This window comes from Panthera onca, chromosome E2, assembly GCF_046562875.1.
Source record: "Panthera onca isolate mPanOnc1 chromosome E2, mPanOnc1 haplotype 2, whole genome shotgun sequence".
Lineage (NCBI taxonomy): Eukaryota > Metazoa > Chordata > Mammalia > Carnivora > Felidae > Panthera > Panthera onca.
In genome coordinates, this window is record NC_138353.1 from 34789158 (window position 1) to 34917596 (window position 128439).

Genomic DNA, 128439 nt, shown 5'->3' on the forward strand with positions numbered 1-128439 from the left:
GGAACACTACACAGCTATTATATAGAACGAGGCAGATCTATATATATTGACATTAAAAGATGTCCAGAATATATTAAGTGAGAAAAGCAAATTACCCAACAATTATAGTATGATCCATTTTTGTAAAAGTAAACTCTACAAAGAGGTATTAACACTTGCTTATGTGCATATTAAGGCATTATTGCAGTGATTTCTATTAGGGGAAAATATGGAAACATGGCATTTTTCATTAAAATAATAGATTGAGGGGTACCTGGGTGGCTTAGTGGGTTGAGCATCCAATTCTTGATCTCAGCTCAGGGTTGTGGGTTCAGGGCCCATGTTGGACTCCATGCTGGGCATGAAGCCTACTTTAAAAAATAATAGGGGTGCGTGGGTGGCTTAGTCGGTTAAGCATCCAACTCTTGAGCTTGGCTCAGGTCATGATCTCACGGTTTGTGAGTTGGAGCCCCGCGTTGGGCTCTGTGCTGACAGTACAGAACCCGAATGGGATTCTGTCTCTCTCTCTCTCCGCCCCTCCCCCGCTTGCTCTCTCTCTCAAAATCAATAAACTTAAAAAAAAAATGATAGATTGAGGATATAGATTTTCCTTTGCCCCCTCCCCAAAGCCGTACCAAAACCAGAGCAAATGAACCAAAAAGTTATTAGCTCACAAAAGAGCCAAAAAGAACAGGAAAGAGAGCAATAGCAGATGAGAGGTGTTGACCAATTTGGGGAGGTGGACAGGAGATGCGTTAGTAGAGCTGAAAATGTCTGCAGAAGAGGGTGGCAGCAAGCCGTGGGGCCACCCGCTAGCCCCTAGGCTAGACGCACTGCCCAGCTTGCACATCTGTGCATGGGGGCCTCCCAAGAGGCAGGAAGATTCATGGACCAAAACTGCCAGGAATTGAGTCAGAGTGATGAGTGGGAGGTTGAGGGGGGTTGCCAACAGAAGCATGGCTAGGACCCTGCGTGAGAAGCAGTGAGACCACTGTGGCAGGTTGTACTTTCCCGAGAGGGCCACAAAAGTATCTCCCGTTGCACTTGTGTTCCACAGCGTGACTGTGACACCCCGCCTGTTGAGAGGTGAGGTCTATGTCCCCTCCCCTTGACTGGGGCAGGCTTGTGACTTGCTTGTAACAATAGAGTGTGGGGGCAGTGACACTGTAATGTCTGAAGCTGGGACTCTGGGCTGGAAACTTAAGCAGTGTGACTGTGCTGAGACCCCCATGCTGTGAGGAAGCCCATATGGAAGAACCCCACGGAGTGGCCCTGTGACGAGAGAGACAGAAAAAGAGAGAGAGAGATTGAGAGAGACAGAGAGACGGAGAGAGACAGGGCAGTAGGTGCCCGGCCCCTGCTATTCCAGCTTCAGTCACCTTCTGGCTGCAACCGCATGAGAGATCCCAAGCCAGAAATACCCATTCTGAGCCTTTCCAAAATTCTTCAGCCACAGAAACCATGAGAGATTTAAAAAAAAAAAAAAAAGAATATTGTTGTTTTGATTAGTTTTGGGTGATTTCTTACCTATCAATTATAACTGGAAGAACCACCGAAGGCCCCTTTCAGATCTAGGGCAGCCAATAAGTTACCCCCTCCTGACCCTGGCAGAAGTTTGTCCTACAGAAAAATGGAACGAGGGAGGCTCCGGACCTAAGGACACTAGGCACAGCGGAAGGCAGGAGAGACGCTACACTAAAACCAGGGATGTTATGTGAAAGTCTGTCCTGACCAGGGAGAACCCTGCTCCTCCTGCCCCCTGGCTCTCAGGATGCCGCCAGTCAGGCACGTGTCCTCATCATAGTGGGAAATTGGAGAAACCCCAGAAAAGTAAACAGTAGATAATTATGGGCCAAGGCAGGAGTGAAGCTTTTTCTTTCCTTTTCTTCATTTTATTTTATTTTATATGTGTCTTTATTTAAATGTTGATTTAGTTTTGAGAGAGAGAGAGAGCACACACATGCAAGTGGGGGAGGGGCAAAGAGAGCTGGGAACAGAGGATGGAAAGTGGGCTCCATGCCGACAGCAGACAGCCTGATGTGGGGCTCGAACTCATGATCCGTGAGATCATGACCTGGGCCGAAGTCGGATGCTCAAATGACTGAGCCACCCAGGTGCCCCAGGAATGAAACTTTTTAAACAGATGTTAGGACTCACTATAATTAATACCCACAGAGAGATAATGAGGTATCACATCCATGAAACACAAATAAGATTCTATTTAAAAAGAAAAAAAAAGGAGTGTTTGGGTTTGGGTTTTCCCAAATGCCCATTTCTGAGATAATGATTCCAGTGCAATGGATTTTTGGCAGGTGATCCTAGGAAATGTGGGTCAAGGAGTTGGGAAGTGAGGCAGGGAAGGGAAGGAAGCCAACAAAAGGTGTGTTACCCTAGCCAGCTACTACTGTGGGCGCCTGGAGCTTGATATTTCTGGAGAACCCCAGGAGCCGGTATAGAACATGCCTCAGAGGTATCCCAGCCAGTGCACGAGGGTCCACTAACTGCCTCCAGTGGGGAGTAACCTCCAGCTTGTCCTGCACTCAGGCTGAGGATGCTGGTTGGAAGAAAATAGCTCTTGGGCAGAGCTGCATAGCTATGTGTAGTAAGCAGCTGTGGGCAGCACTCAAGGGTGAATGCCAAGGGCCTATGCCAACAATGTTTGCTGCAAGAAGCAATCAGAAAACAAGAAAGAGTTATTGTAAATTAAAAATGTAAGAGCAGAAGTAAAACATTCAATGGAAAGCTGACAAGGAAAAAGTTGAAGATAACCTGACTTAATTGATCTGGGGTTCAGGCTGGGCTTCAGGGTTATTTAAAAGCTCCCTGGGTGATTTAAAAGCTCCCTGGGGACAGTTAAAGTTAAGAACCACCGCTTGGCAGGAAAAAATAAAAGATCGCACTGATGTAAACAGAGAATACTGATTAAAAAAATTTTTTTAATGTTTATTTATTTTTGAGAGAGACAGCATGAGCGAGGTGGGGTGGGGGTGGGGGCAGAGAGAGAGGGAGACACAGAACCCGAAGCAGGCTTCAGGCTCTGAGCTGTCAGCACAGAACCCGACGTGAGGCTTAAACTCGTGAACGGTGAGATCATGACCTGAGCCGAAGTTGGATGCTCAACCAACTGAGCCATCCAGGTGCCCCAAGAATACTGACTTAACCAGAAAATTGTCATGCAATTATATAGGAAGAATGGGGAGAGGGGAGGCAAGTGCATGGGAATGGTGTGTATAAAGCTACCTCAATAGGAAGGCAGTAGATCATGTCTTGGATTGATAAACCAAGAAATAGCACAGGGTGCCTGGGTGGCTTAGTCAGTTAAGCACCTGACTCTTGATTTTGGCTCAGGTCATGATCTCATGGTTGTGAGATCGAGCCCTTCATAGGGTCCTGCACTGGGCATGGAGCTTGTCTAAGATTCTCTTCCCCTCTCTATTGCCCTCCCCGCCTCTCTAAAAAAAAAAAGAAAGAAAGAAAAAGAAAGAAAGAAAGAAAGAAAGAAAGAAAGAAAGAAAGAAAGAAAGATAGAAAGAGCATATAAACATCTTATTCAGAAATACAGAGGTAAATGCCAGGAGAAACAGCTGAAAGAATAGTAACTTTCTGAGGAGCAGGACTCAGGGGTGTGTGTGTGTGTGTGTGTGTGTGTGTGTGTGTGTGTGTGTTGCATTACTAACATTTGCTAGAAACCTTACAATATTATTTGATTTTTTAATACCATGAATATGCATGAATTTGACCAAAATTTTAAAAGCTAAATACATTGTAATACATTCATTTAATGGAACACAATGCTATGCTTAGAATGAGGTAGCTGTATACATCCTAACACAGATGAATTTTCAAGACAGTATGACCAGAGTTGGCAAACAATAGGTGTGATATGCCAACATTTATGTAAACCACATGCATGCAAAATAGAGCTATTTATTCCCCACGGAAATAGAAACATGTGCAATTAAAAACACATAGAGCAGGATGGGGAAGAATACACTCAGAAGAGATAACAGGCATAACCCGTGGGCTGTGGTGAGAGTGGACTCAGACGATAAAAATCAAGGCAGATTTTGTACCGTTTCATTGTTTTTCCCCCACAGAAAATAAATTTTTGTATTACTTGTAAAATTAGATTAAATTTTTTAAACTGAACATTCATCAAGAAACTGAGAAGACAAGCCACAGATTGGGAGAAAATATTTGCAAAAGGCATATTTGATAAGGCACTATTATACAAGGCACTAAATATAGAAAGAACACTTAAAACTCAACAATAAGAAAACAAACATCCCAATTAGAAAATGGGTCAAAGATCTTCACAGATACCTCACCAAAGAAGATATTTAGACGGTAAACAAACATAAAAGTTGTTCCACGTAATATACCATCAGGGAAAGGAAAATTAAAACAACAATGAGATACCATTACCCACATTTTAGAGAGGCCAAATTCTGGAACACTGACAGCACCAAATGCTGCAGATGATGTGGGGCGACAGGAAACTCATTCATTGCTAGCAGGAATACGGAATGGGAAAGCCACTTTGGAAGACAGTTTGACTATTTCTTACAAAACTAAGCCTGTTCTTACCGTGTGATCCAGCAATCACACTCCTTGATATTTACCCAAGGGAGCTGAAAGTTTATATCCACACCCAAACCTGTACATGGATATTTGTAGCAGCTTTATTCATAATTGCCAAAGCTTGGGAGCAACCAAGGCATCCTTCAGTAGGCGGGTGGATAAATGGTGGTCCTTCCAGACAATGGAGTATCTTTCAGGGCTGAAAAGAAATGGGCCACCAAGCCATGCAAAAACATGGAAGAACTTTGTATGCAGATTAGTAAGTGAAAGAAGCCTGTATGAAAAGGCTACACACTGTATATAATACCAGCTATATGACATTCTGGAAAAGGCAAAATGATAGAGACAGTAAAAGGATCAGTGGCTGCCAGGGGTTGGGTGTGAAGAGAGGGGGTGAATAGGCGGAGTGCAGAGGATTCTTAGAGCAGTGAGAATACATGGTACCAGAATAATGGATACATGTCACTGTACATTTGTCCAAACCCATAGAATGTCCACCACCAAGAGTGAACTGTAATGTAAACTATGGACTTTGGGTGATTATGATATGTAAATGTTGGCTAATCAGCTATAACAAATGTGCCACCCTGGAGGGGGATGTTGGTAATGGAGGAGGCTGTGCATGTTGGCGGGGGGCGGGGGGGGGGCAAGAAGTATATGGTGAATCTCTATACCTTCCCTTCAATTTTGCTGTGAACCTAAAACTACTCTAAAAATAATATAGTCCTAATAAAGAAAATTGAATATGCATTATACAGAATCTGGAATGTTCCACACTAAGCTATTAATAATGGATTATTCTAGGGCATGGATTGAGATGGAGGGCAGAGAGGAAGGGAAAGTTTTCTCTTTCCTGTCATTCAGTAATAATTGTTTGACAAAAACCATGATAGTATGACAGACTTTTCAATAGAATGGGGCTCTGGGGTCCTGGTAGTTCTGTCAGGCAAGTGTTTCCTGCTTTTGACAAAGGAGGAGAGTGAAGGTTCCATCTTGGCAGGGGTGAGGCCCAGCTCCAGAGGGATCTGGTAGAACCAGCTGTGACATCAGAAGGGCATGTTGACAGGGTGACTCACTTTTCAGGAGGGGTGGAGATGGATCTCTCCTCTTCTTCCACGTGAGCTGCCGTTGGGGCTGGAGCCCACAGAGCGTCCTGTCTCAACAATCCTAAAGGAGGAGTTCTTTCCAAATCAGTAGAAACAGGGACCATTTTAATCCAGGCCTTTACACAAAGCTATCTGGGAGCCAGCCTGGATTGGAGGGGTGGGGCTCTTCATTGATCAATCAAGATCCATTGATTAGAGCAAAGGAAGAAGAGGAGGGATGGAAGGGGACTAGGGATGAGTTTTGAAAATGGGGATCTAAGCACCCTTGGGCCTATGGGTGTGTGGGGGGCGGTTTGGAGGCAGCAAATGCTTTTAATCATCCGTTGAGCTTCGTTAGGGACCTTTTATTAAAAAAAGCTTTTAAGTATAGCCATTTTCTTATTTGGCCCTCAGGACCTCCCATAAGGTAAAGAACTGAGTGTAAATATCCCCATTTTCCAGATGAGAAGACTGAAATCTTAAAATATGAGACCACTTATCTGAAGGACAAGTTAGTAACTGAGTGCAGTATCTTTCAGCCAACGCCACAGGTCCTCTTTGCTTTTTGGTCTGCCACAGCGTCCCTCCTTAAGACACAAGACACTGTCCTGAGACAATGGTTTCCCTGCTTGGGATCCAATGTTAGCTAAGCAGCTGCAGCTAGGCTAGCAGGAGCAGAGGGCCCCTCAGACAAGCTCGGTCCCTGAATGGGTCACTGCTTCTGCATCTACCCAGCATTGATGGCACTCTTGCCCTTGGCTGGGCAGGGCGCCAAGTGCCCTACATGCACAATCTCATGTCAGTCTTACAACAAGCCTGTTATATAGGTGTTACCATAGTCAGGCTGGCCATGTGGGCAATTCTTATAACCCTCTTTTTATGCTTCTTTATTTTGCTTTTTAACATACAGGAGTAACACAACAACAGTTGGTCTTTCTCTATGACTGTTTGCCTCTGTTCCTTCAACATGTACTTCCTGAGCACTTGATCTGTGCTGGTTTCTCCTAGATGTGGGCATATGACAGTGGACAAAACACGGTGTCCCTGCCTTCAAGGAGATTACAGTCTCCTGCGGGTAGGGTGGCAGAGAGAGACCACAAACAGATGTTATCACTCTTGACTTTCGTAGCATTGCTGGTGACAGGGGTATGGGCGTGCAGGAGATTATCTCTAAGATCATGTAGAAAGTGGCTGACAGAGAGCTGAGATATTCTGTGGTCAAGATGGAAACAAATGGAACCACGATGGGAAGGAAAGCGATGCCTCTGAGGGCCCCCAAAGTCCTGAGGCCCCACAACACACAGTAGATAGAGAACTCCAGAAATCAGCCATCCCTCCCCCTAGCCAATTTTATCCAATTCTGCTAGCAGCCCTGTGGGGGAGGCAGGTAAGATTTCTTTGCTTAAGAGAGGCTCAGAGAATTGGAGTCCCTTGTTCAGGTCACACATAGTGGGACATATAAGAGGGAGGGGGTGGTTGGCCCTGGACTCCACATCTAGTTCTCTTTCTCACCCTGTCACTCAGTGAAACTCAGAGGAAGGAGGATGAAACTAGGACCAAGAGGGACCCTGGCTTTCCAGCCTGACACCCCCACCATGGTCCCATGCGTTGGGGTTGACAAAGCACTCTGACACTCACCTCTTTGTTACTCTGTCTGGTCCTTCTTTTGTGGTCACTTAAGACCTCACCTGTGCTCCAGAGGTGAGCATATGCATCAGCAGGACGCAGGTGACACATTCAGCAGGGTCCCTGAGGAAAGTATAATGACGGGTCTTTTACAAAGGTGAAGGCAGGATGCAGGGAAGCCAACAACAACTGGTGTGGTACTCGGGGACCTCCAATGGCTAGGAGCCATCATCCCTCCCAGACTAGAGAGGTAAGGAGAGGGAATAATTGATTACTGGGTCCACGAGGAATGGTGTCATATGGAAAATGTCCCTTGGCAGGAGATGGGACCTTCAGTGGACACAAACAGTTCATAGCAACTTGGGAGGGAAAGAGGGGCAAAATCCACACCCTGACGGTAACCTCTTCCTATCCTCCAGTCTCTTACATGTGCCTCCCATTTGCTGAGCACAACCTAAACCCAGAAGGCAAGAGTGTCTGTTTTTGTGATCTGCATGGGTTGGGCTCCCAAGGCACAGAGGTGGAGAGAGGCCATGGAGGGGCAAATAGGAGAGACCTAGCACAGCACGTAACCCAAACAAGCCAATAGGCATCAGCCCTTAGGACCTTTGCTAAAGCTACTAGGAAAGACATTCTCTTTTCTGGGGTCGCTCAGCTGGTAGGATGTGAGGCTGGGGCCATTGGTCATCTTGCTGCCCCATAAAAGTGAAGCCAATACAGAGGAAAACTGAGTCCAGAAGAGATTGAGGGGGTTGGTGGAGTAATTGTATCCCTGGATCCAGCCGTGCCTAAAGGTCGAGAAAGGACCCTTGCAGACGATGGGTCCTTACTTTGTGTAACCTGGTAGGAGTCAGGATTCTGTCACTTGCACTGGAAAGGGTCCTGAGTGACACAGGTGAAAGGTGAAAGGTGAATGAAAGGTGTCTGGGGCACAGGTGCCTGCAGGTGACCAGGAATGAAGATGGGCTGGAGTGGCCCATGATTTGTAGTTTGTGGGCGCCAATCCTGAGGGCAGGTGGAATCCTGAGGGCCCAATTTTAGCGATGCATGTAGACTGGAAAGACGTCTCTAAAGGCAGCGGCCTCATTCAGAAGTCAGGACACCAGCACAAAACTCTCACATGCCAGCTGCTGCTCCCTGTGCTTGACATATATCAGTGTCACCCTCTCCAAAAGGCTCTGGGGGCAAAACATCCCCATTTGACAGATGACGAAACTGAGGCCTAGAGCAGTTAAGTCACTCACCAGAGCTAGGATTTGAAATCAAATAGCCTGGCTCGCCTTAACCACCTTTCCCGCCCCACTGCCCTAAAGCTTCCTCAAATAAAACTGAGTAAAATCCCAATCTATTCATATATAAAACAGATATTAGCACAGTCTCTCTAGGGGTTGGGGGCTGAGGTCAATTCTGAGAAGAAAGACCTGAGCTCCCTGAGATTCACCATCACGTTGTGGATTTCCCTCCCCCTCCCCATTTAAGCACTATTGGCATAGGGCATTATGGAGTGTGCTGGGGAGGCAGGGAGATGATTTGGACCCACATTCAGGAGAACCTCAAAAGCAGACTTTTGGTATAACTATCTTATGAGGAGCACAATTATATTTGCATCATACTTTTGGTTTTAAAACTATTGATTTGGGCACACCTGGGTGGCTCAGTTGGTTAAGCATCCGACTCTTGATCTTGACTCAGGTCATGATCTCACTCACCGTCGGTGAGTTCAAGCCCCACAGCTGGCAGCGTAGAGACTGCTTGGGATTCAATCTCTCCCTCTCTCTCTCTGCCCCCGCCCCCCACCTCAAAAATAAATAAATAAACATTTTTTTAAAAGAATTTAAAATCATTTAAAAAATAAATAAAACAATTGATTTGTTAAATGTAAACACTCAAAACATATGCTATAATATTTGTAAACCTCCCTGCCCCCCTTTTGGGCATTTCACCTTCTCTTCCACCTCTTCCTTCTTCCTTTCCTTCATCATTTTTTAAAGTTAAGGTTCAAATTCTCCACTAAAATAAACTAGGGTTGTTTGAAGAAATGGCTGATTCCAGATTTGAGTAAGGGAAATATATACGAACATCTAGTTTTCCAGAAAGTAAGAAAACACACACAAAATGGTGGAAACATGTCAAAAGGACAAAGTAGCCAGCTTTAAGGAGTTCCCATTGGCTGGCCAAAGTTGGTGTAATTTAAGCATCAAATCAAAGAATGACAGTAAGGGATTACAACTCCTAGAATAAAATAAGAATCCATGAGTCCATATTGATGTAAGTAAATAAAGTAGAATCCAGACTAATAGACATAAAAGGAATGGTGGATTTAGAAAAATCACCATTTGGCAGCTGTCATAGTAACAATCTATCTAGGCAAGAGTTACCAAGAATACTAAAACTGGTGGGTGAGGTCTGATGGGAAACAGGATATTTATATAGACTTAAAGTATCTCCCTACAAGATACTTATAAACAACAAAGGGAAAAACACTAATTTTATAGCAGAGAAACTTGGCAGGCACCACCTTAACCAAGTGATCAAAGTTGAAACCAGATGATATTATCAAATGCCTCCTGACAAGTTGCCCTGAGAATGACACATCGCTTCTGTGATACTCTTGCCCAAGATGCAGAACTACAATGCAATCACAACGTAACGTACGACAAACCCAAATTGTGGAGCGCTGTTCAAACTAACCGGCCTTTATTCCTCACAAATGTCAAGGTCAGGAAAGACAAAGACTAAGATACTGTTTCAGATCGAAGGAAACTAAATACATGTGGCCACTTAATGCAATTCTGGACCAGAAAAATTCATGTTGTTATTTTGGTATAAAAGGCATTAGTGGGACAACTGAGAAAATTTAGGTTAGATCTCTATGTTAGATATCAATATTAAATCAATGTTTATGTCTTGATTTTCATAATCTTATGAGAAAATGTTCTTGCTTTTAGGAAATTTCACACTGAAGTATTTAGGGATAAAGGGGCACATCAGATCTGCAACTACTCTCAAATGTTTAAGAAAAAAGGAAACATTTGGGTAAGGGATATAGATGAACATCCTATATATATATATATATATACATATATATATATATATATGTATATATATATATATATACACACACACACACACACACACATGTATATATACACATATATATGTACATATATATGTGTATATATACATGTGTGTGTGTACATATATATGTATATATATGTGTGTATATATATATATGTATAAAGAGAGAATGATAAAGCAAATGTAAAATATTAACCTATGGGGAATGTAGAAAATCTGTGTAAAACGTGTCTGACAATTCTTTATTATATTTTGCAACTGAAATTATTTCAAAATAAAAAATTTTAGATAGCACAGTATTAAAAATACACCTCTTGGATTGGGATTATTAATGTGATCCCAAAAGGGGTAATTTAAGATCTGAGGCTAGTGTCTGGGATAACATAGGCAAATTCATTATATATATTATTTTATCAGATAAAATAAGTTAATCATTGGCTTGTTAAATCTGAAGATCATAACTTGTTTACAGGCAGTTACTAATCATAAATAAGCATACGATTGCAAAACCCTGAATTGTAGCATATACACAATAAAGTATAATTTTGCATTATATATCATATGTATACATAAACATACATGTTTGAATTTTGCAAGCTCTACTACCACTGATGCTCACTCATTATTTGATCTGCTCAGGAATCGGGGAGGTGGGCATCATTAGTCTTGTTTTACTGAAAAGGAAACAGAGGAAAATCACAAATAAGCAAGGGGCAGAATCTAGATTCAAATCATCGTCTTTTGAAATCCAAGGCCAGTGAGGTTTTTTTGTTTCTTTTTAAAGTTTATTTATTTTTTGGAGAGAGAGAGAGAGCACATGCACATGTGTGCATGCAAAAGTTGGGGAGGGGCAGAGAGAGAAGGAGAGAGAGAATCTCAAGCAGGTTCAGTGCTGTCAGCACAGAGCCCGATGCTGTGGGGGTTTGATCTCATGAACCATGAAATCATTACCTGAGCTGAAATCAAGAGTCAGACAGTTAACCGACTGAGCCACCCAGGCATCCACCAAGGCCAGTGTTTTTAAGCACTCTGCCACACTAATTATTGATGCTATTGTCATCAACAAACATCAGTGGAGTATCAGTTACTTTAGCTCCTATGCTTCAATTTCTATCTGTAAAATGGGATCGTAATAACATGTCTTACTAAGACCTGTCAAGTGCTCGGAATCATGCCTGCACATAGTAAATGCTCATGTGTGAATTATTAGTATTTACTGTGCATAAGGCGCGAGGATCACCATGAAATCTAAGATGCCATTCTTCACTCTGAGGCTACTCCCCACAAAGGCAAACAGCCACCACGGGCAGCTCATGCTGAGACCAGCCACGGACCTCCGTTCCATAGAACCAGACAGAGGGATGCCCTGGAAGGAGTGGCCTTGGCTAGCAGGACACTGAGGTGGGCATGCCAACACTGCTCCTTGCTCCGGGAGGAGCAGCTGCCCCTATCTGATGAAAGTCCTGATGACTACCCAGGCAACCTAGGTGCAATGGCCACCCCCCACCTACATGTCTCATCTGCTACCATCAGCGCAATGGGCTTGGTGAATAAGACTTGTCATTTTACCCTGGAGGTCTCTGCCAGGGTCAGTCAGGGTCCAACCTGGAAAAGGAAATCATTCTAAAGCATCTAAAAATGGTATGATTACAGGGAATTGATTGGATGCATAGGTGGTGGAAGAGGGGGGAGGACTATGACACACCAAGTGTAAAAAGTCACGGCTACCTGTCAGCTGGAGGGGCAAGGGAGCAGGTGACGTCACTGGAGCCCAAAGGCCAGGGTCACCTGAGGAAGCCGGAACAACAACAGGCCTGTCTTGTGGGAGCTGGAGCCATGGAAGAGACGCAGCCACAACCAGACAGAGAGAGCGAGAAAGCCCCCATCCCCAGTTTTTTTCCTTTCTCCTGTCTGCTGAGCTCCATCCAGGGCCCACCAGCTGACACGGGAGCCTGGGGAATGTAGCTTGAAAGTCTCCCTAGGTTACCCCTGCCCTCCCCTCACAACACATTCAAGGGGAAGGAGAAAGGGAGAGGGATGAAGAGAAGACAGATTTCAGGGCACACAGGGCCAGGACTAGCCCATGGCACTTCCACGATGGCCTTCTGATAGCTCATTCAGTGCCTGGCACAGACCCATGCTTCCTAAATGTGTGTGTGTCTGGAAGGAGGTCATAGTGCCCTGTGTCACAGATTGTTTTAAAAAGTGAATACCATGGGGCGCCTGGGTGGCTCGGTCGGTTAAGTGTCCGACTTCGGCTCAGGTCATGATCTCACGGTCTGTGAGTTCGAGCCCCGCGTCAGGCTCTGTGCTGACAGCTTGGAGCCTGGAGCCTGTTTCACATTCTGTGTCTCCCTCTCTCTCTGCCCCTCCCCTGTTCATGCTCTGCCTCTCTCTGTCTCAAAAATAAATAAACGTTAAAAAAAAATTGAAAAAGTGAACACCTGCTATCATCACTCTGGAAAGCTGTTTGACAGTATCTACTAGCTAGCAATTGCACTCCTAAGTGTATATGTGACAGAAATGTATACATATGTTCACCAGAAGACATTTACTGGAATGTTCAGAGTAGCACTTATTACAATAGTCTCATACTGGAAACTCCCCAAAAGCTCATCAACAGTGGAATGGACAAACAGAGTGAAACACTGTATAGCCATGAGAATGAACGATCTCTGATTACCCACATCAATGTAGATGACTCCCATCAACATGATGGTGAGTGAAGGAAGTCAGACACAAAAGAGCACATGGGCTGCATGATTTCATTTGTATAAATAGGGAAAGAGGCAACACTTATGTCTGCTTCAGAAGTCAGGGTCATGGTTACTCTACAAGGTGGTGGTGACAGTTGAGTATTTGGAGGGCCTGCAGGGGTGCAGGTAATGCTCTGTTTCTTCAGCCATGTGTTGGTGACACAAGTGTGTTCAGTTTTTGAAATTTTGTCAAGCTGTGCATTTATGGTTTGTGCACAGCTTCCTGTATGATACTCTTTAATAAAAACTTTACTTAAAAAAAAGTGATCCAGTAGACAAACACTAATTTGAAAAGATATATGTACCCTGATGTTTACTGCAACATTATTTACAATAGCCAAATTATAGAAGCAACCCAAGTGTCCACTGATAGATGAAGATAAATAAAAAAGATGTGATACATATACATACATATATATGTGTGTGTGTGTGTGTGTATATATATATATATATATATATATATACACACACACACACGTATGTATATATATAGTGGAATATTACTCAGCCATAAAAAAGAATGAAATCTTGCCATTGGCAACAACATGGATGGATTTAGAGGGTATAATGCTAAATGAAATAAGTCCATTGGAGAAAGAAAAATACCATGTGATTTCATTCATAAATGGAATTTAAGAAAGAAAATAAACAAGCACACACAAAAAAGAGAAAAACAAAAGAACAGACCCTTACCTATAGAGAACAAACTAGTAGTTTCCAGAGGGGAGGTGAGTGGGGGAAGGGGTGAAATAGGGGAAGGGGATTAAGATCACACTCATTATCATGAGGAGCACTTAGTAATGCATAGAATTGTTGAATCATGATATTGTACATCTGAAACTAATATAATGCTGTGTGTTAATTATACCGGAATTTTTAAAAAAAGTGAATACCCTAATGGAAGGACTATTTTCTTTTTCCATTTCCTGCTTCATTCATCTTAGCCTAGGGAGCTTCCCTGGAAACTGGATGAAAGAGGAGGCTGGGCCTGGGTTCATGGTGAAAGATGAGAAAAAAAATAAGGCCAAAGGCCTGGGTACTTTTTGGGTGTCAAGTCCCGTGAACTCTTACAGGAGTTCTCTCATGACCCCCTCATTTGCATGCACACACACACACGTGCACACACATGTGCGTGCACACGTGTGCGCGCGCGCACACACACACACACTGCTCTAGGGGGCAGCATTAATATAAAGAGAAATGAGTTGACTTACTTCAAGTCACACAACTAGGAATGGTCTGGGGCTGGGTTTGAACTCAGGTCATTAGCTCCAGAGTCCAGGCTCTTAACACTTTTGCTCCTCCATGATCCAGAGAGAGCAGGAAGCACAGTGATGTTGACTGTCCTGGGCCTCAGCTATGTGCCTCTGATTCTGATTTCCAAAGTGGGGGCTACCTTGGGAATGAACTTGCCCCAGCTCTGATGCTTTCCCAGGACTTTCTGCCTCTGCCTCTGCCTCACCCTGGCTGGGACAAAAGCAATTTCTACACATTTTGTAAGATACCAAAGATGTCTGGTCATGCCTGATGTCTCCTTTTGCTTCTGGATAAGATCAAAGGCCTTTTGTCCTGACCAGGGGATCAGACCTAGACGGGGGTCCCTGAAACTGAGAAGGGAATTGTGCTCAACATGGACACCAAGAGAAAGCATCTAATAACAGCTCAAATTGGAAAGGGAAGTCAAAGGGAGCCCTCAGAAGGCAAGGGGGAAAACCAGAAGGTGGACCTTAGCAATAACCTTCTCTGCTTTGTTCTGTGGGGGTGAAGCATAGACTGGCCTTCCTTCAGTTCCCTAAACATGCTCATTCTCCCCTCTGGGCCTTTGCACAAGCTCTCTCCTCTCCCAATGCTACTCTTCCCTTGGTCTTTGCTTAGGGGCTAAAATTGTGGTTGACTTTGGACTAATTAGCCTGACCCACCTGCATCTGAATCTTACTCAGTCTCTAAATCTCAGCTTAGACTTCACTTGCTCCAGAAAACCCTTTATGACCACTTGAAATCTAAGCACCTTGCATTTCCCTCTTATAGCACTTATCACACTGGATTATAAGTGTTCATGTCAGACTGGATGGTTCATGTGAGCAGGCACACCAGCCTTGCTGCTCACTACTGCATCCTCAGGGCTAAGCACACAGTAGATGCTCAACAAATATTTCTTGAAAGAATGGAGGAAAGTGCCCTGGCAGCCATCAGATGATCCACTTCGCAGGGCTGGTCCCTCTCCCATAACTTGCAAATAGTCACTTGCCCACAAGCTCGAGTTCCTTTCTCTGATTTTTGAGCATCTTCCCATTTGTGAAAGAAGAAGGCAGGCATTTCTTTTGAAGCTTAATACTATTTGAAGCTTAACACTTTGGGTGGATCTGACCGTATCATTCTTAAATCAAAATGCAAAGTGCTGTATGAATGCCAGGCAGGGGGCAGCATCCACATGGAGATACTGGAGGCTATCAGAAGAAGTGGTTCAGAAAAGTGGAAGGAGAGGGTGACCTCCGGACTTTAAGGTGCTCTGAGACCCTTTCTGTTTGTAGCTGTGTGGATTAACAGAGGCACGTTCTTCTCACTTCTCAGACAAGAAATGTCTCCCTCTAAAGCAGGGTTTCTCAACCTCAGCACTATTGTAATTTGAGGCCAGATAATTCTTTGTTGTGAGGGGCTGTCCTGTGCATCGAAGGGTTAGTGGGCTGAATACTGTCTCCTCAAATTCGTGTCCACCTAGAACCTCAGAATGTGACCTTGTTTGAATTAAGGATCTTTGCAGATGTAATTAGTTAAGGATGTTGAGATGAAATCATCTTGGATTTAGGGTGGGCCATGAATCTGATGACTAGTGTTCTCATAAGAAAAGGAGATACAAGGAAGATACAAGGTAGAAGATACAAGGAAGAAGGCCATGTGAAGACGGAGGCAGACTGGAGTGAAAGAGTTACAAGCCAAGGAAGGATTGTGATAGAACTACAAGACACCACAGCCTAGGAAGGATTGTTCTCTAGAGCCTTCAGAAGGACTATGGCCTTGCTAATACCTTGATTTTGGACTCCTAGCCTCCAGAATCATGAGACAATAAAGTCTTGTTGTTTCCAGCCACCTGTGTGTGGTAATTTGTTATGACAGCCCTGGGGAACAAGCGCTACCACTGGTTTCTGTTCTCTAGATGCCAATAACATTTTAACAGAGTTAAAATAAACAAAAATATCTCCAGACACTGCCAAACTTCCCCCTGGGGGTGCTATTTTGTCCCCCCACCCCCCACTGAGAACTACTGCTCTAACAGGCGGATATAATGAGAGGACAGAGCAAAGTTGGATGAACCTGGATTTGAATTTCAGCCCCAGAATACCTAAGTAATTTGGGGAAAGTTGCTTAATTTCTCTGAACATCAGTTTCCTCACAAGTAAAATGGGGGTTAAGAAGGTACCTGTATCTCACAGAACCATCAAACTGATGCAATGAGAGAATGTGTAGAACGTGCTTAGCACAACGTCTGGCACATAGCTAGCAATCAATAAATAGTAACTGAAACAATAGTTGTTATAAGTGTTCTCATTAAGCAATAATGATATTACCTAATTGGTAATAAATATATTAAGAAATAATAATGCCTATTATCATCACTATTATTAAGGCCTGCAAGCTGAGTCAGTTTTTCACTTAATAATCTACTGCAGATTGTTGTCAAACTGGGGTAGTGACTCCTTCCAGATGGAGGAGGTCCTGGGCACCCATCATGGTGTCATGCTTTCCAAACTATTACTTTCTCTTACGCCATCTCATTTCAGCCTGATAGTAAACTTGTAAGATGCATAGGGTAGTCACTTAAAATATGTCATCTTCATTTTACAAAGGTGGAAATCGAGGGACAAAAACACTGAGTGACTTATTCTAGTTAAGTGGCCAGTAGCCAAACCAGCCTGGAACCCTAGACAACTAAAACACTCTGCTCCTGACACCCCCACCTCTAATTCACTCCCTTTCCCACTTCTTTTAGGTACCTAGTAACATCTCCCTAACAAAGCCTGACTCTTAGAAAAGGAACTGATGGACTACAGTTTTGAGTGACTTCATATGCAACAGTAGTCTCTCCCAAGGATATATGCACAGCAAATTTCTCTGGCTACTGGGCGGATTGTTTTTGGAGCTGAGATGAATTCTTCAGGTAGGTGGAGTCCAGATGTATTTATTAGTCAGGGTCCTGCAGGAAACAGAATTCCACTCAGTTCAACCGAATAGACCTTAGTCAAGGGACTATTTATCCTTACACGGGCAGAGCTAAAGGAATCAACAAGGATGATGAGGTATCCAGGGACCAGCAGCATTCTAGGTATGAAGGGAAGGGGAGGGATGGCGAAACCAGTGTCTGTTGGGGGCTGGTGCTATGAGTGAAAGGATGCCAGACAGGAGTGTGGTCACAGAGGGGTTATGCCCCACCAGGACTGTGGTGCCAAAGCAGGAAGGCAGCAGCGAACAAATCCCCTGGACGCTCTCTCTTCCCGCCCTCCGGTCTCCTGTGGGTGTCTCTCATTGGCTGAAGCCAGCCAGAAGTCAGCCCGCAAGGGATCCTGGGAAATGGAGCCCCTGGTCACTAGACTCCTAGGGCATAGAGGAGCGAGGGATCAGGTTGCTGGAGTGTGAGACACACTAGCCCAAAGATGGAGGGGTGGTGATGTGAAGGGGGCAAGAGGAGAATCAGCAAGCAGCACAGGTGAGAAGTTGATGTGATGGTGGGCTGTATTCGTGTGAACTCTTTGGCCATGAGCAGGAAGCCTGAATGTACTCACTCCGCCCTTTGTATCCTCAGTTCTTATTTCAAAACCAACAAATTTTGCTTGCTAAATTGCCAGGACTCAATAGGGGCCAAGAAGAAGGAGGTCTTCTTGAAAGATCATTGAATCTAGTAATTTATGTTCTCTGAAAACAAGCTGTCCAGATAACTGGTGCTCACAAGGGATGTGATAAAGTGGAGATTATGTGTCTTAATTTTCGAAGGGCATAGATGTTGGGGGTGGGGTGGGGATGTGGGTGTGCAGGGAGAGCCAGTGAAGTTGGCAGTCAGACGACTGAGGCTGGCTGTGCTCTTGTGAAGAAGCAAATACTTTCTGATACCAGCTACACCCACCCACCCTGGGGAGAGGAACGTATTGTCATCTTACAGGCAAGGCTGGATTCTGGATTATAAATGGAAGGAGGTCAAAGGGGGCAGTGCATGGAAGATTATCTTTGCAAACAGTCTCCACCTTTCCTTCCTTACCAGCCACCTCAGAGGAGGATTCAACCTCTGACTTAAGCCCAGAAGAGGGAGGCATGACCAGTTGACTTAGCTTTCCTCCCTAGTGTCTGGAAATTCTCAGCTTGGTGCTAGCTCAATGGCCTCCATGCTGGTCCCCAAGGTTTACTGTCCCTCTCCAGGTAGGAGTGAAGACAGTGGCAATGCAGTGTCAGAACTAGACCAAAAATGACATCTCCTGCCACCTCTCTTCTATACCTCCTCCTGCCTTAGTGAATCTTCCCAGCTGTCCATTTATCCCATTTGTTCACCTTTCTCTGGAGAAAGAGACTTTGGGACAGAGGTGATGAGGGACTTCTCCAGAGTCACTCATACAACAAAAGAGTGACTGTGCTCAGATTCCAACTTGAGTCTGTTCGATCCCAGAACCTGAGCTCTTAAATTCCTCATAGCCCTGCCTTCACATTCTTGCATTTATTATTATTATTTTTTAATATATATGTTTTTTTTTTTTAATTTGAGAAAGAGAGAGTGTGTGAGCTGGGGAGAGGGGCAGAGAGAGAGAGAGAGAGAGAGAGAGAGTCTTAAGCAGGCTTCAGACTCATCATGCAGCCCTACGCAGGGCTCAGTCCCACGATCCTAGGATCATGGCCTGAGCTGAAATCAAGAGTTGGATGCTCAATTGACTGAGCCACCCAGATGCCCCATATTCTTGCATTTATTTAACAAATATCTGTGGGGCATCTGTTTTGGGTACTAGGGATAAATCCGTGTGCAAAACAAATTCCCTGTCCTCGTGGAGCTTATATTTTAGTTGGTGGGGGTGGGGTGGGGCTGAGGAGGAAAGGCAGATAAACAAATGAATAAGTAAAATATATAACAATTTACTTAAGATAAGCATTATGGGAAAAATAAAACAGAGAATACCAAGGGTCGGGGGGAGGGGGTAGGAATGAGGTTCAATTTTACCTAGATGATTAAGGAAGGCTTATTGCAAAGATACTAATTTAAGCAAAGACCTGAAGGAGGTAAAGTACAAAAGGGGTGAAAATTTGGTGAATAGGTAGTGTTTTCCCCCCACCCCCAGGTTTTATTGGGTGGTGTAAGTGACATGAAATAAATTGCAAAGTGAGGGGTCAACCACAATAATTCAGGCAAAAGATGATGGTAGCTTGGACAGGGGTGGTCATAGTAATAAGAAGAGTTCCAGATTTAATCTGAATGCAGAGCCAGTGGGATCTGCTCACAGATCCAATGCAGGCGTGAGAAAAAGAGGGGAGTCAAGGGTTAGTAAGGGATTACTCCCAGTTTTTTGGCCTGAGTCCCTAGGAGGATGGAGATGCCAGTTACTGAGATGGAAAAGAATGGGTAAAAAGCAGATCTGGAGGGAGGAGAAAAAGCGATGTGTTAATTTTGACATGCTCACTACACATCCAAGTGTAGCTACTGAGTAGGTGCTCTGATGTACAAGGCTGGGATAGAGAAGAGAGCGTGTTTGTTTGCTTCCTTGTTTTACAGCTTTATTAAGTTATAATTGACCTACAATACACTGCACATACATAAATATCGGACAGAATACTACCTAATAAGTTTTGGAATTTTTATTTGCGTTTAAAATTTAAAGCACTGACGAAAACAACCCAAGTGTCCATTGACAGACAGATGAGTGGATAAGCAAAAATTGGTGTGTACATACAATGGAATATTATTCAGCCTTAAATAGGAAGGAAGCTCTGACACGTGCTGTGTAGGAATGAGCCTTGAGAACATTATGTTAAGTGAAAAAGCCAGTCACAAAAAGACAAATACTGTATGACTGAGTTTATGTGAGGAATTTAAAGCAATCAAATTCATGGAGACAGAAAATAGAAAGGTGGTTGGCAGGGGTGGGGGCAGGGGTGGGGGCGGGGGCAATGGAGAGCTATCGTTTAATGGGTACAGAGTTTCAGTTTTGCAACATAAAAAAGCTCTGGAGACTGGTTGCACAGCAATGTGAATCTACCAGACACCACTGAACTTTATACTTAGAAATGGTTGAGATGTTAAATTTTATGTTGGGTGTTTGGTTTTTTTGTGACCACAATTTAAAAACTGCAATGCAGTGAAACAGAGTGAGAACAGCAAGGTATTTTTGTTTGGTAAGCACAGATTTTAGTTCATACATGTACTGTACTACTAAATTTGAATCATATATTTAAGATTGAAATTTATTATTTGTGTGAGTTCAGGTCCTCTAAGCCAAGATGGAATTAGACATGAAGGGATTTATTTAATGGGGGAAATGCCTGTGATAGACAAAGGAGACGAAGCAGGAGTAGACAGGGAGAGTGTTCAGACCACAACACAGGTCTCACATTTGAGAAAGAAGAGAGAGAAGTCTGGAGAGGAAGCTTCTCAGACTATAGCATCTAACAACATTTCAGCCAGGCTGGTGGCGAGTCCCTACGCCAAAGTTGCCCATTAATGAGTCCCTGTAACCACTTCTCATCTGAGATCACTTCTCCTTCCATACAAAATAGATGGCCAGGTCCACCACTCACAGGTCTGCCCCTTGAAAAGATTTTCCTGTTCTACTGTCTTTCAGGGCTTCCCACGAATGTGGTTGTAATGCAGCCACCGTCCATTTTTTTTTTTGGCTTGTACCCACATTCCAAATCAGCCCATCTCTAAACCAAGCTCAGGCTTTGCCTCCTCTTTTAGCTGATATGACCGTGTCCCCTCCCCTAATATGGTCATGAGTGTGAACTGGAGTGGGGGTACTGGTGCAAGTGTGGTTGATGACAAGTGGCTCTGGGCTTCCTGCTCATGAAGCTTACTCATGCTCTCTGGTCCTGCTGGGACTCCATCCTGGATGGAACATTTCCATTTTACAATGAGCTGAAGCTGGGCCTGTCCAACTTTATGATTCAGTGGGTCCAACAGAACCCAGGTCATGATAAGCAGGGTTGAATGCATGCGTGGTTAAGCATCCCGTCCCTACCAGGGTCTAGTAACAGGCCAGGAGCTGTTTCTCAGAGGGCATGAAATTCCCTGATGTGGTCTTTTTCCAAAATCTCAGGTTCTGCATTGTGGTTCTTCCACTGGATATTGCTTTAAGCTTCACACTGCATCTTTTCCCACCACTGATACCTCCAACACCATAGGATCTGCTCTATCATGTAACACAACTGATGGGGCCGTTTGTATCATAGTGTGAACCTGCTGCAGAGTCCTTTCTTGCTCCAGGCCCTCCTGGGACTGGCCTCCATTTGTATCACCTGACATATGAGCATGTTAAGTATTGCTTTTTTTAAAGAAATGTTTATTTATTTATTTTTGAGAGAGAGAGTGCAAGTGTGGGAAGGGCAGAGAGAGGTGGGGAGAGAGAATCCAAAATAGGCTTCACGCTGTCAGGGCATAGCCCGATATGGGGCTCAAACTCATGGACTTCAAGATCATGACCTAAGCCAAAGTTGGTCATTTAACCGACTGAGCCACCCAGGCTCCCCAATATTAAGTATTTCTAAATGTGGTCTGCATTGCTTCTAGAGTGCAGAGAGGTCTACCAGTAGAGAGAAGAAGGTGATGGCAGGGCTCAGCCTCTCTACTGTCATCTCCAGTAATTCCACTCTGGCCCAAAATTTGTGCACCTTACCCCCAAACACAAAAGCCTTTCTTTGGAGTTTAGTGACTACGTGTTGATGCTAAGGCATGTCCCTCAGTAGGGGAAGGCAGCTGACTTCCACTCCAAGCATTTATCACAACTTGTTTTCTAACCACATCCACCCCCACCTCAGAGGAGGAGTTTGCCCATTCTGCCCTGTGCCGTCTTCCATCCCAATGGGAACAGACAGGTAGCTACCCTGCTGCCTTGCCTATCCTTGCCATGACACACACACAATGTAGAAGTTGACAGCATGAACTTTGTGTTCTGCCAGAGCTTGATTCCATTCCTCTGTGACCACGGACAACTCATCAAAGCTACTCTATTGCTCAGTTCCCGATCTGTAGAATGAAGACAGTAATACCAATCTCATAAGACTGTTTTGAGGATTAAATGAGATGATGAGTATGAAAATGTTTGAAGCGCGACATTATTGCTATCCTCACTCCATTTGCAAGAGCTGGTTTGAGGGTTCTTTCCCTCTCATTTAACCAGAAGCGAGAGCTGGAATTGCCTGCTCCATACATTCCCCCAGGATACATAATAGGTGTTCAGTGCCTATTTAGAGATGTCTCTTGAGTTTATACCAGTTAATAGTCAGGTTTTTTTCTTCTAGGAATGCAGGATATAGGTATCTGAGAGAAACTGCAGTTAGTATGTATGAAGCATCAGATGGTGAACAGAGTAGAGGACTCACAGTGAGGTAGGGGGAAGGAAGAAGCTGACAAACCGAGTGAACTTTCTGGGTGTTTCCTCTATTTGGAGAATAAACAGAATAGTAGGTAAGATTACAAGGTTGTTGCAAGGATTTTCACAAACTATGCTTCACATGGTGCCAAGGGCATAGTAAGTGCCGCGCAATCAGTACCTGCTATCATCAGCGCGTTATGAACGATTGTTGAGGAAGTAGGTGACTGCGCTCTGGTCCGCGGGAAGATGGGCGGAGGGGCGCTGGGCGGGGCCTGTGGAAGTCCCGCCCCGCACGCACGCGTCCGGTCGCTCCGGCAACGCACTCTGGAGGTCGCAGCCCGCGCGTCACTCTGCCGCTCGCACACGGCGCTCTTGGCCTCACTGAGCATTGACAAGGGCCACTTGGGCAGAGTGATGAGTGATGAGGACTCTGAGACCCCTGCCACCGAGTTACAGGGGGGAGAGGAGAACGAGCTGCCTATTATCCAGCTGTGTGGGCTGGTGGAAGAGCTCAGGTACGGCCGGCCCGGCTGGCTTCTGGGAGTTCAGAGGTCAATTGTACAACTTCTTGGTCTCACAGCATATCCTGTTCTAGCAGCTGAACAGATGTTACTTCTTTGTCTATAAATAGTGTAGGTTAGAACTGAGGGAATATTACTAATAGCTACCACTTTTTGGATGCTTGTTTTTGAATGCTTGTTACGTGCAGACTATTTGGCACGTATGGCCTTCTATAATGGCACAGTAACCCTAGGAAGCGGGCAAGGAAACGGGTTTAGCCACTTTGCTGACATCAGGCAGCAAGTCGGTGGTGATGCTGGGATTCAGACTCAGGTGCCACTCCACAGCCTACCTGGGAACGTGACATGCTGAAAGAAAAAAGGCACTTTGATTTCTGGGGCTTTCCAATGAGCCTTTTCTTTTAATCTTAAAATTCAGCCCATAGGAATTCGCTCAGTAATATATGAAAATACCTAAAGCTGTTCATACATATGTATAGATAGATAGGTAGATGCACACACACACATAAAACCTGTATGTTGCATATATGAAGAAGTTAAAAAGGTCATAAGCTTGATGTATACAGGATAAACTAGGTTTGTCATCCTTAATTGCTCAAGAACCACCTGTTCACAGGTTTTCCACCATTTATAATAATAAACCTCTTGTGGATACTTCCACCTCTTGAGTGCTGGAAATAAAAGCTGAGAAACAGGGGCGCCTGGGTGGCTCAGTTGGTTAAGCATCTGGCTTCAGCTCGGGTCATGATCTCATGGTTTGTGGGTCTGAACCCCACATTGGGCTCCGTGCTGACAGCTCAGAGCCTGGAGCCTGCTTCCAATTCTGTGTCTCCCTCTCTGTCTCTGCCCCCTGCTTGTGCTCTCTCTCTCTCTCAAAAATAAATAAATATTAAAATAGAAAACTGAGAAGTATAAGCCAAAGGGAACATCTGAAGACTGTGGATGTATAGTAACTTCACACCTGTAGTAATTCAGAAGGAACTTTACAAATGGGTTAGAAGATACTTGAAGGTGAATTTGTAGCTTCATCTCAGCAACAGTTTCACCATAATCCCTGTTCTCAATTTTGTGGCTCATTAGGCAGATTAAAATTTTTTCATATTTATTTATTTATTTTTTGAGAGTGAGAGAGAGAGAGGAAGAGAGAGAATCTCAAGCAGCCTGTGCACTGTCAGCACAGAGCCCAATGTGGGCCTCGATTGCATGAACTGTGTGACCTGACCTGAGGCAAAATCAAGAGTCAGATGCTTAACCGACTGAACCACCCAGGCACCCCGCATTAAGCAGATTAAAAAAAAAAAAACAAAACCCAAATACTTAAATAGCACTTATCAGGTACCAGGCACTGTTCTAAAGGTTTTGCATTCCTTATTGAAACCTTAAATAATGAGTGCTGTTATTATTCCCATTTTACAGATGGGGAAATTGAGGCACCAAGAAGTTAAGTATCTCTCAAAAGGTCCTGTGTAGCTAGTAAGTTAAATGCTAGTGATTTAGGGTTTAAACTCTCATCAGTAGAACTTACTCACATACCCTCTGTCTTGCAGTTATGGAAACTCTGCTCTCAAAACTGAGACAGAGATGTTTGAGAAATACTATAATAAACTGGAGCCCAGGGATCAGCGACATCCACGGTTATCAGAAATTAAAATCACAGGAGCAGAATTTGCACAGGTACGCAGAATTTGCACAGGAGACCTGAGAATTATTTTCTTCTGTTTGTCCCTTTCGATGCAAGTGGTATCTGTGTATCTGCCTTTGGCGTGCCCTCTTTGGCCAAGTTGCGTATGATTTTCTCCCTGTTCTACTTTTGGTCCTTCCTTCCCAGGGTTTCTCTTTCAAGTGAGTGTGAAGAGAATCAGGTTCAATTAATAGTGGACTGACTCTCCCAGAGTAACTTTGTTTGAAATAATTCTCTTAACTTGGGGGGCTCAAATGTTTACGAGCCCCATCTAGCCACCTATAGGAGGGAAGTGCGTCTGCGTGGGCACGAGAGAGTTCCTCCCTTGTCTAAACGGTCCAGTCAGGTGGCCTGGTTTGGCCAGAGCAGCTGATTTTATGAGAGAGGCTGGGAATCTAGATTATTTTGGTGGAATCTCCTGCTTTTCAAACGTGGGTAATTAACTTTGAAAATTTAAAACTGTATGTAGATCTTTTGAAAGGGCCAAACAATCTCACCTTTGGGGCCACACGTTCCCTGGGCCGTCTGCCGGTTACCTTTGGCTTCAGTGTGTAGGAAATAAAAATATTTTTGTCTGTTTGGTTCTTTTGCTGAATACTGCGCCCCCAGATGTAATTTCTCCTCCGTGTTCAGTTTAGGAAGCACTGAACTCTGGGGCTTCCCCTGACACTGACTTGAATGCTAGTCTATAGCAGGTTCACAGTCTTTCCACCCTCAAGACACTTTCCCTTATTCATATTTCAGTTCATTATCACACAGAGGCCTTTGAATTATTTAGCAGAGGGCCTTGGGTTGGCTTGGGAAACAAACATCACCTCAGGCCTAATATCCCGAATCCTTTCACATTGAGATTGTTCTCCCTGGCTGTCATTTGGAGTAATTTCTAGCCAATTTGAGTGGTCATTTTGATGCCCAGCTTGAGCATCAGTTCCTACTTGACAATGGCTCTGTTTTTCCTGTATTACAGTTACGAGGCAGGTACAGATCCAAATCCCGCGTAGGTGTGGACCGTGCGATAGGCCTCAGTTACGACCAAAAATGCGAGCTTGTACTAAAGGAGCTGGATGACATGAAGGATGAAATAAGGCACATGAGAGCAAATGCTGAACGAGATCTGCAGCACCATGAGGTATACCTTTTCCTCTGTAGCCCATCCTACCTGGGCTCCCCAGTTCCACTTCATCGAGTAGTACCCATAGTATGTTCATATAACTTTTGTTATTTTCAAAGAAACACAAGTAGGAGAACACAATTTTAAGGCCTACTTTCAAGGAATTTATCGCTTGCCTGACGAGACAACAAATTTTAAACTTAAAAAATATTTTTTTAATGTTTATTTATTTTTGAGAGAGAGAGAGAGAGAGACAGAGTGCCAATGGGGGAGGGGCAGAGAGAGAGGTGGACACAGATTCTGAAGCAGGCTCTAGGCTCTGAGCTGTCTGCACAGAGCCCGATGTGGGGCTTGAACTCACGAACTATGAGATCATGACCTGAGCCGAAGTCAGACAGTCAACTGACCGAGCCACCCAGGCGCCCCAAAATGGAAAATTTTAAAAATGCACACATGTAGAGAGACTAGCATAATGTACTCAACAGCCACATGCAACAGTCATCAACATATGGTCACCCTTGTTTCCTCCATATCCCTACCAACTCCCCTCTCATGACAGGCGACTGGGCCTATTGTGCCTATTGTGGCCTATTGTGGCCTATTGGGCCTATTGTGAAGTGATAATACCTATTGCTTCATTTACTTACGGATATTTAAGTATGTATCTCTAAGATATGGATCCTTTTAAAAAATAACCATAATAACCATAAATACCATTAAAATATATAGTAATTCCTTAATAATATAAGGATTTTGAGGTTTAAGTCAATGGGTTGGATGAAAAATCCTTTCAGTCACCTTCTGTGTGTAGCATACATGACCATGGTCCATGTCTTCTTGGAGACCAAAATGGCAGTTTGCCTCCAGAGAAGAAACATCACTGTTAGTTCAGTTGCCCATGGGATGTAGTTGTTGGCTTGCATTAGAGAGCAATATTGTATGAAGAAGAGATATTTCTGCTCTATTTCTTTTTTTTTTTTTTTTTTTAATTTTTTTTCAACGTTTTTTATTTATTTTTGGGACAGAGAGAGACAGAGCATGAACGGGGGAGGGGCAGAGAGAGAGGGAGACACAGAATCGGAAACAGGCTCCAGGCTCCGAGCCATCAGCCCAGAGCCTGACGCGGGGCTCGAACTCACGGACCGCGAGATCGTGACCTGGCTGAAGTTGGACGCTTAACCGACTGCGCCACCCAGGCACCCCGATTTCTAAATTTTTCTATTTTTCTATTCTTAGAAATTTTTAAACATTTATTTTTACTTATTTATTTTAAAACAGTTTAAAAAGCTTATTTATTTATTTTGAGAGAGAGAGAGGGAGAGAGAGGGCACAAGTGGGAAAGGGTCAGAGAGAGAGAGGGAGAGAGAGAATCCCAAACAGCCTCCACACCATCAGTGCAGAGCCCTATGCAGGACTTGAACTCATGAACTCAAGAGTCAGATGAAATCAAGAGTCAGATGCTTAACCGACTGAGCCACCCAGCTGCCCCTATTTTTATTTTTTTGAGAGAAAGCATACATGTGTGCATGTGGGCAGAGGAAGAGGAAGAGAGAGAATCCCAAGCAGGCTCCATGCCCAGCACAGAGAGCCTGATACGGGGCTTGATCTTACAACCATGAGATCATGAGTTGAACCTAAATCAAGAGTCAGACACTTAACTGATGAGCCACCCGGGTGCCCCAAATTTTTCTTTTCTTTTCCTTTTTCTTTTCTTTTTTTTTTTTTTTTTTTTTTTTAGAGAGAGAGGGTACAAGTAAGTGAAGGGCAGAGAGAGAGGGAGACAGAATCCCACAAGGAGAGAGAGAGAGAAGCAGGGCTCACCTGAAGCAGGGCTCATGCTCACCCAAAGCAGTGCTCGAGGTCACCCAAGGCAGGGCTCGAACTCACAAATTGTGAGATCATGACCTGAGTGGAAGTCAGATGCTTAACTGACTGAGCCAACCAGGTGCCCCACATTTTTCTGTTTCTAAATGTGGGCACACAAAGACTCACATTCATTGCCTCCAGAGGGACAGATCAGTAGACTCATGCCTTTATTGATGGAATCATCTGTACCACATAGACCTATCCTTTCCTCGCTCTCTCCCTTCCTCTTGCCCTCCCCCCACTCTCCTCTCTCTTTCCAAACATGCATTGTTGAATTTTAACATGCTAATGTGGGCTTGAGTGGCCAAAGAAGACTTTTTCGAGGAGATGGGACTATACCCAGGGCTTGGCATGGCCTTGAAGAATGATGAGGAATAGAGAGCAGGAATAGGAAAAGAAGGGTACCCTAGGTAAGGTGAATGACATGAGCTAGGACTTGGAGGTGGGAATTAACATGGCAGGTTCAAAACATCGAGGGGACTAGTGTGATTACAGAAGAGGCTGCTTTGGGGGATGTATGAGGAAATCGGGCCTGAGTAGGGCGGTGAGACCTTGGAATCCAGGCAGGGGGCTTTATCTTTGATGTCTTAGAAAGCATGACCCCAGTAAGGATGGCTGAGCAAGAGAGTGACATGTTGAAAGTGGCATTGAAGGTGGATTGAGTTCTGGCATGTGAAGATGACGGGGAGGGAAGGGGATGGCCAGTGAAGGAAGATGCTTTTGCTTCTTGGTGCCCAAGGTCAAAACCTGAACTAAGATGATTTGCTCTGCAGCTACAGATACCCTTTTATTCTTTCAAATAATGTGTTTTTATGTGTTTGTGTTTTCTTATTTAAAGATAATGTCTGTATTGTAGCAAAATTTGAATGTGTAGGTAAGCTAAAAGAACATTTGTAACCATCCACAGTGTTACCACCTGGAGGTAATTAGTGTTGACTCTTGTGTTTTTCTCCTAGAGTTTAGATTATTTTCTAGGCATATATGAATTTCTTTATAAAAAGTGTCATATTATTTTATAAACTGTATTTTGCACTTACTGTCTTTCCATGTCAATACATATATTCATTTATAATGTCTTTTTTCAAATTTTCAAATTACTGTTACAGAAGTGTATGGTAAGGGTGTTTGTCTCCCGGGGCACCTGGGTGGCTCATTTTGTTGAGCGGCCGACCTCAGCTCAGGTCATGATCTCACACTGCATGAGTTCGAGCCCCATGTCAAGCTCTGTGCTGACAGCTCAGAGCCTGGAGCCTGCTTCAGATTCTGTGTCTCCCTCTCTCTCTCTGTCCCTCCCTTGCTCATGCTCTGTCTCTCTCGGTCTCAAAAATAAATAAAAACATTAAAAAAAAAAAAGAGCATTTGTCTCCCTAGTAATCCATCTCTCCAGATGTGACTATGGCTAATGTTTTGGTGTATATCCTTCCAGATGTTTTTTATATCCTATCCTATCACATTATATTAATGTTATAATTTTTAATGAATAAATAATATTTCAGATATGGAAATATATATGTACAGAGATACCAGAGGCACTGTTTTTGTTTGTCCACTCCCTTTTTATGGACACCCCCTTTTTTATGGCTTTTTTTTTAATGTTTGTTTATTTTTAAGAGAGAGAGACACTGGGGCGTCTGTGCTTAACCAACTGAGGCACCCAGGTGCCCCAAAGGCCTGCTTTTTAATAATAACATTGATATTGTCAAATTTGTATCTTACAGATATCTTCCTAAGTTTAAGAAGAAACGTGTTAGGATGCAAAGAGGTCTGGGAACCTAGGTTTCCTTAGAGGGAGATATCCTTGAGGATTTTTGGGAACTGTTCTTTCTTTGTTCTGACTCCTCCAGGCAATCATTGAGGAAGCTGAAATGAGATGGGTTGAAGTCTGCAGAGCAGTGCATGAGTTTGAAAAAGATGTTCTAAAAACTATATCCAAGAAGAAAGGGAGTATTTTGGCCACTCAGAAAGTGATGAAGTACATTGAGGACATGAACCGCCGGAGGGTGAGTTGACAGGAGGCTGGGGCTTAGCAAGGGAGAATAGATTCATCAGATGATGACATTAGAATGATCCATGGGAAGCAACCCCACTCCATTTGTTCCACCATAAGACCATAAATGCTGTCCACATATGTAGATTTATTGCATCACTACCACTGTGTGTCTTAAAATGCAAGTTTATCAAGGCTAAAATCAATCAGGCAGGATGAATATTAATAATATCTCAGACTGTTTTTTTCTTTTTTATTGTTACTATTTGTTTCAAGATCTGATATGTTTTGTAGAGATAGGTGGTGAGAACCTATCTAGTCAGGTGACTGCATAAATCTCAAGCTCTTCAAGTTCCATTATTTATAAGGAGACATAAAATTATGTTCCTTCACTTTCAAAGCTCTTGTAGCATGTCAAGCTTAGGATCCTGGACATATGTAGGGTTATTATCCTTAATGTGTTATAAGTGATAAAAATTATATAAACTACCAAGAGAATAAGAGACCAAAGAATCATAAAATCATTTTGGTCAGGAATGGCCCCTGTACCCAAACGATATACCCAAATTATCTTGAATTTAAAAGCAATAGAAAATTTGCATGGCACAGACACAGTTACCTCTGCTTCTTGGTCATGAGTGAAGTGCTACAGCCATGCCAGTGGGGGTAAGAAGACCTAAAAATAAGTGACTGAATGTTAGGTTCGGTGTTTGGTTTGCAGCCCCAAACCTACCAACTTTTCAAACCAACAGGGCAGAAGAAGAGACATGGATTAAAGTTTATTTGTATTTTTTAGGATAATATGAAGGATAAATTATGTTTGAAAAATGTTTCTCTCAAAGTGCAGAGGAAAAAGATGCTTTCACAATTGAGGCAGGTATGTGGCTCTTCCTTCCTTCCTCCCTTCCTCTCTCTCTCTCTCCCCCGCTTCCTTCTCTCTTCCTTCCTTCTTTCCTTCCTTCCCACCTTCCTTCCTTGTTGCTGTGATGTATCACTGTAATGTGTTCCCAAAGATGATCATGTCCTAGTCCCTGGAATCTGTGAATCTGTTACCTCACGTGGCAAAAAGATTTTGCAGATGTGATTAAGACAAGGATCTTGAGATTTTCTTAAAATAATCTCCCCTTGACTCAGAGGGAGATTATCTTGGGTTATCTGAGTAGGTCCAGTATAATCACAAAGGTCCTTGTAAGAGGAAGACAGGAGAGAGAGATGTGTTAACGGAAGCAGAGATCAGAGTGATGAACTTTTAAGGTAGAGGAAGTGGTCATGAACAAAAGAGTGCAGGCAGCCTCTAAAAGCTGGAGCAGGCAAGGAAACAGATTTTCCTCAAGGGCCTCAAGAAGGAGTGCGGCTCTGCCAGCACCTTGATTTCAGCCCAAACAACCATTTTGGATTTCTGTCCTCTTGAGCTAGAATATAATGGATTTTTGTTTTAAGCCACTATGTTTGTGGTGATTTGTTACAGCGGTAATAGTGGACTCATACAGTTACTGTGCTGGCAGATCCATAGACATAGTTGCCTTGAGCTTGAAAGACCCTCATGACATACTTGTTGACCCTTTTGGGGAACGTGGCTGGGCGGCACAGGTACAGTGTGCTTTGGGTGTCTTTGCGACAGACTCTACAGGCTCCTGATTAAAGGCAGTAAGGCAGACCCGCATGGGGCCTCTAGAATGTGATTCCATGGCTCCATCCTCTCCTAGCTCAATATATTTTTAACTAACTTGAATATGGGCACTGATGGCATGTGCATTAGAGGTGACCACTGACAATGACACGAAGTTGTACAGGAGAATTAACATGTCTGGAACTCTTGCCTGATTGACTTGGGATCCCAAAAGACAACAAGCTGGGACATCTTTAACAGCACAAAGTGACTGAAGACAAATTTAAGATCCTCCATTTTGATCCCCTAAGATAACTGCACCGACACCACATGGCTTAGCCCTTGAGTCCCTGATAAAGTCAGCCCAGCTGGAGGTGACGCTGTGGCCTGGGGGGCACCCAGAGAACCACAGGGCTCCACGGAGAAAGCGGTGGGCTTGCTCCTCTCGTTCTGAGCAGCCCGGACCTGGAGCAGTGCGTCTCGGGGAGAGCTGCACACTTGGAAGAAGTGGTCATCTAGAGCCCATCCAGGAGAGGGAGCCGGAGAGCAAGGGGAACAGAGGAGGACCCAAGAAGAACCGGGAGGGCCAGCTGCTGTCTCCAAGTGTGCAGGCAACTGTGGGAAGGAGAGAACACACTGTTCTGGAGGTCCCCAGTGGGGAGTGAGGGCTGGAGTGGCGGTATCATTGAAGGATATTTGAGATGAGTGTAAGAAAAAATCTGGCCCTGGCTGCAGTGCCGAAAATAGAGAGGAGCTGCCTCCAGAAACGATTCTGGTACTCCAGGCTTTGTGCAGGCCCAGGCATCCTGGAAAACGGATTGACGTGTGAGAGAGGGAGGGCATGGATGGCTTTTAGCCTAAAAGGCACTGCCACACAGGACTGACCCTGAGGTGGTCCTGCCCTTGGGAGCTCACAGATTAGCAGGGAGTGGGGATGGTAGGAAAAGGCTTCATGTGTAACTGGTATCCAGAGGTAACAGCAGTAGGGACCGAGGAGCCACAGGGGGAATTTTCCTGGTGTGGAAGATGGTTTGGGAGTATTTGAGCTGAAGGATGGGTCATTACTGGGGCTTCAGGAAATTGTTCTTGTTGTTTTGAGGGAAAGGGAAGAAGCCTTCTAGGAGGTAGTAGAGCATGAGTAGAGTGTGGGGGTGAGGAACAGTTCCCGCATTTGGCTCTCACCTGCCACAAACATAAGATGGCCTAGACCTGGTGAGGCAGGTAAGGTGGGCCAGGTCAGGGAGGGAACCCTCCCTGTTACAACCACAGTACAAAAATGTCACATGAACACAGGAAGGGAATTTATGGGCTGCTGGTCCTGGGTTTTCCAGGTTAAAAACAACTTTTATATGGTCTCCTTCCTACTTTTCCTTCATAGCACTGTTTAGGTACTACCTCTTGTGGGAAGCCCTTACTGACCCAGGCTTCCATTCTTCTCTGGCCTGGCTGAGGGCCTTCTGTGTGCCCACTGCCCCTCCCACTATACCACACAGTAACCTGTTTGTGAACCCTGGTTGAATGTGTGTTCCTTGAGGACAGGGAGTATTGTATTTATTCAAATCTCTACCCTAGTGCCTTGTTCCAGTCCTGGCACCAAGCAGATCCCCAGCCTGTGTTTGTTGAATGACTAAATGATGACCAATTTTCAGAATTTCATCCATAATTACAAGATGTGAATCATATTTAGAACTCACAACCTCATGTCGTTTTTTTCTTCTTTCTGAGCTGTAGAAGGAAGAGGTGGGCGAGGCCCTCCATGACGTTGATTTTCAGCAGCTGAAGATCGAGAATGCTCAGTTTTTAGAGACCATTGAAGCAAAGAATCAAGAACTGATCCAGCTAAAACTGGCATCTGGAAACACCCTGCAGAGACTCAATGCATACAAAGTAAGGTCCTCCCTGATGCACAGGTCCCTGAGGCCTCCCACACCCACCTTGCCAGCCACAGTGAGGTTCCCAGACACCACTGCAGTTTTACAAAAGGCTTGGATGTCCTCCATTTACTGTTGCTCCCTGATTTCTCTTGACAAGCCGTTTCTCCTAAAAAACTCGAATATTCCCACAACCCTAGCTGTGCATTGGAACCACTCAGACAGCTTTTGTTTTTTTTTAAAAATGTACAAACACCCTAGTCCAATCCTGGCCAATTGAGTTAAGGGGTGAGGGTGAGGGCCATGCGTTTTGGTTTTTGTTTTTAATGCCCCAGATGATTTATATGTACAGTGAGTTTTGAGAACTAACCGCTTTTAGGGCCCTGTTTAACTTAAGCCTGTAATAAGCACTTCCCTACTTAAAACCCTCCAGAAGAAAACTCTCTTAGCTAAAAATCACAAAACTAATAAATAATTCCTCATCCCCACAGAACGCTTTTGGGAGAGAAAGAGGTACTATTAATAATTAAGCAGGGATGTAGCCATCCCTGTCCAGTCACTGTCCAGCCATCCCTGTCCAGGTGACTGTCCAGTCACCCTGCTAACAATTGTCTCATGCAGCAGTCAGCTAACTGGGCCAGTGTATCCTGCCCACTGGCCTGTGAGCAAAGAATGGTTTTAACAGAAGAACATCTATAACTGATGTTATAGACAACACCATCTTTGAAACCCAATTAAGTAAAATTAGTTTCTCCTCCAGAAATTCCATTCTACTCATTAGTAGACCTCTATTCCAAAATGTACTTATTATATTTTAAATTTCATCAATAAAACATTTGTAGAAATTTGTTTTTTCTTTTGTTAATATAAGTAATTACATAATCTCCTCAATTTTGCCTCTTGGCCTGCAAAGGTTAAATATTTGCTATCTGGGGCACCTGGGTGCCTCCATCAGTTGAGTGTTTGACCTGATTTTGGCTCAGGTCATGATCCCAGGGTTGTGGGATCAAGCCCCATGTCAAGTTTCTCACTGAGCATGGAGCCTGCTTAAGATTCTCTCTCTCCCCTTCTGCCCCTCTCCCCCACTCACGCTCTCTCTAAAATAAAATAAAATTTAAATTAAAAAAATTAAAATAAATAAATATTTGCTATCCAGCTTTTACAGAGCAAGGCGGCTGACCCCTAGCCTAGTGCCCTGGTGACCCTGGTGGCTACAGGCTTCAGGTAACTCACAGGTGGTCTTCATTTGGCCCACACAGTGTCATTTTAAAATGTAAATTTGGAGATGTTTAGATCAGACTGTTAAGTTTGTCCAACATTTTCCTTTTACAAATGAAAACCTTGAGGCCCAAAGAGAAAATGATTGCCAGGTTCAAGCAACAAGTTTGTGACAGGGCTGGGACTCCTAGTCCGGTACGTGTCCCACCTAACCCAACTGCTTCTCCCTGGCATAAAGCATGTAGACAGCATTGTGCTGGCATTTTGAAACTCATGTGTCATCCATCTGCAATAGATCATCCATTTTGATCTTATCTCATCAGTAGTTAGCTTATCTGATCACTGTTATTTCAAGATGAAGCCAATCCCCATGACTCCCAGGCCCTCACTGGCTAGAAAGCTGGGTAGTACGTGGTTGCATCACATTGGATCTTGATCTTATCCCGTGGAATCAACTTAAGTAGCACAGAGCCTGTCTGGTCTTGTGTAGAAAAGCTAGGGGTTTGGAGTGGAGCTACTGGTCTATAAAATGAAACTTCCAGGTCCAGGGCCTGAGCTCTTTAGGACAAGTGTCAATGCAGAGGACAGATTGTTGGCCGTACCCATGCAGCAGCACCACAGGCCACAGTGAGTGGGATGGGAACTATTCTGGTCAGAACCCTAGAGGCCATCATTCCTGCAGGCCTGTTTCAAATAATAGTAAGCAGATGGTGGAGCTTGGGAGGAGGTGCTACAGGAATCCTACAGTGGACTCAGTGACAGGTTGAGGGAGGAGCCGGCTCATTTTTTCCATGTCTCAGTTGTTAGGTCTCCTAGGGGAAATGGAGGCAGAACAACTGTTGAGTTTTGGAGTCCTACCTCACCTGAGTTTGAAGGGGTATTCCACTAGGGACCATGGGTATGGTGCCTCACCTCTCAGAGACAGATTTTTGCGACTCACCACCAGGATAGAGCTCTGGCTGGTCTGCGCCATGTTCCTAGCACCGAGGACAGTGCCTGGCCAAAGCAAGTGCTTAGCCAGCATTGTCAAAGGAGCTGCTAGCAATTCAGGTGTGTGTTTAGAGGATGGTGGGTTGGGGGGATGGTGGTGGCAGGAGAGACCACTTTCATATAAATATCAAACACCCAAGTGTAAGACCTTGTGAAAACACGAAAATAGCTATTACCAGGTGTTCACTTCAGCAGCTCATATGCAGAATAACTGTTACCAAACATACCAAGGACCTGTGGCATGCCGGGCACCAGGCTAAGTGCTGAGGGTATAGATGTGAAGGAAACAGACACGGCCTCTTCTGTGAGTTTGGTCCATGAGCCTCAGCCAAAGGGGCACCTTTTTCTCTGACTTTATGCCGTCAAGCTCTCCCTGGTAGAATCTAGTAGAATATAAGCGTATGATGACAGCTGTGATGTGTCATTCCTAATTGACTATAAACTAGTGATCTCCATGTAAACTAGTGCCTTGTGGTCAGTAGAATTCCAAGATGTCCCCCAAGACTCCCCACCCACTGGTGTATGCACCCTGTACAATCCCCAAGGCTGTGGGTGTGATAGATTCTATTATTAGGTTCTGTTTTGTTATATGATTACATAATATAATATGGCATAGTTGACCTTAAGATAGGGAGATTATTGGGTGGACCTGACCTAATCATATGAGCCCTTTGAAAGCAGAGAGTTTTGTCTGTAAGAGGAAGTCAGAGATTTGAAGCACTGGAGGGAATTCTCTAAGCAAGAAGTTCTCCATGGCTGGCTTAAATATAGAGGGACCTTGTGGCCGCCAGGATAAAAACAGAGACCTTAGTCTTACAACTTCAAGGAGATGCATTCTGCAAACGGTCTGTGAGCTTGAAAGAGGACCCCAGATGAGAGCCAGCCCTGGCCAACGTCTTGATTTCAGCCCCACGGGACCCTACCTGGGCAGAGAATCGAGCCACACTGTGCCTGGACTCTGTCCTATAGAAACTGAGGTGATAAAAGGGTGTTGTTTTATGCCACAAAATTTGTGATGATTTGTTACACAGCAAGAGAGAGCAGATGTACCTTTTTAGAAGTAGCCACCTTAAGTGACCGGTGTCCCGCTCAGCATCACAAATTGCTGTCCTCACACCTTGAGGGCCCTGCCCCACCGGAGCCAGGGACTGCCTTACAGGTGCCCTTGCGGTCCTTCCTTTCCTGCCCTGTCTCTCTGCACTGCGGGGTTAGTGCCTTCCCTCTGCTCTCCTCTCCCCTGTGACCTGCTGGTTTGCAGTGAAGTCCTACGCTGCCCCCCCACTGCCCCACAGCCCACCCCCTCAGTCTGGTCTCTGACCCATGGCACTTTCCTAGGCAGAGAACTACATGCAGGAGGTGGAGCAGGAAATGAGCCTTAGAGAAGGGAGGTCTGGCAAGAAGAGGAACAAGGAGGGTGGTGGCCCCCAGTGCCCTGAGTCCCCCAGGCACATGGCTCTAGGCTTTATTGCCAGGTCTAAGATTTGATACTTTGGGCATAATGCCCCAGCACCCTCCTCTCCCAGGCTTTTCCTTAGCTCGGCATGTTCTTCCCTCCCCTCTTACCTAGACACGCTTGATATAACCCTTCAGCTCACTTTCCAGCATCCTATCCCCCAGGGAAACTCGACCGCTGTCCTCCCCTTCTTAGGGCTCAGCACAGTTGCAGTTTTACTTTGTTTCTTACACCTCCATGTAGCCCCCAAGCCGGCCTCTGGGCGGCATGGCCTAGGTTGTTCTGCTGGCCAGTGCCTGGTGCTGGGTAAGCGGAGTCTCAGAACTTGTTGAGCGATCCCCTCAGAGTCACTGGATTCTGTCCCTTGGCCCACTCTTCAGCCCAGCAGAGTGTGTCCCAACTACTCCAGGCTGACTCCTGCTGGGAGACAAAGGTGCAACGGAGGCAAATCTGAGAAGCAGGGGCCTGGGGGGAGCTGGTGAAAGGTAGCCGCAGGTGATGATGGGAAGCTGCAGGGCAGCTCGTGCAGGAGTTGATGATGCCAGCAGGCCCAGCTCGGACAGGCATTGGAGATGGGTGGAGCCCATGGAGCCCATGGGTTCAGACCCTGGTTAACCTCTTGTCTCTACGACCTTGGGCAAATTTGTTTCACCCTCTTAGGAGTCAGTTCTTTCACCTATAAAGTGGGATAATGGCACCTACCTTGGGGGGAGTATCTCTCTCTCTTCATCTAGTAATGGCAGCTGTTTGTGTGAGTGTCTCCATGTGTCAGGCACCATGCTCAGCACTCTGCCATGTTTATCTCCCTTAAGCCTCTCCCCACAGCCCTGTGAGGCGACCATGTTTAGAGAGGTTCCAGGACTTGCCCAAGGTTTCTTTTAGTAAATGGTGGGGCAGGGTTTGGATCCTGGTGTGTCTGGCCACTCTGCAGGTCTTCACCTCCCCCTCCCATCTGGGTGCCAGCATTCTAAAGATATGGGCGGCTGTGAGAAGGGCAGGCCCAAGTTCCTGGACAGTCTCGTATTGTCCTGCTTAATACATGTCCTGTAGTCCTGAGCGATCATCTTTGCTAAAGACTTGCGGTGTTGTTATATTTCAGAGCAAGCTACAGCGATCAACGGAAATGTCCATCCATCTGGACAAGGAGATCTTGCTGAGAAATGAGTTACTTGAGAAAATTGAAAGCGAAACCCTGCAAGCAGAGGAGGTAGGAGAGGGCAAAATGTGCTGTTTCTGGTGTTTGTCTCCTTCTGTCTACAAGGGCTTGAGCCAGTGCACACCAAGACCCAAGCCACCTTGGTTTTTGTCTAGAAAAGCCTAGACCGTAAGTCAAAAGAGCTCAGGGCCATCGAAAAGAAGAAATGGCACCAGGAACTCACAGCCCAGTAGTGTTGGCATTTTATTGCTAGGTTAGGGTCTAGAGTCAAAAATCATGTAGAAAGCATGAATCAGTCTAGAAATCATGTAGAGTCCAGATAACACTCGAGAATTCCTTAAGTGACCCATAAAGTATCATATTCAAAGTGTTTTGTATACAACCTCACAAAAAGTGTAGAATGCGTGTAAAAATCGGTATGAGAAAAAGTACACATGCCAAAATATAGTGTTCTGTGTAAAGGAGAGAAAGTTCTTTAAACATGTAGTTTTTACTCGGTATAGAGGATGCTGGGATGATGGTCACAGTGTGAAAAGATGTGAGCCCCTTACATCTACATTGTGAGTTAACACTCTCACTATTTTGCTGAGCGCATACAGTTGAATTTTGGCAAGTTAAATACACGCAGGATGTGACTCAGAGGACTTTTTTGGAAAGATGGGGGAAAGAGCATCAGCTTTGGTGTTGCCAGTTTCTAGCTTTGAACATGCCTTTTAATTAGACAGGCCTCAGTTTCCACATCTGTGAAATAGATGTCACAACCCTTGTGGTGATCCATTAGAACCAGGATAGCAATGCTTTGTCAGCCTCATAACTTATACGGTTATTAGTGACCTTGTCTTGAATGGGATAAGTGTCCCCAGCAGTATGTGTGTCCCCAAACCTGTCTATGATAGCTGAAAAGCCACAGGATGACTACAGCCGACTCAGTTTTGTCATGGCATCCACGTTGTTTCCTTGATGGAGAACCAACACCTGCAAAAAAACCCATCTCGGTACAGAGTGGCCGGTAACAAAGTTCAAGGAGTAGTCTGTGTGCTCTCTCCATGCAGAATTTCTGTGGTATTTATTTGTTTGGGTGGACATTTATTAGATTATAAGTAAAACATAGCATCAGTTTTTACAAGCCTGGCTTTCACTGCTTAGTATATTTTAGTTTTCTTGTTACCTTTTTTTTTTAACAGCTGTATTGGGTTTTAATTCATGTACTATATAATTCACTCATTTAAAGCACACATTTTAATGGTTTGTAGTATATTCGCAGAATGGTGTAACCATCAGCATAATATTTGAGAACATTTTTGTCACCCTAGAAAGAAACTCTGTACCCATTAGAAATCCTTGTCCATTCCCCACTTCACCTCACTCCTGCCCTCCAGCCCTAGATGAACACTAGTCTACTTTCTGTCTCTGTGAATTTGCCTGTTCTGGGCACTCTATTTGTGTGTGTATGTATGTATGTATGCATGTATGTATGTATGTATGTATGTATTTGTTTATATTTTTGAGAGAAAGAGACAGAGAGAGTGTGAGCAGGGGAGGGGCAGAGAGAGAGGGAGACACAGAATCCGAAGCAGGCTCCAGGCTCTGAGCTGTCAGCACAGGGCTTGACTCTGGGCTTGAACCCATGAACCACGAGATCACGACCTGAGCCAAAGTCGGATGCTCAACCGACCGAGCCACCCAGGTGCCCTTGGACACTCCACTGAAAAGAGATCATATAGTATGTGGTCTTTCATGACTGGCTTATTCAACAATATTTTCAAGATTCATGTTGTAGTATGTGTCAGTACTTTGTTTCTTTTCATGGCTAAATAATATTTCCTTGTATGGATGTAGACCACGTTTTATCCATTCAGCAGTTAAAGGGTTGTTTCCCATGGGTTGTTTTTGGCTATCACGAATAATGCTGCTATGAACTTTTGCGTACAAGTATTGTGTAAATGTATGTTTCCTCTTCTCTCGGACATAGAGGTAAAAGTAGAATTGTGAGTTAAATATGGTGACATTTTTACATTTAGAGAAACTGCAAAACTGTTTTGAAAGGGGCTGCACTTGGGGCTCCTGGGTGGCTCAGTCAGTTAAGCGTCTGACTTCGGCTCAGGTCATGATCTCACCGTCCGTGGGTTTGAGCCCTGCGTCGGGCTCTGTGCTGACAGCTCAGAGCCTGGAGCCTGCTTTGGATTCTGTGTCTCCCTCTCTCTCTGACCCTCCCCCCGTTCATGCTCTGTCTTGCTCTGTCTCAAAAATAAACGTTAAAAAAAAAAAAAAAAAGAAAGGGGTTGTACCATTTTACCAACATTTCACCAACACATGAGGGTTCTAATTTCTGTACATCTTCACCAATACTTGTTACTTTCCAGGGTTTTTTGTTTGTTTTCTAATAGCTGTCCTAAGTGGATGTGAAGTGATACCTCATTGTGGTTTTGATTTGAATTTCCCTAATGACTATTAACATGGAGTTTCCCTTCTTTTGCTTATTGGCCATGTGTCTTTTTTGAGAAATATCTATTCAAGCCCTTAGCCCCTGAATAAGTTTTTAATTGAGTTATCTGTCTTTTTATAATTGAATTATAGGAATTCTTTATGTATTCTGGATTCAAATAACTTGTCAGATATATGACTTGCAAATATTTTCTCCTGTTCTGTAGGTTTCCTTTTTACTCTCTTGATGGTACTGTTTACAGTTTTTAATTTTGGTGAGCTCTAATTTATCTATTTTTTTCTTTTGCATTTGAGCTCAGTGTCATATCTAAGAAACCATTACTTGGGTTGCCTGGGTGGCTTAGTCGATTAAGTGTCTGACTCTTGATTTTGGCTCAGGTCATGATCTCAGGATCGTGAGATCGAGCCCTGCTGGACCTCTTAAGATTCCCTCTCCTTCTGCCTCTCCCCATGTGCATGCACGCTTTTTCTCTCTGAAAAATAAAATAAAATAAAATAAAATAAAATAAAATAAAATAAAATAAAACCATTACTTACTATCATGAAGCTTCAGGCCTATGTCTTCTGTTGTGAGTTTTATAGGTCTTACATTTAGGTTTATAATACATTTTGAGTTAATCTTGTAAATGTGAGGAAGGGGTCTAAAAGCTGCCAGAAGAAAGGAGATGAAGTATGTTCCTGGAGTTTGTTGTATTAGCCTTCCTGTTTACCATAGTGTGCTTCTCTCCATCTCTTCCTGTGGATTCAAGTTACCATCTTGTGCTATTTCCTTACTCAAATATAGCTTTGTTCACCCTGCCTTTGTGCTGTCTTTATCAAATATGGTACATTTTTATGTTACCAGCCCACAATAGAACTATATACATACTGCTTTATGAATTGCTTTTTAAATCCATTAAGAGAGGAGAATATGTCATTATACTGTCGTTTATAATTACTTACACAATTACCATTACTTGTGCTATGTGTTTTCTTCACATGGATTTAAGTTACTTTCTGGTGTCATTTGTTTTCAGCCCGAAGAACTTCCTCTAGTATATCTTGTAAGGGGGGGTCTGCTAGCAACAAATTCTCTTTGGTGTGTGTTTATCTGGGAATGTCTATTTTTCATCTTAAGAAAATAAAATTTACTTTAGGACTGTTTTTAGAAAACTGTGAAGAGTGCAGAGTTCCCAAGTATCTCATACCCATTTTCCCCTATTATTAACATCTTACAGTAGAATATTTATTAAAAATGATAAACCATTATCAATGCCTTATGATTAATACTTATAATTAATATTATTCATATATCCTTTTTATCTGATGTCCTTTTCTGTTCCAGGATCCCATCCAGGATAACACATTACATTCAGTGTCACGTCTCCTTAGGTTTTTCTTGGCTTTGACAGTTTCTCAGGCTTTGCTTATTGTTGATGACCTTGAAAGTTTGTGAAGTGGTCAAGTATTTTGTTGACTGTTCCTCTGTTAGGATTTGTCTGCTGTCTTTCCTATGATTAGACTGAGGTTAAATGGTTTTTGGGAGGAAGATCAGAGAGGTGAAGTGCCATTTTCATCACATCCTATCAAAGGAGCATACTGTCAACATGACTTATCACTACTGATGTCAACTTTGATCATCTGGCTGCTGTTATATTCTGTGGGATTGTCCACTATACAGTTACTCTTTCCTCTAATATTCAGACCATATTCTTTGGAAAGATGTTACAATGTGTAGCCCACACTGAAGAAGTGGGGAGTTATAAACTATTTGGATCATCTGTCTGGGAGATTAGTCTATTCTCCTCCATTTATTTTTTTAATCATTTATGTATATCAGTATCAATTCATGGATGTTAATTTTAGCATATGTGCTGTCAAAGGGACCATGGATATTAATTTTATATGTTGGGTTATAATCTAATATTATTTGTTTTATTACTCACATTGTTTCACCTTGGCCATTGGGAGCTCTTTCAGTTGGCCTATGTACCTTTGACATATCCCTGTGTGTGCATGTGTGCGCGTGTGTGTGTGTGTGTGTGTGGGTAGGTGGGTGTCTTAGCACTTTTTCTTTTCTGGCACTAGAAAATGCTTGAGACTCATCTCATATATTTTCTGCTTCAGCAGAATGGCTATAATTAGCCATTTCTCCAAGGAGTCCAGGTTCCTCTTACTTGAGAATAGCATTAGAAACCAAGATCTGAGTGTGCTCATTGCTTGCTTTCATTTTTAGAGATAGTTTTGCAGGATAGGAGATTCTTGTTTGACAGTTTTTTTTTCATTCAGCCCTTAGAATATGTTATCCTGCTGCCTTCTGGCTTCCAGTATTTCTGATGAGAAGTCAGCTATTGCCGTTATTTGGTTTCCTTTGTATGTGATTACTTGTGTTTCCTTGCTGCTTTCACTATTTTCTCTTTGCCTTGTCATTCAACATTTTGGGTATGATGTGTCTGGGTATGGATTTCTTTCCAATTTGTTACTCAGAGTTTGTTGAGCTTCTTCGATATGTAGCTTAATATTTTTCATAAAAATACTTTTCATCAAATTTTGGAAGTTTTCCATTATTGGAAAATGGAAATGATGGAAAACCATTGTTTCCTTGAATATTTTTTCCTTTCTCTTCCTCCCCTCCTTCTAAAATTTCCATTACATGTATGCTGGTACATTTAATGGTGTCTCACATTTCTCTGTGATTTAATTTTTCTTCTTTTTCCTTTTTCTTTTGTTTCAATATTTTAAATGTTTATTTATTTATTTTAAGAGAGAGAGATAGAGAGCAGGGAAGGGGAAGATAGAGAGGGAGACAGAATCCCAAGCAGGCTCCACACTGTCAGCATGGAGCCTGATGGGGTCTCGAACCCATTAACTGTGAGATCATAACCCGAGCCAAAATCAAGAGTCAGATTTTACTTAACCGACTGAGCCACCCATGTGCCCCTCCTCTGTGCTTTTCCTATTTCATGATCTCTAATCTCTAATTGTTTGTTCTGCTGGCTTAAATCTGTGATCTCCTCCAGTGAATTTTTCATTTCAGTTACTATGTTGAAAATATTCCAAATTTTTCATTTGTTTTTTGAAAAAATAATTTCTACCTCTCTATAAATATTCTCTATTTGATGAAACATTAGCATCATATGTTCCCTTAATTCTTTAAAAACGATTGCCTTGGGGTGCCTGGATGGCTCTGTCAGTTGAGGTCTGACTCTTGATTTCAGCTCAAGATCCCAGGGTCATGGGATAGAGCTCTGCTTAAGATTCTCTCTCTCCTTCCACTCCTCTTCCCCACTTGCACACTCTCTCTCTAAATTAAGAAAAATGGTTGCCTTGGTTCTTTGAACATATTGATAATAACTGTTTTGAAGACTTTGTCTGCTAAGTCCACCATCTGGACTCCCTCAAAGGTGGTTTATGTTGCCTGCTTTTTTCCCTTTGTGAGTCGCACTTCCCTGTTTCTTTGCCTATCTTGTAATTTTTTTAAAAAAAGCTTAGGTATTTATTTTTAGAGAAATGGTGGGGAGGGACAGAGTGAGGGTGAGAGAGAATCCTAATTAAGCTCCACTCTTTGAGCACAGAGCCATATGCAGGGCTCGATCCCACAGACTGTGAGATCATGCATGACCTGAGCTGAAATCAAGAGTCTGACACTTAACCGACTGAGCCACCCAGGCATCCCCATCTTGTAGTTTTTGATGAAAACTGGACATTTTAGATAATATTATAGCAATGCTGGATACTAATTCCACCCACCTTTTGCTCATTTAGTGATTTGGCTTGACTATTAGAAATAGATGTTATGGTCTATTTCTCTTGCTATTGATAGCCTCTGGTGTTGCTCCTTAAAGGAGGAAGCCTTGATTGTGGATAAGTGTCCCTGACAACCAGGAATGACTGGTGTTTCAGCCGAGTTCTCTTTGACTCTTTCCTTCATCTTCCAGCTAAGCATCTGGCTGGTCTGCTTCTATTGGTATCATACCCAGCTGTTAGCCTCCATTAATTACTAGCTGATTGCTCTGTTGCTTTCACCAACCCTCTGGGACATTAATTGCTGCACATTCTGATCAAGTCAAAGTCAGTCCCCTTTGCAGGGACCTCTTTGGCAGTCTTTGAGGTTTGCTCCAATCCCATGAAGTTTCTTAATGGTCTCCTTACCTGGTTCTGTTAAACATCCAGCTGGTCTATTGTTTGTTGGTACTATTATCATAGAACTTCCAGCTGCCTCCTAATTGCTCACCCCAAAGATCTCCATTGTTTTCCAGAAAGTACTTAGGCATGAACTCCCCACACTTTGTTCCAAATTCAGTCAGTCCCTCCAGGCAGCACTCTGGAGCTCTCTATTTTACAGTCTCTCCCCATGAGCAAAACTTCTGTATTGCTGCTAAGACCTAGGGGTGGGAACAGTGGCCTGCCTGTCTTGTGGTGACACCCCTGCTCTACAAGTGAAGTGCTAGGTAGGGACTGCAGTTCCCGGTCTTCTCAGCACCTTCCTTGAGGCAGTAGAACTTGTTTTTAATGCCTTGGTTCTTGCTCCTTCATTACACGTTATCTTAGGTATTCTTTAATCATTGTCCTCACAAGAATGTCTAGGTACCTGTTTAGATGTCCCCACAGATATATGCTAGACATAGCACATATTCACTGAATGCTCTTGACAAGTTTTATGGCATTCTGACAAGTTAATTAAAAAATGCTTTTATTGATTTGCTTCAGAGTGAATGAAAACAGTGCTTCTCAAACTGGAAGGTGCAAACCAACCACCTGGGGATCTTGTTAAAATGCAGATTCTGATTGGGTAGGCCTAAGGGTCTTCATTTTTACCCACTTCCCAGGTGATGTACTTTGTGAAGCAAGGAATTAAAAGACAATGCTAGGCTAGGAAGATTCAACATTATAAAAATGTTAGCTCTGTTTGAATTGATCTGTGACATCATGGTATTCAATTAAAATAACAAGGAGATTTTTTAATTTTAATTTTTATTATTTTTAAAATTTTTTAACATTTATTTATTATTGAGAGACAGAGAGAGACAGAGCATGAGCATGGGAGGGGCAGAGAGAGGAGGAGGAGACACAGAGCCTGTGTCAGCACAGAGCCTGATGTGGGGCTCGAACTCACAAACCATGAGATCATGACCTGAGCCTAAGTTGGATGCTTAACTGACTCAGCCACTCAGGTGCCCCAAAGAGATTTTTTTTTTTTCTTGTTGAAACAATTTTTACTTTATTTATTTATTTATTTATTTATTTATTTATTTATTTAATATATGAAATTTACTGTCAAATTGGTTTCCATACAACACCCAGTGCTCATCCCAAAAGGTGCCCTCCTCAATACCCATCACCCACCCTGCCCTCCCTCCCACCCCCCATCAACCCTCAGTTTGTTCTCAGTTTTTAACAGTCTCTTATGCTTTGGCTCTCTCCCACTCTAACCTCTTTTTTTTTTTTTTCCTTCCCCTCCCCCATGGGTTTCTGTTAAGTTTCTCAGGATCCACATAAGAGTGAAACCAAATGGTATCTGTCTTTCTCTGTATGGCTTATTTCACTTAGCATCACACTCTCCAGTTCCATCCACGTTGCTACAAAAGGCCATATTTCATTTTTTCTCATTGCCACGTAGTATTCCATTGTGTATATAAACCACAGTTTCTTTATCCATTCATCAGTTGATGGACATTTAGGCTCTTTCCATCATTCGGCTATTGTTGAGAGTGCTGCTATAAACATTGGGGTACAAGTGCCCCTATGCATCAGTACTCCTGTATCCCTTGGATAAATTCCTAGCAGTGCTATTGCTGGGTCATAGGGTAGGTCTATTTTTAATTTTCTGAGGAACCTCCACACTGCTTTCCAGAGCGGCTGCACCAATTTGCATTCCCACCAACAGTGCAAGAGGGTTCCCGTTTCTCCACATCCTCTCCAGCATCTATAGTCCCAAGGAGATTTTTTTTTAAAGGACTTAAATATATTGGCTCCAAAATTTTGGAAGATTAAATAAGAATATCCCCCAAATTCTTAAGTAAATGAGTGGACTAGCCCTACCATATACTGAAACATGATATGAAATTACAGTATTAAAAACAAGCTCATGAATAAACTAGAAGTTCAAAGAAAAAATATGTCTATGATGAGCCCCATTACAGATCACATATATGTCATATATATTATCAAGTATCTGATAAAGTTTTTATATGATGCATCTAGTTTATGATAAAGATATCTTCACAGTGAGGCACAACCAGATTACTCAATAAATGATTTGGGATGGTGAGGTAGCCATTTAGGAAAAAACGAAAGTTGTGAAATTAATCCAGATGTATCAGAGATTTAAGTATAAATGATAAAAACATTAAAAGTCCTAAACTTAACAGTGGGAACGTTTTTTATTATACTCTTGGAATTGGGAGGATTTTTGAGGTATAAGACCCAGAAACATAAAATCAATAAAGTCAGTTACATAAAAATGAAGTTTTTCCAGTGTAACAAAAACCATCATATGCAAAGCCAAAAAATAAATATCTAGAAAAACGTGTTGACTTATATCACAGGGAGTTAATTTTCTTAAAACTTAAATATCTTTTACAAATTAAGAACACTCTAACAAAAACATTTTAAAAAATGGACAAAAGATTTAAACAGTTTACAGAAAAGCAAAAAATCTTATATGAAAGATGTTCTACCTCACTCATAAGGAATGCAAAATAAAGCCATAATGAGATACCATTTCCCCTCTCCTAGATTAACAAAGATAAAAAATTCGGTAAGACTGTGTTGAGAGAACGGAGAAAACACAGGCAGTCTCAAACACTGCTGCAGAGGCAAAATTGGCTTGATTGTTCTAGAAGGCAATTTAGCACTCTTTACCAAACATACACATATGTTCATAGCAGGGCTTCTCCACCTGGACACCACTGATATTTTAGATCAGATAATTCCTTCTGGAGGCTGTCCTATGCCCTGGAAGGTGTTTAGTAGCATATCTGGCCTCTACCTACTAGGTGCCAGTAGCACTTCCTGAGTTGTGACAATCAGGAATACATCCAGACATTGCCAAATGTCTCCTGGGGGCAAAATTGCCACCTCGGAACAGACAATTTCACTTTCAGTAGTTCATCCTACTTATGTACTTGTGTATTTAGAGTATGACCATACCGGGAAGATTAGTAATCACAGGATTGTTTATGGTAACAGCAAGAGATTGAGGAACTAAGTGACTTGTTTGAGAGGGCTTCTATACAATGGAAAATGATGCAGCTGTTAAAAAGAATGAGTCAGTTTTTTCTGCGCTGATACAGAAAGGTCTTCAATATTTACTAAGTGAAATAAAGTTGGAGGAGTAAAAGTGAATAGCACTGGCTATTCTTTGTGCAAAAAAGGGAGATATATATGTTTATATGAATGTAGATCTCTAGAAGAATGCACAAAACCTAAAAATAGTGCATACTTCTGGGAAAGGAACTGTGTGGCCAGGGAGAGGGTAGGACGGGAGATGGTCACTCTGTATTTTTATACCATTTGAATTGTTTTACCTATTCAAAACAGTTGTTAAAACAATAAAAGAACATTGCTGATTCAAAGAATCCACTCAATTAAAAGAAAAACACCAGGGGCACCTGGGTGGCTCAGTCAGTTGAGCTTCCGACTTCGGCTCAGGTCACGATCTCATGGTCTGTGAGTTCGAGCCCCACGTCGGGCTCTGTGCTGACAGCTCAGAGCCTGGAGCCTGCTTCAGATTCTGTGTCTCCCTCTCTCTCTGACCCTCCCCCATTCATGCTCTGTCCCTCTCTGTCTCAAAAATAAACATTAAAAAAAAAAACACTAGTTAATTTTACTGTATGATAATTTCAAAAATAAAATTTAAGGGGTACCTGGGTGACTCGGTTGGTTAGGTGTCCGACTTCTCATGGTCATGGTCTTACAGTTCGTGAATTCGAGCCCCGTGTTGGGCTCTGTGCTGACAGCTCAGAACCTGGAGCCTGCTTCGGATTCTGTGTCTCCCTCTCTCTCTGCCCCTCTCCCGTTCACACTCTGTCTCTCTCTCAAAAATAAACAAACATTAAAAAAAATAAAAATAAAATTTAAAAAGACAGAGATTCCTCAAAAAATTGAGTAACTATTGATCCAGCAGTTCTTCTTCTGGGTATATAACCAGTATAATTGGAAGCATGAACTTGAACAGATGCTTGGCCACCCATGTTCATAGCAGCATTGTCCATGATAGCCCACGGATGGAAGCCACCCAAAAGTTCATGGACAGATGAATGGAGAAGCAAAATGTAGTGTATACATACAATGGAACATAATTCAGCCTTAAATGGGTGGGAAATTCTGCATCTACTACAACATGGATTAACACTGAAGATATTGTACTAAGTGAAAGAAGCCAGTCACAAAAGGACAAATGTTGTGTGATTGCCCTTATATAGGTACCTGAGTAATCAAATTCATAGAGACAGAAAGTAGACTGGCAGTTGCCGGGGCTTGGGGGAAGTAGTCATGGGTAGTCATCATTTCATGAGTACAGAGGTTTAATTTTGCAAGATGAAGAAAGTTCTGGAGACAGATGGTGGTGAAGTTCATACAACAGTGTGAATATACTGAATGCCACAGAACTGCACACTTAAAAATGGTTAAAATGGGTAACTTTATGTTATGTATATTTTACAGAAAGGAGAGTTGAGACTGATTAAATCAAAGTGTACTTAAATACATAGTTTTCCCCCCAAAACCCCACCAAACCTAAAAATGAAAACATATTCCTTAATGGAAGGAAGAAAGGCAGGGAAAAAACACTGTTTTAGACTGCACTTAGTGTTTCTGAACTAGATGAAAAACATCACCAGTTGTAAAAAATAATAAGAATAACCAGAATCAGAATCTCGCAATTTTCCCCACTCCTTTGAAAATTTCAACATTATTTTGAGAACTACATTGAAACTGGGGAGAGATGCCAGGGTCAGTAAGCCAGAACTGCCAGGGATCCCTGGTTTAATTGGTCCTTCCCAACCCAGGACCGGGCCAAGGCTGAGGCCGTGAACAAGAGACTCCGCAGACAGCTGGCTGAGTTCCAAGTGCCGCAGGTGATGGTGTACGTGCGGGAGAAAATCCTAACTGGGGACCTGGAGAAGACCATCAAGATGTGGGAAAGGAAAGTGGAGATTGCAGAGGTAAGTCTCCGAGAACCCCAAGACACGCAGCCTTTCATGTCCTTCACGTTTTTGTGGAGGGTTTCATTTTTCAAGCTAAGAGTACAGGTGTTTGGACAGGTAATGTCTGTGAGAGATCTCAGCAGTCACTTAAGTCTCTAAGGGAAATGAAGGATGCCCTTTCCTTTTGGTAAGTTCCCTTTTCAGTGTTAGGGACAGAAAGAGACTCTGTAGTAATATTGTTTTTAGTTGCTTGTTTTCTTAATGAATTCTGGAAGCTTCTGAATCCCTTCCCTCACCATTGGTGATGTAGTGATTGCTACTTTATACATGGAGAAGCCAGTTTTTTTTTAAAAATGAGATAATGGATTTTTAATATCACTCAGAACCCGATTCCACGCATTTACATAGTTGCCCTGGGTGTTTGTTTTGAGAACCCCGCAGCCTTTTCCTGAGATAGGTGTGCTCAGAGCACCCTTGCTCCTGGTAAGCGCCAGGGAGAAATGGGAAACAAAATGCAAAACAAAGTGCGGAAAAAGAAAGCCCCAGGTCTGCCACAGGCCCACTTGCAGACTGAGAACACTTGAGACATCAGTAGAGTAGCTTAAAAACCCGGTCAGGTCACTTGGGAAGCCTGGCGTTTTCACATCCAGACCCAGGCTCCGGTTCCCACAGTACTTTGTCCTGCCTTTCCTGTGGTCACTTGGTGGCAGAGGGTGAATTAGGATCCAAACTTGGGCCTTTCAGATTTGGAGCCGAGAAGTAGCAGAGAAGCACGGCAGGAACCTGCAGCTTCTCACTTCACTAAACAGAAACCAGCTCTTTAGAAGATTCTTCCAGACTGGCTGACTCTTCCACAGAGTCACCTACCTTACCACAGGGCTGGATGCGGGTTGTGTTCTGAAAAATCACAATTGCTTTTTCCCAAGTGACCTTCTCCCCTCACCCTCTTTTTCCTCTTTGCAGATGACCTTAAAAGGCTACCGCAAGGCTTGGAATAAAATGAAAACCACCAATGAGCATTTGCAGGCAATTTGTCCCCCTGGGAAGTAGCCAGAGGGAGGCCACAGCTGCAGACCAGAGTGATCCATTAAAGTAATCAGCTCCTTTCCAGTCAAGGGGTCCTCTCACTGTTCCCTGTGCTGCTTGGTGTCCCCGACTCTCCAGCCACGCTGGCAGGCACTCCCCAGGCCACATTTGCCCGTGGGGAGTGTTTTCACAGCCTGGCCCCTGGAACGGTTAACACTGAAAGAACCACAGGGCACTCTAATGGTTTGACACTTGTTAGCCCACATTTAGTTCACAAGCACAAATGAAAGTGACCTTCCCGCATGTGGGAGAAGGACAGAGGAGGGAGAGCCAGCCCAGTGTGCACCCTGGGCCTGTCCATGGCAGCCCAGGTGTGCAGCTAGCAAAAACAATCACCATTAAACAGACAGCAAAACAGAATGTGACTGCCCAGCACTCAGCATTCTGAGCTTACTCCTCAGTTGGGAGGGTTAGCTCTTAGACTAGATACCATTGCAAAAGAAAACAAGCACAAAGAAAAACAAGGTAATTTCTTGGGGCTGATGTAACCTGTTCTGACCTGAAATAGGCCCTCTACCCTCCCCAGAGTCCCCGCCATAATAATCATAGTACATGGGTTGTGTGTCCACAACAGAAGTCCTGCCTAATTCCCTTAACCCTTTCCTCCCAATGTCTGGGCTCTTTCTAGAGCTGTTTGCTGGCAATGAATATACGTCGGCCTTTTTTTGTCCTTGCACGTGTGCTGGGGACCATCCACCTTGGCCCAGCCCGGAATGTTTTCTCTGTGTAACGGTGAAATGTTCTTTGTAGCTGAGTGAAGGCAGCAAATTCTCCCAGTGGTGGAAGGCAGACAGCGGATGGCTGGTTTTCTTAGTCTTGGACATAATCCAGTCGCCATAGTCTTCCACCTTGAGGTACAGTAAAAAGCCAGGGCATTTCTCACCCCCGTGGGACAAGACTCCTCTCAGCACCCACAGATTCTGTTGCTGTAGCTGGCACATCATGGGGTTTCCAGGGTCCCCCTGTGACAAAGGACAGAAGGCTTCAGGTCTAAGAAAACTCATTTTCTTTTTAAATATATCCTTGTGCAATTTACCGTTTGTTCTAGAAATGTTTTATATTGGTTCTCACTTGAGAGGGGGTAAATTATAGGATACTATTTCCGATCTAGGCAGCCACCGCCACGAATTCCAACAAGATGGATTTTCTTTTTATCGTGCAGAGTATTTGCAGGCTTCTGCCATTTGCCTTTAGCTTCCTGGTTCGCATTTCATTTTCATGTCCCTTTGACTAAATCCTCACTCTCTCTTGGTTCCTCATTCCTCCAATGTTGACCAGGCTGGGTTCCCGGCTTTTCCACCTGGCAGCTGCCTGTCAGCACACCTGCTCACCAGCCCTGCCCGTGCTCTCAGCCTTCCTCTGGGACTCAGGGATTCTACCACACAGACCTTACCTCCTTTTAAGGGAGTGATGAGAACCTTGGCACGCTTACCTAGATGTGTGACCCCGGAGAGTCACCTACTTTTCTCTGAGTAAAGTGCAGAACCCTAACAGTGCCTGGCACACAGTACACACTCAAAGAATTAGCTACTATTATCCTGGTAATATAAAAGGCCATCATTTTATGTGAAAAGTTGAGAAATAGGAGAAGAGCAATAAGGCAACTACTAGGTATAATTTACTTTAACTGCCCCAGCCCCAAGCCTCCTCTTAAGGTAATACCTGACCCCACTCCAAACCCGTGGTCCATCTTGCCCCAAGAAGGGTTGTCATTCAAAGGCTGACCAGCCCCTTTGGCCCACGTGGCCCGCCTATGCAGAAGGACTGGGCCAGCACATGGTATTCTTGCTGCCCTGTGCTGCCATGGAGCAGAGGGCAGAGATTTCATCCCAAGGGCTGGCTGGCTCTGCTACGACTGTTGAATGGGCTCACATCTGCACCCTATCATGTCTGCCTGGGGCAGAGAGGCTGTCCAGCCAAGCATGGCATGGTCTTCCCTTCTGTCACCAGTTCCAACCCCAATTTGCTTTAACTGTGGTTCCATAGCTGGAGGAAGAAAAATAGTGCAATTTAGGACAAGTAGTTTGATGAATGAATGATTGTATGGAGACCTCCCTGGCTATTGCGTGGTTTTGCAAGTTGCCACTCTGCCCAGGTGTAGAATACATGGCTTTTCCTCTTCCTTATAACGTGTGGGGCCCAACTTCTGAAGCCCAAGCAGCTGAGAGAAGAAGTACCAGGTGCTCCTCTGGAGCAGCCCCACCTCATCTCCTAGGGGAGCAGCCCCAGCTTAAAGGGGCTCTTTTATTGTGTGATCCTTAACCTTAACATTGAACAAAAGCCCTGACAGTTGTGGGGAAAGGAGGGGGGTGGGTTCAGAGTGATTCTGCTTTTGTTGGGTTTCTGGGGACCCACTAGGCAGATATTGGACTTGGGTGGTTTATTCTATATATCTGAAATATGGCTTTGAGGACTTCTGGACACTAGAACACATGTCCGAGAGAAGAAAGCATCCCAGGTAGACAAGTCACCATTTATTTGTCTGAGCCAGTTTGCTAGCACAGTTCAAAAACAAAGAACTGACTGCAGGTGTGCTACAGGTAAAAACCAGTCTAAACTTTGCAGGTAGGTTTGAAGAGATGATCATTTAGAGTAGAAGCAGCTTACCATATCCCATTGAATCTAAGATGCTCTTGAAAAATTATTATCTTTTGGGGCACCTGGGTGGCTCAGTTGGTTAAGCCTCCAACTCTTGATTTCAGCTCAGGTTATGATCTCACAGTTCATGGGATCTAGCCCCCACTTCTGTGCTGTCAGCATGGAGCCTGCTCAGGATTCTCTGTCTCCCTGTCTCTCTGTCCCTCCCTCGCTCACACTCTCACTCTCTCAAAATAAATAAACTTAAAAAAATTAACATCTTTGGAATGATATGTGTCTTTTAATTGGTTGATATCAGAGTTTAACTGGCAGCATTTTCTCTCCCTTGGTATTCCATACAATAATGGCACATTCCACAACTGATAGCATCTTAGATTTGATGAAATATGGTGCTGGATTGAGGGAATACCTCAGTTATCTAACTTAAAAAGTTGTTAGTCTTCCACCTGCTAGAGTCCAGTACAAAGTAGACACTCAATAAATGTTGGACCAACTTTGGAAGGGCAAACATTGTATAATGAAAGGCAGTCCTTCATGTATTTGCAATAAAATTACTTTTAGGAAGAATTGTCCACATATATGTGGACATATACTCTTCCCCCTTTCTCTAAAATACTTTCCCTAGATCATCTGGGGAAAAAAAATTTCCCCATCTGGGAATCCTGAAAGTTACTTTGAAGGAGAGTAGAGATTAGAAATAGTAGAGTGTAGAAATTTTGGAGTAGAGGAGAGAAACTGCCTGGACACCTGGTAGACCTGGGTTCTCATCCTTATTATAACATTTATTAACTGTGTGATCCCTGTAAGCCCCACCTTCTCTGGTGTGGACATGAGGGAGCCTGGACCAGGGACTTGTCAATTCCACACATTTTGCTGAGGTAGTAGGATAGCCACATCTGTACAGCCCTCATCCGATTGGAGGGCAGGGCTTCTTACAGAAAAACAAAAAACAAATCAATAACTGATGAGCAATAGCATCAGAGTCTAGATCCCATAGAAGCTGAATACAGTGACCCCACCCTGTAAACATGCTCAAAGTATACATGGTTTGACCCCACCCTGTAGACAGGCTCAAAGTACACATGGTTTGGACTCACACTTGCAAACTTTTAGCCAGTGAAAAACCATCTATGACTTAGACGTGCTTAATCATGTCACATTGAAAATGGTGACTGTTTACTCCACTAGGTAGATTTTTATTGAATATCTGCTATCTGCCAAGTACCGTTCACCCCGGAGACAGCCATGGATCCCAAGTGACAGTCCCTGTCAGTCCCTCAAGGAGTTCACTGTGCATTGAGGGAGAGTCCCGAGATTCCCTTGAAGTGACCACTGCTTACTCTCAGCCTTTAGCTTTTACTCCATCATGTTCTTACCAAACAGACAGCATCGGTTTCCTGCTCTATGTGATTGCCACATCCTGTTTTCTTGAGTTTGTGTAAGGGACACATGTTGATGTCTTTCACGGAGATTTTCCTCAGGATACTCATTGTCATGTGATTTCCTGTCTGGACCATGCAACAGAAAGCCAAGAATTATTAATGAGAAGACATTGTCTATGTTAACTACAACTCATGTATCCAGATGGGAATGAGTGGAGAATATTCTGATAAACCCCCTGTTCTCATAGAAATCAGAAACGGTGTCTGAGTTTTTCTGAACACTACCTTTGTTTTGAACTTGAATGTAAAAATAGAGAACATATTCATCCTTCTTCCACATCTACAGAGAATACATTTCCTTGTTCACTTCCCAAGAATAAAAGAAAAGAAGGATGGCTTGGTCAAGAGGGCAATCAGCTCCTGTTCAGGGAATAATGTCCCCTGACCTCTCCCTTCAGGCTTTGCACTCCCTTCAAGCTGTTTGCTGACTATGTACTTCTAATTTGCGTGTAGAGCTAAAAGAAAAGGGACCAAATGTAAGAATGGCCACAGAAAGGGCAAGCATTGGGAATCTTGACTGATTACATGAGGGTTCCAGCCCAACTCTAGAATCTTGAGCAATGGGAGATATGAAGCTAAACCCTAGAACAGTTCATCCCAGTCACCCCCACTGCTCGCACACACACAGCCTCCTCTAGGAGAAGGAAGGCCTTAACTGCAGATGTGGGATTCCATCCTGCCACCCAGCAGTTCTGCAAGGCTGGTGGCATATGCAGCTTTCTGCCAAGAAAGCAGATGGGTCGGACCAGGTTGCTGAACTGCATCGCCGTGTCTGTCTTCAGGAGGGCTATGTTATTGTTCATGGTCTCATTATCAAAATCCTCATGGATGATGATGGTGTTGACCGGATACTCTTCATGAGCAATCACTTTGGCATCCATCTTAGCTATACCAACTATGACAATGATGTCCTTCCTAGAGAAAAAGCAAGGGAATCTTTAGAAGCCAAGGCACCATGGAAGCTTCACACTTTCCTTTTCATATTTACTCTTTTGGGGATGGGTTGGAACACTCATCCAATTGATTTTTCCTGGGCTAGTTTTTACTTACCCCTTTGGACCCAGTCCCCAGGAAATCTTTTCTGAACTCCTAGACTCGTGTCCTCCTTTGTGAGCCCATAGCATCTTGGGAATTCCTCTACCTTAATGTCATTTGTCCCACCACCCAAAGATAATCTGTTATGACTATCTTTTTTTCATGCTTTTTCCATAGTTTTTTGGTTTTTTTTTTTTTGATAGTCATAGTTACACCAAAGATGTAACCTTGACTGTTGATTTTAGCACTTAACATTTTAAAAGAAACATCTTTTCATATTACATACTCTGTAAATACTCTTGAGAGAAATTCCAATTATAATAGTGATGGAGTTCATTTGGTTGTTTTCCCTTTCTCCCCTTGGGGACCACCCAAGGGACTACAGAAATGAGAAACAAATGCTGAAAAACACCATAAAATGAAAAGACACTAGAGAATCCAAACCTCAGAATTAGAGGAAGGGCTGACAATAGCAGTAAAGGACAGCAGAAGCGCAGGGCATCCTAGATGGTACCTACTCCCACAAAGTCAGGAAAAGCTGGTCAAACATGCTTCTCAGCAAAGAGATAGAAAGAAAACAAAACAAGTACCAAAATAAAGGCCAAATTGGAAGCTGCATAAAGGAGAATAGAGAGAACAGAAAATACGTTAAAGGGCACAGGGTGGAGGACTGAGAAAAGTGACCAGAATGAAATGGACATTAACAAAGATTTTTAAAGGTGAGAGAGGAGAATGACAAATATGGCAGTCAATGGAGAGCCAGCAGATCACAAAGAAAGTAACCCAAATAAGACAGAAAAAAGATTTCAGGATCCAATTTAAGAACGTTTTCTGGAAATAAGCCTTCACTCTACAGTTTGGAAGTGTACTCCACACCCTAGGGAAAAAGCGATATAGAATGATCAACATGGAGACATAGCCTTGTCAGCTCCCAACAAGAAACAGATGGCACTCTCAAGGTGAGTTGGGGAAAGTTTAAGTAAGTTGGGGATTCTTTACAATGGTCTTGGAAGGGTGTAGGGAAATCACAGAGAATATTTCAGTACCTGGGTGTCACGTGGCAAATGCAGCTTCCTGCTCAGATAACAACAGGGTGCCAGTGTGCCTTTGGGTACTAGAGGGGGGAGGGAGTGGTCAGAGCTGTGGGCAGTGGGTCACTTGGCTGGAGGAGGCAGCCAGTCTACAGTACCCCTCTGGGGAATAAGGACCCTACCCTTGCCCTCCCCACTTCCTCTGAACTCTTGCCAGTACTCCCCTTGGCCAAACCCAACTGGAACCCAGAAGGTAAGAGTACCATTGGTGTAACCCACACAAGTCAGCCTCCTGGGACCCAGAAGGGTAGAAGAGAGTAGAGAGTAGAAATGGAAGAGATGCCGCATAGCTAGTAAAGTTGATGGACTTCAATGACAAAGGAGGAATCCTTAGGCATCCAAACAAAACCAGATTAAGTCATCTTAAGTTTGGCCATGTAATTTATTGCCTAACCCAAAGAACTTGAGAGAGTGAAAGGGGATGCTTGCAGCAGGACACTAGGATAATAGGTGTAACCAGACCCCTCTCAGGTGCACTGGGATGATCATGTACCTAGAGAGGAAAAAATCAGAATGGCTTCATACTTCTCTGCAGCAAGATTTAACACCAGAAACCATGGCAGTTGTGGGGGTGGGGGTGGGGGTGGGTGTGCAGTGGTAATGCCTATTAAGTCTCCAAAAGAAAGAAGGCATGATCCATGAATTCTACACTTAAGTTGTCATTCAGGCTTAAGGACAGCACATTTGTTAATATCCAAAACCCAAGGAAATATGGTTCTTGGGAGCCCTTTAAGAAACGACATACTTGGAGACAAATTTTAGCCAATTCTAGTGTTGAATGGAGAAAATCCAGCAGTGTTGAATGGAGAAAATCCAGCAAAAGGACTGTCGGTAAGTGTGGAGTTCATTATAACATTGGACTAAAAGCCTTTTTAGAGTTTGGGTTAGAGTCAAAATGTAAACTCTGTCAGTAATCAGATGGTGTAACTAAAGCTATAAAGAAGGTTGGAAGGTAGGTATATATGTCAGTTTCCTCATCTTTTAAAGGAATCCAAACATATTATTTACAGCTAATATGTAAAATAATAAGGATGTGCAAATATGTATGTGAATCAAGGTAAACATTAAAGCACTTATATTATCTATTAAAATTGTGTGGTGGAGGAGAAGGAGGGAAGAAGTAAAAAGATAGGACTTTTGGCACTGACCACAGTAGAGTCTAAAGAGAACAGTCCAGGGGCACCTGGGTGGCTCAGTTGCTTAAGCCTCCGACTTTGGTTTAGGTCACAAACTAAGGGTTTGTGACTTCGAGCCCCGTATTGGGCTCTGTGCTGACAGTGCAGAGCCTGGAGCCTGCTTTGAATCCTGCATCTTGCTCTCTCTCTGACCCTCCCCAGTCACAGTCTGTCTCTCTCTCAAAAGTAAACATTAAAAGAAAATAATAATAAAGAGGACAGTGCAGAAAGAAACAAAGGATGTTGCTGTCTTCCTTGAAATTATAACTCTAAGGTGAACACCAGAACAAAAACTCAAACTTTCCAAATTTGTCAGAAGAGACATTCAAAACAAAGGCCACATAATGAAAAGAAAAACAAGAAGCCACAAAAGCAGAAAACATAAACTAAAATGAAAACAAGAAGCAGGAGTTTCATTTAGAACATCAATTTAGAGCAGAAGAACATGAAGTAAGACAGAGAGGCTCTTAATGACGAAAAAGAATTAAGTCTATGGCGAAGACCTTGTAGTCATAAGCATCTGCAGCATGTGACATAATGTTCATAAAGGAAATACTCCAGGAAATAGGAGAAAGAGCCAAAGCTTGTTCATGATAGATTTTAACTCATCTCTGTCAACCTAGGACAAAGCAAAGAGATTCCCTCCCCCAATTTTATATATTAAATTGTCCACCAGAGACAGAGAATGAACTTTGAATTTTAACTGTGGGAAACATTCACGTGACTCACATATAGTAGACTGCAAGGGCAACCCCAACAAATTCCTAAACAGATCTAATCATCATGTAGTATAACTCAAAACAAAATAAGGGCAGAAAACAAACAAAACACCCTGAGTATTTGAAAACTCTGTCTTTAAAAAAACCCTGAGGCAAAGGGAAAATCAAAACCAAAATAGATAGACCAGATAGGAAATAACAATAATGAAAACGCTACCTGGAAAGCCAAATCTCTCTGGAAGGCTAGTGCCAAGGTTCAGTCCAATCTGTCCACTCCTGGGTTATTCATGCTATATATGCACATGTGTGCAATAATATATGGACAAATATATCTACTTGCAGCAATTTTTGGCACTAGGAAAAGATCAGAAGCAACCCAAATTTCCACTATCAGAGGGCTGTGTATTTATGGTAGATCCATCTCGGGATACTGTTCAGCTGATAAATATGGGAGTGAAAAAGAGTGAAAAAGCTGAGTGTAATGCTGTGTCTGGTACACTATCAGTTGTATCAGGGGCTGTTATAGACTGAATTGTGTTGTGCCAAATTTGTTGATGAAGTCCTAGCCCCAGGTGTGGCTGTATTTGGACACAGGGCCTTTAAGGATGTTATTAAGATTAAATGAGGTCTTAAGGGTAGGGCCCTAACCCAACAGGACTAGCGTCCTTGCCAGAGGAGGAAGAGACGTCAGAAGTGCACACCCTGAGGAAAGGCCATGTGAGGACACTGCAAGAAGGCAGCCATCTCCAAGCCAAAGAGAGAGTCCTCAGAAGAAACCAGTCCTGCCGACACCTTGATCTTGGACTTCTGGCTTCCAAAAGGTGAGAAATAAATTTCTGTTGTCTAAGTCACCCTGTGTGTAGTATTTTGTCAGGGCAGTCCTAGAAGATTAATACAAGGGGGAAGGAAAAATCTCTCTCTGTCAATAGATACAAGAATCAATATAGCTAGACCTATAGATATATAGATATCCATAAGTGCATTGAGTAATTAAGGAAGAATATTTAAGAAACTGATGGTAGAATATGGTTTAAGGGAGGAAGTTAGTGTCTGAAGGCCAGGGAATCTTTTGGTTCCTTCTGAACATTATACTGTGTACATGTATTTTAATTTAAATGTATGCATTTTCAGGGGTTTCTGGGTGGCTCAGTCCATTGAGTGTCCGCCTCTTGATTTTAGCTCAGGTCATGATCCCAGGGTCGTGGGATGGAGCCCCATATCAGGCTTCATGCTGAGCATGGAAGCTGCTTAATTAAGATTCTGTCTCTTACTCTCTCCCTCTGCCCCTCTCCCCAACTGGTGCTCTCTCTCTCTCTAAAATATAAATAAATAAGTAAATAAATAAATAAATAAAAACTATTTTCAAATAAAAATATAAGTTATAGGTTTAAAAATTCAGCATCTCCACCATATTCTATCAAGTGTTTATACTATTACTTATTTGGGCAATTATAGTAATTATAATCTCTTCCCCCATACTCTGTGTGTGTGTGTGTGTGTGCGTGTATATATATATGGCATATAAATAGTATATATAGAGATATATAATAATTATATATATTATTTATGTACTATATATTATATGCTATACATATATGAATGAGTAACCATAATGTATTTATCCATGATAATTGGACTTTACATTTCGAGTGTTTTGTGTGTGTTTAACCACCCTATGAATAACATAAAACTTTTGTTTTGTGCATAAAACTTTTGTGCATAAAACTTTTCCAGTGGTTGAAATTATTTCATTAATGTCCACTCTCAAAAGTGAAATCTTTGGGTCAAAAAGTAAAATGTTTTACAAAAAAATTATTCCTTTAATAACATTTGAGGTTTTTTTTTTTTTTGTGGTTTACAAGAATGTATAAATTTACCACATAGAGTTTGGAGAATACAAAGAAGTTCAAACAAGAAAACAGAAATCGGGTGCATTCTGAGCATTCAGAGATAAGTGCTTGTAAAGCGTTTGCATATTTCCTTCAAATCTTTTCTCTATGCACATATATTTGTGGCAGTCATGTTGTAAGGTTCAAGGTTAAGTGTTTTAAGGTACGGGCTCCTAACAATTCACTTAACAAACTTAGAGTAAAGACCTCTAGTACCTCTAGTACCAGGGGTCAGTGCCTGTGTTGCAGTAAAATGGGAACAGATGTCCTTCCCGTGGAGGATGGAGGAACAATCATTTCACCTTGTGGGTGTGCAGTCCCCACAGCAGAGAACACACTGGACAGCATGACTTTGGCAACTGGTGATTCCAGGACCCCAAGAGTCATGGCAGGGCAAGTGCCAAGCCAGTAAAAAGCCCTGTTGCCCTGTCACCAGGAATCTACCTTCCAGGTCTCCCCAGGCTGAGCCGGAAAGGGTCCCTTCACCTCCACCCCAGGGGGCTGTGTAGGCCCCAAAGCACGGGTACTGGCCTGTTCTGCAAGGCAGATGCGATGCTGATGATCCAGAACTCACTGAGGATGCTGCCAAAAGCCAGGTGAGTGTACTGGGAATCCTGCAGCGACACCACCCACGGGAATTCCTGGTCTTTGACCAAACCCTCCTCGGAAGTTTCCACAACACTGGTTTTCTGGATGCCACAACCTGCAGAGAGGGTGTGTGGGGGCCTCACTGTTGGGGCAAGGAGTTGGCGGCCTGTGGCCACCACCACTGTGTCACACCTCAAGACCACCTCTCCTGCTGGTTCCCCACTCCTCCTGGCTCTCCATCTTGGTCACCACGAACTCCACTACCCACATTTCTTTTCCTGGTGGGTCATTTTCTACATAAAAGATGCTTGATGACATCTTTGAATCTAAAAATAACCCCTTAGGCTACCGATAATCCCTCTCCTCTATTGGGCACTTGGCAGTGCACTCGAGGCAATATCGGAAAGCGGTTCTCAAAGCGTGGTCTGGGACCTCTGGAAGTCCTCAGGTTAAAACTGGTTAAAACAGGTTAAAACTGTTTTCATAAGAATACTAAGACAGTGTTTGCTTTCTCACCCTCATTCTCTCATTCTTGTGCAGTGGAATTTTCCAGAGGCTACATGATGTCATCACTGTGACGGCTACCAGCGTGTGTGAACCTGTATATTCTTGTGTTTTAAAAATTTCCCAGTTTTTAATTTCTAATATAGCAAATATGGAAAGATATAGCTTCACAGAAAAAGTTACTTGGGGGCCCTCCATAATTTTTAAGAGTGTCAAAAAGTTGGAGCACTGCTGATATGTACTACTTCATGTAACTCCTCCAACAGATGCGGAGGTGGACGTTGTCATTCTCCACGTGTGGCTGAGAGAATGGACTTTTAGAGCTGGTAAGAACTTGTCCAGGTTACACAGCTGGTAGGTACAGGGCTGGATTTCAAACTCCATACACCTTCAACCCCTCACAGTCTCTGTTCCAGCCACATTTCACATTCTCAAATTTGCCCTTGCTTTTCCCTGCCTGGGCAGTTTGGCATGTGTGGCTCCCCCGTGTTTGTTTTGCTTGCCAGTGTATCCCTATGGGCTAGTATAGTGCATAGTAAGTGCTCAGTAAATCATTTGGTGAATGAACAAAAGCATTTTGCTTTACCAATCACTCCCTGAAGTCCAGTCATCAAGGGGTTAAAAGGTCCCACCAGGTTGAGGCTGATTCTGGCCCATTCAGGCCTGCTTGGCCTTTGCCTTTCCAGGCCCTCAAGTGAGTTGCCTCCAATTGGGCAGTCTCTTGGGTCTGGACATTTGTTTCAAATGAGAGTAAAATGTTGACTAATGTTTTAAATAAACATTCTCCCCCTGCCTATCCTGGTTTCACCCAAGATGCTGCATTGCTCTGTACTGAAAAATAAGTCCTTATTCATAGAATCATGGAAAGTGTAAGAATGATAGAGCAGGAAGGACCCTTGAAACTCAAAGCCCCAGACTGAGTGAGCTGAGCCTCCTACTTTGCAGGCAACATTATGGGATGGCGTACACATGGGGTGTTTTGCTCTCTGTGGCTGCTGACTCCCTCCCTGTCCTGACAGTCCTCATGGCCAGGGGTGCCTATGTCATCCTCAGTACTCAGAGTGGAGGGCAGAGATTCTCAACCTAGCTGCACATTTCATCCACCTGCTGGCCATCCAACTGCTGTCCCCTTAGGGACAGGACCTGGGCACTGGCATTTTAAAAAGCCTCCCCAGGTAGTTTCTAATGTGTATTCAGCTTTGAGACCTACTAGTGTTTTGGGAAGGTTCTGGATGCAGTGTCCCAGATACTGTTGGCCCCTGTGCCGTGAGACCTGGGAAAAGCCACTTTACCTCTCTGGACCTTAGTTTCCTCTTTTGAAATATGGGGTAACACACCTCTTGGAGTCATAAAGATCATGTAAGGTGAGATTATGGGAAGGTGCTTTGCAAACTGTATCTTCATGACTGATAATGCTAATGGATGATTCCTTTTTTTTTTTTTTTTTAACATAAGCCACTACTCTGGTTGCTGTTTATAAATCCCAACCACAAGTACCTAGTACATGTTTCTAAATCAGTGGTCCTTGGGGCGCCTGGGTCACTCAGTCGGTTAAGCATCCAACTCTTTATTTGGGCTCAAGTCACGATCTCACAGTTTGTGAGTTCAAGCCCCACATCAGGCTCTGCGCTTACAGTGCAGAGCCTGCTTGCAATTCTCTCTTCCTCTCTCTCTGCTCCTCCCCAACTCATGCTTTCTCTCTCTCTCAAAATAAACTTAAAAAAAATAAATTGGTGGTCCTGGATGATAGGTGTCACATGGTGGGCACCACCAGCCAACTATTGGTCAGATAATTGGTGGCTCTGTTATCAGCCATTTATTCAATTCATGGAACGTTGGCAATCTATAGTGAACAAGGCATTAACCATTGTTACCCAAATCAACAAGGACCTACAGGTAGGTGATGACTTTTGCTTTCTCAAAGCTCTAGTTGGCTAGTTTATAAAACCCTTGGAAGGTCCAGGATATAAGGAGGAAATCTGAGCTAAAGATGAAATGTTTGCCTGAAGATATTTAAGAGGGAGGAGAGACCCTTTCTGTTTTGTGGGTATCCCTTGGTCTCTCTGGGGCTGCAAGGAGGTGGAGTAGGCTAGGAAAGTAGGGGGTTCTCCCTTTGGTGTGTGCTGTGGTGGTGTTAGAAGCTCTGTCCTGTCTCCCGTCTAACTCCAGGAAGATTGGACAGAGCCAGCTAGGGTGGCAGCTAGATGGAACAGAGCTTGCTGTCCCCTCTCAACCTGCCCCTTCCTAGGATGGAATCTTAGTTCTGGATGACCTGGAGGTCAGGGAAGGACTGAGTCCCAAGCAGGCTCCAAGGTACCTTCTTGCTCCTGGGACCAGGAACCATCAGTTTAATGATACTTGGGGGGTTAATGATAAAAGATTTATTTGAAACCACAATGCTTAGGTAGAAACAAGGGGAGGGCCTGGTTTCTGAGTACATCAGATACACCATAGGCCTCCACCTGGGCATGGGGAGGACATCTCCCACCTGGTGGTGCCTGGTGGGGTTTCTGAGTGGGCTTTTCCATAGTCTGAGGCTTACTTTCCTAATGGCACTCTCATCCGAGGATCAGCTCTGCCATCAGACTGCTGAAGCCAGTTTCCTGCATCCACGGCCCATGTTCCCTTTCTTTGCCTGATTCCCACCGCCAACACCTGCTGTCCGAGCAGAGCACTGCCAGTCCTCTTCCCCCTGAGTCCCTCTCTGGACATTAAGGGCCATGTACAGGATTCCTGGACAGGTCCCCCTGCCATGTCACACAAGCTGCTGACATTGTCATGGAAAAGAGAAGCACACTCACTGGCAGAAGAGTGGGAGACATAGAGCAGTACTAAGAGCATCCGTCTCATCTCTGCCATCCCCAAAGTGAACTGCAGCAGGCACCATGGGCAGCTGTGAAAACACAATATCCAAAGGCACAGGCTTTTCCTCTCCTCCCTAAAGCGGCAATCCCCCCACCGCGTCAGAGGCCCTGCCTCTTTCCTTTCCCCTGACAAAGCCTCCAAAATGTGGGAAACAGACCTGTCACGTCCCAATTGCTTGGTTCCGTCCAGTGAAGGGCTCAGGGACCAGCTGCCCAGCACCGATATTGTTAGGATTGGGAAGATGGCCCACAGAGAGGAGGCAGCCCCTGTGTGTCAGTTTTCTCCTCGATCCAGCCAGGGTCCCCAGGCTTCCCAGAGAGTTGGGTCTCAGAAGAGGGTTGGTTTTTGACTCATGGAATCTGACCCCTTTCTTAACTCTGTAGCCATAAAATGCTGCTGAAAGTAAGAGCAGGGTTTACTGCAAGCCCACCCCTGGCTTTGCCCATCCTGCCACACTCAGCTGGCTTAAATGATGCTGGGATTTCTTTTCACTGCTGACCACTTATACTTTTACATCATAACCGCCCAGTTTGTAGCTCTGTTAATTTGTGCAATAACCGGACAAGGCAGACAGTATCACTGTCCCCATTTTACAGATTCAGAAACTGACATTCACACACAGAAACCTGCCCCAGGTCACACAGCTGCCAAGTGTTGGAGCTGGAGTTTGAACTGGGGTCTGAGTTCAAAGCCCACACGTGTCTCCCCACCCACCATACCATCAGCCCCACTCTTGCCTCAAACTGTGCACAATAGCCGTTCTCAGTCACCATGTTCCGCTCATGACACTGGATGTTTCTTGTTGTCAGGATGGCTCTCAGAGTCTTCTGTGAACTGCTACTGCCAAAGGAGAAATGAACTCACTCTGACCTTACACAGCAGTGCTCAACAGAGGGATTCCTTCTACCACCTTGGGAAGAATGTTCCATTGTGGCATCACAGTTACCATGGTATCACCAAGCAAATGTCTAGACATGGAGACCTAGGAGGAGCCAGGATGAAAAGCCTGCCTGTTTCCTAAACTTGGCAAGGCTATTCTGGAAGCCTGGCTTTCCCCAAGTCTGGCCGAGAAGACATCCCTTTTGCTAGATCACAAAGCCCTGTCCCATTGCAGCCGTGGTCTGTCTACTTCCTCAGCACCTGCCCTGTGTCTACACAACTTTGTCAGACTGGATGGAGGAAGCCCACGACTAAACTGAGTCTGGTTTTTCCAATCCCCATAAGCATTCTTACATTTTCAGTGTGGTTTCCTGGAGCCCAGTTTTCCCTAGCCCTTTGGCTTGACGGTCCCAGCGAAGCCACCAGACTGTCGGCTCTGCCAAACCATAGGGTCAGATGGGAGCTGCACTCCAGCCACTGTTAGCAGCTTTGGTTTCAGCACAAATGGCAGGACTCAAGAGAGCTGTTGACAACATTGTGGTAAGAGAAGTGTTGACAACGTTTCATTAGATAGAATCAGAGTGCTCACAGGCTGCTGGCTCAGTCGCATGAAAGATATTTATTGGATGGGTAGATGAGTGGCTGATGGAAGGAAAGATCACTGGATAGAAAGTAAAGCGTGACTCAGAAAGGAGTCGCCATTTCCTTCCCCTCGAGATTCCCCTGATGTCCTATGTGCCTCACAATCATCCATCACCTTTAACACTGAGCAGGCATTGGCTTCTGCTGGGAGAACAGAATGGGAAAGATTTTTGGCAGTGGGAGAAATGGGAGTTGATCCTTCAGTCTGTTCGCGATGTCAATTTGACATCGTCAGCGTCAAAACACTTTCACGTGTATTTTCTCGTTCACAATTCACAATCACCCAGCCAAGATGAAGGAATTACTTGAGCTTTCCCGATGGGAACGTGGTGGCTCAGAGTGAGGAAAGTCACTGGAAAGCACATCTGGAAAGTAGCAGGGGCAGGACTGGAGCCCAGATCCTTCCAACTCTAGGGTGGTGAGCTATGCCCAAGTTGGCATTTCTCAGGCTGGACCCTGTGCTGCCTGATAAAGTACCAAAGCAGAAGTGCTGATTAGTGCAAAGCCAGGAGTTGCTCTTTAAAAGTGGGGATGCTGGGGGGGGGGGGGGATGCCTGGGTGGCTCACTTGGTTAACCATCTGACTCTTGATCTCAGTTCAGGTCTTGATCTCGGGGTCATGAGTTCAAGCCCCACACTGGGTTCCATGCTGGGCATGGAGCCTACCTAAAAAAAAAAAAAAAAAGAAAGAAAGAAAAAGTGGGGATTCTGAGGGTAATGCACAAGACCCTAACTCTCTCCAATTCCTCTTTAATTCCTACATGAAAAGAAGCCACGGGGAGACCACCAGAAACACCCACTCTTAACAGGAACGATCTAGCATAACTTTATAATACTAAGAAAGGCTCAGAATCCTGCCAGGGGCCCAGGAGACATTGTGAACAGAAGGCCTCAAATCTTCAGCCTCTCTGGGTTACTTAATGCAGACCATCAGCTTTTGGTAACTTTTAAAGGAACCATCACGATTTTGTAAATAATTATTTAATTCTTTCAGGTTAATAATAACAATGGTAATAATAGTTTTATATCTTGGAGAGGAAATTCATTTGCAACTTTACACCAAGGGCTACATATCCAGGATTGTGACAGCATGAAACATATGTAGTTTCTCAGCGGGTCACTTTCTATTTTTACTCTTTATTTTTATTAAGTTAGAAAATCCTAACTCTCAGTTAAAGGACATCTGATTTTTTTTTTTAAGTTGTATAGCCTATTTTTTTTAATATATGAAATTTATTGTCAAATTGGTTTCCATACAACACCCAGTGCTCATCCCAAAAGGTGCCCTCCTCAATACCCATCCCCCACCCTCCCCTCCCTCCCACCCCCCATCAACCCTCAGTTTGTTCTCAGTTTTTAACAGTCTCTTATGCTTTGGCTCTCTCCCACTCTAACCTCTTTTTTTCTTTTTCCTTCCCCTCCCCCATGGGTTTCTGTTAAGTTTCTCAGGATCCACATAAGAGTGAAACCATATGGTATCTGTCTTTCTCTGTATGGCTTATTTCACTTAGCATCACACTCTCCAGTTCCATCCACGTTGCTACAAAAGGCCATATTTCATTCTTTCTCATTGCCACGTAGTATTCCATTGTGTATATAAACCACAATTTCTTTATCCATTCATCAGTTGATGGACATTTAGGCTCTTTCCATAATTTGGCTATTGTTGAGAGTGCTGCTATAAACATTGGGGTACAAGTGCCCCTATGCATCAGTACTCCTGTATCCCTTGGGTAAATTCCTAGTAGTGGTACTGCTGGGTCATAGGGTAGGTCTATTTTTAATTTTCTGAGGAACCTCCACACTGCTTTCCAGAGTGGCTGCACCAATTTGCATTCCCACCAAAATAAATAGATAAATAAATAAATAAATAAATAGACATCTGAAATTGCAGCAAGTTCTCGAAACTGGCAGATAGTTCTGGATATTCAGATTGACTGTGGACTCCAAAATCATGGAGAGATTTTTTTCACTCTGCTGATGACTGCTCTCAGTTACTCATGGGCCATCGTGCTTGAAACCTGGAGTGTTGAAAATTTCTCCTGAGGAGTTTGAAAATTTCATCCTGGGGGATAGTGATGGTTGAATTTCTAAATCACTTAGTTGCTTTTCCCTCTGGAAAATATTTCTTCGTGTTCTGTTTCAGTTTTGGAAAAGGATGTTTAAACATGCCAATAAGCTTTACTGCATTTCAAAATCTCTTCTTGGATGCAATTAACAGAACAAAAAAAAATCAAGTACTGCTTCATTTACGTGTCATACATTTTCCAAGTTGCCTGCTACTGATCAATGGTTTGTTGAACTGTTGAGTAAAATGTCTGCTAGCCCAAATATATCATAGTTATTGTGCACTGCATACTATGACTTTGATACTGATGCAACATCTTACAGAGTCCTCTGAACAGGAATTTTGTCAATAGTTCATACTACATTTTCTTTGAATTGCTTTTCGTTACTGTCGACACTCACTGAAAGCTTCTCAGCTGTGGTATCACATCTACTCTGGAGAGTACAAGTCTGAATCAGGTTTTTGCCATTTAGATATCTTCTCCACTTAGCAAAAAACATTCAGGAATTTCTTGGAAAGCATTATAATGCCCTCATTCTGGAAAAAATATATATTTATAACTTACTTACCAAAGAGGTAATCATGTTTGATTGAAAATGACAAAAATGTTTTAATGGTTTCATTATCATCAGATATCTACGTTGGACTTACAGGTTTTTCCTTAGATAGATCATCCATAGAATGTTTTTATTTTCCTAAAAGTGTTTAAAACAAAATGTCATGCTTATCATATTCTTGACTCCTAAAGAAAGAGCTTGTGTGCAAGAGTTTTTCAATCTTTATCTAAATGAAATGCATTTCATTAGCCATTGCCCCCTGAAAGTCAAATTACCCAATCAATAATCTTTGAATTGGCTGATAATGAACATTTGTACCACATATAGCTATATTTATTAATATAAATTTCCCCAATGAAAAAAATTCCATTTTAAGTTATTCAGTTTAAAAGAAACATCTAGGAAATTTATTTCTTTATATCATCTTACAACACAAGAGCTTACTTACAACACAAGAGCTAAAACATTACCATTATCTTGTGCCTACCTCCATGTTTAACCCTCTCTTTCATTCTTGCTCTTTGTTTAACAAGTTTATCCATAGATATGTATGCCTAAACTACCGCTAAAGGTTCTCTAGAGTGTGTGTACTTAGGAATAGGATTGCTAGGTCAGAGAATGTGTTAAGATATACCTCTCTCTAAAGGTAATGCTAAATTGTTTTCCAAGATGGTTGAACCAATTTACATTCCTACCAGCAATGTAAGGTGATCCTGCTGACTCATGAATGTCCTCTCTGACACTTATTACTGTCAGCCTTAATTTTTGGTTAGTCTAATGGATATAAAATGATACCTCATTGCTAAATTGTGTTTCCCTAATTACTAGTAAGGTTAAAGATAAGTTTTCTCACGTATTTGTCACCTGCTCGAGTTAATGTTTATGTCGTTTGTCCTTTTTTTCCTGTTGGGTTGCTTGCCTTTTTCTTACTGAGATGAAGGAATTCTTAATACATTCTGAATGTTGTTCACTATGTGTATTGTGAATATTTTCTACCAATTTCTGGCCTGTGTTTTCTATTTTAATTTCTTACTGAGATGAAGGAATTCTTAATACATTCTGAATGTTGTTCACTATGTGTATTGTGAATATCTTCTACCAATTTCTGGCCTGTGTTTTCTATTTTAATTTCTTTATGATGTTTTCATATAAACAGAGGTCTTAATTTTAGTTTTAATGATGTCAAATGTATTAATATTATATTGTTAGGGCTGTTTTGTGTTTTGTTTAAGAAACCTTTCTCTAGGGGTGCCTGGGTGGCTCAGTCGGTTAAAGCATCTGACTTCAGCTCAGGTCGTGATCTCACAGTTCGTGAGTTCAAGCCCCACATTGGGCTCTGTGCTGACAGCTCGGAGCCTGGAGCCTGCTTCAGATTCTGTGTCTCCCTCTCTCCCTGCTCCACCCCTGCTCATGCTCTGTCTCTCTCTGTCTCTAAAAAATGAATAAACGTTAAAAAAATTTTTTAAAAAGAAAAAAGAAACCTTTCTCTAGATCCACATCAGTGATCTATTCTACTATATTATCTTCTTAAATCTTTAACGTTTTGTTATGGGGGGTGCCTGGGTGGCTCAGGGTGTTGAGAGTCTGACTTCAGCTCAGGTCACCATCTCACACTCCGTAAGTTAGAGCCCTGCGTCGGGCTCTGTGTTGATGGCTCAGAGCCTGGAGCCTGCTTCAGATTCTGTGTCTGCCTCTCTCTCTGCCCCTCCCTTGCTCCTGCTCTGTCTCCCTCTGTCTCAAAAATAAATAGAAACATTTTTTAAAAATTAAAAAAAAAAAGTTTTGTTTTGACACATAAGTCCTCACCTCAATCTGGAATTTTTTTTGTGTGCATGGTATGGGTCCACTCTTTCCCACATGGATAGCTTCATTTCTCCACAGGTCTCCAGCATGAGCTCGGACGTACATGTGCCTGGGACTGTTCTGAGATCTCTCTCCTGTCACACTGGTTACCTTATCTATTTCCTTGTGCCAATTCCATGCAATCTCAGGTGTTACAGCTTTGCAAAGTCTTACTGTTTAGTAAGGCAAGTGGTCCCACATAATTCTTTTTCTTTAGGAATGTCTTAACTATCCTTGGCCTTTGTACTTTTATGTAGTTTAGAATCAACTTGGTACTGCCACCAAAAACAAACAAACGAAACCTTCAAAGATTTGGATTAGAATTGCATTATATCAATAGTTCAATTCGTGGCTACATTAACATCTATATATTATTGACTCTTCTTATCCATGAGCATAACGTGTCTCTCAATTTAATGAGGTCGCCTTTAAGATTTTTCAATATAATTTTATGATCTGCCCCGTAAAGGTCTTGTACATCTTTTGATAGAATTTATTCCTAAGCATCTTATACTTTTTGGTTGCAATTAAATGATGTCTTCTTTTATTATGCTTTTTAACAATTTCTTACTAAACCACTTAGAATTTGTAAAAAATTATTGTTAGAATCTTTTGGGTTTTCTATGTAAAGAATCCTATCACCTGTTAATAATGACAGTGTTGGGGCACCTGGGTGGCTCAGTCAGTTAAGTGTCTGACTTCAGCTCAGGTCATGATCTCACGGCTAATGAGTTCAAGCCCCACCTCGGGCTTTGTGCTGACAGCTCAGAGCCTGGAGCCTGCTACGGATTCTGTGTTTCCCTCTCTGTCTGCCTCTCCCCTGCTCACGCTCTGTCTCTCTCTCTCTCTCAAAAATAAACATTAAAAATTAAAAAAAAAATAATGACAGATTTTTTTATGACTTTTATTTCTTTTTCCTGTCTTACAGCCCTGGCTAAGACCTCCAGTATAATGTTGAATAGGATCCGTAAAAGCGGGCATCCTTGTCTTGGTCTAAGGGAAGGTTTCTAACACTTTCTCATATAGAATAATATATGATCTAGATTGCTAACTAGATTTCCTTAATTAGGTTAAGGAATCCCCTTCTATTTCTATGGGTTTTTTTGTTTGTTTTAATCAAAACTTGGGGTTGAATTTTGTCAAATGATTTTTTTGGCATTAAGATAATCATGATTCTTCTTTAATTTGTGAACATGATTAATGAAACTAACAGAGTTTCTCAAATTAAGCTACCCTTGAATTTCAGGGATTAATGTTTTATCATCTTATATACCACTATTCATTACTGTTTGGTATAGGGGTTTTGGTATCAATGTTTGTGAATTAGATTGGCTTATAATTTTCTTCTCTTGTATGTTCCTTATTAGTTTTACTGGCCTTGTGGCATTAGTTGGGGAGATGGAAATGGTCTGTTATCTGAATGTTTGCAAAACTCATCTGAAAACTATCTGGGCCTGGTGGTTATTTTGTGGGGAAATTTCTAACAGCTGCTTAATTTATTTTTATTTTTAGTGTTTCTAAGACTATCCACTGTTTATCTTGAGGCAGATTTGGTCATTGTTTTTCTAGGAACTTTTCCATTTCATTTTCAAATGTATTGGCATAGGGATTATAGTACTATCTCTGAAAATCTCCATTTTAAAATTTAACATTCTTTTTTTCATTCCCAGTATTGTTTACTTATGCCTCTATTCTTTTCAGTTTCTCCAGAGTTCCAATTTGTATTTTCAGGATAAACTTTTGTCTTTGTTGATCATCCTTTGTTTTGTTTTTTGTTTGGTTGGTTGGCTTTTGTATCTTTGTAACTTTATCTTACAGTTTATTACTAGTAGCTTTTTTTTTATTACCAGTACTAGTACTGCTTTATTACTTTGTGTCATTATTTTCTAGTTATTATTCTCTGCCTTTATATTATCTGTTTCTTCTACTTTATCTAGGTCTATTTTGTGTTCTTTTTCTAAAATTTAAACTGGACATTTAGCTCATTAATTTTTCCCTCTCTTTTCTAAAATAAACCTTTAAAGCCATTAATTCCTGTTAAGTTTCACTTTCTTGGCAAGACTTAAGTTTTGATATATTGGTCCTTCCTTATCATTCAGTTCTAATTATTTTTACATTTCCATTATGATGTGTTTTACTCTTGAACTATTTAGAAGTGTGTTTTTAAATTTCCAAGTGTGTAACTAGTTTTATTTAACTTTTAATACCCACTTCTAACCCAATTGGTTAGAGGATATCTGTGTAATACTGATTCTTCAAACCCTCCGCAAATTTCTTTGTGGCCTAGTATGTAATAAGAAATTTTCTAACTGTTCCATGTTTGCTTCAGGAAAATGTATAGTGTCTATACCTATCAATTAACCTTAAGCTTTTTGATTGTTCTATTCTTATCTTCTGTATCTTCTTGATTTTTTGTCTGCTTGACCTATCAGTGATTAAGAAAGGTGACTCCTGGGGCACCTGGGTGGCTCAGTCAGTTAAGCATCTGACTTTTCATTTCTGCTCAGGTCATGATCTCACAGTTCTTAAGATTGAGCCCTGCATCCGGCTCTGCACTGACAATGTGGAGCCTGCTTGATATTCTCTCCCTCTCTCTCTGTCCCTTCCTGATTATGCTATCTCTCAAAATAAAGGAAAACTTTTTTTAAAAAAAGAAGAAAGGTGCCTCCTGTTATAATGGTGAATTTAACAATTTCTCCCTAAAGTTATAGCAATTTTTGCCTTATATGTTTTCAGGCTATTTTATTAGATATATAAATTTAGAATTGCCATATCTTCCTGGTAAATTGATCTATAGTTGATTATCATTATTGTATGTAATTATGTTCTTTAAAGTGTGGCAAACACTGACTTAACAAATATTGAGCCATTGCTCCTAGAGAACATACAGGGTTAGGTTCCTATGAGTTTCTGGTCATAACATTTTTATCAATACATAATCTCGTTTTACATGTGCTTCTGTCTAAAGGCGTCTCATTTAATATATGTTGTTGATTCATGAACACTGAACTCATGGCCAACAACACTGTAACTCATACCTGAATGAAGCTTATATAATATGTATATTTTCTCCATAAGGCACATCACAGCATTCTTGTGTGTAGGAACACTAGACTGCACTTGAGCAGTATGGCTGGGGGACATTTTAAACAGCAAAATCACCAGTGAAAAGCACAAAAATGCTAAAGATGTGGCATTATGTAGATGGCAAAAAGGACATTTGGTTATAGGATGTGCTGAAGCAAGAATGCAGAGTGTCACCTTGTTCAACCTCAGCTGGGAACGTGTGCATTGAATGACTCAATTTTTTTTTGCCATTCTGCCTGTCTGCAAATGACTACAAAGATCTGCAAGTATTGATTTTAGAGTTAAAATAAATTTTAATGAGTAGGCAAATTTGCAATATGGGATCCATGAATAATGTGGATCAACTATATGATTTCTATCCTTAAAAATATCTTTTGTCTTAAAGCTTACCTGATATGAAAATAACTATGCCTGCTTATTATTTGTAGATATTTCCTTTTCCATGCTTTTTCACTTTTGAACTTTCTGTATCCTTATGCTTTATATATATTTCTTATAAACAATACACAGCTGGATTAGTTTTAAAAGAATCTAAACTGACACTGTCTTTTTGATTGGCAAATATACTCCTACTATATTTATTGGGATTATTGATCTATTTGGAATTGTTTTATCATCTTCCTTTAAACACTTTAGAAGTTTCTTTAGTACAGATATCTTGATGGCGCATGTTCTCAGTTTATGCTACCCTGTAAATGTCTCTCTCTCTCTCTCTCTCTCTTTTTTTTTTTTTTTTGCATCATTTTTCTTGGAAAATTGTTTTGATGATACACAGTTCTAGGTGGAGAATTACTTCCTCTCGTTTATCTGAAGATGTTCTTTTCCTGTTTTCTGGATTCCATTGTCATGAAAAAGTCTACCCTTAATCTAATCGTGTTTCTTTATAAAAGAGATTCTTTCTCTCTCGCCCATTTTAAGACTTTTGTTTCTGGTGTACTATGGTTTCATTAAAGTGAATTGAAGTATGAATTTATTTTTATTTATTCTTGTTAGGGTGTTATGCTCCCTGATTTTGTATATTTATATTTTCTTATAGATTCTGGAACTTAGACATTATCTTTCCAAATACTGCTTTTTCTTTAGGCTCTCTATGCTTTATCTTTGGGATTCCAAATAGATGTATTAGACTTTCTCATTCTATCTTTCATATCTCTTATTATTGCTTTCATTTTTTTCTTCACTTGAACATAGACTTTATTTATTTATTTATTTATTTATGAATTGAGTTACAGTTGACATACAATATTATATTAGTTTCAGTGTATAGCACGGTGACTCAACAATTCTATGCATTACTTAGTGCTCATCACTCTAAGTGTACTCTTAATTCCCTTCACCTATTTCACTTGAGTCTGTTTCTGGCTTTTTTGTTCATATGTTTTGTTTCTTAGATTCTACAGATAGGTGAAATAATATGGTATTTGTCTTGTCTGACTTATTTCACTTAACATAATTCCCCTTTAAGTCCATTCATGTTGTCACAAATGGCAAGATTTCATTCTTTTTACACCAGTGGACACTTAGGTTGCTTCCATGTTTTGGCTATTGTAAATAATGCCACAATGAACATAGAGATGTATATATCTTTTTAAATTAATGTTTTCAGTTTCACCAGGTAAATACTCAGCAGTGGAATTAATGGATTGTATGGTATTTCTATTTTCAGTTGTTTTTTTAAACATTTTTACTTTTATTTTTTGACGGGGGTAGGGAGAGACAGAGAGGGAGGAAGACAGAGAATCCCAAGCAGTGTGGAGCCTGACATGGGGCTTACTCTTACCACCGTGAGATCATGACCTGAGCCAAAACCAAGAGCCAGATGCTTAACCAACTGAGCCACCCAGGAACCCCCTTATTTTTAGGTTTTTAAAGAACCTCCATACTAGGGCCCCTGGTGGCTCAGTCAGTTAAGCATCTGACTCTTGGTTTTGGCTCAGGTCATGATCTCATGGTTTCGTGGGTTCAAGCCCCACGTCGGGCTCTGCACGGGCAGTGCAGAGCTTCTTGGGATTCTCTTTCTCTCCCTCTGTCTCTGCCCCTCCCCCACTTGTACTGTCTCTGTCTCTCTCAAATAAATACATAAACTTAAAAAAAAAACCTCCAAACTGTTTCCCACAGTGGCTGCACCAATTTACATTCCCACCAACAGTGCATGAGTGTTCTCTATTCTCCATATCATCACCAACATTGTCATTTCTTGCCTTTTTGATTCTAGCCATTCTGACAGGCATGGGGTGATATAATTGTGGTTTTGATTTGCATTTGCCTGATTATTAAGTGATGTTGAGATTTGTTCATGTGTCTTTTGGCAATCTGTATGTTTTCTTTGGGAAAATGTCCATTCAGGTTCACTACCCATTTTTAAATTAGAGTATTTGGGATTTTTTGGTGTTGAGTTGTATCAGTTTTTCATGTATTTTGGGTAGTAATCTCTTACCCATATCATTTGCAAACATCTCCCATTCATTTGCCTTTTAATTTTATTGATGGTCTCCTTTGCTGTGCAAAAGCTTTTTAGTTTAATGTAATCGCAATTGTTCATTTTTGCTTCTGTTGCACTTGCCAGAGGAGACAGAGCCAAAAAAATATTAAGACCAATGTCCTATCTTTTCTTTTAGGAGTTTTGTGGTTTCAGGTCTCATATTTAGGTCTTTAGTCCATTTTGAGTTTATTTTTGTAAATGATGTAAGAATGTAGTCCAATTTTATGCTTTTACATGTAACTTTCCAGTTTTTCTAACACCATTTATTGAAGATACTATCTTTTTCCTGTTGTATATCTTTGTATACCTTTTCATAGATTAATTGACCATGTAAGCATGGGTTTATTTCTGGACTTTCTATTCTATTCCATTGATCTATGTGTCTGTTTTTGTGCCAGTATCAGTTTTGATTACAATAGCTTTGTAGTATAGTTTGAAATCTGGGATTGTGAAACCTCCAGCTTTGTTCTTATTTCTCAAGATTGCTTTGGCTTTTGGGGGTCTTTTGTGGTTCCATACAAATTTTAGGATTATTTGTTCTAGTTCTGTGAAAAATACTATGGTATTTTGATAGAGATTGCATTGAATCTGTAGATTGCTTTGGGAAGTATGGACATTTTAATAATATTAATTCTTCCAATCCATGATTATGGTATATCTTTCCATTTATTTGTAGAAACCTCAATTTCCTTTCATCAGTGTCCAATAATTTTCAGAATATAAATCTTTTACCTCCTTGGCTAAACTTATTCCTAGGTATTTTATTCTTTTAGATGTAATTTTAAGTGGGATGATTTTGTTGATTTCTTTTTCTGCAAGTTATTAGTGTATAGAAATGCAACAGATTTCTGTATATTAATCTTCATATCCTTCAACTTGACTGAATTAATTTAATTAATCTAATAGGTTTTTGGTAGAATCTTTAGAGTTTTCTATATATAGTGTCATGTCATAAGCAAATAGTGATGGTTTTATTTCTTCCTTACTAATTTGGATGTCTTTATTTTCTTTTACTTGTCTGATTTCTGTGGCTAGGACTTCCAGTACTATGTTGAATAAAAGTGGCAAAACTGGATATCCTTGTCTTATTCCTGAATTTACAGTGAAAACTCTCAGGTTTTCACCATTGAGTATGGTGTTAGTTGTTGGTTTGTCATGTATGGCCTTTATTATGTTGAGGTGTGTTCCTTGTATACTCACTTTGTTGAGAGTTTTTATCATGAATGGAGTTTGAATTTTGCCTAATGCTTTTTCTGCATCTATTGAGATTATTATGATTTTTCTCCTTCATTTTGTTAATGTGGTGTATCACATTGGTTGATTTGTGGATAATGAGCCCTTACATCCCTGGAATAAATCCTGCTTGATCATAGTTAGTGATCTTTTCAACGTATTGTTGGATTTAGTTTGATAATATTTTGTTGAGGATTTTTGCATCTGTTTTCATCAGGGATATTTGCCTGTAATTTTTCTTTTTGCAGTATCTTTGTCTTGTTTTTGTATCAAGGTAATTCTGGCCTTGTAGAATGAAATTGGAAGCATTCCTTCCTCTTTCATGTTTTGGAATAGTTTGAGAAGGATAGGTATTAACTCTTCTTTAAATGTTTGGTAGAATTCACCTGTGAAGCCATCTGGTCCTTGACTTTTGTTTGTTGGGAGGTTTTTTTGTTTTTTTGTTTTTTAATTACAGAGTCAATTTCATTACTAGTAATTGATGTGTTCAGATTTCCTATTTCTTTCTGATTCAGTCTTAGAAGATTGTATGTTTCTAGGAATGTATCCATTTATTCTAGGTTGTCCACTTTGTTGGTGTATAATTTTTCATAGTAGTCTTTTCTATTTATGTGATGTCGGTTGTAACTTCTGTTTCATTTCTGATTTTGTTTGAGTGTTCTCTCTTTTGTTCTTGATGAGTTTGGCTAAAGATTTATCAATTCTGTTTACTTTTTCAAAGAACAAACTCTGAGTTTCATTGACCTTTTCTTTGCCTTTTTAGTCTTTATTTCATTTATTTCCATTCTGATCTTTATTATTTCCTTCCTTTTATTAGCTTTGGACTTTTTTTGTTCCTCTTTTTCTAGTTTCTTTATGTTTAAGTTTAGATAGCTTATTTGAGATTTTTCTTGTTTCTTGAGGAAGGCCTGTATTGTATAAATTTCCTTCTTAGAACTGCTTTTGCTGCACCCCAAAGGTTTTGAACCAGTATGTTTCCAATTTCATTTGTCCCCAGTTGTTTATTATTTCCTCTTTGATTTCTTCATTGACCCATTCATTGTTGAGGAGCATATTGTTTAGCTTCTACATGTTTGCGGGTTTTTCCATTTTTTTCTTGTAACTAATTTCTAGTTTCATACTGTTGGGGTCAGAAAAGATGCTTGATATGAATTCAGTCTTATTAAATTTACTGGGACTTGTTTTGTGGCCTAACATGTGACCTATCCTTGATAATGTTCCATGGGCCCTTGAAAAGCATGTGTATCCTGCTGTTTTTGGATGAAATGTTCTGTGTATATCTGTTAAGTCCATCTCATTAGTGTATCGTTCAATTTCCTCATTGAGTTTCTGTCTGGATGATCTATCTATTGATTTAAGTGGTATGTTAAATTCTCCTGTTATTATATTACTGTCAATTTCTCCCTTTATGTCTGTTCATATTTGCTTTATATATTTAGGTGCTCCTATGGTGGATTGCATATATACTAATAATTGTTTTATCTTCTTGTTAGATTGATTCTTTTATCATTATGTAATGCCCTTCTTTGTCCCTTGTTACAGTCTTTGCTTTAAAGTCTATTTCATCTGATATAAGTATTGTTACCCCAGTTTTCCTTTTGCTTCATTTGCACAGAATATCTTTTTTCATCCCTTCACTTTCAGTCTGTATGTGTTTTAGGTCTGAAGTGAGTCTCTTCTAGGCAACATATGGATGTATCTTTTTTTTAGTCCATTCAGTCACCCTGTGTCTTTTGATTGAAGCATTTAGTCCATTCACATTTAAAGTAATTATTGATAGGGATATACTTATTGCCATTTTTTAATTGTTTTCTGGTTGTTTTTGTAGTTCTATGTTCCTTTCTTCTTCTGTTGCTCTTTTCCCTTGTGATTTAATGACTTTCTTTACCTTTATGCTTACATTCCTTTCTCTTTATTTTTTGTGTAGCTATTATAGATTTTTGGTTTGTAGTTCCATGAGATTCATGTGAACATCCTTTGTATATAGCAGTCTATTTTAGGTTGATGGTCACTTAAGTTTGAACACATTCTAAGAGCACTACATTTTTACTCCCCCTCCATATTTTATGTACGTGACATCATATTTTATATCTTTTTTTCAATCCTTTAACTAATTATTGTAGATATAATTGATTTTACTACGTCTGTCTTTTAGGCTTCATAATAGCTTAGTAAGTGATTTATCTACTACCTTTACTTTCTTTATATTTGCTTTTACCAGTGACACTTTTTCCTTTCATAATTTTCTTACTTCTAGTTATGGCCTTCTCTTTCTGATTAAAGAAGTCCCTTTAACATTTCTTGTAAGGTCAGTTGAGTGGTGGTAAAATCCTTTAATTTATGTTTGTCTGGGAAACTCTATTTCTTCTTATGTTAAAAATGGTATCCAGGGTGCCTGGGTGGCTCAGTGGGTTGAACGTCTGACTCTTGATTTCAGCTCAGGTCATGATCCCAGGGTTGTGGGATCGAAGCCTGCAATGGGCTCTGCACTGAGAATGGACCTACTTAAGATTCTCTCTCTCTCCTTCTGCCCCTCTCCCCTACTCACGCTCTCTCTGTCTCAAAAAATATAGAGTATTGGGTACAGTATTCTTGGTTGTAGGTCTTTTCCTTTAAGTACTTTGAATACATCATGTCATTCCTTTCTGGCCCTCAAAATTTCTGCTGAAAAATCAGTTGATATAGTTATGGAGTTTCTCTTGTTTGTAACTAGTTGCTTTTTTTTTCTTGCTGCTTTTAAGATTCTTTCTTTATCTTTAATTTTTGACATTGTAGTTATTTTGTGTATTGGTATGGACCTCCTTGGGTGCATCTTGTTTGGAGCTCTCTGTGCTTTCTGGACTTAGATGTCTGTTTCCTTCCCCAGGTTAGGGAAATGTTCAGCTATTTTTTCTTCAAGTAAGTCTTCTGCCCCTTGCTCTCTCTTTTCTCCTTCTGGGACTCCTATAATGTGGATGTTAGTACACTTACGGATGTCTTAGAGGTCTCTTAACCTATCCTCATTCTTTAAAAAATTCTTTTTTTTTCTTTTTGCTATTCAGCTTGGATGAGTTCTACTACCCTGCCTTCCAGATCACTGATCTATTCTGCATCCTCTTATCTGTTGTTGATTCCCCCTAGTGTTTTTTTCATTCAAGTTATTGTATTCTCCAGTTCTGAATTGGTTCCTTCTAATATTTTCTCTTTGTTGAAGTTCGTATTGAGTTCATCCACTTCTCTCTCAAATCCAGTGAGCATTTTTATGACCATAATTTTGAACTCTTTATCAGGTGAATTTCTTATCTTCATTTAATTCTTTTTCTGAGGTTTTGTCTTGTTCTTTTATTTAGAACATATTCCTCTGTCTCCTCATTTTGTCTGGATCTCTGTTTGTTTCTATGTGTTAGGTAGCTCAGCTACATCTTTTGATCTTAAAAGTAGTGGCGTTGTAGGGGCACCTGAGTGGCTCAGTTGGTTAAGCATCTGACTTCAGCCCAGGTCATGATCTCGCAGTTCATGAGTTCAAGACCCATGCCGGGCTCTGGGCTGACAGCTCAGAGCCTGGAGCCCGCTTCAGATTCTGTGTCTCCCTCTGTCTGCCCCTCCACTGCTTGCACTCTGTCTCTCGCATTGTCTCAAAAATAAATAAACATTAAAAAAAAAAAGGAGTGGCGTTATATAGACAGCATCCTGTGGGACCCAGTAGCACAATCACCCCTGGTTACCAGATTCAGTTGCTCCAGGGGTATCCCTTGTGTGGGCTGTGTGTGCCGTCCTGTTGTGCCTGGGCTGTAACTACTGCAGCTACACTGGTGGACAAGGCTGGCCCCTGGTGCAGCTGGCGGAGAGGCCTGGCCACAGCTGTTGTGGATGTGCTGGTAGGAAGAGCTGCCATCCCCCTCCCTAGGGCAAGACTTGCTTTGAAAGGGTGCTGGTCCCAACTGAGGCATCCTGCCAGGTGTGGCCGAACAGAGGCACTTTGGAGACGTGCCCACCAAGGTGAGTGGGTTGGGTGGGGTGAGTCCATAGGGGAATGCTAGGGTGGGGCAAGTGGTGTTAGCCAAGTAGATTGAGAGTGTTAGAACTGACCCCTGCCAGCGTCAGGCAAGCTAGGCCAAAAGAGGACAAATAAAATGGTGCTTGGCAGCAATTCTGTTCCTGGAGAAAGTTCCTGCAGATCCCTGCCCCTCTGGCACGTGCCCTAACAGTAGTCAGTGAATCTCCTTCATGTATAACCCAGCCACTTTTCAAAATGCTGCCTCTGTGCTGGGTCTCAGACCAAGTGATATAGTGCATTGGCATTTTAAGAGCAGAGTCCCAATTTCCTATAGACTTCCAGCTCTCCCAAAGCTAAGGCCCACTGAGTTTCAAAGCCAGATATTATGGAGGTTCATCTTCCTGGTACAGATCCCCAAGGTGGTGGATGCCCAATGTGGGGCCTGATCCCCAACTCCTCCAGGGGCATCCTTGATGTCCCTCCCACTTGTGGGCCACCACACAGTGGTTTGGTTCCAACCATGTCTCTGCCCTTCCTGCCTTTCTCAATGTGGTTTTCTCTCTATATCTTTAGCTGTGCCCTGCTAAAGCTGTTTCGCTAGTCTTGAGGTTGTTTTCTGAGTGTGTTGGTCCAAATGTAGTTGTGGCCTTGATGTGTCCATGGGAAGAGGTGAGCTCAGGGTCCTTCTCTGCCATCTTCCCAAGCTCCTTGGTTTCATCTCTCTATCTCTTAGTCACTCTGTGTTACATTCTTGGTGATTATTGTGGCTATACCCTCCAGTTTACTAATTCCCTCTTCATCGTCTAATTTACTGTTCAACTATCTTCTGGAGGTTCTTTTTTTAAAATTCAACAAAGAAATAGTTTTATTTCTAGAAGATCCATTTTTCAAAGTTTCTCTGTTTCTGGTGGTATCTTAGTCACTATATCCTTTATTTCTTCATCCTAAATATTTCATATATATGTGTTGTACATTTAATATCTGACGGTTTCAAGATCTTCTATTTCGGAGGTGAGGGAACTCTAAATATGCTCTTTGCTTTGTCTACTAACTTCTTTTTTTTTAATGTTTGGTTTTTTTTTTTTTTTTTTTTGAGAGAGAGACAGAAAGAGAGCGAGCATAAGCAGGGAAGAGGCAGCAAGGAGGGAGAGAGAGAATCCCAAGTAGGCTTTATACTATCAGTGGGGCTCAAATTCACAAACTACGAGATCATGACCTGAGCCAAAATCAAGAGTTGTTGCTTAACCTACTGAGTTACCCAGGTACCCCTTTGTCTGCTAACTTCTTTTTTTCCTTTAAGTTTATTTATTTATTTCAAGAGAGAGAGACAGAGAGAGAGCCCGGGAGGGGCAGAGAGAGAGGGAGAGAGAGTCCCAAACAAGTCCCTGTGTTGTCAGCATGGAGCCTGATGCAGGGCTTGAACCCGCAAACCGTGAGATCATGACCTGAGCCAAAACCAAGTTGGACACTTAACTGACTGAACCACCCAGGTGCCCCTTGTCTGCTAATGTCCACACAAAGCGGCTTGCCTTCTCACGTGCCTGCGTAATGATTGTCAGTTTCTTTTTCTTTATCAATGGCTATCCTGTGGGTCTAGATTAGACATTCTTCCAGAGTTTACTTCTGTCTCTAGTCACCAGAGGGCATCGCTATCAGGGACTGTGGCGTGGCTTCCCACCCTCTCCACTGATTCAGTATTTAAACAGCTGTACTACCGAAGCCCCTACCTGAAGGCAACCCATCCTCTCCCAGCTGTTGAGAGCTCTGGCCTCAGCTCACTTTTCTTGGAATATTCTCCTCTAGTTTGTAAGAGCAAAGATAACTCAGAGGGTGTGTCCCCTGCACTGTTTTGCAATGAGAAGCCTCTTCAGACCACCTAGTCTGCAGTGATGCTCAAAGCCAAAGGGGACTGAGCTTTACGACAAACCACACATTAGAAACTGGACAAATAGATTCACAGTAGAGGAAAGTATAATTTCCAGGTAGTCATTGTTGTACTTCCTGTTTCACTTTTGAATTGTTTTGTTGCCATTGTTTGGTTTTATTCACTTAGATTTTTGGCTGCTTACTTGAACTCACCATACGCTCTGAATCACTTATCCCAGAATAAGTGAATCACACTTGAATCCTAGCCGCTCTTTTTCTTGAGTTACAGTATTTATGCTTCTATTTTTCACCGCTGTATTTATATTTCATGGAACCTCTTTTAACTAAACCCTCATTTTTGCAAATTGGAGCTGTAACACCACATAGGCCTGCTATTCCCGCGGGCCCAGGAGTGGACCTGTGACCTTAGCCAGGCCCAGTAGACCCTCCCGTCCCTGGAATTTGAGTCTGGAGCCAAAGGACAGAGAAACCAAAACAGCTGGAGCCGCCAAGCCAGGCCAACAGCAGGCGCAGGCCCTGCTGGTTCTGCTGCTATATTGAGGGCTCCTCCCTGTCCTGTCCTCCCTGAGACCCGGCTCTTCTGTGGTAGCTCACAGCCCACCAGCAAACCTCTTCACTGCGTCAGAGTCAGAGGCAGTTTCTGCTGCTTCTGACCCAGGAAAACTTGACCACTCCATTGGCCTACGGCTTGGAGTATCTTTTATGTCTAAGAGTTATTATCACATGTCTGATTGAATGACTATTGCCTATGAAGATCTCTTCGACAATAATAACTGTACTCACTGAAGAGCAATGTTATTCCCCCCCCTGAAATCTGTAACTGGATAACACATGTTATACAGCAGTTATACAACAGTTATTACTTACATTCAAAATCAAACCTTTTTGAAATTTTAATCCTTTTTTTATTCATTATTTTTATTTTTTTTAAGTAGACTTCGTGTCAAGCATGGAGGGCTTGAACTTAAAATCCTGAGATCAAGACCTGAGCCGAGGGATGCCTGGGTGGGTCAGTCCGTCAAGCGTCTGGGTCTTGATTTTGGCTCAGACCATTATCTCACAGTTCATGAGATTGAGCCCTGCGTCGGGCTCCACGTTGATAGCTCAGAGTTTGCTTGGGATTCTCTTTCTCCCTCTCTCTCTGCCCCACCCTACTTGCACATGAGCGCATGTGCTCGCTCTCTCTCTCCCCCAATCTCTCTCAAAATAAATAAACAAACATTAAAAAATTAAAAGACCTGAGCTGAGATCAAGAGTCAGACACTTAACTGAGTGATCCACCCAGGTGCCCTTAATCCTTTTTATTAAAAAAAATTTTTTTAATGTTTATTTTATTTATTTATTTTTTTGAGAGAGAGAGAAAGAGAGAGAGAGAGAGAGAGAGACAGAGTGCGAGCAGGGGAGGGGCAGAGAGAGAGGGAGACACAGAATCTGAAGTAGGCTCCAGGCTCTGAGCTGTCAGCACAGAGCCCAACATGGGGCCCGAACCCACGAACCATGAGATCATGACCTGAGTGGAAGTCGGACACTTAACTGACTGAGCCACTCAGGCACCCCAGCTTTTTATTTTTATTAATTCTCCAGCACTCATCTTTTTTTTTTCAATATATGAAGTTTATTGTCAAATTGGTTTCCATACAACACCCAGTGCTCATCCCAAAAGGTGCCCTCCTCAATACCCATCACCCACCCTCCCCTCCCTCCCACCCCCATCAACTCTCAGTTTGTTCTCAGTTTTTAAGAGTCTCTTATGCTTTGGCTCTCTTCCACTCTAACCTCTTCTTTTTTTTTTTTCCTTCCCCTCCCCCATGGGTTTCTGTTAAGTTTCTCAGGATCCACATAAGAGTGAAAACATATGGTATCTGTCTTTCTCTGTATGGCTTATTTCACTTAGCATCACACTCTCCAGTTCCATCCACGTTGCTACAAAGGGCCATATTTCATTCTTTCTCATTGCTATGTAGTACTCTATTGTGTATATAAACCACAATTTTTTTATCCATTCATCAGTTGATGGACATTTAGGCTCTTTCCATAATTTGGCTATTGTTGAGAGCAGCACTCATCTTTTATAGATGCTGATTATAGTTCTTACTATGATCTATTTGATAATGAAATCTTAAGTTTCATCTTTCTAATACAGATGCACTTTATTTACTTATTAAGCACAAAGGAATATTCTTCACTTCCACAAAGAAATGTGCCCTCATATTTTTTATGAAACACATAACCTTGTCCACTGATCTTCCCTTCCCTAATTTTTGATAGAGACTTGGGTACAAAAACTACTTCACACTATTGTGAGACAAGAGCATGACAGGTGTGATGATAAAATGTCGCTGATACTTGTCAGCATTGGAGTAGAGATGGATCCAGAGCAGTAGGAACTGGGGTGACTGGGGAGCAAGGAGCCTGTTTAAAGGAGGTAGCCATGGCCAGGTCCCGTCAGTGACTGCCAGCTTGCAATCTATATGACAGAAAATCTTGTCTATCACTCAGAAGGACAGAAAAGTCCAAGGCAGGCATGAGTTTGAGTGCACACAGTCTTTAAAGATTTGTAGGGCAGGAAGAAACTAGGATGTTTGGGCTTAATTTGAATGTTGGGCCTAGAGACCTTCCAGACCACTTTAGGGTCTCTGATGCACCTTTGGGTCTCCAAGAGAAAAGGTAATGACCCCACGTGACAGAAGTTTAATGGCCCAGGTCTCATACAACCAATGATCCAGCAGTTACCAGATAATCCAGGGTGACCAACTCCTTTCTCATTACTTAGCACTGGAAATGGCAGTAAAATACACATACACACGCATGCACATGTATGCACATGTGCACATACATATGCAGGCACATAGATATGGGGACACATATACACATCCACATGGGCACCTGTACCTGTGCATGTACAGATTCAAGTGCACACATCTACATACACATGTAGTTGCAGACACACATGTGCACATACATACACAGGTGCATAGATAGAGACACACATACTCACATACACAGAGACCCATTCCCACTCCTTTCCTGCCCTGACCAGCACCATGTATGTGGTTCCTTCACCTCTCAGAGGCTGACACTCTGCAGATTAGATCTGGCCCACTTAAGAATTCAGTTTGAACTCCATAGTGATAAATAAAATTTAGAATATTTCCAACAATAAAAAATTCAAAGATTTCCCATAAGAATATGGATTTCTGACTTCTTCCCAAAATCCTCCCTACCCAAATATCTGGTAACATTGGGCCCACATTCCAGCATGGCAGCCTGGAGCTCGGGGGTGACTGCTCCTGCATACCAGCCATGCCCCAGACTGTCACAGGACCCACCACTCCCTATTATCCTACACCAGCCTGCCTCATTATGGGAAGCCTGAGTGCGGAACTTTGGGATAAAGGAAAACAAGGAGGGAAGAAGTTAGGGATATACGGTGGAAGCAGGAGAGGAATAGAAGAGAAGAGGAGAAAAAAAAAAAAAGCAGAAAGGGAAAAGTATAAGGTGGTAGGGTGGTTCAATCTTACAGGAGGGAGGGAAGTGACCTAAGACAGCTTCTGCCTCAAGCATCAGTGAAGTCCTAATCACCATTTATTGGACAGCAGGGCAATCTGCTAGGGTTTAAGTATATTATTTTAATTCTTACAATACTCCTGGTTGGTGAGTTTTATTGTCTCCATTTTATAAATGAGGAAATAGACTCAGGAGATAAGTAATTTAAGCCAAGACTTTAGCCCAGACCTGTCTGACCTTCAAGCCTTCCCACCACCTTTTTTTTTTTTAATCTTTTAACATTTATTTACCCTTGGGAGACAGACAGAGTGAGAGAGGGGGAGAGGCAGAGAAGGGGAGACACAGAATCCGAAGCAGTCTCCAAGCTTGACGTCAGCACAGAGCCCGACGTGGGGCTCGAACCCACAAACCGTGATATCACGACCTGAGCCGAGGTCGGATGCTTAACTGATTGAGCCACCCAGGCGCCCCAACCTTTTCTTTTTTAATTTTAAAAATATTTTAAATACGGGGTGCCTTGATAGTGCATTCAGTTGAATGTTCAGCTCTTGATTTCTGCTCAGGTCATGATCCCAGAGTTGTGAGATTGAGCCCCGTGTTGGGCTCTGTGCTGAGCATGGAGCCTGCCTAACATTCTCTCTCTTTCTCCCTCTGCCCTTCCCCTGCTTGCATGCTCCCTCTCTCTCTTTCTCTCTCTCAAAAATAAAAAAAAATTTTTTTAATGAAAGCATAAAGAGTAATATAACAAGGACTCATGAGCAAAAGTTCATCTTTTTCATATTTGTGCCTTCTTAAAAAGAAATTAATACAATCAACAGAGTGAAAGATAACCTGTGGAATGGGTAAAGATGTTAGCAAATCATATATCTGATAAAGGGTTAATATCCAGAATGTATAAAGAGCTCCTATAACTCAACAACAAAAAATCAAGTAACCTGACTTAAAAATGAGCAAAGGGCTGCACAGACATTTCTCCAAAGACAATATACAAATGGATAACAGCCACATAAAAATGATTACTATTAAATCATTAGGCAAAAGCAAATCAAAGCCACAGTGAGTTATCACCTTGCACCCATTCGGATGGCTGCTATAAATGATAACAACAACAACAACAAACAAAACAGCAAGTGTTAGCCAGGTTGTGGAACAATCGGAACCCTTGTGCACTGTTGTTGAGAATGTAAAATGGTACAGCTGCTGTAGAAAACAGTATAGATGCTTCTCAAAAAAATTAAAAATAGAACTACCATACGACCCAGCAATTGCATGTCTGAGAATACATCAAAAGAATTGAAAGCAAGGTCTGAAGAGATATTTGCATACCCATGTGTATGGCTGCACTATGCACAAGAGCCAAGAGGTAGACACAGCCCCAAATCCATCAACAGATAAATAGTCAAGAATATGTTGTAAATGGAATATTATTCAGCCTTAAAAAGGCAAAAAACTATCATGCGTGCTACTACATGAATGAATCTGGAGGACATGGCATTAAATGAAACAAACCAGTCATAATAAGATAATGGCGGTATGATTCCATTTATATGAGGTGACTAGAGTAGTCAAATTTGCAGAAGTAAATAGAATAGTGGTTGCCAGGGGTGGGGGGTGGGGAGTTACTGTTTATGGGTTTGGTTTCAATTTTGTAAAATGAAAACATTCTGGAGATTTGTTATTTCACGACAGTGTGAATATACTTACCATGACTGAACTGGTCACTTAGAGATGGTTAAGATGGTAAATTGTGTTACGTGTTTTTTTTAATCAAAAAAGGAATTAACATCACAGGTGCAGGTGAAGGACCTGATGTGGTCCCGGCAGGCAGTGTCTTCCACATCTGCCTCCCCAAGGTCAGCACCATGACCTCTGGTGGTTTTTTTTTTTACACTTTCTTACAGATCACACACATCCATAAACAATGTGCAACATTCTGTGTGTTTTTGAAAGTCTCACACCATATCTAACATTCTGCTGCTTGCTCTTTCACTCAACATGATTTTAAGATCTAGTCCAGCTTTGTAGAAGAGGCTAAAGTCTGGGATTGTGATGCCTCCCGCTTTGGTTTTCTTCTTCAATATTACTTTGGCTATTCGGGGTCTTTTGTGGTTCCATACAAATTTTAGGATTGTTTGTTCTAGCTTTGAGAAGAATGCTGGTGCAATTTTGATTGGGATTGCATTGAATGTGTAGACTGCTTTGGGTAGTATTGACATTTTAACAATATTTATTCTTCCAATCCATCAGCACGGAATGTTTTTCCATTTCTTTATATCATCTCCAATTTCCTTCATAAGCTTTCTATAGTTCTCAGCATACAGATCTTTTACATCTTTGGTTAGGTTTATTCCTAGGTATTTTATGGTTCTTGGTGTGATTATAAATGGGATCAATTTCTTTATTTCTCTTTCTGTTGTTTCATTATTGGTGTATAAAAATGCAACTGATTTCTGTATGTTGATTTTGTACCCTGCGACTTTGCTGAATTCATGTATCAGTTCTAGCAGACTTTTGGTGGAGTCTTTTGGGTTTTCCATGTAGAGTGTCATGTCGTCTGCGAAAATTGAAAGTTTGACTTCCTTCTTTGCCAGTTTGGATGCCTTTTATTTCATTTTGTTGTCTGATTGCTGATGCTGGGACTTCCAACACTATGTTAAACAACAGTGGTGAGAGTGGACATCCCTGTTGTGTTCCTGATCTCAGGGGGAAAGCTCTCAGTTTTTCCCCATTGAGGATGATATTAGCTGTGGGCTTTTCATAAATGGCTTTTATGATGTTTAAGTATGTTCTTTCTATCCTGACTTTCTTGAGGGTTTTTATTAAGAAATGATGCTGTATTTTGCCAAATGCTTTCTCTGCATCTATTGACAGGATCATATAGTTATCCTTTCTTTTATTAATGTGATGTATCACATTGATTGATTTGAGAATGTTGAAATGGCCCTGCAACCCAGGAATGAATCCCACTTGATGATGGTGAATAATTCTTTTTTATATGCTTGCTGTTGAATTAGATTTGCTAGTATCTTGTTGAGAATTTTTGCGTCCATATTCATCAGGGATATTGGCCTGTAGTTCTTTTTTTTTTTTTTTTTTTTTTTGCTGGATCTCTGTCTGGTTTGGGAATCAAAGTAATGCTGGCTTCATAGAATGAGTCCAGAAGTTTTCCTTCCATTTCTTTTTTTGGAACAGCTTGAGAAGGATAGGTATTAACTCTGTTTTAAATGTCTGGTAGAGGGGCGCCTAGGTGACTCAGACGGCTAAGCGTCCAATTTTGGGTCAGGTCATGACCTCACAGTTAGTGAGTTTGACACCCGCATCTGGCTCTGTGCTGACAGCTCAGAGCCTGGCGCCTACTTCAGATTCTTTGTCTCCCTCTCTCTCTGCTCCTCCCCTGCACGTGCTCTGTCTCTCTCTCTCCCTCTCAAAAGTAAATAAACATTAAAAAAAAATTTAAATGTCTGGTAAAATTCCTCAGGGAAGCCATCTGGTCTTATTTGTTGGGAGATTTTTGATAAAGGATTCAATTTCTTCACTAGTAATGGGTCTGTTCAAATTTTCTATTTCTTCACATTTGAGTTTTGGTAGTGTGTGGGTGTTTAGGAATTTGCCCACTTCAACACAGTATGGTATTGGCACAAAAACAATGGACTAGAACAGAGAACCCAGAATTGGACCCACAAATGTGTGGCCAACTAATATTTGACAAAGCAGGAAAGAGTATCCAATGGAAAAAAGACAGTCTCTTTAACAAATGGTGCTGGGAGAACTGGACAGCAACATGCAGAAGAATGAAACTAGGCCACTTTCTTACACCATACATAAAAATAAACTCAAAATGGATGAAAGACCTGAATGTGAGACAGGAAACCATCAAAACCTTAGAGGAGAAAGCAGGAAACAACCTCTTTGATCTCAGCTACAGCAATTTCTTATTCAACACATCTCCAAAGGCAAGGGAATTAAAAGCAAAAATGAACTATTGGGACCTCATCAAGATAAAAAGCTTCTGGGGGTGCCTGGGTGGCTCAGTTGGTTAAGCATCCAACTTCGGCTCAGGTCATGATCTCATGGTTCGTGAGTTCAAGCCCCGCATCAGGCTCTGTGCTGACAGCTCAGAGCCTGGAGCCTGTTTCCAATTATGTGTCTCCCTCTCTCTCTCTGACCCTCCCCCATTCATGCTCTGTCTCTCTCTGTCTCAAAAATAAATAAACATTTAAAAAAAAAAAGATAAAAAGCTTCTGCACTGCAAAGGAAGCAGTCAACAAAACTAAAAGGCAACCAATGGGATGGGAAATGACATTTGCAAATGATATATCAGATAAAGGGCTAGTATCTAAAATCTATTAAAGAATTCACCAAACTCCACACCTGAGAAAAAAATAATCCAGTGAAGAAATGGGCAGAAGACATGAACAGACACTTCTCCAAAGAAAACATCCAGATGGACAACAGGCACATGAAACGATGTTCCATGTCACTCATCATGAGGGAAATACAAATCAAAGCCACACTGAGGTACCACCTCATGCCAGTCAAAGTGGCCAAAATGGACAAATAAAGAGACTATAGATGCTGGTGAGGATGTGGAGAAACAGGAACCCTCTTGCACTGTTGGTGGGAATGCAAACTGGTGCAGCTGCTCTGGAAAACAGTGTGGAGGTTCCTCAAAAAATTAAAAATAGGACTACCCTATGATCCTGCAGTAGCACTGCTAGGAATTTACCCAAGGGATACAGGAGTGCTATGCATAGGGGCATATGTACCCCAATGTTTATAGCAGCACTTTCAACAATAGTCAAATTATGGAAAGAGCCTAAATGTCCATCAACTGAAGGATGGATAAAGATGTGGTTTATGTATACAATGGAATACTACTTGGCAATGAGCAAGAATGAAATCTGGCCATTTGCATCAATGTGGATGGAACTGGAGGGTATTATGGTGAGTGAAATAAGTCAGGCAGAGAAAGACAGATACCATATGTTTTCACTCATATGTAAATCTTGAGAAACTTAACAGAAGACCATGGGGGAGGGGAAGGGGAAAAAAAGTTACAGAGAGGGAGGGAGGCAAACCATAAGAGACTCTCAAATACAGAGAACAGATTGAGGTTTGATGGGGGTTGGGGGAGAAGGGAAAGTGGGTGATGGGCATTGAGGAGAGCAGTTGTTGGGATGAGCACTGGGTGTTGTATGGAAACCAATTTGACAATAAATTATATTATAAATAAGTAAGTAAATAAATAAATAAAAATAATAAGTTTTAGTCCACTCATTTGAATTGCTGTCAAGTGGTCTAGCCTATGAATGTGCCTCAATTTATTTATTTTTTTCCTATGTATGCATTTGAGTTTATTGATTATCCGGACTTAATAATTTCACATGTACTATCTTTAAAACGCAGTTAAAATTATAATTCATTTAACTTTTGTAACTTCGCATTTTTAAAAATTTATTTATCTAAATTGAAGTTAATTAATATACAGTGCAGTATTGGTTTCAGGAGTAGAACCCAGTGATTCATCACTTATTTTTTTATTAAAATTTTTTTAAGTTTACTTTTTATTTATTTTGAGAGAGAGAGCAAGCGAGGGAGGGGCAGAGAGAGAGAGAAAGAGAATCCCAAGCAGGCTCCACACTGTTAGCACAGAGCTGGATGCAGGGCTCGAAGTCATGGACTGTGAGATCGTGACCTAAGCCGAAATCAAGAGTCATATGCTTAACCTACTGAGCCACCCAGGCACCCCAATTCATCACTTACATATAACACCCAGTGTGCATCCCATGCTCCTCTTAATACCCATCACCCATTTGGCCCATCCTCCCACCCACCTCCCCTCTAGCAACCCTGCCTCGATTTATTTATTCATACTCCTGCTGATGGACATTGGAATTATGCCCAATTTTTAAAATATTAACAAATAATCCAGCAGAAACTATTTTTGTACAGGTCTTTATATGCAAGCATAAAGGATTTTCTTTGTGTTTTATAGAGCTAGCCCATTACACTAAAGAAACATCATTGCCTGACTATGCTGAGTGCATGTCAACGATTTGTTTTCCTGGGAGGAACTTTTCCTCATAAAATAAATCAACTTGTCATATTTCTTTTTTTTAAATTTTTTTTCAACGTTTTTTATTTATTTTTGGGACAGAGAGAGACAGAGCATGAACGGGGGAGGGGCAGAGAGAGAGGGAGACACAGAATCGGAAACAGGCTCCAGGCTCCGAGCCATCAGCCCAGAGCCTGACGTGGGGCTCGAACTCACGGACCGTGAGATCGTGACCTGGCTGAAGTCAGATGCTTAACCGACTGCGCCACCCAGGCGCCCCAACTTGTCATATTTCTTATTCTCAATGACCAAAACCCCAGAGGAAGTGGAAAATGGGACCACAACACGCTTTGCTGGGGCTCTGGGATCCCCTACAGCAGGAATCTTATCCAGCAACACAGCCTTATATCTTGCCCCCACCATCTACTGCTCTCTGCTGCTGGTCCGGATCTGCCCACGACCCTCTTGCTGCTGGGGGACTTTTGCAGTTTCCAGGAGTCTGAGGCCCATGGCATCCAGCCACAGGCTGGCGATTTACAAAAACTTTTTTTCAAGGATCCCTTGAAAATTGTATTGACCTCTTCGAAGTCTGCTTTTTCTGATAGAGATGGTGGTGCTCAAGGCCACCGATGCCTTTAAGAACAAATTCTGCGTGGACAGGACTCTTCAGCCAGTACATAGAAGGGGGTGCAAGTCAATGCCTGGACCCCTCAAAAGGCCGTGGCCATCTATTGTTGAAGGAGAAAAGCAAGTTACAAAACAGGGTATAGAGCATGAGCTCATTTCTGGTTTTGGTTTTTTAATTCTTTTTTAAAGTTTATTTATTTATTTTGAGAGAGACTGAGAGACAGTGCAGGTGGGGGAGGGGCAGAGGATCCAGAGCGGGCTGTGTGCTGACAGCAGCGAGCCTGATGTGGGGCTCGAACTCACAAACCATTAGATCATGCATGACCTGAGCTGCAGTCAGAGGCTTAACCGACTGAGCCACCCAGGTGCCCCTGGTTTTGGTTAGAAAATGTCTAACAGACCACATCCACACCCCTGAGGAGTAGCTTAGGAAGGTGAGGATGCTGGTGAGTAGGAAGATTTTGCTTTGAGCTTCATTTAATTATGTACTTTCTCTTGAATAAGCACGGTTACCTTTATATAGTAAGGGACATTTATCCACTACAGGATGCACTGGATTTCCAGCCCTTCCGTGGAGATCAAAGGAGCAGAGTTAATTTTTAAAACATTCTATTATAAATAATTAACAAAGATTATTGTACTCCAAAAAATACATCATATCTTTAACATTTATCGGCCAGTAAACGCTTACTGAGTAAGAGTTAGAACAAGAAGATCTTTTTTTGGAACAAAATGTGATGTATCTAAACCAGCCAATTAACTAATTAAGGAAGGACTCCAAATGTCCCTTTCTATAAAACAAAACAATTTAGGAGAGTGTCAGCCTGGCTGTTAAGATATTCTGCCTCATTGCAGAAATTAACATCCTGGATTCATCCACATCACCTTATTGAGACAGACGGGAGGGACAGGCAACTTGGGGGCAACAAATACCTCACCTGACAGTTGGGACAAAAAGCAAGAAGAGGGTCGTAATTATGGCCCAAGTCTGCCCCATGGCATTCAAAGTCGCCCCCAATGCAGGCTCACTCCCAGTCTCCTAGCCTGCCCCCAACCACCCCCCCCCCACTATCTCCTATGGATCCTGTGGCCTCAGTGGTCTCCCTGCCTCCGCCATCCATCCAGCACCATGCTACCAATCATCATAAGCGGTGCTTTGGTTAGGTCTCCCCTCCCTGCCCACAGGCAAGAAGCCCCCAGCAAGGCCACAAACTCCTCTGCCATTAGGCTTCTGCCAACCTCTCTAGCCTCATCCCATCACTCCCAGCTCCGGATACCCACCTCACCAAATCTCCCCATGTCAGCAATGCCTCCAGGAAGAGCCACACACACACACACACACACACACACTGCCGCCACTCCCTGTCCCCAACACTGGTGAACTCTGTATATATTTTTAATATATAGTCCTTAAGACTCAAATTCCACCTTCACTACTTAAAACATCTATTAGTAATATGTGAGATATGTCATTATACTTTTAGCTCATTTGATTCTCACCACCCATGTGAACAGCAGGTACTATTATTGCCATTTTACAGATGAGGAAACTGGGGCTCAGAAGGGTTAAGACTGAGGGTCTGAACCCAGGTCTCTGCCACTACAAGTCCTGGGCCCCCATCTGCAGAGCCACTTGAGAATCATTTGTGGATGTGTGTGTGCTCTGCATGGAAATGTGAGATTCCTGAAGGCGGAGACTGTGTTTTGTCTGCCTTTATATTCCCAAGGTGGAGCAGAGGGCCTGGCCCAAAAACACAAGGCAGGGAGGGAGAGAGGAAGAGAAGGAAAGACAAGTCTTTGGGGTGTTTGGTTAGGGAGAATTGGGCATGGGCATCTCTAGATTTCACTTCTTGGCTCAACAAATCATTCAGCAGCTGCTATGTGCTGGACGCAGCCCTAGTTGCATGAACCGAATAAAGTCCCCGCCTGCTGAGCTCACCTTTAGGTAGTAAAAGGAAAAATAAGTAAAACCACATACAGAAAAATACAATGTCCATGGGGAGTGCCAGGAAGAAAACATGAAGCAGGCGCGACGGGGCGTGTGTGCTGTTCTGGAGGGCAGCCAGGGAAAGAGGCTGCTGGGGGGGTTGGGGAGGGGGGGCTGCGGTAGTGGCCCAGCATGCCACCAGTGTGGCAGCGTGACTCCAGTTAGGGAGCTGCTGGAACAGCTCAGACCAGGCAGGGAAAAGTAGGTTAAAGAGAGAAGTGGTTGGATTTGAGATAGATTTCGAAGCTAACACAGTAAAAGAGATCTGAACACAAACTTGGCCTGTTTCTTCGCCATCACACACTCATGGCGGGGGGGGGGGGGGGGGGGGCACCATTTTCACTTGGTAATGTCTTTGATGAAGCCATTTACATTATTAATTTTATTAAATCTGGACCTTTGAGTACATGGTTTTTGTTTTGTTTTTTTTTTTTAAGATTCTTCATGATGAACTAGGAAATAAGCAGAAAACATTTCTTCTGCAGATCTAAAAAGACATTGGTTATGTAGAGGAAAAGCATGTTGTGATAGAATTGCCAGCCTAACTAGGCCGTTTATTCATTAGGTGACATCACTTTTACTTGAAAGAATGATTTGCAAACTATGATTATGCAGACTTGAGTGTTTGGCAGACATCTTCTTGAAAATGAATGAAGGGAGGCTGTCAAGGAAAACAATGGAAATATCTATGGGCAATGATAAAATTTGAGCTTTTAGGTGAAATTAACATTTGGAAAACCTGTATTGGCTGCAGTGAGATAGACAGCCTTCTAATACTTAAAAGAGATTTGGCAGTGATATTAACATACATGGTTTTTAAATTTTATATAATGAAAAAATTTGGAAAATCTGTACAATTTGGTCAATGAACAAAAATTTTTTTTTTAATTTTTATTTCTTTTTTTAATGTTTATTTATTTTTGAGACAGAGAGAAAGACAGAGCGTGAGTGGGGGAGGGGCAGAGAGAGAGGGAGACACAGAATCCGAAACAGGCTCCAGGCTCCGAGCTGTGAGCACAGAGCCCGACACAGGGCTCAAACCCACGAACCGTGAGATCATGACCTGAGCCGAAGTCAGATGCTTAACTGACTGAGCCACCCAGGCGCCCCTGAACGAAAATTTTCTAAATGACCTAAACATGATTTTACAAAATCATGCATGGGTAAAGATGCATTCAAAGAGTAAGTTGGACCAATGGATTTTAACATAACAAAGTAAAATAATTCATTGATAGGGTTTCAGATTCCACACTGCAGTTAACCTTTTATTTTTTTAAGTAGGTTCCACACTGGGCATGATGTGGAGCTTGAAACTATGACCCTGAGATCAAGACCTGAGCTGAGATCAAATGTCAGACACTTAACGGATTGAGCCACCTAGGCACCCAAACACTGTAACCTTTACAGATAAACTCTCAGTGATCGAGTTTGGGTATAGTAACAAAGAAGGATCCTTACAATTATCTAAAAATACCATTAAGATATCCTACTTTTTCATAATTGGTTTATTATTTTTTTAAGTTTATTTATTTATTTTGAGACAGAAAGGTTGCACAAAAGTGCAAGGAGAGACAGAGAGAGAGAGAGAGAGAGAGAGAGAGAGAGAGAATATCCCAAGTAGGCTCTGCACTGTCAATGCAGAGCCTGATGCCAGGCTCAAACTCATGAACTACAAGATCATGATGTGAGCCAAAGTCAGAAGCTTAACTGACTGAGCCACCCAGGCACCCCAGTCTATTATTTTTTAAAGAATTAAAATTTAAATAATGGTTTTTAAATTTTGTTTTAATTTCTAATAGGTAGTTTATTTTTGGTAGATATACTCTATATGACCAAAAGCTCTTTGGAGTCCCTAATAATTCTCATAGAGTAAAGGGTTCTGAGACCAAAAAGTTTGAGAACCACTTGTTTATAACAATAATTTGTGTTTAGACCTTTTATTGGAATGCCCCACTAGGAGACTGACCTCAGGACCTTTGCACTTGCTCCCTTTGACTACGTCAATTACCGTGTCCACTATTGGTGATAAAGGAGCATTTGGAGGAGCCTTATTCATCACCTCCCCTTTTCTGACATGAGCAATTATCATTTTCTTTAACCTGAGTACTGTCTTGAATCATCTCTTATACAGAAAATCTGGATTGCCGATGTTCAGGTCTTAGTTTAAATGCCACAGGGAGACTTTGCCCCCTCCCCTACCCCACCCCACAGAGGAGAAATAGGCTCTCATGGTACCCTGTATGCTTCCCTCGCAGCACTTGACATCGGAGGGACTGTAGAGTTACTTCTGAGGGTATCAGTTTCATTTCAGCCTCCTCCATTCAAAGTAGCTCCAGGAGACTGGTTTCCTGGTCTGTTTTGTTCATTGCTGGATCCTGAATTTCTAGGACATTTGTTCAAAGAATGAATAACTGAAAATGTGTGTTCATCTGCGTGTGGACCAGCTGAAGCTATGGGCTGTGGCCTTTGCAACTGTGCGTATGGGCATCAGCGTGAGAGCATGGCTGATACTTTCCATAATTGGTAAGAACACTTTAAAAAACTCAAACCACAGCAAGCTTCATTATAGAGGTGTTTTCCGGAGCATCTATAGAACAAGACATTGCTGTGTTGAGTGAGAGAGACGGGAAGGGTTGGAGTGGAGTGTGCTTTGGATGATCCCTCCCCCTCCTTTGCTCCTGCCAAGTGACCCCAGTGAAAGGAAGAGTAGAAGGTTGAAAGAAGGAACAAGGCCACCTTCTTCCTGGATCTAGGCCCTCCTCTCCAGGGAGAAGTTAGGGTGTAGATAAGGAATTTTGCCTCATATGGATTTGGAAAATGTGGAATTCAGAGAGGCCTAGTGTGGATTCAGTGGCAGACCAGAAAATAAGTTTTAATGATGAGGAAAGAAGGAAGTGATTGTCAAAATATGAATTCATTACGGCGTATTCCCTGGGGGCCGCTTTTGGCAGCAAAGGTAATTAAGCTTAAATTTTAAAGGTCAGTTTTAACCAGCTCATGAGGCAAATGGCAACGGTGACATCAGACATCATCCTGGTCCTCTGTATCTATGGCAACTGAATTTCAGAGCCGTGATTAAACATAAAACTGGAACTACTGCATGAGTCCCAGCACCAGCCCCAAATAAGTGTATGAGAAAGGGGAGAACTTGACGCATCCTCTAGAGATATTCTGCCCATTTACTGGGAAAATGAGCAACAGAATCTGCTATTCAAACTGCCGGCTAATGAAGCCAGGTCAGTGGCCCCCGGCCTCCTCTGGGACCTTGTGTAAGAGGAAGATCACCCCCAAATCCATTGCTTTTCACTCATGTATTGGTCTTCGGTTGAAGAGTAAAGGTAGCTAGCACAGGAAGGTGATTACTTAGGCATTTTAAACTATTTTTTAACTGTTTCTTTTTCCTCATCACAAAAATGATTTCAAAAGAAACCAATATTTATTGTAAGAAATTTCTAAAATCCAGACAAGTGTCAAGAAGAAAAAGTACCTGAAATCTCAATTGGGGTATTTCTTTCCTATTTTTTTTTTCAGTTTATTTATTTTTGAGAGAGAGAGAGCAAGACCAGGGGAGGGGCAGAGAGAGGGAGAGAATCCCAAGCAGGCTCCACACTGTCAGCTCAGAGCCCGACATGGGTCTCAAACTCACAAACGGTGAGATCACGACCTGATCAAGAGGCAGACGTGTAACCGCTGAGTCACCCAGGCGCCCTTCCTTTTTTCTATATATGCATGTATTTTATAAAATCAGAATTAATAGTATGTTATGATCTTTTTGCCACATCATTATTCATTGAAATATTTTGAATATGTTAATATTTTAACAGTGGCATAACATTCTATCACCTAAATTATTTTTATGCTTTGCCTCATTTCTTCCTAATTGTAAGATTAATTGAAGTGTAGTTCTTACACTTTACATTTTTATAGCCTCTTAGCACGTCCTGCTCAGGCCATCCTGCCCCTCGTGGAGGAGGTGGGGTTGCTGGCATCTGCTGTGTTGTCTCACCTCACTTTGGGTCCTCAGTGAAAGCTGAGAAGAGGTACCTCATTTTAGTCTCCTGTTTCTTACGTATCGACAGATTGCAGGAATAACCAAGAAAAACCAGCAGAAATACAACAGTGCTGGTGGACTTTCACCCACTTATTTCAATCCTTGCTGGACTAGATAGTGCAAAAAGGTAAGACAATTATAGTAACAATAATATAGTTAATTACTTAAATAATTATGGTATTTTATACTATAAAAATTTTATTAACATGATTATTAATAATATATGTGCTTATCAATAAACTAAAATAACAATATAACCAGTCACTAATATTCTCAACTGTATCCCTTGAAAAGAGTAGACTTCTTTTCAAGTATGAATGGAAAAAGTTATATAAAAATGAACCCAGGGGTACCTGGGTGGATCAGTCGGTTGAGCATCTGACTCCTGATTTCGGCTCAGGTCATGATCCCAGGACCATGCGATTGTGTCCCACATTGGGCTCTGCACTTAGCATGGGGCCTGCTTGGGATTCTTTCTCTCTCTCTTTCTCCCCCTGCCCCCGCTCATACACACACTCTCTCTAAAAAAAGAAAGAAAAATGAACACGAAGGAAAATCCATTATACATAACAAATTAGGAATAGTACAAATCACATTCTCTGATCACAACACAATAAACCTAGAAATAAAAAAGTAGACGCAGAACATCAACCATTTGAGGATGTCAGCATTTTCTATCAAACTACCCTTGGACAAAAAATAAATGTATAGACTTTTGGGGAAATAATGCTGATGAAAACACCACCTTCAAAACCCATGGATAGAGCTACGCTCAGAGGAAAATGGGTAGTCTTGCCACGCTCCTTACTGAATAATAAAGAAATCTAAACTACAGCAGGCAGCCTAGTTTTCCCAAGAAACAGGGAGAAGGAATGTGGTTTTTGCTTTGGGAGTTCCCTGAGAGAGCTGGCCATTTTATTAAACTCCCCAGAGTCAAAGCTCTAGTCTAGGAAAATACTCAAAGAGGCAAACCAATAAATACCCCAAGTCCAAGGCTTAGTCAAAGCTCAGTAAATTAGACATTAGTGTTTTGTTGGTTTTTTTCTTAAATATAATTCACATACCATCCAATGCATCCACCTAAAATTTTAAATTCAGTGGCTTTTAGCATATTCACAGACTCATGCACCCACAACCACAATCAATTTTAGAATATTTTCATTACCATTAAAAAAAAATATGCCCTTTGGCAGTCACTCTCCATTTGTCCCCAGTAACTCCCACTCCAGCACCTGACAGCCACAATTCTGCTTTCTTCTGTCTCTGGATTTGTCTATTCTGGATAGAGGGAATGGGGGGGGGGGTGACCTCTTGACGGGTGCAGGGGTGATAAGAAATCTCTGAAATGCAGTGCTTCTAACTAGATGGAGCCAGCTGGTTGCATGACGCTGTGAATCTATTGAACGCCGCAGATTCGTGCTTTAGAACGGTCAAGTTTATATTTTGTGTACTCTAGCACAATACTAATTTTAAAAATCCAATCCAGCATTTGTGAAGTCATTGATCAGGATCATACCTAAGACTTAGTCATGCATATTTAAGTGAGTTATTTTTTGTCACATTATATTAAGAGAAACAACAAACACCAGCAGCGAAATAGCACCCCGAACAACAAATATTTAAGCTTATTTAACAAAAACAAGGAGTGTAGGCATTTTGTTTCTTCAACAGAAAAGTACGATAATTCTAACAAAACGAACACACGGAGTGAAAAACCGTTTTCATTGTAACTACGGAACGTGTTGTTGCATTTCCGTAGACTATGCCGAGGGAAGGGGAGAGGTCTGGAATATCAGGTCACGAGGCTGTCTTCCCCCTGCTCTCTCTCTGTTTACAGATGAGGGAGGGAAGATAATCCTGCAGCCTCTTCAAGTCCTGGGAGCCTTCTCACTTCAGCAGCATTAAAACCACGTGGACATGGACAGAGTGAGCGATTGCCTCGCTGGCTGCCACCCAGCCTCTTCGCTCGCCCCTCGGGACCGCCCGGCGCAGCCAGTGGACGAGGGACAAATCATCACCCCCACAGGCTGTCTGACCCTGAAGGTAATAACACTCAAAGAAATGGCATTGAATTCGAGAGCAAATTCAAGGCATCTGCCATGCTTGTGCTAAACATCCTCTTGTTCCCAAGTAAGGGAACATGATGGTCATTTTCTGAACGATCTGGGATTTTAGGAAGAAAATGATTCAAGAATGCAGCAATCAAGCATTCATGCGGTGGTTTGTGATATTGGCTGCACATGAGAATCATCTGGGGGCTTTGAGAAACCTCTGTGACCTCCCTGGTCCCACCCTAGACCGGCTGAGTCAGATGCTGAGGGGCCTTGGCTCCCCAGGTGGTTCCAACATGCAGAGCACAAGAAGCTCGAGAAGCTCGCTTCCTGACAATTCAGGTGGAAACAGCTTCAGCCGCCAGCACCGAAGCTACTCAACTTTGCAGGAATACACCTGTAGGAGGAACTAAAGCCCTCCCAAAGGACCCTTCAGCTGTTGTGCTGGGAAAGCTCTGGGCAAGCTCAGTGGCGGGGGGGGGGGAGACAAGATGCAGGTGAGCCAGGCTCCCGTTCACTCACCCACTACTCATCTGTTCACTTATTCGCTCCATGTTTCTAGGCTCCCCTCTGTGCCAAACCCTGGACTGGGCCCTGGGGAAACCAAGTCAGAAAGAAGGCCTGGTGCCTCCCTCAGAAAGCTCGAAGTCTGGCAACCAGGTGCGAGAGATGCTCTGGAAGAAGCCATGGGCTTTCAGGGGAAGGAGACTGTCACCTAAGTCACCTAGCCTGGCAGAGCAGGAGGAGGGAGCATCCTTGAAGACAGCTTTCCGAAGGAGGGGACACCTGACTGGAGACATGGAGATGGACCAGGTATGAGCCGAGTGCTACACTTCTGAGAGATAGCAGCAAATCCCCTGTGAGTGGGGTTCTCAGCCTGGGATGCACCTGGAACCACCTCGGAGCTTCTAAGCGTGTCCACCTCTGGCCCCAAGTCCAGAGGCCCTGGTCTAACTAGTCCGCAGTGGGGCCTGGGCACTTGTATGTTTTATAAATGTCGTAATTTTTTTATTAAGGTGAAATTCACATAACATAGAATTAACCATTTTAAAGCGAACAGTTCAGTGGCATTTAGTACATTCACATTCACCGCCTCTATTTGGTTCCAAAACACATTCGTCGCCCTAAAATAAAACCTGTATGCGTTAACCAGTCACTCCCTATTTCACTCTTACCCCAACCCCTGGCAACCATAAATCTGCTTTCTATCTCTATGGATTTAACTACTCTGGATATTTTACATAAAAGGAATCCTACAAAATGGGACCTTTGTATCTGCCTTCTATCACTTAGCATAATGCTTTCAAAGTTCAGCCGTGTTGGGGCATGTGTCAATACCTTATTCCTTTTTAAGGCAAGATAATAGTCCATCATATGGATATTGCATAATTTGTTTACCCACTCATCTATCGCTGGACATGTGGCTTGTTTCCACCTTTTGGCTACTGTGAATAGTGCTATGAACATTCGTACACAAATGTTTAACATCTATTTTCAGTCCTTTTGGGTATATACTGGACATATGTAGTTGTTTTTTGTTTTTTTAAGTTTATTATTTTGAAAGAGAGAGAGTGTGAGAAAGCACTCAAGCAGAGGAGGGGCAGAGAGGGAGGGAGTAAGAGAGAATCCCAAGAAGGCTCCGTGCTGCCCGCATGCAGCCCAACACAGGGCTCAATCTCACAAACCGTGAGATCACAACCTGAGCCAAAATCATGAGTCAGACACTCAACCAACTGAGCCACCCAGGTACCCCTGGATGTCTGTAGTTTTTGAAAGCTCCCTGAAGATACTAACATGCAGCCAAGGTTGTAAGTCACTAATTTGGAACACCAGTTGAATAGATTCCCAGGCCTTGCTCTGGACAGTCTAATTTCGCCACTTAAGGAATCTCTCTTCCTGGCCCTCTCTCTGCCTTGGCATCTCCTTCCTCTGCGTCGACAGGCCAGCCTACCTGTCAGCCTCAGGAGTGCCTCGGCCAATGGCCAACGTGCGCCTCATTAAGTGCAGGAACAACCCCTTCCCCTCCGAGGGAGGTCCCTCCCTGCCCCAGCCCAGCAGTCCGGGCTGGTTCCTCTGGGGATCCCTCCAGGTGAGGCCCAGAAGCTGCTCATCCTTCCTGCCTGGGCGAGCCCCTGCTCCTGATCTCCTGTGGGAGATTCTTGGGCACTCCTATCCCCCAAGAACAAATCATCACGTTTACCGATGGTGCAGTCTTGATTGATCTTTACAGCCCAAAGCCCTCTGACTCCGTAAGGACATATTAGGTCAGAGACACCTCCACCAGTCACATTCACAGGACATCCCAGTGTGAAGCATCGGTATTTCGCTATCAGGTGACCACACAGTTGTCACCAAGAGTTGTTCATATTTGTGTCACTAAAAGGCCCATCCTGGAGATTTTCCCCAAGCAAAGGAAGCTGCCCTAAAACTGATCAAACTCCAGATACAGAAAACTGACCACTTTCAAAAGGCACTTCTCCAGCTTCAAAAAAATTGAAGTGCGTGGGTTCCAGTTTCTTAGATAAACCCAAATAGTATGGATCCTGGCACCAGTGTCAAATTCAGGGACATCGTGGGGTCTGTGGGACTACTCACAAACATACCTGGTGTGAGCTCCAGCAGGGGTAAGATGGCCACCTTCCTCCCCTGACAGCTAGGGAAGCAGACTTGTTTGCCTCAGTATGAGGGGTCAAGGTGGCTCCAAAGAGCTTGAGAAATACAAAAATTTGACAATGCTCTTGTGTCACCTAAGTCCCATTCCATAAGTCAGAAAGCAAAACCACTTTAATACATTTAATCTAAATGTAGAAATACTTCTGGCATTTTACTTTTAGTATGGGTCAAACCCTGCTCGATGCATCAGCACATGTTATCTCATTTAATCCTCACAGTGACCATGTGAGGTAGAATTTATTATCCACATTTTAAAGATGAGGATGGGGCAGCCTGGCTGGCTCTGTCGGTAGAGTGTGCAGCTCTTGAGCTCAGGTTGTGGGTTCAAGCCCCATGTTGGGTGTAGAGATTACTTAGAAATAAAATCTGTATTTAAAAAAATTTTTTTAATGGTTATTTTATTTCTGAGGGAGAGACAGCATGAATGGGGGAGGGGCAGAGAGAGAGAGAGAGAGAGGGGGACACAGAATCCGAAGCAGGTTCCAAGATGTCAGCATAGAGCCTGACACGGGGCTCAAACTCAAGAACCATGAGATCATGACCTGAGTGAAGCTGGATACTTAACCAACTGAGCCACCCAGGTGCCCCAAAAATAAAATCTTAAAAAAATCATAAAGAGGAGGAGCTTGAGGCCCAGAGAGGTTAATCAACTTGCCCAAGGTCACACAGCTATTAAGTAATGGATCTGGGATGCAAACCTAGATCTGTTTGACTTCAAAGTATGTGGTTCTAAATGATGGATATTCTCTCAAAAAGTGTATTTTGGGAAAGGAATGACCTACTGATCGGCACAGATGCTGCACCCACTCAGAGCGGTAAGAAGGATCTAAAAAGGATATCTACTGGGCGTGCTTAAAAAATAGAACGTGATGTAAGCTAAGTGCTAGACTGTACGGTCTGTAGGAGGCAAAGGACCCGGGGAACATCCCTAGTTCACAACACTCAGCACTGTGCTGGGTACGAGTTGTGCTGGCTGAAATTGATCGCCAATGACATCCCACTTGATCTTAGATTGCTCTTTCAAATGTAATAACTAATAAATCCATAAAGTTGCATCTTTCTAGAGCTTCTATTCCACAAGGTAAGCTTGTAAAACATCATTCATTTTGGACAACACAAGTTGTTCCAGAGGCTAAGAGGATTCCAAGAGAGTGGCAGCAGAAATGGGAACACTCTTTCCTCACGTGGGTAAGTTCTGGGCTCTCATTCTTTCCTGAGGTGACCACACACATATTATCACCCATCCATCGTCCAAGAAAGTCGAGCCAGGGAACTCGCACAGTTAAACATTTCCATCCGCAGGCCGCCTGGCCAACCAAATGCCACTCTGGCACTTTCGTGCGGTGATCATTTAGGCCGGCAGGCGGCGATCTTGCCCGCGACATTCTACCTTCGCGGTTTCTCAACCGGGCAGCTAGATGCGGCACTCAGGCCAAGTTAACTGAAAAGGTTTCTCGGCTGAGGACTCCTTGGCACAGCTGGTATTTGCAATAGCAAAAGAAAGTGTCAGAAGCAAACGTGCTTTCTCTGCTTTCTCATGACTGCTTTTAGGAGGAACTGCTTTAAAAAAAGAAACAGAATTGCTTGCTTTTGTCAACTTTCTGAAAATGTATTATTCAACTAATTAAAACTTGAATTACAATCTTGGTGGGTTGGGTTTTTTTTTTTTTTTTCCATTAATGTCAGATGGCCTTTTCATCTGCCTCATTTTCCAAGGTAGTTTAGTATCTCAACTTCCTTCCTACCTTCTTCCTTCCTTCCCTCCTTCTCTCCTTCCCTCATTCCTTCCTTCCTTCCACTTATTTATTTTTTTTAATGTTAACGTTTATTTTTGAGAGAGACAGTGTGAGCATGAGTGGGGGAGGAGAAGAGAGAGAGACACACACAGAATCTGTCTCACACACAGAATCCAAAGCAGGCTCCAGGCTCTGAGCTATCCACACAGAGCCCATAGCCCAACGCAAGGCTTGAACCCACAACCTGTGAGATCATGACCTGAGCCGAAGCCCGACGCTTAACGGACAACCACCCAGGCGCTCCCGGACTTTCTTTTAAATGAATTCTCAAAATAGAGTCTGAACAGGCTGACTGGCCTTGCAGGAAAATGTCTGTCTGCCACTGTCACCCTCACTGGGTGGCAGCATTTAGAACATTATTTCTGCTTCACCAAAACTTGGGGTTTCAGCTGCTTTTTGGTTTCCCTTGCAGAACCTCATGGACGGGACGGGGTGTGAACCCAGGAGACGGAGAAGGGTACTTGTTTTTGTGTTGGAGATCAAAGGTAAGGTGCTATTTGATAGAAATTCTCTGCTGCTCTCAAAACAAACAAAACCCACTTAAAAACCAGTAATTTCATGAAGACCCAGGATGTCAAGTGGCACAGAGAGGCAGAAGGGGATGACGCTTCGAGATCGGCAAAGACAAAGCTCTTTACAGAAGTGGTGTTTAAACCCAGTTTTGGTCAATTTGAATAGATAAAAGTCACTGCTTGTAAACTGGAATTGTAAATGAAAGCTCAAAAAATCCAAGCCTCAAAGGAGAAAACTGTAATCAAAATTCATTTTTTTTTTCTTTTCATGTAGTCTTTATTTTTTTTAATTTAATTTTTTATTTTTTAAAATTTATATCCCAATGAGTTAGCATATAGTGCAACAATGATTTCAGGAGTAGATTCCTTAGTGCCCCTTCCCCATTCAGCCCATCCCCCCTCCCATAACCCCTCCAGGAACCCTCAGTTTGTTCTCCATATTAGGAGTCTCTTCTATTTTGTCCCCCTCCCTGTTTTTATATTATTTTTGTTTCCCTTCCCTTATGTTCATCTGTTTTGTCTCTTAAAGCCCTCATATGAGTGAAGTCCTATGATTTTTGTCTTTCTCTGACTAATTTCACTGAGCATAATACCCTCCAGTTCCATCCACGTAGTTGCAAATGGCAAGATTTCATTCTTTTTGATTGCTGAGTAATACTCCATTGTATGTATATACCACATTTTCTTTATCCATTCAGCCATCGACGGACATTTGGGCTCTTTCCATACTTTGGCTATTGTTGACAGTGCCGCTATAAACATTGGGGTGCATGTGTCCCTTCGAAACAGCACACCTGTACCCCATGGATAAATGCCTAGTAGTGCAATTGCTGGGTTGTAGGGTAGTTCTATTTTTAATTTTTTGAGGAACCTCCATACTGTTTTCCAGAGTGGCTGTACCAGCTTGCATTCCCATCAAAATTCGTTTTTAAAAGATGATCATGGGAGCCTGGGTGGCTCAGTCAGTTTAGCACCGACTTTGGCTCAGGTCATGATCTCGCGGTTCATGGGTTCGAGCCCCACATGGGGCTCTGTGCTTGCAGCTCGGAGCCTGGAACCTGCTTTGGATTCTGTATCTGTCTCTCTGTCCCTCCCCTGCTCACACTCTGTCTCTCAAAAATAAATAAACATTTAAAAAAATTAAAAATAAATAAAAGGTGATCAACACACAACCCTTTTGGATTTACACACATTAGAGGTATTCCAAACTCATTTGTTTGGGAAGATGAAAACAGGCATCGCTACTCAGAGCACAGATGAGTTTTTCCGGAAGCTCACCTGGAAATGCAATTGTATGATGTCCATGGAGTTAGGAGTAAGCATTGAGCAAGTAGAAACACTGGGATGAAGTGTGTGCTTGTCTCACTCAAACCTTTCTCCTGCAAGAGAATTCTGTTTCCACCTCGCTGGCAGGATGGGGCTACTCCCCACTGCTTGGGGGAGACTTCTCTCCTGCTTTTGCCTTTCCCCTAACTTTGAGCTCCATTTTGTTGTCTCAAGGAAAACCACAGTGGCTGTCTTTCTGTTTTGCCCCTGACAAGGAAGCCTGTCCTTGGAAAGGACAGAACTCAGACCAGCTCCCTCGTTTACAGAAGCGGGGCTAGTGACTTGCCTGGGTCACCTTGACTTACACAGCTGGGATAGAGGCAGCAGATCTGATGACTGGTTAGGAGTTTTTTCCTTTGCATCCCAAGTGCCTAAGACCAACCTGGTGTGACTGTGCATGTAGGAAATTGCCTTGGAACATCTCATGACCAAGTCCCCAGAAAGTTCTCTCTGGGCCACTGACAGAACTTAGTTCCCGTGATGTGAAAACCACAGGAATAGTGAATTTGCAGAATATTCTGTGGGGTTTTTTTTTTATGGCTATAATCTGATGAATAAAAGAGATTTTAAAAAATAATAATTTGCATAAATACCCTGGCTTTTTTATTAGAGTCTAACCTTTTTGAGGGTAGAGAACATGTTATATTCATTTCTATAAAGTCTATAATTCCCTCTCTACTCACACTTGATGTCCAATAAGTATTCCTTGTTTGATTGAATAGGGATGGCTCTGAATTGAAGCCTGGATTGAAAAATTCAAAGCAATGGCAGGATTTTTCTTACCTCTGACTTTTAGCCCTTTTTCTCCCTGTGACCAGGCCTCCTGGAAGTTTTCCTCTTCTCTCTTAAACTTTTTCTCTGTGACACTCATTGGATATCTCGTCACATACAGCCTTTTCCTGTTTCTTACTTCATATACAACATTTAATTTTCCCAGCAAGGTTGTCCTCAAAGGTCAGGCTAATGTTTCCTGTGCGATGATATCCAAGTCAGTACATGGTACCGTGCTAGGCCCATAGACAAATTCCAAAGACTATTGAAAAGAACAGCTTCAGCACTGGTAAGAATCTACATGATGCTTTTAGATAGCATTTTATTTTTTAAGTTCTCTCTCAGAAATTATTCCTTTTGTGGGGCACCTGGGTGGCTCAGTCCGTTAGCGTCCAACTTCAGCTCAGGCCATGATCTCACGGTTGGTGAGTTCAAGCCCCACGTCGGGCTCTGTGCTGACAGCTCAGAGCCTGGAGCCCGCCTCGGATTCTGTCTCCTCTCTCTGCCCCTCCCCTACTTGTGCTCTGTCTCTCAAAAATAAATAAATATAATTTTTAAAATTTCAAAAAAAGAAATTCCTTTTTTGACAACATAACACGTTTTTAATTTTCAAATTTTATTCAAAATAGTTTTTTAGCTGATGGACTTTATTTTTCATTGTGAACTTTACATAACATAAAAGATATCATCTTAACCATGTTTAAGTGTATGGTCCAGTGGTATTGAGTACATTCATGTCGCTATACACTTATGTCCAGAACTTTTCTCATCTTACAGACCTGATACTCTGTACGCATCAAAAAATAACTCCCTATATTCCTCCCTCCCCAGCTCCTGGTAAGCACCATTCTACTTCTTGTGTCTCTATAAATTTGACTAATTTAGTGGTTTATGTTAGTGGAATGGTACAGTTTTTATATTTTTGTGACTGGCTTGTTTGACTTAGTATGACGTCTTTCATCCACACGGTAGTAATGTCAGGATTTCCTTTCTTTTTAAGGCTGAGTACTATCCCATTTGTATGTTTATGTCACATTTTGTTTATTCATCCCTCCACCAGTGGACAGATTAGGATGGATTGGGTTGCTTCCACCTCTTGGCTGTTGTGATTAATGCTGGTGTGAATATGGATGTACAAATATCTATCCCAGTCCTTGTTTTTAATTTATTCAGGTATACACCCAGAGATGTAATTGCTGGATCATATGGTAATTCCATTTTTAATTTTTTGAAGAACCTCCATACTCTTTTCCATAGTGGCTATGTCATTTTACACTCCTACTGGCAGGACACTAGGGTTCCAATTTCTCCACATCCTTGCCAACGCTTGTTGTTTTCTGTTGTTTATGTCTTTGTTTATAATGGTCATCCTAATGAGAGTGAAGTGGTGTCTTATGGTGGTTTTGATTTGCATTTCTCTAGTGATTAGTGATGTTGAGCATCTTTTGTTGTACTAAATGGCCATTTTAATTTATTTTTTTTTTAATTTTTAGTGTTTATTTTTGAGAGAGAGAGAAAGAGAGACACAGTGTGAGCAGAGGACGGGCAGAGAGAGAGGGAGACACAGAATCCAAAGCAGACTCCAGGCTCTGAGCGGTCAGCACAGAGTCCGACACAGAGCTCGAACTCATGAACTGAGAAATCATGACCTGTGCCAAAGTTGGATGTTTAACTGACTGAGCCACCCACGTGCCCCTAAATGGCCATTTTTATATCTTCTTTGGAGAAATGTCTATTCCTTCTCTGCCCATTTTATTATTTTTTTTTTTATTTTCAGTAGAACTCGAAATCCCGAGATCAAGACCTGAGCTAAGATCAAGAGTTGGATGTTTAACCGACTGAGCCACCCAGGTGCCCCCCCTGCCCATTTTATTTATTTTTTAAAATGTTTATTTATTTATTTTTGAGAGAGAGAGCATGCGCACAAGTGGGGGAGGGACAGAGAGAGAGAGAGACGCACAGAGTGTGAAGCAAGCTCCAGGCTCTGAGCTGTCAGCACAGAGCAGGGCCCTGCATTAGCAGGGCTCACACCCACGAACCGTGAGATCATGACATGGGCAGAAGTCAGATGCTCAGCTAACTGAGCCACACAGGCGCCCCTCTGCCCATTTTGAAATCAAGTTATTTGGGTTTTTTGTTGTTGAGTTGTAGAAGCTGTTTCAATAATCTGGATATGTATGATTTGCAAATATTTTCTCCCATTTCATGGGTTGCCTTTTCACTCTTGACGATATCCTCTGATGCACAAAAGTTTTTAATTTTGATATAATATAGTTTATTTTTATTTCTGTCTATACTTTTAGTGTCTTATCCAAGAACAAACTAACAATTTTAGAGTGCAGTGCAGTCCCCCAAAATGGTTTCTAAGCCTAAAATATTAGAACTGGACATCATCCTAAAGTGGGGAGTGTCATTTTTTCATTCTCTTAAAATAACAGGTGAATTGAATGAGTAAGTATCGTTTTGATTAGGGGTTGTGTGGCCATTACTAGGAATGTTTGAATGTTATGTCTGTGTTGTGCCTGGATAGGTAATATGAGAGCCAGAGTCAGCTGCTTACAAGGTTTTCCTGCAAGATGTGAACATACGTGTCCTCTGTTAATCAATAGGTTTGGCTTACAGTAGGTTTGGTTACAATAAAAACATGGTAGAGGTTTTCATTGCTGGGTGAGTCTCTGTCCTTCTCAGAATACCTGTAAGAAGCAGAAGGGTACAGACACGGTCCCACAGACATAATTAATGAGGGGGAAATGTCAGGAGTCTCAGAAAAAAATTGTTACTCTTGGAGTTTTAACTGGCCAAATATTATAAATTTTATCTGAAAAACATACATACAACAAAGACGTAGAATAAAATTTATACCTCAGAAAACAAAGGGTGATTACGTGAACATGTGACTAATCACAGGAGAGGAAGAGAGGCTTGAATTATGCTTTGATGGCAACTTGGTGCTTACCCTAGTATCAGGACTATCAAAAGCTTCAAGTATGATTTCCAGAACATTCTGCCTGACCCCAAAAGTATTTATCTTTGCAACTCATTTATGGTGTCCATAAAGTTACCTATGTCTACTCTATCGGATTTTTAAAAGTTTCTTCTACATTTTCCCCCAATTTGAAAACTTTTCTATGAGCTCACATGAAAAGAGCAAGCTCATATAGACATGAGAACTTAAAATATAGACTCATTCTCAAATCACCAAACACATTTGAAGTGTCAAATATACATTCTTAATTATATTCTGGTTTGGGATTTTCAAACTTTTAAAAATCCTGAGTCTTTATATTAAAATGTAGGTTGACCTTTTTCAAACAATAGTCTTACTGATACATAAAATTGAGAGATTGTCATAAAATAAAATTTGTGTGAGTTGTACCTCACACAAATGGAGTGAGGAGTTTTGGTAAAATAATAATAATGGCAGTAACATTTTATTTATTTTTTATTTTTTGGATATTTTTATTTTTTATTTGCATTTTCCATTTTCTTAGGGTGATTATAAATTTTTTTATTTTAGCTTGTTTTATTTTTTAAATTTACATCCAAATTAGCATATAGTGCAACAATGATTTCAGGAGTAGATTCCTTAGTGCCCCTTCCCCATTCAGCCCATCCCCCCTCCCACAACCCCTCCAGGAACCCTCAGTTTGTTCTCCATATTTGTGAGTCTCTTTTGTTTTTCCCCCTCCCTGTTTTTATATTATTTTCCCTTCCCTTTATATTGTTTCCCTTCCCTTATGTTCATCTGTTGTGTCTCTTAAAGCCCTCGTATGAGTGAAGTCCTATGATTTTTGTCTTTCTCTAACTGACTAATTTCACTGAGCATAATACCCTCCAGTTCCATCCACGTAGTTGCAAATGGCAAGATTTCATTCTTTTTGATTGCTGAGTAATACTCCATTGTATGTATATACCACATCTTGTTTATCCATTCATCCATCGAGGGACATTTGGGCTCTTTCCATACTTTGGCTGTTGTTGATAGTGCTGCTAGAAACATGGGGGTGCACATGTCCCTTTGAAACAGCACACCTGTACCCCATGGATAAATACCTAGTAGTGCAATTGCTGGGTCATAGGGTAGTTCTCTTTTTAGTTTTTTGAGGAATCTCCATACTGTTTTCCAGAGTGGCTGCACCAGCTTCCATTCCCACCAGCAATGCAAAAGAGATCCTCTTTCTCCACATCCTCACCAACATCTGTTGTTGCCTGAGTTGTTTAATGTTAGAATGGCAGTAACATTTTAGAGTTATCACTTACTAGGTTGGAGATGACGATTATAATAAATTTTTCCTATCTCTTTGATGTTGTGACCTATCCAAGTCAAAGAAAAGGAAGTGTAATATATTTGCCACCTATAGGTGGCAATCTTTGTATTATCAGCATTGTCTTTATTAAAAGGCAGATTATTAGAAATAATTAGAAATCATATTTTTGCAAAATTTTAAAGAACTTTATTATGAAAATTTCAAACATACATAAAAGTATAGAGAGTAGAGGGGCGCCTGGGTGGCTTAGTCGGTTAAGCATCGACTTCAGCTCAGGCCATGATTCACCATTCATCAGTTTGAGCCCCACATGGGGCTCTGTGCTGACAACTCAGAGCCTGGATCCTGCTTCGGATTCTGTGTCTCCCTCTCTCTCTCTGCCCCTCCCCCACTGGTGCTCTGTCTCTCTCTGTCTCAAAAATAAATAAAACACTAAAAAAATTTTTTTTTAAGTGTAGAGAGTAGTATAATGAACCACCATGTTCTCACCAGCCTCTTCAACAGTTTCCACAGCCAGTCTTGTTTTATTGGCCCGTATCCCCTTCTCTACCATCTGGGTTATTATTATTATTTTTTTAGAGTTTATGTATGTATGTATGTAATCTCTATACCCAATGTGGGCTCAAACTCAGGACCCCAAGATTTAAAGTCACATGCTCTTCCGACTGAGTCCCACACCATGTGGATTATTTTGAAGCAAATCTCAGACATTGCAAAATTAAAATAGAAAAATAAAGTTATGGCACCACCTTTAAAACACCTCCAAGGAATTCTAGTAGCACCCAGGGAATCCTAAAAAATAAATGAACAAATAAAAAGCAAAAAGCAACCTTCCTACTATGAAGATAAAGAAGCATTGAAGGTCACAGCGTGTAAAACATGAGGTGATAAAACTCCATCTATCAAATAATGTAACAATGTTTTTATTATACACATTGAGTGTATGCAGGTGAAATAGAGGTGATACTTTAGGTCTGAAAGAGAGAACCTTTCTTTTTTAAGCAGTGACTAAGTTACAGAAATAGTGATAGAATATATGACATCCATATCCTTCCTTGGGGCTAAAAAAAGTGATAAGACCAAGTTAGAAGTTTTAGCAAAATGAGTGGCGATATATAAAGGGGATACGAATAAGCCAGGGGAATGGAAATTTACCGACTTGTTAGAACAAAGCAGTGACAGCTGCTAGCTCTAAATTTAGAAACAGACGCAAGAAATTTTCTGAGCACCACCAAATAAATCACGATCCACCCGGCCCCTTTCAGATTTTTTTTTTTTTTTTTTTTTTTTTTTTTTTTTATTTATTTTTGGGACAGAGAGAGACAGAGCATGAACAGGGGAGGGGCAGAGAGAGAGGGAGACACAGAATCGGAAACAGGCTCCAGGCTCCGAGCCATCAGCCCAGAGCCTGACGCGGGGCTCGAACTCACGGACCGCGAGATCGTGACCTGGCTGAAGTCGGACGCTTAACCGACTGCGCCACCCAGGCGCCCCCCCTTTCAGATTTTAACCCCTAAAACAATGCAAGGCAAACAGTTACCTCCAGGGTGGTGACTTAGTGGCTGTTCCCTTCCACAAACCTCAGTGCCCTCTGGGTCCAGGGCAACCTCTCCTGAGAGTCCTGCCCTTGAAGGACAGCTCAAATGAAAACCAAGGGCAGGGGGCGAGCATCTCTTGAAAGATTCTAGGGTTTCTGTGATTTACCGAGACGTTTCTGATTTCACAGATGATCTGAAAGTGCAGTACATACTGTTTACATGTTCATCACATTCTCCGAGCTCTTCTAGCCCCAACTCTGGACATAAAATGATTTCCAAAAGCGCTCTAAGTGTCCGTGATATAGATTCTTTCACCTACCTGAAGCAGAAACTTAGCCATTGCTACTAAAAAAATTTTTTTTAATCTTTTTTTAATCTTTATTTTTGAAAGAGAGAGAGAGATAGTGCAAGTGAAGAAGGAACAGAGATGGAGACACAGAATCTGAAGCAGGCTCCAGGCTCTGAGCTGTCAGCACAGAGCCCAACTTGGGGTTCAAACTCACAAACTGCAAGATCATGATCTGAGCCGAAGTTGGAGGCTTAATTCACTGAGCCACCCAGGTGCCCTAAAATTTTTTTAATTAAAAAAAAAATTCCAAGTAATGGTCTATAAACAGAGCACCTCAGAATGAGTAGAAAGCAATGTCAGAGTCACCAGATATGGTTTCTAGTCAGGTCACTGCCCTGGGGTGACCAAGGACATCACACATGCCAGGTGGGGCTTGAGTTTCCTCCCCCAGGATGGGCAAATAGCTGCACTTGCCTTCACTGAGTCACAGAAATATTGCTAAGGACGACCAGGAAAACTACCATACACACACTTTGAAATTTAAAAAAAAAATTATTAGTTTATTTATTTTGAGAGAGACAGAGACAGCGCAAGTAGGGGAGGGTCAGAGAAAGGGAGAGAGAGAATCCTATGTACAGAGCACAGAGCCAGATGTGGGGCTCGACCTCATGAAACCGTGAGATCATAACCTGGGCGGAAACCGAGAGTTGGACGCTCAACCGACTGAGCCACCCAGGTGCCCCTGTTTTGCTCTGTTTCATGACTGGTTCTATATGTTTTCACACTAGTGGTGGTCATTTGCTCTCTTGATGGCCCAGCATCAACTTCTCCCCTGCTGATAATAGCAAATTTGCCCCTAGGGCCGCCCCTCCCTACCCTCTATCCTGTGCTTGGGTACACTTGACCTCACCCTCCCCACCAAAGCAGGAGCCAGACTGGAGGATGGCACATGCCCAGTAGGGGCCTTGTGGCTTTGGGTGGAGTTTTAGGGGAATTATGGGAGTTCCTTCTCTTTTCCTGCTGAACTTGAGGGTGGGAGGGTGGAACCAAAGACAACTTGCCTCAGTAGGAAGCCTGGGAATGAAGCCAACACCCAAAGAGAACAGAGCCAATAGACCAAGAGGTGGAGGTCTGAGCACATCCCTTTAAGGTCCCGAACCCAGCTCCCCCAGGACTGCTCAGTTATGTCAATATATTCCCAGTTGGACTTGGGTCTTCTGAAACTGAAAATAACAAGAATCCTAACTGACAAGATGGTCACTGAGTAACTTGGTACAAGATCCCTAACATCATCATATGGGGAAATTCACTACATCACAAGGCATCTAACTCAAACTCAGGGATTCACTGAGTCATGATCCCCTAGATTCTGGAGGCTAGTCTTGATTACTTCTGAATTAGAACTCTTAGATAATGTCTGAAATTCCTGGTTTTATTTCCTCTTTTGCCCTCAAGAAATCAGAGTAATACCCTTGCTTGGAATTTTGAGGATTTCTATCATAGGATGTCGGCTGCCAACTAGACAGGATTTCCTGGGTCCTATATATTTCAGATTCATTGCTATGTGGTAGTGCTAACATGGAGATATTTGCTGCAAGCAAATAAATTTGTGGATTATATCCATCTTCCAGACCACCTGAGAGTCAAGAATGTGAAAGTGCTTTTTTTTTTTCTTTTTTGGTAAGTTTATTTATTTTGAAAGCGAGAGGGAGGGAGAATCCCAAGCAGGCAACGCACTGTCAGCATGAGGCCCGAGGGCAAGGCTCCAACTCACAAACCGCGAGATCATGACCTGAGCCGAAATCCAGAGTCAGATGCTTAAACAACTGAGCCACCCAGGCATCTCTCTGATGGTGCTTTTTCTCAATAACTAAAAGGGGTCCTGACCATCCCTTCTCCAAAAAGCTAGAATACTGGTACAATTTATGGTTTCCGCTATGAAATGCCAAACATGTAAGATGTAGGAAGAGTTTATTAAAGCATCATGTAAGGTCAAGTTTTGGAACCATTAAACGGGAAACTTTTTTTTTTAACATACTGTTCAGAAATATTTTCTGGTAGTAGAGTGAAGCTGTTAGAACCTTCCTAGATCTCCTTTAGGGAAAGGAGGCACTTTTCCATTCCGTTATGTTCACTCTGATTCCTTGATTGGAAAATTACAGTCAGCGTGGAGCAGGGAAATGCTACCGCTGTGTAGATGAGGATTTCTTAACTCCAATACTATGGACATTGGGGGCCAGATAATTCCTTGTTGTGGAGGGCTGTCCTGTGCATCGGAGGATGCTTTGCAGCGTTCCCAGCCTCTACCCACCAGATACCAGGAGCACCCATCCCCAGTTGTGACAACCAAAAATCCAGACATTGCCAGATGTCCCTTTGGGGGGGAAATCCCCCCTTCCGGTGGAGGACCACTTCAGCCGCTGCAACAGAACTGTCACCAAGTTGAAACCGAGCCGGTTACATACCCACAAGGCTTGGACGCCATCTGGTGCAGTCATGATGAAGATTAATGAAGAAGCTGTCTACCATGGCTCACTTGGGAAATTCCAAACAGTAAAATCTGGGCTGATAATCCAACAGTGGTTAAATAATCAGACTATAATATATTTAGGGTGTTTATAAACTGTAAGCAATTTCAACTCAGTAAAGGTCCTTTTCTTTAAATCATTCTTTTGGCATAATCAACAACTACAATACGGTAGCGTGCATGTGATTCCACTCTTGCCAGGTGGCTAGCATAGTCAAATACACAGAGACAGAAAGGACAAGGGTGGTTGCCAGGAGTTGAGGGAGAGGGGAGGTGGGAAGTTATGGTTTAATGGGCACAAGAGTTTCCATTTCGCAAAATGGGGAAGAGTTCTGGAGATTAGTTACACAGCAATGTGTGCACTTAACACTACTGAACTGTATACTTAAAGTGATTAAGGTGGTAAACTTCATATCATGTGTATTTTACCACAATAAAAAAAATTATAGAGTTCACCTCATCTGTGGGGGAGAGAGAGTCAACCTTTTCCACACATGTAAACATCCTTCTTAGTTTATCCCAGATTGATAAACTCAGAGAAGGCTCTGACTGACCTGGCTTTGGAAATGCCCATGTGTGAACCAACTAGAGGTGGACAGAATGGGGGCAGCATGATTTTCCCAGGATGCAGGAGAGAAGGAAAGATTGCATACCCATCCCTGACCCAATTAACTCTAGCCGGGGATGGGGAATCTGTCATGGCCAGCTTTCATCCAAACCATATGGCTGGAGTGGGCAGAGAAGCCAGTTCCAGAAAAGAGTGGGAAAGGAAGGTTCAGGGCAGACAAAGCAATAACTGAATATTCCAATATTCAACCACCATAATTATGATGTAGTGTTCTCTTTCCTAGTTCCCTCTTGTTATCACCGTTACCAAATTGAAACTGAGCAGGTTACATACCCACAGAGCTCGGGACACCATCTGGAACAGTCATTAGGAAGATTAATGAAGAGTTACCAGCTTTCGTAAAGGAAAACATATGACTTACAAAAAACGAAGCTTGTGTTGAATAAGAGTCTGCATTGCATAGCCTGGGAAGAGAATTAGAATTGAGTCATCTTTATTCATTGCCTTATCAATGGAGGCATTAGACATTGGAATGCCTGGATAGAGCTGCACCACCACTAATTCTGGAGTCAATGAACCTGAGTCCACAGCTTAGCTCCACCACTTTGGGGTTGTGGGGGCGGTCACTTCACCCCTCGGGGTCTCCATGTTCTTGTAATTAACCCAGGTGGTAGTATAGAGCATCCCTATCAGCTAGGCTGTAGAAGAACACAGATGCAGGCAGGTAATTGGGGGCAAATCCTGAAGGCTTCAGCGAAGGGGAAGACTGGACACTCAGCCAGGCACTACCCCTGCAGTAGCTCACAGAAGCAGCCACCAACTGGCCTGATGGACACTGATGTCCTTTGCAGTAGAAAGACTACAGCCCATCTCAAAGGACCGGATTCTTTTGCCAGCCCTCTGCTGTGGGTGTTTCTTCATCCCCAGAGTCCCCTCCCTGCTCTCTTGCTCAGGTCACTGCCACTCCCAGTCCCCGCCCTACCCTGTGTCGCCTCCTTTCCTCTATAGTTTCTCTTTATTCCTGGCAATCAGTGCCTGATGATCTCTTCCTGTGCATCTTTTCAGCTCCTGCTTTTGCTACAAGTCTCCTCCTCTTGTAGGTCCCAGCTGAAGTTCCCAGGGGAGAATCTGATTGCACAGCTAATTGCACCCACCCTTGATTGGGCGGGGCTTCTTCAGTTGGGCCCAACACAGGCTGCTATCCTCTCTACGTGGAGCCAGCTCCTCATCCCTGGTTTGGGCGTCTGTGGTTCAGGAGTAGGGTTTCTTGATGTAGAAAGCAATCACCCCTGGCTATTCCCTCTGCATGACCAGGGCAGAGTTGTTTTTTAAGAGAGGAGGACTGGGGGGGGACTGGTACCATGTTAACCTAGTTTAAAGCCCACATATACAGTAGGCACTCAACACATGTTTGCTCTTGTCCTTAGAACGTCCCTGTACTGTGTTCCAGTGACTGCGTTGGGCACCAAAGAGATGTAGACAGGATAGATTGAATCCCCGACTCCTCAAGCTCCCCCACTGAGTGAGGAAAGCATGTAAAAGTTTACATAGAAGTCGGGAGGAGATGCTCTGAGAGCCAGGCATAATGGCAGCATGGTCCAAAGAAAAGTTCAGCAGAGAAGGGCAAGGTCAAGGGGAGTCTTGAATGTCATGAGCATTCTCCTGTGACCACCGGAGGACTTTAAAGCAGGGAGCAATACTTTGGTTTTACCAGGGCAACAATGTTAAGGAAGCAACGTCCCCACTTCCCTTCCCATTCCCTCATCACATTCTGGGGCTGATGCTCCAGATCAGAGGAATGGAGCACTAAGGTCTACAGATGTGCAATTTACTTACAGAGACCAGAAGAAGAGAGGCAAAAGAAGGAAAAAGGCAGGGGGGGGGGGGAGGGGAGGTGTAGAGAACGATACAAATGATACACAGGGATTTTTTTTTTAAATAACTTTATATTTTAGAACAGTTTTAGATTCACAGCAAAGTCAAATGGAAGGTACAGGTATTTATCATACCACTTGCTCCGACATATGCACAACCTCCCCACTTATCAAAATCCTGAACCAGAGTGATACATTTGTTATAACTGATGAACCTACACTGACACATCATTATCACCCAGAGTCCATAGTTTGCATTAGGTTTCATTCTCGGTGTTGTACACCCTGTGGGTTAGGACAAACATATAATGACACGTATTAAGTATTATAATATCATACAGAGTAGTTTAATTGCCCTAAAAATCTTCTGTGCTCCACCGATTCATCCTTCCCTTCCTCAAGCCCCTGGCAACCACTGATCCTCTTATTGTCTCCATAGTTCTGCCTTTTCGAAAATGTCATATAGTTGGAATCATACAGTATACAGCTTTCCAATTGGCTTCTTTCACTTGGTACTGTGCATTTAAGATTCATCCATGTCTTTTTATGACTTGATAGCCATATATTTTTTTTTTAAGCTCTGAACAATATTCCTTTGTCTGCTGTACCACAGTTAATCCATTCCCCTCCTAAAATACATCTTGGTTGCTTCCAGATTTTTAGCAGTTATGAATAAAGCTGAGATAAAGACTTGCATGCAGGTTTTTGTGTGGACATAAGTTTTTAGCTCTTTTGGGTAAATACCAAAGAGTGTGATTGCTGGATCATATGGTAAGAGTATGTTAAGTTTTATAAGAAACTGCTAAACTGTCTTCCAAAGTCGCTGCACCATTTTGTATTCCCACCAGCAATGAATGACAGTTCCTATTGTTCCACATCCTTGCCAGCATTTGGTGGTGTTTGTAGTTTTTTACATTAGCTGTGTGTGGTGTGTTATTGTGATTTTAATTTGCATTTTTTGACGATGTATGATGTGGAGCATCTTTTCATATGCTTATTTGCCATTTATGTATCTTCTTTGGTGAAATGTCAGGTGTTTGGCCTATTTTTAAATTGGGTTGTTTTGCCTTATTGGCTAGTTTTAAGAGTTCTTAAATATTTTGGATACCAGTCTTTGTCTTTTGAAAATATTTCCTCCCAGTCTGTGGCTTGTCTTCTAATTCTCATGTCTTTTGCAGGGCAGTTGTTTTTTACTTTAATAAGATTCAGTTTATCAATTCTTTCATGGATCATGCCTTTGTTGTTGTATCCCAAAACATCATCACCATGCCCAAGGTCATCTAGATTTTTCTCCTATCTGCTAGGAGTTTTATAGTTGTGCATTTTACATTTAGGTTTGTGATCCATCTTAAGTTAATTTTTGTAAAGGGTGTAAGGCCTGTGTCTTGATTCATATTTTTTGCATGTGGATGTCTACTTGTCCCAGAACCATCCATCTTTGCTTCATTGTCTTGTCTTTGCTCCTTTGTCAAAGATTAACTGAATATCTTTATGTGGGTCTATTTCTGGACTCCCTATTCTATTCCATCGATCTTTTTTTTTTTTTTTTTTTTTTTTGGCCAATATCAAACTGTTTTTATTACTTTAGCTTCATAGTAGGTCTGGAAATCAAGCAGTGTCAGTCCTCTGACTTTGTTACTCTCCTTCAATACTGTGTTTGCTATTATAAGTCTTTTGCCTGCCCATAAAAAGTTTAGAATCAGTTTTATCAATATCCAGAAAATAACTTGCCAGGATTTTTAATTGGTATTACATTGAAAGTACAGGTCAAGTTGGGAATAACTGACATCTTGACAATATTGAGTCTTCCTATCCATGAACATGGAATAGCTCTCCACTGATTTAGTTCTTTTTTGATTCCTTTCATCAGAGTTTTGTAGTTTTTCTTATATTGATCTTATACATATTTTGCCTGATTTACACCTAAGTATTTAATTTTTGGAGTTGGTAATGCAAATGGTGTTGTGTTTTCAATTTTGAATTCCACTCGTTCATTGCTGATATATAGGAAAGCAATTGACTGTTGTATATTAGTCTTGTATCCTGTAATCTTATGATAATTGCTTATTAGCTCCAGGAGTTTTGGGGGGTAATATTTCAGATTTTCTAAACATTTTATTATCTATCTATCTATCTGAGAGAGTGGGTGCATTTGTGCCAGACAGAGCAAGGGAGAGGTAGAGGAAGAGGGAGACAGAGAATCTTATTTTTGTTTGTTTGTTTGTTTACATAATATGTATTCAACAAGTAGTGAATGAATTACTTATAAAAATGGGAGAGAATCTTAAGCAGGCTCCATGCCCAACACAGAGCCTGACATGGGGCTTGATCTCACAACTATGAGATTGTGACCTGAGCCAAAATCAAGAGTTAGACACTTGACCAACTGAACCACCCAGGCACCCCTCAGATTTTCTACATAGACAATCGTGTCAGCTGCAAATGGAGACCATTTTATTTCTTTCTTCCCTTTTATCTAGTTTTCTTGCCTTGTTGCATTAGCTAGCATATCCAGTATAATGCTAAAAAGGAGTAATGAGGGGGGATATTCTTGCATTGTTCTGGATCTTAGTAGGAAAGCTTCTAGTATCTCAGAGAATTTTTTAAAAATATTAACACAAAATAGTGTAAATGATCCATAATGTGTGTGTGTGTGTGTGTGTGTGTGTGTGTGTCTAAAAACCTCCATTCTTCTAATCTTCCTCACTCCCTCTACCATCACTTTGCCCTGAAGTCACCACCTACTGTTTTGTGCATTTCATGCTGAACTTTTCCCTATATATACTCACATATACCTTTTGGAAACATAGATGGAACTTTAGCCTACATCTTTGTAACTTGTGAGTTTTTTTTTAAATTTAAGAGTATACTAATAATTTTAGCTTACCAGGCTACTGCATATAAATTTACCTTACTCTTTAAATAGCTGCATAATAGGGAAAGAAGATTTGGGGAGGCAGTGTCTAGGATTAAAAATAAGACCTCTCTGGATGTTCTTTAAGATGTAGAAGAGAACATCAGAAGTGTTTTTAATTTACTGGGGTGTGTTTCTTTGAATGCCTCACCAAGCTGAGATGGGCATTGGGAGACCCCAAGATTTACTCAATTTCCATTAGAGAGGTTTCCAGGGCAGTGGCGTAGAGGATACATTTGTGGAAGATGGTGCTTAGACTAGAGACAGGGGAGTAAGGACAGAATATCTCTATGAAAGAGAGGAGGAAAAATGCAGCCAGGAAGAGAGACTAAAGATTAGTGCTGAAAGGCAAGGGAAGTACCAAGGGAGCATGCTGTCTTGAAATCAAGAAGAGACAGAATGTAGGGGCACCTGGGTGGCTCAGTCGGTTGAGCATCCGACTTTGGCTCAGGTCGTGATCTCATAGTTTGTGGGTTCGAGCCCCGCATCAGGCTCTGTGCTGACAGCTTGCTCAGAGCCTGCAGGCTGCTTCAGATTCTGTGTCTCCTTCTCTCTCTCTGCCCCTCTCCCACTCATGCTCTGTCTCTCTCTGTCTCTCAAAAATAAATACATGTTAAAAAAAATTAAAAAAAGAAAAAAAGAAGAGAGAGAATGTCAAGAAGACTGGAGTGGCAAATAGTATGCTGCTGAGAAGCGAAGCCAGGTAAGATCTGTAAAGGGTCAATTGGATCTAGGAGATGGTGGGTAAGTTCAGTGACATGGAGGGAACAGAAGCCAGAGAACTGGGCCGCAAGGCATAGAGAAGTGACTGGGGAGCCAATGGTTGGCACCTGGTATGGTATGCTGCACTTTTGAGAAATTTCACCCGAGACAAAAAGAGAGCAGTTAAGCAATGACTAAACCAAAGTCACATGAGGCTATAGGGATAATTTTGAACTCCTGTTATTGTTATATATAAATTTGAAAAAAAAAATAAAAGTTTGGAGAGTCCTCTTCAATTTTATGAAATCAAGCCCTGTCAAGTTAATGAGCTTATATAAGTGAGTCAGACCCCATTAGAGCATATGTCACTTGGCTTTATGGGTATCTGGCCATGACTCAGAAATGCAGACACGGAGCCACTTGCCACCATGTATTACTAAGCATTGCCTATGTATTGTTAAACAGTGATTTAAAAGCTTGCACAGTGGCATACAGCTGGCAGATCAGACCAGAACTATGAAAGTTACATTTCCTTTTGTGGAAATATTGGGAACCTGTATTTGATTGGAACATGCCTTGAGATTATGAACACCAGTTCATAGACACAAAAAAGTTGTAACTTTCTTCACATCTAAGTCTCTGTAGGACAAAATGTCTCAAAAATGTATTGATTCGATTCCATAGACTGTTTTTTCCTGGCTCAAGTAATCTTTTTTTTTAAATTTTAATGTTTATTTATTTTTTGAGACGGAGAGATAAAGAGCAAGTGGGGGAGGAACAGAGAGAGAGAAGACAGATAATCCCAAGCAGGCTCCAAGCAGTCAGCGCAGAGCCTGATGCAGGGCCCGAATCACAAACCGTGAGATCATAACCCGAGCCAAAACTGAGAGTCAGACGCTTAACTGACTGAGCCACCCAGGCACCCCAGTAATTAATCTTTGTAAATAACTAGATGGCAATGTGGAGTAGCGGTTAAGAGCATAACCAGTAGGAACCGACCAACTTGAGTTTGAATCCTAAGTCAACTTCTTATGAACTGTGAGGTGTTAAGCAAATTCCTATATGTAAAATGAGGAGAGTAATAGTCCCTACACGGAGGGTTTTTATGCACATCCAATGAGGTCATGTGTATGCAGTGCTTGGCACTGTGTGTGGCACCTAGTAGTAGTCAGTAAGCATGAGCTGACTTTTAGTTCACTGGGCCCAGCAGGTAGGCACTGGTATGAAGGGAACCACAGACAGAAAGGGCTGAGGCCAATAATGACTGAATTCAGCTGGGAGAGGAGAGGTTATTGGGAGGAAACCAACAGGGACTAAAATAGGTAGGGTGGAAGTAAGTATATAGATCTCTTGTTGGGGAGAAAAAATAAAGCAAGACTCCAAATATGATATATATATATATATATATATATATATATATATATATATATATATAGACACTATTTGGAGTCTCTATATATATGTGTATATATATATAAAATATTATATTATATTATATTATATTATATATAATATTATATATTTTTAATATATATATTTTTTAAATGTTTATTAGAGAGAGAGAGCAAGAACAGGCAGAGAAAAAGGGAGCTAGGGAAAACAATAAAGCAAGTCTCCAAATAGTATCTATCTATTTTTGAATGTTTGTTTGTTTGTTTGTTTGTTTAGAGAGCACAGGAGAGAGGCAGAGGGAGAGACAGAATCCCAAGCAGGCTGCACAGCATCAGCACACAGCCCGATACGGGGTTCAATCTTATGGCTGTGAAGTCAAGAGTTGGAAGCTTAACCAACTGAGCCACCCAGCTGCCCCAATAGTATCTATATTATATAATTTTGCATAGACACACACACACATACACACACTCTACATGTTACCATAGGAGTCTTTCCTATGCTCTGCCAAACCTATGATAGAGATATTGTCTGAGCCACTCTCTCTCTGAATATCAAGTGAGAGAAGCCCAACTTCAAGTAGCTTAAGTAAAATTGTAATATACCAGCTCACACCACTGAAAACTGCAGGGGGTGGCTTGGGCATAGCCAGACCTAGTGCCTCACCCCATCTCACAGCTCAACTTGTCTCTGAGGGCTCCCAGCTAGCCAGGTGCACCCCTCCAGGTGGCCAGCAATTCAGTTACCTTCCCAGCATCCTCCACTGGAAGAGCATGCTCCTGGTCCCAGGATTGGTCTGTTTTGGTCACATACCCCTCTCTTCACCTCCATCACTACTGAAGATGGGGGGGGGGGGGGGGCGCGGGCAGGGAGGGTAATGATATTCTGATTGGCCAGCCTGAGATCTGTGGCCATTCGGGTCAACCTCACAGAAACTACCTGGACTGAGAGCGGGGAAGGGTGGTTCCCTAAGGACAAATCAATGGTGAATAGATTCTGAACGAGCAAGAATGACTCATGTCCTCCATTGCCTCTGTCTTGGAGGCTGGAAATACTTTTAAATGATTTCAAGTTAGGAAATTAGGGTCTGAATAGATTGTGCTTATTTTTTAAAAGCTTCGTTCCTCTCCAGCAGAGCTTTCAAACTCATCACTGTTGACATTTTGAGACAGGTAATTCCTTGTTGTGGTCCGCCGTCCTGTACCATTGCAGGATCTTTAGCAGACACCTGGCCTGCACCCACTAGAAGCCCGTGCACCTATGCACTTTCTCCCTCCTGTTCTGACAACCAGAAATGTGTCTCAAGATTAGCAAATATCCCCTGAGAAGCAAAATCACCCCCTGTTGAAAACCACTGCCCTAGGCTGTGTGAGTTTCCCAGGCTTACTTTTGTTATAATTATGCAGATAAAATCCAATTTTATCAAGTGATTCTGACTACAGAAGGCTCCTCAGTGAGTTCCACTCACTTTTGGGAAATTGGGAGAAGAAATCCTGTCCAAGTAGCTCAAGTAGAAGAAGGCATCATGAGAATAGAGTCGGCTGGCAATCTAAAGAAGGCTGACTCAGCAAACCTCAAGGAAGGGTCTCTCTTAGACCTTTCTTGCTGTACTCTGTTTCTCTATTTCTCTTCTGCAGAGTCCGGTACCAACTGCATCTGCATTTTGTGTCCATTAATGAAAATAATCAAGGGAGGAATCTGACCGGTCCAGCTCATCTTTTCAAAACACACCATGAGTCTTGCTGTGTTTGGACCAAGGGTCAACCCATCCAATCGGCTATATCCTGGACTAGAGAAAAGCGGGATCTGGTATTTCCAAACCTGCCCTTTCAGGCAATAAGGGCTGAGACCAGGAATGCTCTGCCTATGGGACCGTGGTTTGAGTGAGCAGGTGAATCAAAATGCATTTACTATATGGCAGAGGTGTGGAGGGGAAAAGCACAAGGGTGCAAGACAGGGATGGCCCACCGTCCCAGTCTGCCTAGCCCTGGCTCAGTTTTCTTTTCTAACTTAAAAAAAAAAATTTATGGTGGTAAAATATACATAAGAGAATTTACCATGTTAACCAGTTTACGTGTACGGTGGCATTAGATACATTCTGTATACGATGCATACAGTAGGTGATACAGCAGTGTCAAGTACATTCACATTGTTGTGCATCCGTCACTGCCATCCATCTTCAGAACGTTTTCATCTTCCCTAACAGAAACTCCGCACCCATTCAACAACTCCTCAGTCCTCAAACCCCTGGCATTCACCATCCTGCTTTCCATCTCTCTAAATCTGACTACTCTAGGTACTGCATGAAAGTGGGTCATACAGTATATGCTCTTTTGTGTGTGGCTTATTTCATTCGGTATAACGTCCTTACAGTTCATCCATGTTGTAACAGGTGTCAGAATTTTATTCCTTTTGAAGGCTGAAAGTGTTCCATTTTATGACCTACTACATTTTGTTTATGCATTTATTTTCTCGATGAATACGTGGGTTGCTTCCACCTTTTGGCCATTGTGAATGGGACTGACTTTTTAAAAGAAACTCTAGTATTTTCATCTTAAAATAGGGACTGAAGGAGCACCGGGTGGCTCATTCGGTTAAGCGTCTGACTTCAGCTCAGGTCACCGTCTCGCGGTTCATGGGTTCCAGCCCCTCACTGGGCTTTGTGCTGACAGCTCGGAGCCTAGAGCCTGCCTTGGATTCTGTGTCTCCCTCTCCCTCTGCCCCTTCCCTTCTCGTGCTCTGTCTGTCTCTCTCTCAAAAATAAATAAACATAAAAAAAATAGGGACTGAAGATTTCATTTCATCTTATATTTTAGCGTTAAGCAGATTTCCATATCAAAAGCATCAAGATTATACAGATCTGCTGCAGGGCACTGGCCAAAGGGCCTTCCTAAAAATTATATATCTTACCTCCTTTTTTACAGCTTTATTGAGGTATAACTGATACACAAAGAATCACTGGTATTTAATGCATACATTTTAATGAGTTAGGATATATGAGTACATCTATGATATCATCACCACAGGCAGGGAAATAAACATATCTATCACCTCCAACCCCTTCCTTGTGTCCCATTGCTTTTCTGTGTGTGTACATGTGTATGTTAAGAATATTCAACACGACAAAAATAAAAAACATAAAGGGGGTACCTGGGTAGCTCAGTCAGTTAAGCATCCAACTTCAGCTCAGGTCATGATATCACAGTTCGTGAGTTTGAGCCCCACGTTGGGCTGTGCTGACAGCTCAGAGCCTGGAGTCTGCTTCGGATTCTGTGTCTCCCTCTCTCTCTCTCTGCCCTCCCCAACTTGTGCTCTCTCTCAAAAATAAATTTTAAAAAACATTAAAAAATTTAAAAAAGAATATTCAACACGAGATCTACCCTCTTTACTTTTTAAGTGTATAACACCATATTGTTGACTACAAGCACACTGTTGTATAATCTCTAGAACTTTCTCATCTTGTATAACTGCAACTTTATACCCATTGAACAAAAACTTCCTATAATCCCATCCCCCTATTCCCTGACAACCACCATGCTATTTATTGCTTCTATAAGTTTGACTATGGGGCGCCTGGGTGGCTCAGTCGGTTAAGCGGCCGACTTCGGCTCAGGTCATGATCTCACGGTCCGTGGGTTCGAGCCCCGCGTCGGGCTCTGTGCTGACAGC

At 42.3% G+C, this 128439-nt stretch overlaps 2 protein-coding genes and 2 long non-coding RNA genes across 6 annotated transcripts; 2 read left to right on the forward strand and 2 right to left on the reverse strand.

Annotated features, from left to right (window-relative positions):
- Nucleotides 1-3776: 3776 nt before the first annotated feature.
- On the reverse strand, nucleotides 3777-22924 carry LOC132690333 (uncharacterized). Its single transcript, XR_009615347.2, has 5 exons — nucleotides 22841-22924; nucleotides 10929-11023; nucleotides 7284-7394; nucleotides 5637-5727; nucleotides 3777-4759 (listed from the first exon to the last, which is right to left on the reverse strand). It is a non-coding gene; the product is annotated as an uncharacterized LOC132690333 (long non-coding RNA).
- Nucleotides 22925-22969: 45 nt separating this feature from the next.
- On the forward strand, nucleotides 22970-50808 carry CFAP263 (cilia and flagella associated protein 263). Of its 2 annotated transcripts, none has more exons than XM_078438833.2 (9): nucleotides 22970-23177; nucleotides 24731-24857; nucleotides 25832-25993; nucleotides 29686-29841; nucleotides 30625-30705; nucleotides 33169-33324; nucleotides 38069-38176; nucleotides 49561-49716; nucleotides 50443-50711. In XM_078438833.2, the coding sequence occupies exons 1-9, from the start codon at nucleotides 23077-23079 to the stop codon at nucleotides 50542-50544; spliced, it is 1149 nt and encodes a 382-aa protein (XP_078294959.2). In that variant the 5' UTR covers nucleotides 22970-23076; the 3' UTR covers nucleotides 50545-50711. The 2 variants fall into 2 exon arrangements, with proteins under 2 accessions (XP_078294959.2, XP_078294960.2); XM_078438834.2 differs by having other exon boundaries at nucleotides 22973-23177; nucleotides 50662-50808.
- A 156-nt stretch (nucleotides 50809-50964) lies between these two features.
- Nucleotides 50965-64715, reverse strand: PRSS54 (serine protease 54). The gene is given in 6 exon segments (XM_078438836.2): nucleotides 50965-51746; nucleotides 54759-54890; nucleotides 55481-55739; nucleotides 61265-61436; nucleotides 64627-64675; nucleotides 64677-64715. Coding segments are annotated over 6 exon segments (1188 nt in total). The 5' UTR covers nucleotides 64713-64715; the 3' UTR covers nucleotides 50965-51206.
- Nucleotides 64716-99518: 34803 nt separating this feature from the next.
- Nucleotides 99519-106854, forward strand: LOC144614617 (uncharacterized). Of its 2 annotated transcripts, XR_013552494.2 has the most exons (4): nucleotides 99519-99696; nucleotides 101407-101612; nucleotides 102183-102433; nucleotides 106502-106854. It is a non-coding gene; the product is annotated as an uncharacterized LOC144614617 (long non-coding RNA). The 2 variants fall into 2 exon arrangements; XR_013552493.2 differs by having other exon boundaries at nucleotides 101407-102433.
- Nucleotides 106855-128439: the final 21585 nt, after the last annotated feature.

Bases quoted from the DNA above. Each gene is read 5' to 3' on its own strand.
- CFAP263 (XM_078438833.2), top strand. From the start codon at position 23,077: ATGAGTGATGAGGACTCTGAGACCCCTGCCACCGAGTTACAGGGGGGA. The intron at 29,842-30,624 runs GTGAGTTGACAG...TGTATTTTTTAG, and splicing joins AGGACATGAACCGCCGGAGG to GATAATATGAAGGATAAATT. The intron at 38,177-49,560 runs GTAGGAGAGGGC...TTCCCAACCCAG, and splicing joins AAACCCTGCAAGCAGAGGAG to GACCGGGCCAAGGCTGAGGC.